The sequence below is a fragment of the Oncorhynchus gorbuscha genome, linkage group LG18 (assembly GCF_021184085.1).
Source record: "Oncorhynchus gorbuscha isolate QuinsamMale2020 ecotype Even-year linkage group LG18, OgorEven_v1.0, whole genome shotgun sequence".
In the NCBI taxonomy this organism is placed as follows: Eukaryota; Metazoa; Chordata; class Actinopteri; order Salmoniformes; family Salmonidae; genus Oncorhynchus; species Oncorhynchus gorbuscha.
In genome coordinates, this window is record NC_060190.1 from 54,213,106 (window position 1) to 54,341,355 (window position 128,250).

At 43.7% G+C, this 128,250-nt stretch overlaps 2 protein-coding genes across 2 annotated transcripts; both read left to right on the forward strand.

Moving 5' to 3' along the window:
* Nucleotides 1-4,176: 4,176 nt before the first annotated feature.
* On the forward strand, nt 4,177-6,134 carry LOC124004313 (olfactory receptor class A-like protein 1). The gene has a single exon (XM_046313130.1). The coding sequence runs from the start codon at nt 4,177-4,179 to the stop codon at nt 5,131-5,133; it is 957 nt and encodes a 318-aa protein (XP_046169086.1). The 3' UTR covers nt 5,134-6,134.
* A 41,471-nt stretch (nt 6,135-47,605) lies between these two features.
* Nucleotides 47,606-120,567, forward strand: LOC124003787 (plexin-A2-like). Its single transcript, XM_046312356.1, has 32 exons — nt 47,606-47,936; nt 65,175-66,497; nt 67,542-67,724; nt 74,648-74,782; nt 92,143-92,243; nt 98,879-99,002; nt 99,145-99,298; nt 99,448-99,544; nt 100,316-100,430; nt 100,620-100,820; nt 101,463-101,559; nt 102,418-102,617; nt 103,321-103,472; nt 106,648-106,765; nt 106,926-107,062; nt 107,464-107,631; nt 108,514-108,607; nt 108,758-108,997; nt 109,112-109,255; nt 109,438-109,672; nt 109,792-109,934; nt 110,147-110,415; nt 111,409-111,475; nt 111,841-111,987; nt 112,896-113,055; nt 113,197-113,300; nt 116,747-116,843; nt 116,967-117,160; nt 117,263-117,432; nt 117,556-117,768; nt 117,991-118,141; nt 118,493-120,567. Exons 2-32 carry the CDS (start codon nt 65,283-65,285, stop codon nt 118,586-118,588), a joined length of 5,721 nt encoding a protein of 1,906 aa, XP_046168312.1. The 5' UTR covers nt 47,606-47,936; nt 65,175-65,282; the 3' UTR covers nt 118,589-120,567.
* Nucleotides 120,568-128,250: the final 7,683 nt, after the last annotated feature.

Below are 128,250 nucleotides of genomic sequence, written 5' to 3' on the forward strand. Positions count from 1 at the left end.
TCAGTACAGGTGCATCAAAGCAGGGACCGAGGGACTGAAAAACAGCTTCTATCTCAAGGCCACCAGACTGTTAAACAGCCACCACTAACATTGAGTGGCTGCAGCCAACATACTGACTCAACTCCAGCCACTTTAATAATAGAAAAATTGATGTAAAAAATGTATCACTAGCCACTTTAAACAATGCCACTTAATAAAATGTTTACATACCCTACATTACTCATCTCATATGTATATACTGTACTCCATACCCTCTACTGCATCTTGCCATCTTTATGTAATACAAGTATCACTAACCACTTTAAACAATGCCACTTGTATATGTTTACATACCCTACATTACTCATCTCATATGTATATACTGTACTCGATACCATCTACTGCCTCTTGCCTATGCCGTTCATAGTCTTCCTTTCTTTACACTTGTGTGTATAAGCTAGTTGTTGTGAAATTGTTAGGTTAGATTACTCGTTGGTTATTGCTGCATTGTCGGAACTCGAAGCACAAGCATTTCGCTATGCTTGCATTAACATCTGCTAACCATGTGTATGTGACAAATAATATTTGAAACATGCTCTTTGTTTCACTTGTTACTCATTTCATTACAAGCATCAATCACAAAGTAAAACAAACCACACAGTGCTCATATATTATGTCACGTTCTGACCATAGTTCTTTTGTGTTTTCCTTGTTTTAGTGTTGTTCAGGGCGTGAGCTGGGTGGGCATTCTATATTGGCAGGTGTTAGTCATTGTCTCTCATTGGGAACCATATTTAGGTAGCTTGTTTTGTGTCGGGGTTTGTGGGTGGTTGTTTCCTGTCTTTGTGTTCTCTGCACCAGATAGGATTGTTTTGGGTTTTGCCAGGTTTGTTATTTTGTATTTGTGTAGTGCTATCGTGTTTTATTAAACATGTTGAACACGAACTACGCTACATTTTGGTCCTCCCCTGCTTCGATGGAAGAAAGCCATTACAGAACCACCCACCACAACAGGACCAAGGAGTGTGGTGACAGGCAGCGGCAGCAGGAGCAGCGCAAGGAGGAATGGATATGGGCGGACGAGTTGGACGGAAAAGGACCCTGGGCACAGCCAGGAGAATATCGCCGCCCCAAAGAAGAGCTGGAGGCAGTGAAGGCGGAGAGGCGCTGGTATGAGGAGGCAGCACAGCGGCGCTGATGGAAGCCCTAGAGTCAGCCCCAAAATTTATTGGGGGGGTACACAGGAAGTGTGGCGAAGCCAGGTAGGAGACCTGCGCCAACTTCCTGTGCTTACCGGAGGGCGAGGCAGGCACCATGTTATGCTGTGGAGCGCACGGTGTCGCCAGTGCAGGTGCATATCCCGGTGCGGTACATACCAGCTCCTCGTATCGGCCGGGCTAGAGTGGGCATCGAGCCAGGTGCCATGAAGCCGGCTCTACGCATCTGGTCTCCAGTGCGTCTCCTTGGGCCGGCGTACATGGCGCCAGCCTTACGCATGGTGTCCCCGGTTCGCCTGCACAGCCCAGTGCGGGCTATTCCACCTCTCCGCACTGGCAGGGCGACCGGGAGCATTCAACCAGGTAAGGTTGGGCAGGCTCGGTGCTCAAGAGCTCCAGTGCGCCTGCACGGTCCGGTCTATCCAGTGCCACCTCCAGGCACCAGCCCTCCGGTGGCAGCCCCCGCACCAGGCTGTCTCTCCGGAGACAGCCTGGTGCGGGGGGAGCCAGCTCCGGAGCCGCCAGAGTCTTCCGCCTGTCCAGAGCAGCCAGCTTCTCCCGCCTGTCCGGAGCCGCCAGAGTCTCCCACCTGTCCGGAGCCGCCAGAGTCTCCCGCCTGTTCGGAGCCGCCAGAGTCTCCCGCCTGTTCGGAGCCGCCAGAGTCTCCCGCCTGTTCTGAGCCGCCAGAGTTTCCCGCCTGTCCGGAGCCGCCAGAGTTTCCCGCCTGCAAGGAGCCGCCAGAGTCTCCCGCCTGCAAGGAGCCGCCAGAGTCTCCCGCCTGCAAGGAGCCGCCAGAGTCTCCCGCCTGCAAGGAGCCGCCAGAGTCTCCCGCCTGCAAGGAGCCGCCAGAGTCTCCCGCCTGCAAGGAGCCGCCAGAGTCTCCCGCCTGCAAGGAGCCACCAGAGTCTCCCGCCTGCAAGGAGCCGCCAGAGTCTCTCGCCTGCAAGTAGCCGCCAGAGCCACCTCTCAGTCCGGAGGAGTTTCCTCAGTCATGAGGCGCTCCTCAGTCCAGTGGGGCCATTTGTTAGGGTTCCTAGACCAAAGTCGGCGGCGAGGGTCGCCACTCAAAGGACGCTAAGGAGGTGGACAAAGACAATGGTGGATTGGGGTCCACGTCCAGTGCCAGAGCCGCCACCGCGGATAGATGCCCACCCAGACCCTTCCCTATAGGTTTAGGTTGTGCGGTCGGAGTCCACACCTTGGGGGGTGGGGGGGGGGGGGGGGTACTGTCACGGTCTGACCATAGTTCTTTTGTGTTTTCCTTGTTTTAGAGTTGGTCAGGACGTGAGCTGGGTGGACTATGTTGTGTGTCTAGTTTCTCCATTTCTATGTATGGCCTGATATGGTTCTCAATCAGAGGCAGGTGTTAGTCATTGTCTCTGATTGGGAACCATATTTAGGTAGCTTGTTTTGTGTTGGGGTTTGTGGGTGGTTGTTTCCTGTCTTTGTGTTCTCTGCACCAGATAGGACTGTTTCGGGTTTTGCCACGTTTGTTATTTTGTATTTGTGTAGTGTTATCGTCTTTTATTAAACATGTTGAACACGAACTACGCTGCATTTTGGTCCTCTCCTTCAACGGAAGAAAGCCGTTACACATTATTTCTCAGTTTGGTGTAACTATTTTACTCCTAGGTCAGATATTGTTTTAATAGAGTACCACAGTATGAGTCATAATACCCATAAAACCCCAGGGGTCAAACAAGGAAATGGTTCCAATCGTTTTTCCGCCATTCATTTTTCCCGTAGGGGATTTTAGAAACACTTAAAAGAAGGACTGTGTTTTGTGTAGGCTTACCCTGGTGTGACGTTTTGATAACCGTGAAAATCCCTCTAGGACAAGGGGACTTTTATCAATAAATTTGCCTGTAATTAACGACTCAAAAGTTAAATTCTAATTAGCTACTAATGTGTCTATCATAAAGAACTACAAATGCCATGATGATCTGGACAAGACTGCCAAATCGAGGCAAAGGTAAGAACCTCTGAATGAATTATCTAATGTTAGCTACATTTCGTAATGAATACATTTATACATTTCTTGACAATTCCGTGAACTGTCTTCTGCAAGTTTTAAATTGACACAATACCTGTTAGCAAAGGTGTCAGCTAGAGATAACGTGCAGGGATTTGTAGTCTTCCATGATGTCTACTTTGATGCTAGCATTTTTAAATCAGAGTAAATAGAGCCCGAATACAATTGATAAAACTCACTTCGACCGAGAGAGATTGACATGGTTATCAAAATGTCACGCCAGAGTAAGCCTACAGAAAACAGACATTATTTGAAGTGTTTCTAAAAATTCCCTATGGGAATTGGATCCATTTCCCTGTTTGACCACTAGGTTTTGTGTGTATTATTACACCTCCACTCTGGGGCTCTATGGCAGAAATTATACACTTATCTATCTTGTCACATCTTTCTCCACAGGGGGGCACTGTAGCCTTGTTGTTAGTCCTTACCTGGACCATAGCAGAAAGCAATTCAAAGGAACCATAGAAATAGAGCATTGATCTAGTCCATGAGTATTGAAAGTGACCGGTCTGTCTGGAAATGTATTTAGCCCATTGAGATACTTCTTGAGACCTACAGTATATTTCCATTCTGGCTGACTGTCCTCAGTCCTAATCATATGTTTTGGTGCCATATGGACACAGCTGGAAAATATGCAGTCATCTGTATTGATATCAGGTAATTGGAGGGAGATGAAAGAGGAGCCTAAAGTCAGTGGACCATGCTGATCACTCCCTACGGCTACTGAACCACTCTAGGAGTATAAGAATACAAGGAAACTCACTAGACATGGGGACTTTGGTCTGTTTTACAAAGAGACTTGTGATCTACAGACTCCAACTGCATCATAAAGCATACCCCTCAGGTAAGATAATTGATGAATGCAATGGCCTTCTGAGATGATTGAATATATTGGCAAATACTGATAGGCCTATGACATATATTTTCATATCCTTCATCCCTGCAGTCATGGAATCAGAGGAGGTGGTCCGGGGAATGCTGTACCTGTCTCTCACTGTGGTTGGAGTTCCAGGAAACATTGCTGTCATCGTGGCATTCCTCCTGGCACGGTACCAGGAGCATCAGCTTCTTCCTGCTGACGCCATTGTGCTGCACCTGGCCTGTGCCAACCTGCTGGTGGTAAGCGTGCGCTGTCTGCTGGAGACCCTGGCCACCTTCCGCCTGGTCAACATCTTCGGGGATACGGGCTGCCAGGGGGTGATCTTTGTCTACCGTACGTCTCGCTCCCTCTCCATCTGGCTCACCTTTGTGCTGAGTGCCTACCAGTGCCTGAGCATCGCTACTCCCGGCTCCCGCTGGGCCTCCATCCGTGTCCTGGTGGCTCGCTACCTGGCAGTGATCTTCCTCACCCTTTGGGTCATCAATACCTCCATGAGCTCGGCAGCCATAGCCTTCACCCTGGGCTCCCGGAATGACTCGGTCAACATGCAGCACAGCATTAATGTTCAATTCTGCTATGTTCGCTTTCCTACTATGCAGTCCAAACAGGTGAACGGGGCTGTCCAGGTAGGGAGGGACGTGGTACCTATGGGCATGATGACCCTGGCCAGTCTGGTCATCCTTTTGTTCCTGTACCGCTACAGCCAACAGGTGAAGGGACTCCGCAGCAGCTCTGGGGCCAGCGGTGGGGCAGAGCAGCGGGCGGCTAAGGCTGTAGTGGCCTTGGTGACCCTGTATGTGGTCCTCTATGGGGTGGATAATGGACTGTGGGTATACACCCTCACCATGAGGAAGACCATGAACTCCTCACTGATCTCAGACCTGCGCATATTCTTCTCGTCGCTGTATGCAGCGCTCAGCCCCCTGGTGATCATAGCCACCAACAGGAAGGTGAACAGCAGGCTAAGGTGTGTGGTGCAGGAGAGGCCCGTTCAGGACAAAGTCACTACACTATCTACTGTGTGAGTTAGGGACTTATTGTAGTAAGATGGTAACAAAGATGAATAATGTTGATTATAAATTAATTATGTTGCTATTAGAATATGGAGTAGAAAACTTATAGACCCAACATTGTACATTGTTAAAGGCGTGGCAAAAGTATCTTGACCTCTTGTACTCACATTTTTTAAGAATACTTTTCTTCTGTTTAATATTGTTTAATATACTGTATAAAGTTAATGTTTGAGCTGTTTTGATTATTATATGGAAAAGTTGGTGGTAAGCTTGGATTGATGGAACTCAAAGGTCATGAAACCAATATATTGCTACAAATGTGCCTAGAACATGCCTACAAATCAAAAAATGAGCATTGCAAGTAGTGTTTGAGCCTTTTCTATCAAAGTCCTATTAGTAAAATTGCCATGATATCAATCATTCCATATTTGTCCTGTTATTGCTTTGTTTGTTCATTCATTATGCTCCTTCATCTTAATTGGATGGAAACATTATAACTGGATGACTAACAGCACACTATAGCTGTCAAATGACTTCCAGCAGTCTCTTTCATTGTTATTAACAATTTGAATGAGGTCTGTGAAGCGTCACACTGTTATTGAAATGGATGTTAATTGCCCCACAGAGACCCAGGTACAGTCGCATGAGAAAACCAACTCTCTTTAGGACAAGAAAGATTCACTCTGAAAATAAATATCTGATGTAAATGTGATAAGGATGGTTTTCATTTATAGGTCAAATAATAAAGATGGGACTACTAAGATAATAGTATATGATTGGTTGACATTATAAATGTAGACATTTCCATCAAATTAGATGTTAGATTAAGTTGCATGAGCTGTTATCCCCTTGATTGACTGACTTGCTAGGGGTGATATTTGCCATTTGCATGTAGTTATATTCCACTTCCGGAATACAAGGGCTGAGTAAAATGGACTAGGAGGGGTGGGGTTAGGGGTGTCTGTATGACAACTTCAAAACCTCATGATTTATGTACAAAGAGTGAGTCATGAGTCATCAAATTTCAATTACTACAAACATTTTATGTATTTTTTTGTAAGGGCTTTGAATTGTGTATACCCTAGCCACATATATTCTCATTTTGTGTGTTGGATGCAACTTTTTTTTATTTTAATGCATTTATAGCAGTAGAGTATGGCAGGTCACAAAACTGCCATGAATGTATACTGTTAATGAACAAAAACTTGACCTTGCCCACCATGTTCGTGTAGAGATTGCAACTGTGTCATACACCAATCGATAAACATAAACATTCCTTAAATCTAATGCAGGAAATATATCCTGCTAAGTTACTGATTTGAGTCAAGATTCAGAGCAAAGAATCCAACTCTCCAAATATTTTCTCTTGATGATAAACTCCATGTTTCTTACTCTTCATACCACTGAAATCTGATTGGTTCATGACACAGACTCCGGTGGAATGAAGGATAGAATGCATGGATAATTCCAGTCAGCCTATGGATCTTTTCCTTCATTCGCCCCAATTCGAAGCAGAGTACTCCTTGGATCCTTGTTAGAAAACAAATCACAAAATTAGTCAAAATGGAACATTAGACACTGAAGAAAAACTGAGGAATGAAGAATTACATACAGTTCACTCCATGTGTCTGTGTATTGTGTGTGGGCCTCTGTGTAGGTGTGCCAGCCTCTCACTGCACAAGATGCAACCTGCTCCTGTACTGTTCCATTCCTTCAGTGTGTTCCAGGCCCTGGTGAATGCCTTATCCCTGGTAGACATTGGTAGAGGTGGGGCTTCTGTGGCCCAGAGTCACATTGTTTTGTATGTAATGATTTTTACTTTTGCAATACTGAGTAGAATATGAGATTTCAATATCAAGACTGCTACCTATCAATTAAATGGTTGAAGGTTTGGGTCACTGCATACCCTGTTTTAACATCGATACCGGAAGTCTCCAATCTGACTCACCTTACTGGAGATTGACTTTTCAACTCTTGGTTCTCGTTTGATCCATATCTAAAAACAAAACAAAACACAAATATCAAACATCAAGCAACAGTTTCATCAAAATAAAAAATATTTTTGATTTTATTTCTGAGTAATCATTGAAGGTAAACAAAAAGTAAAGACGATGTCTTTGAAAAGTTTCTGTAAATTTCCTTTGAAAGGTAAATTAAACGAAGTAGTCCAGATCAATCCTTTTCCTGAAGTGCCTGATGTCAGCCTCATTGTCTTTTCACCTGCCCTAAATAGAGGCATTTTAGCTTACAGCATGGACCAATGGCATTGCAGCAAAAAAGAGCATGCCTCGCCCCCTCTATCTTAAAGGCATACTTCTGGAGTTTTGCAATTAAGTCCTTTATTTACTTCTCCAGAGTCTTACGTTAGTGCAATTGCTAACTAGCGTTAGCACAATGACTATCAGACTATGGGAACAGTTGTCCCTGTAGTCTTCCAGTCATTGCGCTAACGCTAATTAGCATTGGCTTGTGAATCTACCTCTAACTTCCTTAATATTGAACATAGAAACATGAAAATGGTATCAATGGTATTCATTGCCAAAATCCCAAAGTATCCCTTTAATACTGGTCCACACCCTAATATAGCCCTTGTGGACAAATTCTGAATGACAGAACAGAATTTATCACCTCACTTGAGAAACTAAAACTATTCCACCAACCAACACCCAACATTATTCAGCAGTATTGTTCCACATCCATTTTCACAATTCAGCATAAGAAATGATAATAAAAATGATCATACTGAAAGTATAAACAATCAATAACTGTTGAAATATATTAACCATTTAGGCTTTATTCTATTATTATTCTAGGTCAACACAGCAGTATGTTTAATAGCTTTGTATTTGGCTGTCTATGCTTGACAACAATCTATAGATGTGAGTTGTGCATTCTTTGGCAGAAATTCTATGGAAATGTGGGATATCATCAAAATACCCTCCTCCCAATCCTCCCCCTCCTCCCCTTCCTTTCATTCTCACCAGAGTGGAGTCTGTTTGGACACGTTGGCCAAGGAATTTGCTCACTTTCTGGGTGACTGAAACTATGGAAGAAAACATGGAGATAAAACGGAAGCTTAATGCAGGAAATCTGTATGCAAAATCACAGTATTTAAATGGTCACAGTTAGCCCCCAGAATAATGCAAAATCAGTTGTGTTTGATAAAAGAAAAACACCATATATTTTACAGCCCATAAGTGATGTTACGCTATGACATTACTTGTGAATAACATTTATGATTAAGATATTGCAGTTCACATGTTGTGAGGGCAATATGTTATGAACACTTCCTGTATAAAACAGGTATAATTTATGTTAAACAGAACAGAACAGCTATTTCGACATCCCAGTTCCAGGGAGAGGTCACTGTTTCAACATGCCTGGAATTCTACAGTGCAGGAAAGGAGTAGCACCTGTATATTCTGCTCCCTGCCTGAATGAGAACCTTTTTAATTCTGTGATACCAGATCTCATTTCAACATGAATGTGTTCTGATGCATTTTGACTTCATACCATGTTTAAATGTATTCACAGTACTATTCTAGAGTCCTGAATAATGCATTGTGGTCATTCATGCAGGATTCTCTAAACAATAGTGAGATTGACACGTCTTCATGTTCAGCCTTGAAACATGTTTAAGTTTGTGATTCGAGTACACATTTGAAGACAAAGGTTGCACTCAGTGGAAAGAGAACCTGACACTCTGAGAGGAGCAGAATGACACACTATGAGCAGTAGAACACTGTTTGTTTATACTGAAAGCATATTACTGTGATCCAGTTGAGGAAATTAAATGTCAGAGGAGCCCCTGGGTGAAGCAGGCCATATAGTAGATAGGGGTATGGGGAGTTACAGGAGCCCCCTGAGGGCCCGGGGCCAGCCACAGCCACAGTCTCTGCTAGAGTCTCCTCCCAGCCTACACTTTCAGGTAAAATATGTGTTGCTTTGTCTGGACTTGCACATCATTCAAGGTTGGCTGCAATCTCCCAGCAACACATTCAATCAAGAGATTTGATTTGATTTGATTAGGATCTCTTTTAATCCTCATTAGGACTAATCTTCCAAGAGTCCTTAAACATTAAAATACAATTTATAATACTATCACATTTTCACATATTATTTTCACACTGTTACAAACAGACATAATACACTGACATATTGACCAGATAAATAATCCTTCATCTACCATAGTCCCGCACAACCTTCCAATTTATTATATTTAAATTGTTCTAAAGAATTGTTTGAATTAATTAATTAAAAGGTTTCTGGTTCTCAGATATATTATTCAATTTCTTCATTGCTCTAAATTGAAATGTTCTTTTGCTTATTTCTCTTTTCTATGTGGACAACACATAGATGGAGCACAATCTATTCCTCGTATTTACTGAATGTCTGTCTCTTACCAGCTGAATACTGTTGTGAATAGAGTTTGGCCATTTTAAATGGTGTACATTGTGAAATAAAATAAGCAGGTTTTTTCAATTATCTTGTTGATGGATGACCAACCAAGAGCATTGAGCATGACTACAACAGAAGAACCATATCTCCACCTTTAAAACAATCCTTGCTGCTTTGTTCTGTGCAATCTGCAGCCTCCTAATTTCACTTGCTGATGCATGTCCCCAGACCATAGAAAAGTAGTTCACCTGACTCCCAATTAATGCTGGGGTTGTTTGCTTAAGAATATTTTCCGGTAAATATTTAGCTATCCTTCTGATCATGCATGCAGTTTTTATTTTAATTTTACATTTTTAACATAGATTAGTTATTTGAGATGTCCATGATTAGCAGTTGTCTAGCTGCACCCCTAGTAGTTTGGTTTCTGCCACTTCCTCAAGTTGTACTCCCCTCATACTTAACTGTATCCCATGCTGTGTTGGCCTTTTCCTGGTGGAACAGACCAATATAACCTTGATTTTCGAGGTGTTCAAAACAAGTTTGTACCGGCAAACCGACTCCCTGATATTTTGAAGATCTACTTGTAGAGCTTTCTGTACCTGTTGAATCGATTGGCTTGCTGTATAAATTGTAGTTTCATCTGAAAATATACTAGCTTGAGTTTCAGATAATGCATAAGGAAGGTTGTTGGTATATATTAAAGTAAAGAAGTGGCACAAGGCAGCTGCCCTGCGTTATTCCACAGTTTAAAGCATGAGGGGAAGAAAACAACCCGTTGACATAGGTGGACTGTTTCCTGTCAGTTAGATATGACTGTACCCAATTCAATGCTGCCTCCTTAAACCCATAATGCAAGAATATTGATTCAATTATTTCATGTTTCCACTAAATCAAATGCTGCACTAAAATCTAAAAATAGTACACCCACAAACCTACCATTATCCATTCCATTGAGCCACTAGTCAGTCATGTCAACCAATGCAGTGGTGGTAGAATTGTTTTGCGATAAGCATGCTGATTGGCTGTAACCAGATCATTTTTTTCCCATGAACTCCCATATTTGTCTACTCACAATACCCTCCAACATCTTACTGAGGGAAGGGAGCAGACTAATTGGTCGACTATTGGCAGGAGTAATGGGTTCTTTGTTGTCTTTCATGATTGGACAGTTTAGCATGCTTCCATACATTTGCAAATGTCCCCTTTTCTAGTGACCAATTAAATATGTATTTCAGTGGAGCTGCAATCTGGGGAGCAGCATAGCAAAGTAAAACATTTCCATAAGATCGTAACTTGTAGATTTACCATTGGGTAATGACTTCAATAGGTTTAACACCTCCTCTACTGACACAATTTGTAGACTAAAAGAGCTGTTTTTTTGCTCATAATATGATCATCAATCCATTGATAGATTGTTTGGAAGAATGGGTGTTTACATTATCGCTCTATAAATTCATTTTCTTTGTAAAAATATCAGCAAAATTATTGGCAATTTCAGCCAGTTTTGTTATTGTCCTCCAGTCAACATCCACACTAGATGGGCATGTTGAAATAGATGTAGCAAGTAAGCCCTTAACTCTATTCCATACCTTTTCAGAATAATTTCTACAATCAATAAAAAAACATTTTTGTAAAATACATTTTTTTTCTTAGGATTTAAAAAAACTGCATAATTAAGTAGTGTTCTATAATTATGTTCATCAATTTATTTTGCCATATTTCTTTGAGAAAAGAGTGCAGCTTTGAGTTTCACCTGTAGCCAACACATTGCTTAATGCCCAATATTGTACAAGCTAAGACATAATAGGAGGTGGGGATGCAAGGTGGGGAAGCAAAGCAGAACCCAATGAGGCAAGAAGACACTTTGTGACAACTGGTGAAAATCCAAGCTGGTATTAGTGTAGATGAACACATCTCACATAAAACATGTGAATTGATTTGGCAGAAAAATATACTTTGATTTGCTGCGTCAGTTCCATTGTCGTCAATTATTTGGAAACGTGAAGTGAAATCCATCATTATCTAGAAGCTGATCTATATACATTAGGCTGTCAGTTTGCAAAGACGAATTCCTCTGATGAAAACCAATGAGCCAATCGAGTGCCCTCCCTTGGGGGAGACCATGGCTGTGCTGTGTGCTCCCTGAATACAAAAACCTAGCTCCAATATTCTAATCTCATTTAACGATTGTGGTTAAGAGCTGAAGGCTGAAGCTGAGGGAGGGTTGATTGTAACTCCTGGGGGACTGAGTCTGACCCTGGTTGGTTGATTTCGGATTAGGATGTCACCTCATCTTTCTTTTGGCAATGACACATAAGAGCCACAGCCTGACAGCACGGTCAAAAGTTCAAAATGTAGGCAACACAGTGTTTCACCACGGCAACACATTTGTTGAGAAAAATAGCCATAAAATACAGTATGCTCTTGAACACAAGTAAAGCTGTCATAGAAGCTAGTTGTACAGAAACAGGTTATCACTGGTTGTGTTAATGTGGTCCCCTGGCCACCCCTTCTTCTCTTTCAATCCACAGAGGTGGAATTTTCCACATGGGAGCTCCATAGACCACTGTGGAATGTAGACAAGACGGAACACGATCTCGGGGTGTGCTGCCTCTCCTGAATCCTGCCAGTGAAGTGTTGTGTTGTAGTTTAGTAATTTACTGGTGGACATCATCTCCGGTCCCCGGGAGACTCCTTCCCCCAAGGGCTGGTCATTTACTATGACTGTAGGCTACATCTTCTCAATACTGACTCGTTGCTCAAAGGGTCTTACAGTGATATATGGTTATCTCTGCCTTGGAGCAGAACTTGTAAAGTTATACAACATGGGCAGGGCATATGCTGACATAACAACATCCTCAGAGCTCTCTCTTTCCCATCCCCCACCACACCTATAGCTAAATGAATTGCTTACATGGCACATGAGTAGAAAATGAAAGTACAGAAAGACCTTTTAGAAACAGTAGAATCCCAGATTCTAAACTAAATCCCCTTAAAAGACAAACATGTGATCACTGAGCTGCATGTCATGTCCATGCATTGGCACAACAAGACAATTCTTGCCAACATTGAACCTTTTACCCCAGTGGGATAAATCAGGGACACACAGAGGGTTTCTTGGTAGTATAAACAAATCTACTTTGAAACGAAAGTATACACCTTACACACATGGTTATGGGCTTACAAAAAAGAAGATACCTGTACTATGTTAAATATAGAGTTGAAATCTATTAAATTCTGAGTTTATATCCCAACATTAGACTTTATATACATCACAGAAGACAGAAATATAACACAAATGTTTGACATAAAAACACTGTATTTCTTGCGTTTTGACATTTTTTATAATGTTAATTCATTATGGAATTATGAAAAATACTAATAACATTCCACCCATGAGGCCACTAGGTCATTTGACTGCAGGAAAGAGCTATAACATGAGGCACTAGTAGACTTCAATTGGAATATCTGTCTAGGCCATTACATTTGTCCTCCAGTGAGATTCTTTGAGAATCAGAAGAGGGCTCTTGATCTTCCCAGAGCTCAGCGCAGATAAAACCAATGGAAAAGTGCTTTTGTGTAAAGCATGGGAATATTTTGTCAGGATGGCATAGCTGCACAAAAATAAGGCTTCTCCCATGGGGGTGGTGATATTACAGTTACATACACTCTTATAAATATGCTACCTAGAACCTGAAAGGGTTATTTGGCTGTCCCCATAAGAAAACCCTTTGAAGAACTCTTTTTGGTTCCATGTAGGATCCTTTTCACAGAGGGTTCTTCATGGAACCGAAAAGGGTTCTACTATGGGGACAGCCAAATAACCTTTCTGGAACCCTTTTTTCAAAGAGTGTATACACACAATGTGGAACCAGACCAGCAAGAGTGATATAGAGCTTGGATTCTTCATAGAAAGTGTTTTAAATCACAGGAGCAATTACTTTAATATGAATACATAGTAATCATTGTGGAGGGTACAGGTACTTTATGCCAGGGGTTTACAAATGTTCTTGCCCAGGGTTCCCCTGACCAGGAAAACCTGCAACCCAGGGCCCTCTTGTTTTATCATCAAGTGAATGATAATGGAAAGTAGAAGTAACATTTTTAAATTAATAGATTTGGTTAGACTGTTACATTATTTTGACGTTCCCACAGTTCACTGGAAGAGAAAGTGTAAACTCTAACTCTATTAGTTAGAAAGGTATATTGACAGTGTAGAGAAAAAGGTACAATTTTCTGCTATTCTACACATTTTTTCCATTGAGTTTAGAGAAAATGTTGCAATTGTGAAGCTAATTCGTTTAAGTGCTTCTTTTACAGACATAAATACTCCTCAGCATCTCCACTGCCACCCCCCCTCAGACATCCCCACAGGTGAAGAAGGAGGATGTGGAGGCCCTGGGCTGGGTTATCTGCGGTTGTGAGACCAGTTGGACGTACTGCCAAATTCTCTAAAATGACATTGAAGGCAGCTTATGGTAGAGAAATGAACATTGAATCATCTGGCCGCAGCTCTGGTGGACATTCCTGCACTTAGCATGCCACTTGCACGCTCCCTCAAAACTTGAGACATCCGTGGCACTGTGTTGTGTGACAAACCGGCATATGTTTAAGTGGCCTTTTATTGTCCCCATCACAAGGTGCACCTGTGTAATGATCGTGCTGTTTAATCAGCTTCTTGATATGCAACACCTGTCAGGTGGATGGATTCTCTTGTCAAAGTAAAAAAAAAATCACTACCAGAGATGTAAACAAATTTGTGCACAAAATTAGAATGAAATAAGCTTTTTGTGCATTTTGTGCAGCTCATGAAACATGGGACCAACACTTCACGTGTTGCGTTTAGATTTTTGTTCAGTGTAGCGTCAGGCTCAAAGACATGAAGTAGGGGTAGGAGAGAGCACCACCTTCTGACCAACAACGGTATGGGTTCTATGTGCAAATGTACAGTATGTGCTCAGACTTATTAACAGAGGTGAATGAATGCACAGCACACCCAAGGCAAAAGGAGCTCAGTATGACAGTGCAATGTCCTCACAACGTACAAGACTGGGTTCAATTTATTCAATGAGTGTTTTACATAAATAGATAAATAGATGCTCGCCTTGCATGGCTCACAATTACAAAGCTCAAGCTGGGTCTGTCTGCAAAGTTGGGTTCTACCAGCAATACATAGAAGCTGTGAGCTTGTAAACGCACAAAAATATTTCCAGCTCTTTGGAGGGTGAATTTAATCTGCACTGTGTGATTTTGGGGGTGTTATTTAATGTTTACAATTTTCATACGCAGACTTTCAGGTGCCTTTGAAATAGTGCTGTAGGTTCTCTAGTTGACCACCTTCCCTCTGTCAAAAGGATTTTCAAGGGAATAAGTAGACAAAAACAAGAGCATAAAGCTTAAGAGCCTGCAACGGCTGCCTGCTTCCTTAAATAGACTCAATCTGATAGCGTCTCTACATTTAAAGGCTTCTGACTCAGTCCCGGGTAAGTAGGCCATTCATAGATGCTAACTACCTTTAGCGTCTATTGAAATATTATCTTCTGGTCGGGGGATGTTTGTTCTGAATGGTAAAACGCATCACTTGCCGTACAGTTTTGTAAACACAAGGAAAGTATATTTCGTATCAGCAATAAATTATATATATAAAAAAGGTTAAATTACTACACACATTTATAGTGTTAGAGTTCCCACACGGCCATATATTATTATCATACAGCGCTTGTTTTTCGGAAAACAGACGGATGATAGAGGCGTACCTGTGCTATTAGTTATCTGCGTCCCCAAATACCTTTGTGTAAACGGTAGACGGACCCCACAAACGTGTCGTCACTGAAAAATTATGTGGGCTGCAATTGTGTTCAAACCAGTTAAAACAGTGTACAGTAAGTGTATATTTTCCATTTGTGAAATTATTTTGATGTAACATGAAAGTAGAGTGATTTATGTTTCTAGAACCATACCGCAATTGAGTATCGATTCACGTTAAGATGGAGTATTTGGCTGTTTTGCCTGCCAGAGCCAAATTCACCTCAAAACAGAACATGCAAGGTCCTTGGACTATAAGGAGTAACGTTAGGCGTTAGTCCATTATTGGGCTGAGTTCAGGGCTGCATTCACAGAAAGTTTCCTTTGAAACCCAAGATGATTATGCACACTTTATAGGTTTATTGACTGTTTGTGTAAAGAGTGTAAGGCATAGAAATGGATCACAAAGCTGCCACCTCACTACCTTGCAGTGGAGGGAGAGTTTTAAACCTCATTTAATCAAGGTGCTTTTCCCCAATATAACTAAAAAGAGAGAAAGACAGAGTGCATAAGAACAATGCAGCTACTCAACATTAGCCATAGGCTTTGCAATCCGGTCTTTAGGGAACACCTGAATAGGAAGCTCTTCTGTCATGCTCTTTTGAATTCAAGCATTGTGAACACTATGATTTGGACGCCATTATTATTCAGTCAGCTTTACAATAACATGCTGTAGACACATGTACAATACCAACCAAAAGTGTGTACATACCTACTCATTCCATGGTTTTTCTTTATTTTTTACTATTTTCTACATTGTAGATTAATAGTGAAGACATCAAAACTATGAAATAACACATGGAATCATGTTAAACCAAATCAAATTCTATTTTATATTTGAGATTCTTCAAGTAGCCACCCTTTACCTAGCTGCCTATTTAAAGAAAGGTTCAATAAAAAATTTCAAAATTGCCTTGATGACAGCTTTGCACTCTTGACAATCTCTCAGCTAGCTTCACCTGGAATACTTTTCCAACAGTCTTGAAGGAGTTCCCACATATGCTGAGCACTTCTTGGCTGCTTTTCCTTCACTCTGCAGTCCACCTCATCTCAAACCATCTCAAATTGGTTGAGGTCAGGTGATTGTGGAGGCCGGGTCATCTGATGCAGCACTCCATTACTCTCCTTCTTGGTCAAATAGCCCTTACTTTAAAAAATATATAATTATTTAATCTTTATTTAACCAGGTATGCCAGTTGAGAATAAGGTCTCACATGGAATAAACAAACATGCAGTCAATAACTAATAACAAAATGAGGTAAGATAAGGGAGGTAAGGCAATAAATAGGCCATAGTGACAAAATAATTACAATTTACCAATTAAACACTGGAGTGATAGATGAGCAGAAGATGCATGTGCAAGTAGAGATACTGGGGTGTAAAAAATAAATAACAGTATGCGGATGCGGTAGTTGAATGGGCTATTTGCAGATGGGCTATGTACAGGTGCAGTGATCTGTGAGTTTCTCTGACAGCTGGTGCTTAAAGTTAGAGAGGGAGATTTTTGCTGATTTTTGCAATTTGTTCCAGTCGTTGACAGCAGAGAACTGGAAGGAAAGGTGGCCAAATTAGGAATCGGCTTTGGGGGTGACCGGTGAAATAAACCTTCTGGAGCGAGTGCAACGGGTGGGTGCTGCTAGGGTGACCAGTGAGCTGACATAAGGTGGGGCTTTATCTAGCAAAGACTTATAGATGACCTGGAGCCAGTGGGTTTGGCGACGAATATGAAGCGAGGGCCAGCCAACGAGAGCATACAGGTCGCAGTGGTGGGTAGTATATGGGGCTTTGGTGACAAAATGGATGGCACTGTGATAGACTACATCCAATTTGCTGAGTAGAATGTTGGAGGCTATTTTATAGATGACATCGCCGAAATCAAGGATCGGTAGGATGGTCAGTTATACGAGGGTATGTTTGGCAGCATGAGTGAAGGATGCTTTGTTGCGAAATAGGAAGCCAATTCTATATTTAATTTTGGATTGGAGATGCTTAATGTGAGTCTGGAAGGAGTGTTTACAATCTAACCATACACCTAGGTATTTGTAGTTGTCAACATATTCTAAGTCAGAACGGTCCAGAGTAGTGATGCTGGACGGGCGGGCGGGCAGGTGCGGGCAGCGACCGGTTGAAGAGCATGCATTTAGTTTTACTTGCATTTATTAAGAGAAGTTGGAGGCCACGGAAGGAGAGTTGTATGGCATTGAAGCTCGTCTGGAGGTTAGTTAACACAGTGTCCAAAGAAGGGCCAGAAGTACACAGAATGGTGTCGTCTGCGTAGAGGTGGATCAGAGAATCACCAGCAGTGAGAGTGACATCATTGATGTATACAGAGAAAAGAGTCGGCCCAAGAATTGAACCCTGTGGCACCCCCATAGAGACTCCCAGAGGTCCGGACAACAGGCCCTCCGATTTGACACACTGAACTCTGTCTGAGAAGTAGTTGGTGAACCAGGTGAGGCAGTCATTAGAGAAATCAAGGCTGTTGAGTCTGTCGATAAGAATGTGGTGATTGACAGAGTCGAAAGCCTTGGCCGGGTTGATGAATACAGCTGCACAGTATTGTCTCTTATCGATGGCGGTTATGATATTGTTTAGGACCTTGAGCGTGGCTGAGGTGCAACCATGACCAGCTCGGAAACCAGATTGCATAGCGGAGAAGGTGCGGTGAGATTCAAAATGGTCGGTGATCTGTTTGTTAACTTGGCTTTCGAAGACCTTAGAAAGGCAGGGTAGGATAGATATAGGTCTGTAACAGTTTGGGTCTAGAGTGTCTCCCCCTTTGAAGAGGGGGATGACCGCGGTAGCTTTCCAATCTTTGGGGATCTCAGACGATACGAAAGAGAGGTTGAACAGGCTAGTAATAGGGGTTGCAACACTTGCGGCGTATATATTTAGAAAGAGAGGGTCCAGATTGTCTAGCCCGGCTGATTTGTAGGGGTCCAGATTTTGCAACTCTTTCAATACATCGGCTATCTGGATTTGGGTGAAGGAGAAATGGGGATGCTTGGGGGGTGCTGGGCTGTTGACCAGGGTAGGGGTAACCAGGAGGCTTCTTATGTTAACATACATGAAACCAAGGCTCTTATGGTTACAGAAGTCAACAAATGAGAGCGCCTGGTGAATGGGAGTGGAGCTAGGCCCTGCAAGCCCTGGATTAACCTCTACATCACCAGAGGAACAGAGGAGGAGTAGAATAAGGGTAAGACTAAAGACTATGAGAACTGGTCGTCTAGTGCGATCGGAACAGAGAGTAAAAGGAGCAGGTTTTTGGGCACGGAAGAATAGATTCATGGCATAATGTACAGACAAGGGTATGGTAGGATGTGAATACAGTGGAGGTAAACCTAGGCATTGAGTGACGATAAGAGAGGTATTGTCTCTAGAGACACCATTTAAACCAGGTGAGGTCACCACATGTGTGGGAGGTGGAACAAAAGGGTTAGCTAAGGCATATTGAGCAGGGCTGGAGGCTCTACAGTGAAATAAGACAATAATCACTAACCAAAACAGCAATGGACAAGGCATATTGACATTAGGGAGAGGCATGTGTAGCCGAGTGATCATGGGGTCTAGTGAGTAGCTAGGCAGGCTGGAGACACAGTTGAAGAGTCAGTTGCAGCCCCCTCGGGCAGTTACGTCAGCAGACCAGTCCTGATGGATCGGCAGGGCTCCGTGTAGTAAAAGGGTCCAGGCCAATTGGCAAAATAGGTATTGTAGCCCCAAAATATTGGCTGATGGACCTCTTCATCTAACAGTCCGATATGCTCTTGACAGCTAGCGGGCCGTGGCTAGCAGGCTAGCAGATGGGACGTCGCAACGGAGGAGTCTGTTGAAAACCCCCTCGGGCGGATTACATCCTGTAATCCGAGGTGTGTTAGGTCATGGGGTTGATGATCCTGAGCTTGACTGCCACATCTTGAATTAATGACTGCTGTTCTAATCCTCTTTTATGCACCAGAAATAGAGCACGCTCTTTTTGCACTTTCTGGAACCGGCAGACAAACAAAGCAAAAAATACACACATGAGGGAATCTTGTTAGAACGTGATGTGGTGGAGATTGACAGATGTTATATGTTTAAAAGCCTCTCCTCTGCATAGAGTTTAAGTCTTAAATAATGTATAGGCACATCTGTCTGTAGGATTTGTCTGTAGGATCACCTACTGATCAATGAGACCAACCGACCAAGCTGAATTAACATTCATAGTAAAACATCATGGCAATTTTTTTAAATGTCTAGGTCCTAGGCTGGCATACTGACACAGTCTAATAACATACTCCAAAAACTCATGTTTTATGATTCGATATGCAGTATACACAGATAAGTCTGTTGACAGTGGGGGTGATGCTTGCCAGCATCTGATGTCACCCAATCTCCAGTTCCCTGATACTACCTGCATTATGTCAATACAGGCAGTATCAGGGAACTGGCCTGAATGAACTTGGCCTGAATGAGATCTGTAGGAAGTTTGTTTGCCTGAGGAAAATGTCACTCTCATGCAACATTACCATCAATTAACATATCTGCAATGTAGCCCTGATGTAATTAGTCCAAATGAATGACGGAAGAAACTTAAGAAAATGGTTCCCTCGCGTACAGTAATACAATCCACAGAGATAACATTTGTGGAGGCAAAGATGAAGATGCTAGTACATTTTACAGCATTCTTCAATAAAGACATTTCACGTGTTGCCCTCCCTGGTTCCCCCTGTCATGACTGTCCTGATCAGGTCAGGTTACAGGAGACCACAACCCTACAGATTATCTCTCAACCCCAATAGAGGAGGAGAGATCTAGGGGTCTGAAGATGTGGGGGTTTTATGACACCTCACGCCTCTGGTAAATCTTAGGCCACAGACAAATTCCTTTTGTCCTGTTACTATGGAGAACCAGCCTCAGAACATTAAACATGAAATAAAGGGACTTTGGAACAATGGTTTCCGTCAGCCACAATGGTGGTCATGACGATATATGAAATATGAAAATGTATGTCATTTTTGTTCCCTATCTATGTCGTACAGTTCACAAATATCAACATATGCCCCACCATTTCCTCTACTAAACACTCATCACACAGACTTGTTTCATGTCTTGTTGTACCTTTCTTTTGTGTGTCTCCTAATTATAATCTCCTCCCCTTTGGCTGGTCTCCACAACAATCGGCACACCTCTAATTGACGCACATGAGCCTAATGCCCTTAACGAGCCATGTGCCCATTACAAAGGAGCTCCCAGCTCACTGTCAGATCTGTGTCACGCACCTCGGGACAAGATCTGTGACATGCTTTTCAATCCGGTGCAGGGTGTCTGTGAAAGGAGTGATTACTGGGGTGGTGTTGGGGTGGAGCAACTGAAATGTAAGATTCCCTGTGTCTGTGACGCCCACCGTTTGGTACGACACAGAGTCTTCTCAGTTTCACCACCGGGTCTGTCTGTCTTTTTGAGTTTTGAAGTAGAATCTTTATCTGACAAAGTCATGTAAGGATATGTCATTTACCCTGTGAAAGCTTTGTGCCAAACTCACCACGGTTTTTCAGATGCCAGCTTATGGCCATGTTGTAACAGTGTGTAGCAGGGAGATTCCGAGATGTGAGAAGTGTGCAGGAGGGCATGGGACAAAGTAATATGTAGTATCGGTGAAGAAAAACAATTGTGGGGGTGCCCATGTTGTTGGGGATCAGAAGTGTCCGGTGAAAGAGAGACAAGTTGAGGTCGCCAGGGTCAGAGTAGAACAGAAGGTGTCGTATGCTGAGGCAGTGAAGAGAGTAGAGGATGATGGGCCAAAGATGAGTAGTAGGTCTAGGCCAATACAAAGTGATATGAATTTGTGCTTCAGTAAGATTGTCTTCTTAGCATTCATTGCCATGGTTATTACCTGGTACCGCATAAATGGAACGCAGTTGCAGAGAAGTACTTGGGTTTACAAGATTTTACTGCAGAAGAGTTATAAGACAATCGCACTGAGCTAAATTGTAGAGCTGCCGCTTTCAAGGAGCGGGACTCTAACCCGGAAGCTTGTAAAAAAATCCCGCTATAACCTCTGGCGAACCATCAAACAGGCAAAGAATCAATACGGGACTAAGCTCGAATCGTACTACACCGGCTCTGACTCCTCAGATGTGGCAGGGCTTGCAAACTATTACAGACTACAAAGGGAAGCACAACCGAGAGCTACCCAGTGACACGAGCCTACCAGACGAGCTAAATAATTTCCATGCTCGCTTCGAGGCAAGTAACACTGAAACATGCATGTGAGTACTTTGAGCATGCGTTGACCAACTGGCAAGTGTCTTCTCTGACATTTTCAACCTGTCCCTGACTGAGTTTGTAATACCAACATGTTTCAAGCAGACCACCATAGGCTCTGTGTCCAAGAACCCCAAGGTAACCTGCCTAAAAAACTACCGACCTGTAGCGCTCATGTCTGTAGACATGAAATGCTTTGAAAGGCTGGTCAGGGTTCACATCAACACCATTACCCCAGAAGCCTTAGACCCTCTACAACTTGCATACCGCCCCAACAGATCCACAGATGATGCAATCTCTTTTGCACTCCACACTGCCCTTTTACACCCGGACAAAAGGAACACCTATGTGAGAATGCTATTCATTGACTACAGCTCAGCGTTCAACACCATAGTGCCCTTACTAAACACCTCACTCTGTAACTGGTACCTGGACCTTCTGACTGGCCTTCCCCAGGTGGTAAGGGTAGGTAACAACACATCCGCCACTCTGATCCTCAACACGGGGGTACCTCAGGGGTGTGTGCTCAGTCCCCTCCTGTTCTCTCATGACTGCACGGCCAGGTGACAGGGCTGTCGTGGAGCAGGTTGAGGGCTTTAAGTTCCTTGGCGTCCACATCACCAACAAACTAACATGGTCCAAGCACACCAAGACAGTCGTGAAGAGGCCACGACAAAACCTATTCCCCCTCAGGAGACTGAAAATATTTGACATGGGTCCTCAGATCCTCAAAAGGTTTTACAGCTGCACCATCGAGAGCGTTGTTGCATCACTGCCTGGTATGGCAACTGCTCGGCATCCGACCGCAAGGCACTACAGAGGATAGTGCGTACAGCCCAGTACGGGGGCGGCAGGGTAGCCTAGTGGTTAGATCGTTGGACTAGTAACCGGAAGGTTGCAAGTTCAAACCCCCGAGGTGTCGTTCTGCCCCTGAACAGGCAGTTAACCCACTGTTCCTAGGCTGTCATTGAAAATAAGAATTTGTTCTTAACTGACTTGCCTGGTTAAATAAAGGTAAAATAAAAAAATAAAAAATAAACATGACCGGGGCCAAGTTTCCTGCCATCCAGGACCTCTATACCAGGCGGTGTCAGAGGAAGGACCTACAAATTGTCAAAAACTCCAGCCACCCTAGTCATAGACTGTTCTCTCTGGAGCGCCAAGTCTATGTCCAAGAGACTTGTAAACAACTTCTACCCCAAGCAGTAAGAATCCTGAACATCTAATGAAATGGCTACTCAGACCATTTGCACCCCCCCCCCTTCTACGCTGCCGCTACTCTCTGACTCAATACCAAATCAAATTGTATTTGTCACATACACATGGTTAGCAGATGTTAATGCGAGTGTAGCGAAATGCTTGTGCTTCTAGTTCCGACAATGCAATAATAACCAACAAGTAATCTAACTAACAATTCCAAAACTACTGTGTAAGGGGATAAAGAATATGTACATAAGGATATATGAATGAGTGATGGTACAGGGCAGCATACAGTAGATGGTATCGAGTACAGTATATACATATGAGATGAGTATGTAGGCAAAGTGGCATAGTTAAAGTGGCTAGTGATACATGTATTACATAAGGATGCAGTCGATGATGATATAGAGTACAGTATATACGTATGCATATGAGATGAATAATGTAGGGTAAGTAACATTATATAAGGTAGCATTGTTTAAAGTGGCTAGTGATATATTTACATAATTTCCCATCAATTCCCATTATTAAAGTGGCTGGAGTTGGGTCAGTGTCAATGTCAGTGTGTTGGCAGCAGCCACTCAATGTTAGTGGTGGCTGCTTATAACAGTCTGATGGCCTTGAGATAGAAGCTGTTTTTCAGTCTCTCGGTCCCAGCTTTGATGCACCTGTACTGACCTCGCCTTCTGGATGATAGCGGGGTGAACAGGCAGTGGCTCGGGTGGTTGATGTCCTTGATGATCTTTATGGACTTCCTGTAACATCGGGTGGTGTAGGTGTCCTGGAGGGCAGGTAGTTTGCCTCCGGTGATGCGTTGTGCAGACCTCACTACCCTCTGGAGAGCCTTACGGTTGAGGGCGGAGCAGTTGCCGTACCAGGCGGTGATACAGCCCGCCAGGATGCTCTCGATTGTGCATCTGTAGAAGTTTGTGAGCCCCGCTATTGTTATTTTACTATTGCTCTTTAATTATTAATTTTACATCTTGTTCTTTTTTAGGTATTTTCTTAAAACTGCATTGTTGTTTAAGGGCGTGTAAGTAAGCATTTCACTGTAAGATCTACAACTGTTGTTTTTGGCGCATGTTACAAGTAACATTTCATTTGATTTGAAGATGTGTTGAACGAGAAGGCTGTCCTCCCAGGCTGCCTGCCAAGTGTAGGATCAGTTAGGGTCAAAGTAGTGGAATAGGGTGGTGTGATTGAAATGTTTTCATGAAATAGTGGCATATAGATATACACTACCGTTCAAAAGTTTGGGGTAACTTTGAAATGCCCTTTTTTTGAAAGAAAAACACATTTTTTGTCCATTAAAATAACATCAAATTGATCAGAAATAAAGTGTCGACATTGTTCATGTTTTAAATGACTATTGTAGCTGGAAATGGATGATTTTTAATGGAATATCTACATAGGGGTACAGAGGCCCATTATCAGCAACCATCACTCCTGTGTTCCAATGGCACACTGTGTTAGCTAATCCAAGTGTATCATTTTAAAAGGCTAATTGATCATTAGAAAACACTTTGGATGGTTCTGACTTATGTGGACAACTACAAATACCTAGGTATCTGGCTAGACTGTAAACTCTCCTTCCAGACTCACATTAAAAACCTCAAATCCAAAATTAAATCTAGAATCGGCTTCTTATTTCGCAACAAAGCATCCTTCACTCATATGCTGCCAAACATACCCTCGTAAAACTGACCATCCTACCAATCCTCGACTTCGGTGATGTTATTTACCAAATAGCCTCCAACACTACTCAACAAATTGGATGCACTCATCATGGATATTACCTATTTTAGCATGGACATTGCCATTTCACCATTTTAAAGTAGTCAACTGGGTGAGGATTCCAAGGGTTGGGAGCAATCAACCAATGAAGAAGACAGACTCAATGGCACTGCCCATTGGCACAGATACAAAGATAAGTCCTCGATCTATCGCTGTGGCCTGGTCACACTCGTATCTGCCCTCTCATTGGCTAGAATGGGCCCACCTGATGTCGCCTCCTCCCATCCAGTGGTGAAAAAGTACCCAATTGTCATACTTGTGTAAAAGTAAAGATACCTTAATAGAATATAATTCAAGTAAAAGTGAAAGTCACCCAATAAAATCCTACTTGAGTAAAAGTCTAAAAGTATTTGGTTTTAAATATTCTTAAGTATCAAAAGTAAAAGTAAATGTATAAATCATTTCTTATTATTAAGCAAACCAGACGGCACCATTTTCTTGTATTTTTATTTATTTACGGAGAGCCAGGGGCATGCTCCAACTCTCACACTGTTTAGTGAGTCCACCAGATCAGAGGCAATAGTGATGACCAGGGATGTTCTCTTGATAAGTGTTTTGAATTAGACACAATTTTCCTATCTTGCTAAGCATTCAAAATGTAATGAGTACTTTTGAATGCCATGGAAGTATTTTTAATGAAGTACTTTACACTACTGCTCCCATCTGCCTTCCATTTTTAAGGACATGTACAGGTGCATTAGGAAAATATTCAGACCCCTTGACTTTTTCCACATTTGATTACGTTACAGCCTTATTCTAAAATGGATTGAATACAACATTTTCCTCATCAATCTACTCACAACAAAACAGAAATACCTTATTTACATAAGTATTCAGACCTTTTGCTATGAGACTCAAAATGGAGCTCAGGTGCATCCTGTTTCCATTAATAATCCTTGAGATTATTCTACAACTTTATTGGAGTACACATGTGGTAAATTCAATTGGTTGGACATGATTTGGAAAGGCACACACCTGTATTTAAAGCCCCGCCTTATCTCAGCTCACTGGTCACCATAGTAGCATCCACCTGTAGCACGCACTCCAGCAGGTATATTTCACTGGTCATCCCCAAAGCCAACTTCTCCTTTGGCCACCTTTCCTTACAGTTCTCTGCTGCCAATGACTGGAACAAATTGCAAAAATCACTGAAGCTGGATTCTCATATCTCCCTCACTAACTTTAAGCATCAGCTGTCAGAACAGCTTACCGATCATTGCACCTGTACACAGCCCATCTGTAACTAGCCCACCCAACAACCTCATCCCCATATTGTCATTTATTTGTTTGCTCCTTTGCACCCTAGTATCTCTACTTGCACATTCATTTTTTGCACATCTATCACTACCGTGTTTAATTGATTAATTGTAATTATTTTGCCACTATGGCCTATTTATTGCCTTACCTCCCTAATCTTACCACATTTAAACACACTCTATAAACATTTTTATATTGTGTTGTTGACTGTGTTTGTTTATCCCATGGGTAACTCTGTGTTGTTTGTGTCGCACTGCTTTGCTTTATCTTGGCCAGGTCGCAGTTGTAAATGAGAACTTGTTCTCAACTGGCCTACCTGGTTAAATAAAGGTGAACTAAAAACAAATATATAAGGTCCCACATTTGACAGTGCATGTCAGAGCAAAAACCAAGCCATGAGGTTGAAGGAATTGTCTGTAGAGCTCCGAGACAGGATTGTGCCAAGGCACAGAACCAGCGAAGGGTACCAAAAAATGTCTGCAGCATTAAAGCGCACCAAGAACACAGTGGTCTCCATCATTCTTAAATGGAAGAAGTGTGGAACCACCAAGACTCTTCCTAGACCTGGCCGCCTGGCCAATCTGAGCAATCGGGGGAGAAGGGCTTTAGTCAGAGAGGTGACCAAGAATCTGATGGTCACTCTGACAGAGCTCCAGAGTCCCTCTGTGGAGATGGGAGAACCTTCCCGAAGGTCAACCATTTCTGCAGCACTCCACCAATCAGGCCTTTATGGCAGAGTGGCCAGACAGAAGCCATCCTCAGTAAAAGGCAGTTTGACAAAAGGCACCTAAAGGACTTTCAGTCCATGAGAAACAAGATTCTCTGGTCTGATGAAACCAAGAAACCTGGCACCATCCCTACGGTGAAGCATGGTGGTAGCAGCATCATGCTGTGGGGAAGTTTTTCAGCGGCAATGACTGGGAGACTAATCAGGATCGAGGGAAATATGAACAGAGAAAAGTACAGAAAGATCCTTGATGAAAACCTGCTCCATAGCACTCAGGATCTCAGACTGGAGTGAAGGTTCACCTTCCAACAGGACAACAACCCTAAGCACACAGCGAAGACAACACAGGAGTGGCTTCGGGACAAGTCTCTGAATGTCCTTGAGTGGCCCAACCAGAGCCCGGACTTGAACCCGATCTAACATCTCCTAGAGAGACCTGAAAATAGATGGTCCTTCTGTAGCTCAGTTGGTAGAGCATGGCGCTTGTAACGCCAGGGTAGTGGGTTCGATCCCCGGGACCACCCATACATAGAATGTATGCACACATGACTGTAAGTCGCTTTGGATAAAAGCGTCTGCTAAATGGCATATATTATTATTATAGATGTGCAGCGACACTCCCCATCCAACCTGACAGAGCTTGAGAGGATCTGCAAAGAAGAATGGGAGAAACTCCCCAAATACAGGTGTACAAAGCTTGAAGAATCATAGAAGACTCAAGGCTGTAATCGCTGCCAAAGGACCTTCAATAAATTACTGAGTCAAGGGTCTGAATACTTCCATTTTGTTTCTATATATTTGTAAACATTTCTAAAAACATGTTTTTGCTTTGTCATTATGGGGTATTGTGTGTAGATTGATGAGACAAAAATGTTTGAATCATTTTAGAATAAGGCTGTAACATAACAACATTTGGAAAAAGTCAAGTGGTCTGAATACTTTCCGAATGCACTGTATTTACATTGTTTGAGTGGTCACTCAAATATCTTATCAGTATAACAGACATTCTTTGCTTCTGCCCTTCTGCTGCTGGTGAAAATAACCACGACTATCAGGTCGCCATAACACCTGAGCGCCATGCTACCGCTATACAACCGCAATTGAGCAATGCTGCCGCCTGGAGGGGATATGGAGGACAGAGCCAAACGAACGAGTGCTGTGATGCACAATGCCCGAACGTGGCGTGATGGATGTACTGTATGTACTTGTGGTTTTCTCCATACTCTAGTCCTCCCATCTGTGTGAAACAGCAGGAACTGGGATTCATTTGACCAGGAAATGTTTTTCCAATTGTTGAAGTGTTTTTGTTCCTTAGCCCACTGCAACTGCAGTTTCTTGTTTTTCGCTAAAAGAAGCGGAAGGTCATCAGTTGCCATACCCCATTTGTGTCAAGTTACAACTAGTTGTGCATTTTTTATGGGTCTTTGAGCACCAATGTTGTACTGAACTGTACTGGACTGTACTGGACTGTCAGTTGACTAACTGTCCGTGTGTTGCTCTGCACAATTTGTGTCTGCCTCCTTTGTCCTCTTTCAACAATGACCCGTTTTCGACCACTGGCCTTCCGTTGACAGGATGTCCTTTGGGTGGAGGACCATTCTTGATACACACTGGAAACTGTTGAGCGCGAAACACCCAGCAGCGTTGCAGTTCTTGACAAATGGAAACCGGTGCGCCTGTCACCTACTACCATACCCCGTTAAAAGACACAAATCTTCTGTCTTTCTCATTCACCCTCTGAATTGCACACATACACAATCAATTGTCTCAAGGCTTAAAAATCATTCTTTAACCTGTCTCCTCCCCTTCATCTAAACTGATTGAAGTAGATTTAACACGTGACATCAATAAGGGATAATAGCTTTCAGAGCAGGTGTTCCTAATGTTTTATACACTGTCAAACATAGTAGGTAGCCTATGGGTAATGAGGGTATATTGATTGCCTGAAGCTTTCAATTTATGCCATACACAGATCTATTTGGGTTTCCTTTTACTGAAAGGAGTGAAGAGGTCACTAATTATAACAGTTGTGAACATTCTCCACGTGGTGTCCAATGAGCAGAAGTAAACGTTCAGGTGTTCCAGTCAGACAATATCCACTGTCACAACAGTTGCTATTTATAAACTTGACCCAAGTCTTCTCGGGTCAGCTGTGCTTTCCTTTTTCTCTCCTCCCCTCATTCCCCAGACACACGTATCATTACACCCTCCATCATTGCCCACATAATCCTTGTTAGCATTTCATTTATTGACCAATTAGACCAGCACTAATGTCTGCCTTCCAGATTCCCAAGTCATGTCGGTTCCCGAGTCATGTCGGTCTCCCTAATCACAAACCCCTACTCCAATGAACATGATGGCAGGGTCTTAATGACAAGTAATTACACAAGCTAACTTTGGGCTTGTCACATTCAACTTGGGAAGTGTGTTTGTGTATCTGTCAACGGGATTTCATTTTGTGTGATTGCACATAAAGCTTTTTAACATAAGGATCCAGCAATCACCAGCAGCACTGTTATAGTAAATGAGCCAAAGCCCTTTCACTTCACAGGATCAAGATAGTGATTAAAGGTCAACATACAGTAGATTCACTGCATGCTAAGTACATACAGTACCTTATGTACATTTTACACAGTAATCCTACGGGAGCTTTAGGGACAAATTCTACTGATGGATCTCACAGCAGCAATCTCTAGCCTCCCGGGTGGCGTAGTGGTTAAGGGCACTGCAGTGGGTTTACGCCCAGGCTCTGTCGTAACTGGCTGCGACCAGGAGGTCCGTGGGGCAACGCACAATTGGCCTAGCGTCGTCCGGGTTAGGGAGGTCTTTGCCGGTAGGGATGACCTTGTCTCATCGCGCACCAGCGACTCCCGTGGCAGGCCGGGCGCAGTGCTCGCTAACCAAGGTTGCCAGGTGCACAGTGTTTCCTCCGACACATTTGTGAGACTGGCTTCCGGGTTGGATGCGCGCTGTGTTAAGAAGCAGTGCGGCTTGGTTGGGTTGTGTATAGGAGGACGCATGACTTTCAACCTTCGTCTCTCCCGAGCCCGTACGGGAGTTGTAGCGATGAGACAAGATAGTAGCTACTAAAACAATTGGACACCACGAAATTGGGGAGAAAAAGACATCAATCTCTAAACACCTGTACTAGGGCACTGTTTTCTAATCTAAACTCTGAACTGACTGTTTTAGGCTATACACTGCTGCCTGAGAACTCGGAGTGGCCAGAGGCAGAAACTAGAAGGATAAAGTCTAATGACAATTGGGAGTTTTTTCCTAGTGGGTTGTCACTATTTAAAAAAAAAGTGCAATAGAGCACATTGTGTGAATGTGAGAGCATCAAATGACTCAGTCCTGTGGACTAATTTGTAGATTTTCTTTTGTTAATGCTGAGACCAAGGTCTCTTTTCCAGATGAGCTCTACATATCAAAATACAATAAACACATTCAACTACACTTTACAGTTTAAGCAGATTGCTTAAATGGCAGCATGCCTTTTAACATTAGATGATGCGTATGTGCTTACTATTATTCTTATAGCCTAGTTAAATGTATAGGCTATGTTGACGATAAAATGGCTCACCAGCCGTGCACCGGAACATGGTTTCCAAAGACAGATCGAGTATAGTCGTAGATTGACAAGCAATGTAAATCAATCTCAATAAAACTTGATTTATATAGACTGTCTGGGTAGCCTGCCCTGTTAAAATATAAGCTTACTCACTCATTTGATTGGCATTCAACGGGCCTTGAGCTCTGCGAAGTCGTTGACTTGGGCATTCAAATCCATGGTCCTGGCCCTGGTGTTTTCAATCGACAGAATGGCAATCCCACTCAGTCTCTCCTGTCCCATTCTGCTCCTCGGGTATGATTGAATTATTTTCAGTTTGGTAAAGGAGTGCTCGGCACTGGCTACTGTTACAGGCAGAGTCATAAAAAGGAGCATCGCTGTAACTACTTCCACAAATGTAGCAGTGACTGAATTGTAATCCACAATGAGCATCTTGGCCAGGTCTCTCAATGTAGTGTGCTTTGCTATTTCCTTCTTAAAACAGACCCTGAAAGAGAGTAATTGGCCCTCTTTAACGCCAAATTACATGATGCAAGTGTGAAAGTTACATTAACTATGCGCTCCAACACCTGTGGGCAGTAATTTGCTGCGTTATGCACGCCTCTCCATTTCTGCTTCAATAGTGCCATTGAGCTTCCATTGCTCATATATCAAACAGGCACCCATGTGAATCTGGGATGTCTCATGACATGCTATTTTAGATGTCGCCAATCTATCACCCCAGTCACCCACGCATCAGAGAAGAATGGGGTTGTCCGATCTCCGAACAGCCAGCAAGGCTCAGAATATGCGCAGTCTAGCTTGGCGGAATAACATGGCCATGTACGTGGTCATTTGATTCCAGCCTTGGTTGTAGTGGTGTAATACAACTCGGAAAAACACAGCCTTTTTTCATCTCTTGGGAATGGGCCAGTAGGCTTACACGAACCTAATGCAATAACGTGCCGTTTGACTTTTGCATCCACATTTGTTGCATAATTTCCCCTGTCAGTAAAAAGGCCGCCTGTCCCACTTCCACCTGTTTACTCCGCTGCCACGATTCTAGCCTCGCCTTGCTCCTCTTCCTCCCCACCAGGCCCATGATAGCTTGTCCGGCCTGGCTTGTGCTGAGGGTCGTATCCGCCGATACCTGAAAATCTGTATCCTCCTCTGTCAAAGTTCCTTCTTCTGGCACAATGGAACAGCTTGGTCTTGGCCCACTTGACCCGCTAAAGCTGCTGCTGGCGTTGATAAACCTACATTATCTTCTGGCCCCGCTACATTGCTTGTGCTAGCAATGGCTGCACTTGAACTGCATTTGAAAAAACGAATTAACTAATTTTGATATCTCCTTTGCTTTCTCATTGTTGGCCTTCCTCTTTTGGGCTCCAATTTTGTGTTGATACAGTGCCTTGCGAAAGTATTCGGCCCCCTTGAACTTTGCGACCTTTTGCCACATTTCAGGCTTCAAACATAAAGATATAAAACTGTATTTTTTGTGAAGAATCAACAACAAGTGGGAGACAATCTTGAAGTGGAACGACATTTATTGGATATTTCAAACTTTTTTAACAAATCAAAAACTGAAAAATTGGGCGTGCAAAATTATTCAGCCCCTTTAAGTTAATACTTTGTAGCGCCACCTTTTGCTGCGATTACAGCTGTAAGTCGCTTGGGGTATGTCTATCAGTTTTGCACATTGAGAGACTGAAATTTTTTCCCATTCCTCCTTGCAAAACAGCTCGAGCTCAGTGAGGTTGGATGGAGAGCATTTGTTAACAGCAGTTTTCAGTTCTTTCCACAGATTCTCGATTGGATTCAGGTCTGGACTTTGACTTGGCCATTCTAACACCTGGATATGTTTATTTTTTAACCATTCCATTGTAGATTTTGCTTTATGTTTTGGATCATTGTCTTGTTGGAAGACAAATCTCCGTCCCAGTCTCAGGTCTTTTGCAGACTCCATCAGGTTTTCTTCCAGAATGGTCCTGTATTTGGCTCCATCAATCTTCCCATCAATTTTAACCATCTTCCCTGTCCCTGCTGAAGAAAAGCAGGCCCAAACCATGATGCTGCCACCACCATGTTTGACAGTGGGGATGGTGTGTTCAGGGTGTTGCTTTTACGCCAAACATAATGTTTTGCATTGTTGCCAAAAAGTTCAATTTTGGTTTCATCTGACCAGAGCACCTTCTTCCACATGTTTGGTGTGTCTCCCAGGTGGCTTGTGGCAATCTTTAAACAACACTTTTTATGGATATCTTTAAGAAATGGCTTTCTTCTTGCCACTCTTCCATAAAGGCCAGATTTGTGCAATATACGACTGATTGTTGTCCTATGGACAGAGTCTCCCACCTCAGCTGTAGATCTCTGCAGTTCATCCAGAGTGATCATGGGCCTCTTGGCTGCATCTCTGATCAGTCTTCTCCTTGTATGAGCTGAAAGTTTAGAGGGACGGCCAGGTCTTGGTAGATTTGCAGTGGTCTGATACTCCTTGCATTTCAATATTATCGCTTGCACAGTGCTCCTTGGGATCTTTTTGTATCCAAATCCGGCTTTAAACTTCTTCAAAACAGTATCTCGGACTTGCCTGGTGTGTTCCTTGTTCTTCATGATGCTCTCTACGCTTTTAACGGACCTCTGAGACTATCACAATGCAGGTGCATTTATACGGAGACTTGATTACACACAGGTGGATTGTATTTATCATCAGTAGTCATTTAGGTCAACATTGGATCATTCAGAGATCCTCACTGAACTTCTGGAGAGAGTTTGCTGCACTGAAAGTAAAGGGGCTGAATAATTTTGCACGCCCAATTTTTCAGTTTTTGATTTGTTAAAAAAGTTTGAAATATCCAATAAATGTCGTTCCACTTCATGATTGTGTCCCACTTGTTGTTGATTCTTCACAAAAAAAATACAGTTTTATATCTTTATGTTTGAAGCCTGAAATGTGGCAAAAGGTCGCAAAGTTCAAGGGGGCTGAATACTTTCGCAAGGAACTGTACATTACGGATTTAAAAATCAGCAATTTAATATTCTCGACTTTCTCTCTTTTTTTTGCCCCTTGTCCCTTAGGGGGCAGTATTTCCCCTCTGGATGAGTTGCGTGCCCATAGTGAACTGCATCAAAATCTGTCCTAAATTGCTAATATATGCATATTATAATTAATATTGGACAGAAAAGACTCTGAAGTTTCTAAAACTGTTTGAATTATGTCTGTGAGTATAACAGAACTCACAGGGCATGCAATCTTGCAAACTAGTTTTGAAATCCTGAAAGTTGGGGCAACTTTGACGTCATCGCCCCTCCCTTCCCAACAAGTTATGGATCTGGAAACACTTCCTATGTCTTCCACTAGATGTTCTCATTCAGTAGAAAGTGTAATGGAGCATTTACTGTGAACTTTGACCTAATGGGAAGGAAAGTGCTAGAGTGTCGCAAAAGATTCATGTGCTTGAAGGCGCGTATGCGTTGGAGTGCTTCGTCTGTTCCAATCAGCCCCAGATGAACTAGGATGGCCCGGTTGGAATGCTATTCGATCTGTATGATCATAACATCCTGAAGATTGATTCTGCTCTTAGTTTGACCAGTTTCGTCGACCTGTAATATGTAATTTGGAAGTTTTGATGCAAAATTATCCTGGTCCAGAAGTCATTTTTTGGGCATTTGAGCTGAAAGTGGTAGCAGATGCTGCTACATGGACACTAGAATTGAACATTATGAAACAAAACAATTTATTGTTGAACTAGGACTCCTTGCACTACATTCTGAATATTTATGTTGTAATTTTGTATTTCTGTTGACTCCAACATAGCAGAGAAATATTGTTACGTCTGAGCGCCGTCTCAGATTATTGCAATTTTAGGCTTTTTCCGTAACGTAAAAAAAAAATGTGACACAGCGGTTGCATTAAGAACCAGTTTATCTTTTTAATTATATGTAGAACATGTATCTTTAGTCAAAGTTTATGATAAGTATTTCTGTTATCTGGCGTAGCTTTCTATAATTCCTCCGGACATTTTGGAGAATTTTCTGAACATGGCGTCAATGTAAACCGAGATTTATGGATATAAAATGCATATTATCGAACAAAACATAAATGTACTGTGTAACATGTCATATGACTGTCATCTGGTGAAGATTTTCAAGAGGTTAGCGAATGATTTAAAAAAAAATCCTGCTTTTGTGATTTTATCTTTTGTGGTACAAAATGGCTACGTTTTCTCTTTGTTTTGGTGGTGGTCTAACATAAATATATGCTGTGTTTTCGCCGTAAAACATTTAAAAAATCTGAGACGCTGGGTAGATGAACAAGGTGTTTATCTTTCATTTGAGGTATTGGACTAGTTAATGTGTGGAGGTTAAATATTTCAAAGAATATTTTTGCATTCCCTGCGCCGCCGTTTCAGTGTAGTTCCTGTAGGGGAACCCATAGGCTTAACAAGTTTTAATAGGTAGCTCAACTGTTGCTTAAATGACAGAAACAACAGCTTTGGAGAGTATTTGCACAATGAATCCCAGAATGCATTTCATTATCTTAACATGTATTGAAACTATTGAATAATATTAATTTGATTTATTGTCATCAATACACTAAAATATTATGCTGACTTATGTAGTGGCAAAAAAAACATTTTGTTGGTGAAACCATCAGTGGGATCATTTATCATATAGCCTACTTTAAATAAAGATCTCATCAAATTGTAGACGTGATGGGCGGTATTCAAATGACATGGGGGGCCGTGATCCAGAACCGCCACCGGGCCCATGTACTTCTCGGGCCCTGGTGCAACTGCACTGGCTGAAACTACGCCACTGCATATTCAGTATATATTTACTCTATAAACAGAAATGCAAGGGGGGAGGGGGAATAAAATGTATTTCTTTCTCAAAACATTGTATTTTCATCTAGATTTTGGGATGAACAGGAACAGACAAAACAAATACAGTAGAAGATAGGCTTGTTACTATAAAGAAAGAACCATTAGGGTGCATCCTGTCTCCTATTTGGGTTTGGCCACAGCTCCTAATCAACATCACAAGCGATGTTCTCTCTGGCTAAACAGTGGGGGAGATAGCGTCTGGAGTAGCGTATCCAGCCCTGGCACGCCCCCTCGTCTATGTCACCACAGGCCTCCTCCATCGCCTGGAGAATGGGTATGAATTGGTGGGATTGGCGATCATATACCTTCCAACCCCACTCCGAAAAGAACTATTCTGTTGGGTTTATAAATGGAGAATATGGTGGCAGGTTGAGCATCAAAACTTGCAGATGGTCAATGAACCAATTGCGGACCAGAGCAGCCAGATGACATCAAACCTGGACTGCTCTGGCCCATTCCTCTGGTCATTGGGAATGAGGATATTATGCAGGGTGTCAAGGAAGGTGATAATGTGGGTAGTATTGTAAGGACCAAGAGTGACATGATTATGAAAGATACCATTCTGACTAATGGCTGCACACATTGTGATGTTGCCACCCTGCTGTCCAGGGACATTGACGATGGCGCGGTGTCCTATGAGGTTTCTTCCTCTGCATCTTGCTTTGGCTAGGGTAAAGCCGACCTTATCGACGTAGACAAAATCATGATGCTCTGCAGCAGCATCTGGTTCCAGAACTCTCTGAAACATACAAGGCAAAACATTATTGTATGACAGAATGAATAGACATCGAGCAGTCATTACGTAGCACAATACGCTGGAAATGACAGGATAGTATAGCTTACTTGTACGTATTAATAGCGCTGTTCTTTCACTTTCTCAGAATTTCACTGAAATGGTACTATGTAGAGCTGCTTCATACAAATCTGATGGCGTTTCATGAGACGGCCAAATGAAGATACACTCACCCTATGTTACCGAATGTTGTGTTGTCAGTGACGATGTGCTGTTGCAGTTGTCGTAAACATATGCTGTTGTTTGAAATGACCATATTCACTATGTGTTGTTCCTGCTCTGCTGTGAACAGTCGGTTTCTTCCTCCATTGAAGGGTCGTCTAGCAATTTTGCAAAAACATGATGTGAATGATTAGCATGCAAGATTTCTTTCAGTATGAAATGAAATGTTACTGTAGTGCTGTATGTGTTGCAGTTCTGTAAGTACAGTAGCATGGTATGGAGGGTAGGTTTACTTCCCTGTTCTCATTTCGAAATGTCTGGATGACACTTGTTGCAGTGTGGCGGCTCAAGTTAGGCTGGACCGTCTGCCCAGCCTCCCTGAAACTCAAACCATGGCTGACCAGATGGTCAACTAAAGTTGCCCGGATCTCATCTGTGATTGTTCTCCTTCCTCCTCTTCCTTGTCCCACCCCCCGTCCTCATCCTTTACTCCTCCTCATCCTCATCCTCCTCCTTGTCCTTGTCCTTGTCCTTGTCCTCGTCCTTGTCCCCCTCTTACTCTCACTCCTCTTCCTCTAACTCTCTCTCCAAAATTACCCTGCATTGTTGTCCAAGCCAAGAAAGCCAACCTGAAGAATATTTATAGTACTCAAGCTCCGATATCTAAGTGAAGAAATTAGCTATAAGTGTTTTCACACAGGGTGTTGGTAATCATTAAATGTGTGTGACATTTTGAATGGCCATGTTTTCCAAACGAAACACCAGCCCTGTTTTTAATGATGTGTCTAATGTAGAGTGTTTTGTTTTGCAAAAATTGTGTTTTACAGTTGCAAACTGAGTGTAAAGCAGATAATGTGCTTGCAGTTTTGCAGACTTGGTCTGAAGATTAGGTACATGAGTTAATTGTTTCACTGAGTGTACCTCAAGTGTGTAAGTGATTGTAAAAAAAAAGTAAAATATACACTATCGTTCAAAAGTTTGGGGTAATTTAGAAATGTCCTTGTTTTTGAAAGAAAGCAACAGTGAAGAGGCGACTCCGGGATGCTGGCACCCCAGTATCTCTACTTGCACATTCATCATCTGCACATCTACCATTCCAGTGTTTAATTACTATATTGTAATTACTTCACCACCATGGCCTATTTATTGCCTTAACTCCCTTATCTTATCTCATTTGCACTCACTGTATATAGACTTTTTGTTTTCTTTTGTTCTACTGTATTATTGACTATGTTTTGTTTATTCCATGTGTAACTCTGTGTTGTTGTATGTGTCGAATTGCTATGCTTTATCTTGGCCAGGTCGCAGTTGCAAATGAGAACTTGTTCTCAACTAGCCTACCTGGTTAAATAAAGGTGAAATAAATAAAAATACAAATCTAGGCAGCGTTCCTCTGTCCAATGTCTGTGTTCTTTTGCCCATCTTAATCTTGTCTTTCTATTGGCCAGTCTGAGATATGGCTTTTTCTTTGCAACTCTGCCTAGAAGGCCAGCATCCCGGAGTCGCCTCTTCACTGTTGACATTGAGACTGGTGTTTTGCTACTATTTAATGGAGCTGCCAGTTGAGGACTTGTGAGGCATCTGTTTCTCAAACTAGACACTCTAATGTACATGTCCTCTTGCTCAGTTGTGCACAGAGGCCTCCCACTCCTTTTTCTATTCTGGTTAGAGACAGTTTGTGCTGTTCAATGAAGGGAGGAGTACACAGTGTTGTACGAGATCTTCAGTTTCTTGGCAATTTCTCGCATGGGATAGCCTTCATTTCTTAGTACAAGAATAGACTGACGAGTTTCAGAAGAAAGGTCTTTGTTTCTAGACATTTTGAGCCTGTAATCGAACCCACAAATGCTGATGCTCCAGATACTCAACTGTTCTAAAGAAGGACAGTTTTATTGCTTCTTTAGTTAGAACAACAGTTTTCAGCTGTGCTAACATAATTGCAAAAGTGTTTGCTAATGAACAATTAGCCTTTTAAAATTATAATCTTGGATTATCTAACACAAACTGGGATAAATCTACAAGCTGCCAAAAATCTGCCCAGAGACCAATGACAGCCCAGAAAAACTCCCAACTCTCTTGCAGACAGAATGTTATGGATAGCACCGCCAGAAAATCTCCCAACTCTCTTGCAGACAGAATGTTATGGATAGCACCGCCAGAAAATCTCCCAACTCTCTTGCAGACAGAATGTTATGGATAGCACCGCCAGAAAAAAATGACAGCCAACAAATTGCAATAGATGTAACCTGTCTCCAATATTACATTTTCACTATATTAAATTGCATCTAACATCGTCCTTTCAGAAGAATATGATGCTCCCTGCTGGACTCCGATATGAAAGGTTGCAAATAGGCTAATTTGACGTCGGTAGCACTAGGCTTGGCAATGGGAACCATAATAGAGTAGCTGCAGCAGTGCCGGTCCACTGACTGCTGTAATGAGAATACTGTGGCTGGGAAAAGGTGCAGGTCAGTTTTCTCTGTAAACGTTGACAAATTGAGAACAGAAAACCTTTGACATTTTATCATGCTAGGGAGTTTCAAAGGTCACTGCCTGCGGGTGTTGCTTTCGAGACACATTTTGCTGCAATAGCTTATTGCACCAGGAAAGGATATGAGGTGCCATGACTTCAGCAACACACGCATAATAAAATGACCTCTATGTGAGCCTGTTCATATGAAAGGTCACTGTAGAACGAAGGCACCGTAAAGAGTTTGTTGAACAAATTCTCAGAAAGAAATACATCACAAAATCAACTTGTTACCCTTGAGTTACAGAAGGTTGTGGAAATGAACGAGCATTATCATGTTTGAAGTGAGGTTCACATATTCCTCTGTTGCATTGCTGTCTGTGGCCTGTCTCTGTGTCATATCTGCGTCCTCCCTTTCTGATGTTTACTTTAATCCTAGCTAAAGGATACATGTCTTCAAGGGGATGTGACTGTGTAAAGAAGGACCCAAAGCATGTAAATAATAGAGGAAGTAAACAAAGTCATTTGTGATTATATTGCCATCACTCACTCTGTACTGTATAACATCTCGTTACACCGGAGGAGCAAGACGGTCTTATTTAAATGTTAAGATCATTCCCATTATTCATAATGCAATGTGGTCTCTGGCATTCTCTGTTCATTTCCGTAGCATTGGACATGACAAGCCAATTTACAATGCCTTGGCCAAATTGCTTTAGCATTGTAACACTCATAATAGATCCAATTTATTTCTCAGGTCACAGAAAGCTATTCATATTCAGCACAGTATCTTCTTTCTGTCTGTTCAGTTGAATCCCTGATATCATCTTTGTTATGGGAGTTTTCCTTTGAGCAACTATAAAACTATAGTGCACCGTAACCATTCATCACACATATGTCAGAGGGCGCCTGTGAACTTCTCCTCTGTTGCCCTTCCCATCTAAGAGGTGAAATGAGTGGAGCATTAAAACAGTAGGAGATGACACCAGTGAGGTGGGAGGCTATGCAGTATTAGTCTTGGTGGAAATGCTTCTGACAGATTACAGCTCTGAGGAGACAGAGGCAGGCTTTGTGCTGGTATCTCTGTGACCCTTCCAGGCATCATCACAGAGCGTGGTATGTCACTGAGACACGGAGTCTCTGCTGCTGTATGTCTGCAATATTTCCCTTGAGATGTAATTCCTCCAGACAGACAGCCCGACCGTCATCGGACTGTAATTCAGCCCCTAATGCCCAATCTCTTCATTTGACATGGTTATAGCTGGTGACACTAATGATCCCTATAATCATTAATGCATTGAAATGGTTCCCTCGCTGTTGGGTGGCTCAACCTTTGATAAAGCTCTGGCAGATCTCAGAACAGAGAATAAAGAGGATTAGCTGATTCATGAAAGCCGTTGTAAAAGAAAGGTTGCTTCAGATCATGGTCTTTATTTAGGGAATTTGAACAAAAGCACAAGCCCAAACACACAGGAAATGACAGCTTGAAGAAAAATAATTTTCCAACATCTGTTTAACAAGAGTGCAAATTGTGTTAAGTCTTAGAGAACTGTTAATTTAGAACTATCTATTTCAAACAGATGATATGACATTTCCTTTCACGCTGAATAAACATATTATCCTTGTATTAACTCAACATAAGACTCCTTTAAAAGATTAGCATCCATAATAACTATTACAACTACATCTTGCAATATCATATGTCTGCTGATTAGTGAAACAATCGTACTCTGACTACGGCAACAACAAGGTTTCAGAGCTACTGCAAAATACTATTAATATCCATGCATATTTATATAATGCCAATTACATATCATAAGAGCCCCCCCAAAAATAGTCCAATAAGTATTAATGCATTCAACTGAACAAAAACAACTCTGAAAATGTGTTGCAAAGTTGAACGAATTGTGAAGTTTATATCACAATGAGTCTCCTGGTGTCACGCCCTGACCGTAGATTGCTTTGTATGTTTCTATTTTTTGTTTGGTCAGGGTGTGATGTGGGTGGACATTCTATGTTTGTATGTCTAGGTTTTGTATTTCTATGTTTTGGCTGGATATGGTTCTCAATCAGGGACAGCTGTCTTTCGTTGTCTCTGATTGAGAACCATACTTAGGTAGCCTGTTTTCCCACTGTTAGTTGTGGGTGGTTATTTTTTGTTTAGTGTTTGTTGCACCTGTCAGAACTGTTTCGGCTATTCTTTTTGTTATTTTGTATTCAGTGTTCAGTCAGAATAAATAATATGAACATGTACCACACTGCACCTTGGTCTTTGTCTTCTTCCTCTGAATGCCGTTACACCTGGCTGTAAACCAAAAAACACTATTTGAAAATGGCCTTTAAACACATCCAACACAGCTTTGTTTTCCTCTCCCACAAGATTCGATCAATTCATGACAACACTGCATCTATGTTTTCCCCCCATTGGCCTCCATATCTGATGTCCTCCAGATACGTGCCTCTGAGATTGTGTTGTGAATGTATAATTTATCAGACAGGGACCAGGCTGTAATCCCAGGTGCCCTGGTGACAGTAGCAGTGTGTGGGTAAAATCACCAGGGAAGCCAATCCAGAAAAAAGTGTTTTTTTATAACCTGTGTTGTGATAATTGCTTTGTTTCCTCTATAACCTGTTATTTCATATGCCTTGCCACCATCAGATATAGGCCTAAGGCTTAAACAAGAACAAGACACAGTGACAGAATAAATTCAACCACACCCTTGTTTCATTACAAAACCAGAGAACAACATCTGTCCGGTGAAGTCCACAAAACATATTGCATATAACAAACAGTTACATGACCTACAGCATGGTCAAGCAAGGTAATGTTTCCAACATTTACGGACTACTAAACAGCTATTGATTTAGAACCACGGAGAGTTACCTTAAGTCGCAAAGAAGAACAGGAGCTGCCGCCACTATTCCAGCACCATTTCAACTTCAATATTTCAACATCATCTAATCACCTATGCTTAGTCTAATACAGTGACAACTAATAAAACACTTTTTAGTCCAGTCTACGTAAGCTAAATATGATGTAGAAAAAACATGTTCATTCACCCTACTTGTAGAGAAACACAAATACCATCCTCCTCTTTCATGTCGCCTAAACTGTCTATGACTCTGTCATACAATACACACTTTTAGTTTTTGTTGTCCTAGGCTACCTTGCTCACTAGCCAAACTTCCTTTCATGGGCAACTGTATACCAGGCCAGCTAGTTAACAATAGCATACTACATCTAGCTACATGTTGAACTTCCATCCTCTCAGGCCAGAGGCACAAAATATGATTTTATAGTTGGATCTGAATCGCCACAATGTCATACTCATTCTGACCAGACAGCATCAGATAGATACGCTACTCATACTCGTTTGCTCAGATGCTTTCAACGGTGAGGTACTTTCAGACTTTTGCGAATTAAAAGGAAATGTATGAAACACACAGAGATGAAAAATTCATTTTTTTTTCTTGCTCAATTTGTTGGCGAAGCCTGGCTTCACTTGGCAACCATGACAACACATAACCTGGTGATCAGATGGCTGATATTGCACATCCTCCCCTGGCTGATGGCTGAACCTGTTAAAAGGCCTGTCAATGGACTTGCAGCGGCCTGGCAAATCTCAACCTCTTCTATAGGTTATCTTTCCTCTATCCATCCCTCCCTGACTTCTCTTGATGACAGAAAACACAAGCTGGCTGCTTTTGAAAAGTGGACATCATGCTCTTAAATACTAGTCATCCACATCACCTAATTCAAACGTCAGTCCAAATAGTTGAGTGAATAGTGGACGTTCTGAATAAATTAAGTGTGAACAGACCTTCAGGGATTATAATGATATTCTTGGAAATGGAGATATGTGTTTGCACTCTGGAAATTAGAAATTTCTTCAGCTTTCAATAGCCATTTTGTGTGTGTGTGTGTGTGTGTGTGTGTGTGTGTGTGTGTGTGTGTGTGTGTGTGTGTTTTGTGTGTGTGTGTGTGTGTGTGTTCATCTGGTAAAGAAAATAAAAACATACAGCAGTGTAGGCCCAAAGGTATAGGACGTTTTCATTGTGTGTTTGTGTGAGTCATTTCAAGTTTGTGGCCAATGGACCATTTTTATAAAAAATTAAATTATTTCCGTGGGCAAGTAATTTCAGAGTTATGTGGACAATATGATCTTCTGTCCATGGTGCTGAAAGGCCACATGTGCACTGTAGTGTATGTACATTCCCTCACCACAGCAGAATTAGAGCCACAGAGGGAGTCAGTCTCTCTTCCCTAAGGCTGAAATGTGACCATGACAGACTCACATTGGTGAAGTGTGTCTCGCCCTCCCAAAATCATGTGTATTAAAAGCCACACTTTAGACCAGGGATCATCAACTAGATCCAGCCACGGTCCGTTTTTTCTTGAGCGTATGGTCAGGGGACCGGAACATAATTACAAATCATTTGTAGACTGCCCAAACAGATATAACATTTTACTAATCATTTGAAACCTTGCTTAAATTTCTACACGATCACAGTCATCTCTCTACTATGCGTGTGAATACTTTGGAACAAATATCCTAAATGTATATTGGGGAACCCTGCTTTAGAGTGACCATGGATTCTCTTTCTTTCTTTGTTGTGTGGGACATAGTCCCACACTGTTGGGTGGACTTCAATTATGGAGCAGTAAAATAATCTACTAAAAAGGCCAAGGGTGAGAGCCATTGAGGTTGAACATAGTACTGTGATGGTGCCGAGGTCTGACGTCCTTCTCAGGCTCAGAGTCTTTTGTCAAACTGTAGGTACTGTAGTAGGTAGAAGGTTTTTAATTCTGCTCCACACTTCTTCTAAACAGCACAAAATCATAATCTCGTCCAATTCTTCTGCTTTCAGATTTCTCTGGCGGACCTTTGGCACTATTTGCAGTGGAGCAATTTTAAAACTCAATGAAGTGAGATGGAGATTAAATGAGGCTTTACAGAGAGCTGCTTCCCTTCCATTACTTTTCCAACATAGCCATGTTCTTTAAACCAGAGGACCCATCTTCTCACCTCATTAATTTGCAGCCCCGAGGTGTGTTTCCCTAATTACTGTTGAATATTTTTTATATATCTTATGTTCACAAAAAGGGCCAATTTACCAGGGAGACGCATTTTCTTTTATCCAATAAGCAAGATGCAAATGAATTCCAGGAAAGAAGGTTAATCACATTCAAGTCCCATTTGAAAAGGTCTGGAATGGATGTTGTTAGTTTATAATGGAAGAGCAACATTTAAAAGAAACTTGTAACGGTTCTCTTGTAGTGAAGGAGAGTCGGACCAAAATGCGGCGTGTAGATTGCGATCCATGTTTAATAAACAAACGTAAAACACGAATCAATACAAACACTACAAAACAAAGAACGTAACGAAAACCGAAACAGCCTATACTTGTGTAAACTAACACAGAGACAGGAACAAGGACACTAAGGACAATCACCCACGAAACACTCAAAGAATATGGCTGCCTAAATATGGTTCCCAATCAGAGACAACGATAAACACCTGCCTCTGATTGAGAACCACTTCAGACAGCCATAGACTTAACTAGAACACTCCACTAAGCTACAATCCCAATACATACACACCACATACAAAAACCCCTGCCACACCCTAGCCTGACCAAATAAATGAAGATAAACACAAAATACTTCGACCAGGGCGTGACAAACCTGCCTTCCCAACTCACAACATACAACAACCTCCTTGGACATACAAACAGGACCAAAAAAATGTATTCTGCAAAAATATGAATGGGTATTATCTGAAAGTACAAGAAAAAGTATTCAAACCATTCTCAACATTGTGGAAAACTAAACCATGTGCATTGGGCTGGTCACCAAAACTATGTCTGATCACATACCACTCTGCAGGATGTGAAGATGTGCCGAGTTGGCTGCTCTGTTCTAGTCCACCTGTTCACCAGGGAATGACCTCCAGACCCAGGTAGGAGATCACAGTAGGACTCATCAGCATCATTGCTCAAACCCAGAGGAGAGGAGGTGAATGGAACATGTTGATGAAAGAGTTATGAAAGGATAGAGGACAGGTTGAAGTGGGAAAAAGGTATCAAGTCAACCTTACCTTTTTGACACGTAGCTTCTTGCCAGCTATCTCCAACATTGAATGATGAGTGCTTGTGTACCATAAATGGGTTATGAATGGCAGGAGAAAAGTGATGCCATTACTCCAGCCATTAAGGAACACTTCACACAGAATGAATGCATCCGATGTTTCATTACCTTCCTCACATATTTATTTACTTCTTTGCTGGGCACAAAATGTCAGCTGTTGAAAATGCATGAGTGATAGGAGGGGAGGATGTTTGCATATCACATTCACAGATAATTGGTTCGCTCTCTATTTCCTCTCTCAGTGAGGGTCATGACATCCTGAGAATGGCTCTGGAGTTAATGGGGGTAATAACATGAAGATGGATTAAGATGCCGAATTCTAAAATAGAAAAAACGTGAGTAGACTAACATTGCACACTGTTGTAATTGAGTATGGTAAATCTGTAGACACAAGGAGGGTTGTAATCCCACTCAGAGTATCAAACTAGTACTACTGTAGGTAAGTTTTCCACAAGGTGTATTTACAGATGTATTAAAATTGAGGATGTCTTACTCTCTAACTTCAGTTTAAAAAAAAGTCAATGTAATAAATATGGTTCTGGTTCTCTCTAATGTGGTAAGATCTTTGCGTACCGTAAGGCAGGTTCATAAATATAGAAATGTCATATGTCGCTGTAAATAATGCAAACAAAATTTTACCTTTATTTAACTAGGCAAGTCAGTTAAGAACAAATTCTTATTTTCAATGACACCTAGGAACAGTGCGTTAACAGCCATGTTCAGAGGCAGAACAACAGATTTGTACCTTGTCAGCTCGGGGATTCAAACTTATAACCTTTCGGTTACTAGCCCAACGCTCTAACCACTAGGCTACAGGGTAGCTACACAGTGCACATTTACTAGGCAGACAACAGTACAAACGTTGTCCCCTTAAGGTATTGCCATCCACAATGACCGCAGTACAAGTGTTTTCAAACATGGCAGTACAGTACATCTTCCTGCTTGGTACTTGCATTTGGTTATCAAGTTTATTAAAGTAGGCCTTACATTCCTTTTTAAGTAAGTCTCAGCACGTTTGAGTGACCAAAGATAATAGTTTTCGAGCTCAAGATTCAAGTGTCATTTTGATAAATGTTTTGTTGTAATCCGAAGATGATGGATGTGAAATGAACAAAGTGTGAAGCTAATTCAGTGTGTTTGTTTAGCAATCCTCTGTCTCATTCATTTTAAAGCAAGGTTGTAACAGCTCAGTTGGTTTTATAGGTTTTTGTTCTTATTATCTATCTGTTATGACAACTTAATTGGGCAGCCAGTCAGTTCAATACTATTCCATGTGTATTATGCCTCCCCATTGCATTTCTCCAAAGTGTTGTGTTGTTATGGTAATTTCCATGAAGTAGATTGCATCTAACTGTTCAATTATGTCTCTGTCTGTTATTAGGTCCCTAAGCAAAGGCATACAACTTATAATGAATACCTCTGAACAATGCTTAATATGGCAGATATGTCATTACTGAGAGCAAATATTAATAATCAGCATGATCACTTTATTGGGCAAAATAATTATAAATTATAATTATAAAACATTCACTGTCTTGTCACTCTGAAAACCAGCTATGTACTGAACAAATCTGACTGTTCTGAAACCTTTGTGTTTTTAGGGGCCCTGTCTTTCTGTGTGTTTTTCTCTGTGTAATTGGGGCTCACGGCCAGATCACCTGTGAAGGCCAGTGGGGAGTACTTGCCATCTGTACTGCTATGGGGGAGTCCAGCCAGCCTACTGGCCACCTTGGGCCACTCAGAACCACCAGGTAGTAGGTCTGACACCTCCACATGTCAACCACTGGATAATGAGGGCCAGACAGCTGGCCGTCTGACAGGCTTTGCTACTGCCTCCAGGAAAACTGTCAGAAAGGCCTTCTGCGCTTTTCAGCAATGTGAGCAGGTCTCTGGTCAACATACTCTGGGTTTGACTTTGAAGAGCATACAATGGCACCTACTGCCTGTTTTAAAAACCATGATTGGTTTTGTAATATAAGGTGACCTTATTCTGTATTTAATTAATATTGTTAGGTTAGTTCCTCTACCAGCCTAGGCTGTCTATAGCAGAATAACTTCACAAGGAATGTTATCCTTACAACAACATTTACTCAGGGGTAGAATGCATATGTACATTTGCAAATGAGATATTCTGGATGTTTTCTCTACTAGTTAGATTTTCAGGCAGCTGGAAGCAAAGAGAGAGTTCATTGAAAGAGTGTGGTTGCAGCATTGAACCTATAGATGTCAGTGTTTCAAAGGGAAATTTGACATTTAAATCTCCAAGGGTACATGGAGAATAGAGTAAAACACATTTTTATGAATGATAATGTTGCAGTGTACAATGTTTCTTGCTTTTCCCACCCACTGGGCACAGATGTCAGTCCAATGTCTAGTTTTGATTTACATTTGGTTGGGTTGTCAACTAATGTGAATTCAATGTGAAATCAACAAGAAATGTCACCGGGTTGATTAAGTTTTTGCAAATCCAATCAGCTTTCCACATTGTTTCAATGTCATCACACTGAATGTTTTGGTTGAAATGACATGGAAACAACGTTGATTGAGACAGTTTTTTTCTAGTGGGTTGCCACTAGAAAACAAAGTGCAATAGAGCACAGTGTGTGAATGTGAGAGCATCAAATGACTCAGTCCTGTGGACTAATTTGTCGACTTTTTGTTAATGCTGAGACCAAGGTCTCTTTACAAGATGAGCTCTATTTAGTACAACAATACACACCAAAATACAATATGCACATTCAACTACACATCCATAAACACATTAAAACATACGTTATTATACACAACACTATATGAAAATAAAAACACAATCATAAAAAAATGACACATTCTTCATTAAAATGGTCCCCTAACAGCAGTCTGAAATTCCCTATAGGCACCAATTCCTCATATTTTAAAGATGAAGCCAACTAACGTTCACTGTCAGTTCAAGAAAAAAGACATTGAGCCCTTTCCAAAGGATGACGCGAGGAAGGTTGGGTTTGAACAGCACACTGTACGTGAGGTGCAAGTGAACTGATGAGAGTCCTATCTTGAAGCCTACCACCGGCATTGACACACCGAATTGAAACGTGAACGAGTCTTTTGAAATGTGGCAACGAGAAAATTATTGATGTTGAATTAGGGATGCGAGTTTAGAACACATGTAGGGCTATATTTCCATTAATAAAATGAGAGATCAGATAACTGTTCCAGCCTGATAAATGAGAATGATAATCGCATCCTAATTGTTTTTTTGTTGTCGGCATATGGACATAGCGCGCTGACGGTGCCATTGTGGGACATTTTCCAACACCAAAGGAAGGACACTACATTCAGCAGGTTCTTTATTCATTTAGCACACCAGACACATCATGACTGAGCCTTTTTACATTTCAAGGTGAGTACCATACTAACATTGATAACTGCAGCTCATGAGAGGATGAAATGGAAAAGTTGGGTTATTACTTCGCGCGCTCAGGACGCAGTGAAATGATAAACCCGCGCGTCCAAAATAAATTAGCTACATTCTTATTGTTTGAAGGGATTTACATACATGTATATTCTTTCCACATGTATTTGCATACAGGTATATTCTTTCAGGATCTAGACAATGCTAACCTTTCCGTAGATGGCAGGTTAAATTGAATTGCATTTACTGTGATATCATCTCGTTCTCACACTCAGCAAGCAGCTCTTTATATAGAGATAGCGTATTCTATCTGACTCTCTGGAGTATCTCAGATTGTGATACATTTCCTACTGAATCGCTATTTTGTGATGATGCAAAATCGTGGACATATTTCTCTATAGAGGCATCACCTTTGTCTTTTTGAGGCAGGCACGTTACTTATGATTGACAACTGTCAGGGATTCTGGGTTTAGGCAGCAGCAATAGGCACACACAACCTGAAGACCCTTTCATGAGACCTATCATCATCATTCTCATCATCCTAATCATGCTCAAATGGGCATACATCAAAATGCATCCTCATCAACCAGGTTGTCACCAAAATAATTATAATATAATAGTAGCGTTAAATATTTATTAATGGCAATACTGTTTTCTATGCTTGTTTTCACTTAATACTTCGGGATACTGGTGTACTTGTAGTCAGAAATGCCTTTTCTTTGTATAGGCAACCTACATGATTATCTTCCTAACACATTTCATATTTCGTGGGGCCTACATTACACAAATGCATTTAATACAAGGCTCCACTTTTTTGTGTACATCACACCATTTCTTTCCTAATGCATTTAATACAAGGCTATGTCGAATTTTATGAGGGTTGCCAGATTTCAATTTTGTGGTATCGATTAAGGTATTTGATTGGGGAATGGGGATACATTTTTATGATGGGAAATTATAATGCACACCATAATACAAACATGCACACAAACACTTACACACACTCTGTTTGTACTCATGTTATAGACAACTCTTGACTTTTGAATTAATTATTTTTCATAGATGTTGGGAATAGTGGTATAGGAGAGTATGAAATACCCTAACCCTATGCTATGTTAAATGCCAGCAGCAATTTCCAGTGAGAAAGGCTCAGTCTGAAGCCATTCGGCTATGGATTTCACAGCCCTATAGTAATAATGCAAATTGTATCAGTATAAAACGGGTTTATTTACAACCTATGGGGTATAACATGTTGGGCAAAGTGGTATAGGAGAGTCTGACGTATAACCCTTAACTTGAGTTCAGTCTTCGCCAATGAGAATCAAGAGGGGCCTAACTTCGTCCTTCATGACTGGGAAAGGCCTCGATTCTAGGCTGTAGAAAATCCTACATCCTACATCATTAGTTATTCATATTACTGGTTTACATCCTAAAAAAGGATAGTTGTTTTTTGCTGCATAACACACATATAATTTGTCTACCCATGTGATGTGGATCATTGTCAGGTTATTTTATATTTAAGCTTCAGTAACAAAAGAACACCATGGTTGTAATAATACTTTAAACAGGTTGTATGTAAATGTGTAGAATGTGTTTGTGTTGGGTCCACTCTGGTAAGTTAATTTATTTCAAATAGACAATCACAGAGGATTTTCTTCTGAATAACTGGTAAGGGCATAACACTTTCCATTCAGCTTCAGGCAACTTTGATGTAAGGCTTGATCACACCTGTAGTGACTACTTCTATCCGTCATGCCCATTGCTGCTTATCCATTGTTCACTAGATATACCCAACACAATGTGGAAAAACAGAATGCTTCCCACCACTAGATCACATAACTAGACGTGAGCTGGATGTGATCCCAACGCAGCCATCAATCTAGCAGAAGAAAGTGAAAGCTGCAACAGGGACTTTAACCAGGGCTCATATGTGGCGAGGTGAGCTCTAACGGCCGTTGCCATGACATTTTAACAGGTCTCTGGGCAGAGGCAGTGAGCCTACAGTGCTGGCATATAACTTGTTACAATAGCCTCGCCCATCGGGCTCCCGAGTGGCGCAGCAGTCTAAAACAGAACCCAAACCAGCTGCGAGCGTGCACCATTGTGCATACATTTATTCTGTCCCTCCACATCAAACGCGATCATGACATGCAGCTTAAAATATAAAAACTAATTCTGAACCAATTACATTAATTTGGGGACAGGTCGAAAAGCATTAAACATTTATGTCAATTTAGCTAGCTAGCTTGCACTTGCTAGCTAATTTGTCCTATTTAGCTAGCTTGCTGTTGCTAGCTAATTTGTCTAATTTAGCTAGCTTGCTGTTGCTAGCTAATTTGTCCTGGGATATAAACATTGAGTTGTTATTTTACATGAAATGCATAAGGCCCTCTACTCCGACAATTAATCCACACATAAAACAGTCAACCGAATCCTTTCTAGTCATCTCTCTTTTTCTTCTCTTGACTTTATATTGCGATTGGCAACTTTCATAAATTAGGTGCATTACCGCCACTGACCTCGTTCGTCTTTCAGTCACCCACATGGGTATAACCAATGAGATGGGAGAGGCAGGACTTGCAACTGTAACGGCTTTCTTCCTGGGAAGGAGAGGCGGACCAAAATGCAGCGTGGTTATTTATAAACATCTTTAATGAAAGATGAAAATGTGAACACTATACAAAATAAGAAAACGTGGAAAAACCGAAACAGTCCTAACTGGTGCAAAACACAGAGACAGGAACAATACCCACAAAATACCTAAAGAATATGGCTGCCTAAATATGGTTCCCAATCAGAGACAATGATAAACACCTGCCTCTGATTGAGAACCACTCCAGGCAACCATAGACTTACCTAGAGCACTCAACTGAACACAACCCCATAGACTACAAAACCCCTAGACAAAACAAGACACATAAATCACCCATGTCACACCCTGGCCTAACCAACATAATAAAGAAAACACAGAATACTAAGGCCAGGGCGTGACAGTACCCCCCCAAAGGTGCGGACTCCCGGCCGCACACCTAAACCCATAGGGGAGGGTCTGGGTGGGCGTCTGTCCACGGTGGCAGCTCTGGCGCGGGACGTGGACCCCACTCCAACACAGTCTTAGTCCGCTTACTTAGCGTCCCTTGAGTGGCGACCCTCGCCGCCGACCTTGGCCTAGTAACCTTAACAAAGGGCCCCACTGGACTGAGTGGCAGCTCCGGACTGAGGGACAGCTCGGGACTGAGGTAGATCGGGACTGAGGGGTGGCTCGGGACTGAGGGGTAGCTCAAGACTGAGGGGTAGCTCAAGACTGATAGGTAGCTCAGGACTGATAGGTAGCTCAGGACTGATAGGTAGCTCAGGACTGATAGGTAGCTCAGGACTGATAGGTAGCTCAGGACTGATAGGTAGCTCAGGACTGAGAGGTAGCCCAAGACCAAGAGATAGCTCAGGCAGGTTGACGGCTCTGGCAGATCCTGGCTGAATGGCGGCTCTGGCTGACTGGCGGCTCTGGCGGCTCATGACAGACGGGAGACTCTGGCGGCTCATGACAGACGGGAGACTCTGGCGGCTCATGACAGACGGGAGACTCTGGCGGCTCATGACAGACGGGAGACTCTGGCGGGAGGCTCATGACAGACGGGAGACTCTGGCGGCTCATGACAGACGGGAGACTCTGGCGGCTCATGACAGACGGGAGACTCATGACAGACGGGAGGCTCTGGCGGCTCATGACAGACAGACGGGAGACTCTGGCGGCTCATGACAGACGGGAGACTCTGGCGGCTCATGACAGACGGGAGACTCTGGCGGCTCATGACAGACGGGAGACTCTGGCGGCTCATGACAGACGGGAGACTCTGGCGGCTCATGACAGACGGGAGACTCTGGCGGCTCATGACAGACGGGAGACTCTGGCGGCTCATGACAGACGGGAGACTCTAGCGGCTCTGGACAGACGGGAGACTCAAGCAGCTCTGGACAGACGGGCAGCTCAGGCAACGCTGGAGAGGAGGAAAGCTCTGGCAGCGCTGGACAGAGGAGCTCTGGCGCCTCTTGACAGACGGGAGACTCTAGCAGCTCTGGACGGACGGGAGACCCTAGCAGCTCTGGACAGACGGGCAGCTCAGGCAACGCTGGAGAGGAAGGCTCTGGCAGCGCTGGACAGGTGAGGCGCACTGTAGGCCTGGTGTGTGGTGCTTGCACTGGTGGTACTGGGCCGAGGACACGCACCTCAGGGTGAGTGCGGGGAGCAGCCACCGGAGGGCTGATGCGTGGAGGTGGTACTGGATAGACAGGACCGTGCAGGCGCACTGGAGCTCTTGAGCACAGAGCCTGCCAAACCTTATCTGGTTGAATGCTCCCGGTCGCCCTGCCAGTGTGGCGAGGTGGAATAGCCCGCACTGGGCTGTGCAGGCGAACCCGGGGACACCATGCGCAAGGCTGGTGCCATGGACGCCGGCCCAAGGAGACACACTGGAGACCAGATGCGTAGAGCCGGCTTCATGGCACCTGGCTCGATGCCCACTCTAGCCCGGCCGATACGAGGAGCTGGTATGTACCGCACCGGGCTATGCACCCGCACTGGGGACACCGTGCGCTCCACAGCATAACACGGTGCCTGCCCGCCTCTCTCGACCCCCCCCCCCCCGGTAAGCACAGGAAGTTGGCGCAGGTCTCCTACCTGGCATCGCCATACTCCCTGTGTGCCACCCCCCAATATATTTTTGGGGCTGACTCTCGGGCATCCATCCACGCCGCCGTGCTGCCTCCTCATACCAGCGCCTCTCCGCCTTCGCTGCCTCCAGCTATTCTTTGGGGCGGCGATATTCTCCTGGCTGTGCTCAGGGTCCATTACCGTCCAATTCGTTCTCCCATGTCCACTCCTCTTTGCGCTGCTCCTGCTGCCGCTTCTCCTGCTGCACCTTGGGGCGGCTACACTCCCCTGGCTTAGCCCAGGGTCCTCTCCCGTCGAGGATTTCCTCTCATGTCCAAGAGTCCTGTGTCTTTGGCCTCTGTTGCTGTTGCCTGTCACCACGCTGCTTGGTCCTGTTTTGGTGGGTGATTCTGTAACGGCTTTCTTCCTGGGAAGGAGAGGCGGACCAAAATGCAGCGTGGTTATTTCTAAACATCTTTAATGAAAGATGAAAACGTGAACACTATACAAAATAAGAAAACGTGGAAAAACCGAAACAGTCCTAACTGGTGCAAAACACAGAGACAGGAACAATCACCCATAAAATACCTAAAGAATATGGCTGCCTAAATATGGTTCCCAATCAGAGACAACGATAAACACCTGCCCCTGATTGAGAACCACTCCAGGCAACCATAGACTTACCTAGAACACTCAACTGAACACAACCCCATAGACTACAAAACCCCTAGACAAAACAAGACACATAAATCACCCATGTCACACCCTGGCCTAACCAACATAATAAAGAAAACACAGAATACTAAGGCCAGGGCGTGACAGCAACGCGATCTGCATCAGAAATAAAACTGATTTCTATTCTAGCCCTTGGCAACGCAAATGCTCGTTGGCGCGCGCAAGCAATGCAATAATGGTGCAATAATTGAATAACATAGATTTCAAAATATATTTTGCAACGCTCGCGCATGCGACGCGGGCGGTGTAGTCAGCCTGTTAAGGTGTAACAGTATAACTTTAGACCGTCCCCTCGCCCATACCCGGGCGCAAACCAGGGACCCTCTGCACACATCAACAACAGTCACCCACGAAGCATCGTTACCCATCGCTCCACAAAAGCCGTGGCCCTTGCAGAGCAAGGGGAACTACTACTTCAAGGTCTCAGAGCAAGTGACGTAACCAATTGAAATGCTATGTAGCGCACACCGCTAACTAAGCTAGCCGTTTCACATCCGTTACACTCACCCCCCTTTTGACCTTCCTCCTTTTTCCGCAGCAACCAGTAATCCGGGTCAACAGCATCAATGTAACAGTATAATTTTAAACCGTCCCCTCGCCCATACCCGGGCGCGAACCAGGGACCTGCTGCACACATCAACAACAGTCACCCACGAAGCATCGTTACCCATCGCTCCACAAAAGCCACGGCCCTTGCAGAGCAAGGGGAACTACTACTTCAAGGTCTCAGAGCAAGTGACGTAACCAATTGAAACGCTATTTAGCGCACACCGCTAACTAAGCTAGCCGTTTCACATCCGTTACAAAGGCATTGAATCGCAGCGCTAGAGGCATCGCTGTATCACAACCGGCCGTGACCGGGAGTACCATAGGGCCCAGCGTCATTTGAGTTAGGGGAGGGTTTGGCCAGGGTAGGCCGTCATTGTAAATAAGAAATTGTTCTTAACTGATTTGCCTGGTTAAATAAAAACATTTAAAAAAGTATATAACATGATTGGCACAACCGTAGTAGTCATAATGAAACGGATGGGGGCATGTGATCATGTTTTTTAAAGTGGCAAAATCACCTTTAAGTAATATCAAACCAAATATGGAGTTGATTTGAATTGATATCAGGTGATGTGGACTTTTTTTTTAAACATACTCACATACCCCCATCACCTCCATTCATTATTAGCTTGTGGTGGCTAAGGTTAGCTGAAATATCTAGTGGCTGTTTAAAGAAAACTGAACAATGGATTACAGTTTTCTTGGCTCATAGACTACTTTCAGGGTGAGGAACCATCTAAGATCATGTTGTAAAATAGTGAACTTCTCCTTTAAGCCTAAACAGCAGCTGCAGTGCAAACTTCACAATGCTATTGCCCAAGCTCATCTCATCTTTGTTCTGTCTGTGTGTTTGGAAGGAGGAATGGATTAGTCTTTTAGACTCTACTAGTCATGCAAACCAGATGAACCCAGGGCTCTTGGTGTGCTCTCTCTGCTCTCTACGCTCATGCTTATCTCACTGGCCAGTTGGACTGGCATTTATTCAGATGGTCCCACCAGAGCAGTAAAGCTTCTCACAGAGAGAGAGAGATTGACTTCTCTCTGTTGACTCGCTAATGCCAGGTCAGTAGCTTTATCAGTTGCCTGCTAATTTTAGAATTTAAAAAGGTCTTTATTTTAGTTTATTTTTTATTACTGTAGGCCTACTGTCATATAATGAGATTGCGTTTTCCTTTAGAGGTGACTCTGGATTGCTTCATGACTGATGAGAGGCAATGAAAACAGGGTCAGTAGATTAGAGAAAGTTATGCTGCAGGAAATAGCCCTCTTTTTACCATTGCAAAGAATGATATAGAGATAGAGCAGAGATAAAGACATATAGTACTCTATATAGTACTTATAGGAGGGGACTTGTCAGTGAGTTCTCTTCATATTTTTTTATTTAACATTGCAACACTGGCTAGTGTGTTCTTTACCGAGGTGTCATGATTCCCCATTTTAAAATGATTATAGATAATGCGAGTTTATGTTATTTTAGTGTGGAGTACTAGCCTGATCAAATGTTGATATTAAATATGGTTGTTGTGTGATCCAAACATCATCAGGAGCAATGTGGGTCAGCGGCAATGCCCTGCACTCTATTTGCAGTGGTAAGTCAGGCAAATTAGTGTTTGTAAGACAATTACACGGTGTGTGACTGCACATCAGCTCACTACCCAGAGCTGGAGACCCCTCCCGTTGCCCACGGAGAAACTGATGAAACACGACAGCTCAGATGCTATAGCCTGAGGAGGAAGGGGAGGAGGGCCCTCATGTTGGCTAGTGTGTATGTATGTATGTACATATGTATGCACTGTATATATGAGCGAGTGTACATACTTTTGCGAATGTGAAAGAGGGAACGTCACAAAGACAGACAGAGAAAGAAAGAGTGAGAGTATGAGAGTGAGAAAGATAAATACAATCCCCTAAATGAACAAACATGGCCTGTAGCTGTTTTCTTCTCTCCTCCGTCCTCCATCAAGTACCTGATTATTTAGTGGTGTCTGAAAGCCAGCATAGAGGTAAAAAGACTGTACGTGTCTATTCAAAGTGTAGAGAGTTTAGTGGAGAGTGTCGGAGGAGAGATACAGGTGGAGGCATACAGTGAGCTCACCTGCCAGGTGGAACCATTGGCAGTACACTGCATGCAATATGGCACCACGCCTCCAGATTGTTATCTCGATTTTCAATGTAAATGCTGCTGTCACAGTGCTGTTGTACTGGATTTTCTCTGACAGGCTACATCCATGTTGATTTGTGATCCCTGGCACTTTGTGAGATGGCATTGTGCTAGTGTAAATGGTTGAGCTTTTTAGACAATAGGCGAGAGCCACGGATTCATTAGTGAGAGAAATCAAATCAAATGTTATCCGTCACATACACATGGTTAGCAGATGTTAATGTGAGTGTAGCTAAATGCTTATGCTTCTAGAGACCTATGAGGTCATGACGGGACGTTGAATAGATGAGCAGGGTTGAGAACTAAGAGATAAGAGCAGAGATAAAGACACATAGTACTCTATAGGAGGGGACTTGGCAGTGTCAAACATGTAATGTGAGGAGGAAGCAATTAAGTATTTAGGGGAACATGATTTATGATTTGTGCAGTAAGTCAGTCTCCATGTTTTTATTCCCTGTACCGTGCCACTGACTCGGGCATGAGTGCATAGTTTCAATGTAGGTTAAAGTTAGGGGCAGGATGGAAGAAGGTAAGCTGTATGAGCAGATCCTTTTATTTGCAGGGCTCTGGCTGTGTCCCACCTCAATGATCTTATTTACACTGGGGATTAAATGAGGAATGGGTGCTGCCGGTGCACTAGAGTCTCCAGGGGTGAAGTTGTGAATAGTAGACACCATGTCTACTCTTTCCTGTTTCTTTCTGGGCTCCCAGTGATTTGTCAGCAGTGAAGGTCGCAGATGCTCTCTTTGCGTTGTCATTTCTTTGATCGCAATTTTTTTTGTGCCAGCTACCTCCATCCTTGGCATCCTGATCCCTACACAGCCATATGGGCCGGTAGAGGGAAGCTGAGGAAACATACAGGCTTGTTCTGAATCAGTTGTTGTTGGCTTTGTGTGCCTGTGTCATGTTTTGTCATATATTGTCTTGTCCTTGTGCTTTCCCTTCTGTTCGTTTCCCCCTGCTGGTCTTATTAGGTTCTTTCCCTCTTTCTATCCCTCTCTCTCCCCCTCCCTCTCTCCCTCTCTCTCTCTCTATCGTTCCGTTCCTGCTCCCAGCTGTTCCTCATTCTCCTAACTACCTCATTTACTCTTTCACACCTGTCCCCTATTTTGCCCTCTGATTAGAGTCCCTATTTCTCCCTCTGTTTTCCGCTTCTGTCCTTGTCGGATCATTGCTTGATGTTCGCTGTTCTGTGTCCTTGTTCCGCCCTGTCGTGTTTTACCTTCTTCAGATGCTGCGTGTGAGCAGGTGTCAATGTCAGCTACGGCCGGTGCCTTCCCGAAGCGACCTGCAGTCTGTGGTCGCGTCTCCAGTCATTCCTCTCTACTCTCTACTCTACTCTCAGTTTTCCTGTTTTTGCATTTGCCTAGATAATATCCAGGATTATCGCTTTTGTTTAAGACTGGAATAAAGACTCTGTTTCCGTTAAGTCGCTTTTGGGTCCTCATTCACCTGCATAACAGCCTGTCCATATAAGGGTGTGTGTGAATTTTCCGCTTCATTTGTTCTTTCCATTGTGCATGTTATTTCCCCCTCATATACTGTACTCTGTACATGGAAGTGCACTTTGTATATTGAAGTCTACTGTCTATCATTTCAGAGATCAACATCTTTCACTGCTATGTTTGGCTTTTCTATCCTGAATGATTGATGCCATCAAAGCTTACACAGTATAGCATACTACACACCCAGTCATACTGTAACTGACTGAGACGAATATAGCTGATCTACAGGGACAGTTACAATAAATGTAGGATGTCGTAAGCTATATTTAAAAAAATACACTCAAGGCAGGAATAGACTAATGTTGTAACTAGCTGGTAATCTACGTGAACAGTGAAAGAGCATACAGAACTCTATAGATGTTCCTTGTCCCTGCCCAAACCCCACTGGGGAAGAGAGCTCGTATTTCATTAGCCTTATTCCCTAGTCCTCTCAGCTGTCATGCCAACAGTGCACTCGTAGCCTTGCTCTTTCCCTTGTTCTTTTTTAAGTCCCTTAAATGTCATTACCGATGGGGGTGATTTAGCGGCATACAGACTTGCTCTGTCTTTCACTGAATGTTGAATTATAGAAGACCTGGTATTGCACTTGGGCTGCACAGGTTTTCATCAGAGTGCTGGAGGTCACTTTGACTTTCCCCTTTGATTCTCATCATTCATGCAACATGAGCGCTCGCTGATTCAAAGAGCCTGTTTCAGGTCACCATTAGTCAGTAGTGATCCACAGTGAAATGTACTGAAGACAGAGCCCAGGGAAGGGAATTGATGAGTGAATCTGACTGGGAAGCTCTATATTTCCATGCGGACTCAGAATTCTGCAGTGTTGCAGCAATTTAAGTTTTACTGCTGTGCATAATGCCAATCATTGTCAGGGGTCACTGATTGTGTTTTGACAATATGCTTGAAGAGATTCCTTTCCCCTAGCTTGGTTCACTACCCTGTGGTTTTTACAACCGTAATATTTTTGGATTGATTGAGTGATGTTTTATGGTTTTTAATGCTTGGTCTCTAAAGCTAGCAGTCTGAGAATTGTTCACTAAACAATACAATTGATATAAAATACATTTAATTCTTATTTTACTCATAACATCAAACAATCCAACAAATGATTATATCAAATAAAATGAGGAATAGCCTGATGTCAAGGGTGTGTGTACTGGTGTCAGGTGCAGGAGAGCAGAGTGTTGTGAACAGGCGCACACTTTATTCAGGCTGGAGTGAACAAACTGTGTCAAAACCTCCAGAAAAAGGCAAAAGCGTGAAAAAACACTCACCAAAGCTAATGTACCAAATGAACATACAACGTGCACAAACATGGAAACAGCCTGGCGCGTCACAATAACCACATAACAAACAATTTCACACTAAGACATTGAGGGGTACAGAGGAATAAATACATGCAGTGTGATTAGGGAATGAAAACCAGGTGTGCAGGGAACAAGACAAAACAAATGGAAGAATGAAAAATGGAGTGGCGATGGCTAGAAAGCCGGTGACGTCGACCGCCAAAAGCCGCACGAACAAGGAGAGGAGCCGACTTCGGCGGAAGTCGTGACACCTGAATTGATTCGAAGAGGCAAATGGTCACTAAATCTGGTCGAATTCACTGCTTGTAGGCCTGTCCAATAATCACAGTATCGTGTGTTTTAAATGAACATCCATATGTCATTATAGCCATTATAGGGCTGAATGTGGGTTTGTAAGAAGACCAATAAAAGCAGAATCCATAGCCCGGGGCCTGGCCCTCCAATGAGAACACAAATAAGACACAGAGGAGTGATCACAAAACATTTATTTTACCATAAACCTCACAGGTCCCTCGTGATTAAATCTGACATTAATTTAAAAGTCATCGTTATTAAAGACGGCATTTTCATGTCCTAATTCCTCTACCCCTCACTGTAGCTACCAGTGTCAGCCTCCAGCTCTGGCTCTCTGGCTCGCTCCCCCCCCCCATCTCCAACATGTATGACCTACTTCTGTCTCTGCATCATTGTAAACAGATCTACTAATTGCCTTCATTTATTCATTTGGAAGTCAAGTTCTGTTGGGGCTGGCGTCCTCCCAGTTCATTCATGTGTAATGCTTACAATTTCGCCCTCCCCCTATGACTCGTCCTCATGGATTTGTGAACCCCAAGACAAAGGTATCCCGTCAGGCTTTGTGATTTAGCCCATGATTAAATTATTGCCATTTTGAGGGGCATGAGACATTTCCGCAGTGTCGCATTGTGCAGACTGACCCAGATGTGGGGACATGACAATATACTGCACATAATGCATCGACATAAGCTCTAGAAGGGATGAAGATGTCTTTAAGGTTATATGGATTTGTAAAGGGTTTGTGTGGTGGAATATTCTAATCAAGTGAAACTTAGTCATTTCTTCAAGCAATCATCTTTATTCAATATCGATTAATTATTGCAATAAGGAGGCTGGTCCACCCAACACCCTTGAGTGTTGGACCGAGTAACCTAACCTTTACACAAATGCAGAGTTCTTTATATAGCTGACACTAAGAATGCTTAGTCATGGTTGGTTCCACCCCTCCCATGCAGATTTGGGCATCAGAAGCCACTCTGGGTTCATCCTGTCGTTATCTGTCTTAACCCCACCCTGGCTTAGTTTCCCAGATGCAAGGATGATTTTGAGACAATTAGGGATTGTTCTACTCCTAAACTATCTCTAGTAAAACACATTCTTGTCTATGAAACGCAGTCTTTAACTCATTTGTCAGCTCAAGCCATCTCTTGCGACCATTCGCTCAGGTTAGCTAGAGGGAAGTAGAGTGGAGATCATAAAAACACAGACACTAGCAGGACAGAAATGTCTTACTATTAGTTAGAAATGAATGGTTATCAATTCATATCAAATAAATCAGGTAAATATGTCATTTTTCTCTCAATTGTCAAAACCCCTGATATTCCACCCTAAAACCTAGGATTGGGGAACACAGATGTACAGCAATACTCTGGAGGTTTGCTATAACTAGATCACATCCAGTCCTGTCCTTGTGCCTCCATACTGTGTTAATACTCTGTCTTGTCCAGCTTGATCAGACATGGCCACAAGGGACACAGTTTTCATCACATCTGATGAAAGGACACAACTCTATTGTTGCCTCAGTGTGAGAGCACTGTGTCTGTCCTGCAGCCTGAAAGATGGTGTCACAGTGTGTTGACTGTTTCCAATCCTCTCACACGTTATCAGCCTGGGCCCAGCACGAGCCTCAGAGGCTGCTGCAAATGGAACACATTCCTGAGATATAAAGCACAATACGCACTGTGCATAAAGTGCACAGAGGGAAAGGAGACATATTTCTGTGATCATTTAAAATCATGTTTATGTATGGTCACAGACGGTTACACTCCAATGAATAACACATAATAACACACTGCAGAGTTTATGCCAGAATGGCGAGCCAATGTACTCCAATGAAGGCTGAAAACATAGGCACAGCCCTTGGTGGAGGTCTTAAGGTCGAATTAAACATGGTGGCATGGCATGGCATGGCATTTTGACCCAGATTGGTGCCCTCCACCATAGCCTGGCATCCCCAGAGGCCTGAGCATGTTTTTCAATGAGTGTGTGTGAATGAGTCATGTCTGGGGCTAAGGCTGGGGTTGGCAGGAGTGTGTCTGACTGGCAAGGCAGTGTATTCCGCAGGGAGGGCTGTAAGCCAGCAAGGAGCTGTCCCTATAATCCAGGGTAAACACAGAGCAGTGTGACTGCATGGCACGCCTCAAACATGACTGAATCCAGCAGAAAATAAATGGATAGACTGCTGTTACTTCCTGCTTCTGGCCCACCTTGTTATTCTCTATAGAAGGTTTGGCTTGATCTTCACAACACTGAATTCACCTCTGTTGGTCTCTGTATTGAGGAACTATGCTGCACCTTGTCGTTGCTATAATATTTGTCCTTAGCTTTACGGTTTCAATTCAAATTGAGGGATTACATATTTTGCACAGACATAGACATAATACTTGAGGCGCAACTAAGATCTCAATGCAAATGATGTTGAGGTTCATAACACTGAAGTTGGTCATATGATTTGGATTGGAATAATTTACAATAACATAATGGCTTTCCCAAACCACTGAACACAGCAACTCAAGGTGGTCTCCCATGATATTGTAAACTGGGAGCTTAATATAGTGTTTGAAATGCGATGCACTTCTGGGGGGCAAAAATGATTTGTGACAATCCATTTGCTTGGGCAACCTGTTAATGGAATTCATTTTCTGCATGTACAACAATTAAATGCTGCATAGAGTCAAGACAGATTACCCTGAAGCCTTCATAAAACAGAGCTACAGCTCACACCTGTGTGAGAATCATGTAACAGGTCCCGGAGATTCACTAGGCTAAGACTATTCATAATGTTTCACTACAAAGGCCAATTGAATACAACATGTTATTATATTAGCTTAGAAACTAGATAAGGAATGTCTAGTTACTGCAGATGTGAGAGAGATTGTCAGGAGAAGGACATGTGATATCTTTATTCAAATCAAAGGAGAGGGAATGCTTGGTAGAGCTACGGTAGCCAAGGCTCTGCTAGTAGCCAAGGCTCTGCTAGTAGCTAAGGCTCTGCTGGTAGCTAAGGCTCTGCTAGTAGCTAATGTTCTGCTAGTAGCTAAGGCTCTGATAGTAGCTAAGGCTCTGCTAGTAGCCAATGTTCTTCTAGTAGCTAAGGCTCTGATAGTAGCCAAGGCTCTGATAGTAGCCAAGGCTCTGCTAGTAGCCAAGGCTCTGCTGGTAGCTAAGGCTCTGCTGGTAGCTAAGACTCTGCTGGTAGTTAAGGCTCTGCTAGTAGCTAAGGCAGCTATCTCCAGTCAGCACCTGTTGCTCTCCCTCCCAGGAGCCACAGGATTGACCTTTTATGCGTATCCTGCATGGCACAGCTGGCCAGGGCAGTGACATTTTATTTATTTATCTAGATATAGAGTTTTGATATTTTCCTTGTAACATTTAGATGTGTAACTGACATGTATTACCACCAAAGAGCTCCATGATGAAAGGATGACAACAGAACAGGGCAGCAATGTCGGTGCCAGTAAAGTGTTTCCCCTAGGATTTCTTTCAGCACCGGTGGTATGTGTTGCAAAGGTGGTATGTGTTGTATGTTTTTTAGAACAGGGAGAGAATACACAAAGTGTGTCTGTCTGCCAAAGGGACCAGAGGAAAAAGGAACACTCCAGTGATTTCTCCCCTGATGTCTTTGAGGCCGGGACAGATGGAGATGAGACACGAGTGGAGTTGGAGAGATCCCAGACACCACTGTGTCAATCCTCCAGTCCTGTCTTTCCTCCCCTTCCCTGGCTCATATACAACATACACTGCCAGACATCCTGTTACTAGTTAGCAATGGAGTGCAGCCATGGCCACGTCTTTCGAATTCTAGGACACACATTACCTTTTTTATTTAACCTTTACTCTAACCAGGACATCTCATTGAGATAAATAATCTATGTTCCTATCTTAAGGGGACCTAGGACCGTGAAAGCAATTATTTCCAAGCTAAAGGCTTTGAGCTGGCCAAATGCTACCACTGGGAAGGTGAATGGTTTGTGAAGCAAAGAGGCTACAGTAGAGAGCTGTTGGTCTGGAATCAGACAGGACAGAGTGTGTGGCTTGTGGGGGCTCCACAGCCTTAGAGAGCCAGCTTGGCTAAGCGTCCAGAGTTGCTGGGACTTAGACGAAAGGAGCGGGTGCAGTGCAGGCAGATGTGGACTCCTAATTTACAGTCCTTTCCTTCGCGCATAGCACTTTTATTACTACTATAATGGACTGGGATGAAGTGAGTGCAAGTATGAAGCCACCAGTTCTCCCTCATCTCTGATCAATGTCCCCTACCCTAGATTAATAAGGAATCATATAAACAGGATGCCTGATAAACGTGCCATTTGTTCTCCAGGTCCAAAGTGACTAACCAGGTTATCTTGACTAATCAATGTGAGAAATGTTTTAATTTAGACAGATGTGAACTCAAACTAAAGCATAAAACACATGACGATCACAAGATTGTGAAAATAAAGAAAGTCATACATAACATGAATTTTCAAGGCTTTCACTCTCCTTTCTCTAATCCATCCATCAATGTACTCATCCATCCATCCACTCATCCATTCCATGCATTCCATGCAATATTCTAGAGTCATTGTTTGTCTCCTGGTTGAAACATCTACGTAAACTATGCTAATGAAATTAACCGAGGAAACGAAAGGGTTGATGCTGCCTGACTTTGAATCCCTAATGATTCTCGCATTCTCGCATCCCTGGAAAAGGCCTGATTTAATTTTGGAATGTCTGCCGCGCTGGAGAGAGTGACTAATTCCTGGAGGATTCGACTATTTAGGAGAACAAGAGGGAGGGGAGTAAAGAAAACAGGGAACTGGATACATGGAAGCATAATAATGCATTTGGATCCTGCAGATAGGGGAAGCAGAGAGAACACCTCACAGAGAGAATGAGCCCCTGCAGATATGGGAAGCAGAGAGAACACCTCACAGAGAGAATGAGCCCCTCCAGATAGAGGAAGCAGAGAGAACACCTCACAGAGAGAATGAGCCCCTCCAGATAGAGGAAGCAGAGAGAACACCTCACAGAGAGAATGAGCCCCTCCAGATAGGGGAAGAAGAGAGAACACCTCACAGAGAGAATGAGCCCCTCCAGATAGGGGAAGCAGAGAGAACACCTCACAGAGAGAATGAGCCCCTCCAGATAGGGGAAGCAGAGAGAACACCTCGCAGAGAAAATGAGCCCCTCCAGATAGGGGAAGAAGAGAGAACACCTCACAGAGAGAATGAGCCCCTGCAGATAGGGGCAGCAGAGAGAACACCTCACAGAGAGAATGAGCCCCTGCAGATAGGGGCAGCAGAGAAAACACCTCACAGAGAGAATTAGCCCCTGCAGATAGGGGCAGCAGAGAAAACACCTCACGGAGAGAATTAGCCCCTCCAGATAGTGGATACAGAGAGAACACCTCACAGAGAGAATGAGCCCCTGCAGATAGGGGAAGCAGAGAGAACACCTCGCAGAGAAAATGAGCCCCTGCAGATAGGGGAAGCAGAGAAAACACCTCACAGAGAGAATGAGCCCCTGCAGATAGGGGAAGCAGATAAAACACCTCACAGAGAGAATGAGCCCCTTCAGATAGTGGAAGCAGAGAGAACACCTCACAGAGAGAATGAGCCCCTGCAGATAGGGGAAGCAGAGAGAACACCTCACAGAGAGAATGAGCCCCTGCAGATAGAGGAAGCAGAGAGAACTTGATTGCAGTGGGATAGAGGTCTACACTGTGAAGTGATTACTGCAATTCCATGTTCCATTGATGTATGTTGTGTCTGAGAAAGCAGAGCAGAAGAACAAGGGTGAAACAGTTTCAAGATGCTATTTTTCAGTGTGATTCTGTGCTGTCTCTGGCCTGTATCTCTTAGTCCTGTCTCTTATAATGGAAAACTCTTGTCATTGTAAAATGTCACCCTTGTGAAATTGGAGGGAGGTTATTCATATAATTATTTTAATCAACACGTTTTATGAATAAAACCCTGTTTAATGAGTCCTTGCTAAAGGATTATGAAAGGTTTATTATAACATGTTCGGTTTATTTATCTTCTATTTCAGGATGATGTGAAGACCATTGTTGAGGATATCAACTAGAGTACAGCCTTGTTCATTCCTGCCCTACAGCACTAGACATTTTGCCTGGACTTGCCATCTCTTAGAAGTCCTATGGGGATGGGGACATGTTTGGATATAGGATGCACTTACTGCGGCCGCACTAAGGAGCAGTCATGGCCCCTGACGTGGTGGCTGTTGGTCATGATGTCCATCTCCCTAGCAATGGGACAAGATCATTCCGTCAACACTTTCCAGTCAGAGAGGAGAGAGTGGACCCTGAACCACCTGACAGTGCACAAGACCACTGGTGTTCTCTATGTTGGTGCTGTGAACCGGATCTACAAGCTGTCTGCCAACCTGACACTTCTGGTCTCCCACGACACAGGTCCTGAGTACGACAACAACGCCTGCTACCCTCCTCTTATAGTGCAGCCCTGCTCAGAGCCCTTGGCATCCACTGACAACATTAACAAACTGCTGCTCATAGACTACTCCCACAACCGCCTGCTGGCCTGTGGCAGCCTCTACCAGGGAGTCTGCAAGCTGATGCGACAGGACGACCTGTTTATCCTGGTAGAGCCCACCCACAAGAAAGAGCATTACCTCTCCAGTGTCAACCAGACAGGCACCATGTATGGTGTCATCGTGCCCTCCTCGCAGGGCCAGGACGGCACCCTGTTCATTGGCACAGCTGTGGGTGGGAAGCAGGACTATTTCCCCACCATCTCCAGCCGTAAGCTGCCCCGCGACCCAGAGTCCTCTGCCATGCTGGACTACGAGCTCCACACAGACTTTGTCTCCTCTCTCATTAAGATCCCCTCTGACACGCTAGCTCTGGTCCCGCGCTTTGACATCTACTACATTTATGGCTTCGCCAGCGGGAACTTTGTCTACTTCCTGACCGTGCAGCCAGAGACCCCAGAGAATGGGATGCCAGCTGGCAGTTCCCCTGGTGACCTGTTCTACACAACCCGCATCATACGCCTCTGCAAAGGGGACACAAAGTTCCACTCTTATGTGTCTTTGCCAGTGGGCTGTGTACATAAGGGAGAGGAGTATCGCCTCCTACAGGCTGCCCACCTGTCTAAGGCAGGGAAGGTATTGGCCAGGTCCTTGAACATCAGTGCCCAGGATGACATCCTCTTTGCTGTGTTCACCAAGGGTCAGAAGCAGTACCACAAGCCTCTGGACAACTCCGCCCTGTGCATCTTTACCATCCGAGACGTCAACGCCTGCATTAAAGAGCGCCTGCAGTCCTGCTACCAGGGAGAGGGCAACCTGGAATTGCACTGGCTGCTGGGAAAGGACGTGCAGTGCACCAAGGCGGTAGGTACCTGTAGCTAAACCCCTGAAGAGGGCTCTGCATCCAGTCCCTTCATTAACATCCAGCTAGCCTGGGGCCAACCAGCATTGGCTCCTCTGATGTGGCATACATACACATTATTCAGACAGTGGAGCTGACAGGTTAGAGAATGTCATTTCTGAAGCTTTGATTACCCCACAGCCTTGACTACACTAACAGTAGCCAGAATCCCGCTGAAGAATCCCATTCACCGTTTCTATATTCCAAAAGAGCAGCAGAATAAGTGGGGGAGATGAATGTACAATGCTAATCAGAGGAGTTTTGTATGTCGCTTTGATTCCATTTAGAGGCTCAGGCTCTCTCTCTCTTTCTCTCTCACTCTCTCTCTTTCCATTTGTGACTGTAACTCTGTATGATATGAGGCTGTCAGCGTTCAGAAAACGCTAACAAGGACATCTATCAAGGTTGTTAATTCAGCAACTCTCACCCAACCACCTTGATTCCACCATTGCCTCCATCCTATTTTGCAAATAGTCATATACTGCCTCTTACACATGTCATCCATCTGTTCCAGTGCAGAAGAAAGCAGAATAGATACTCTCGAGAGGTGCAGGAAATGAAAGTACAAATGTGTTGCCCTAAAAAGCGAGATTTCTATTCCGTCTGACAGGCCATTAGTGGATGTTTGAGGTGGGTTGTGCTAGATGTAACAGGACTGCTTAGCATGCGAGCCTCTCTGATGCTAAATCAAAACCTGACATCTCTGGGACTGTGTATTTGTGTGATGTCAGATCAAGCGATTTAAATCACAGAAACCGTAACAAAACACATGGTGTTCTCCTGTTTGCCATGAGCAATTAAACTGCTCAACAAACACACTATCCTGGCATTGTTTACAAATGTAACAGCCCCGATAACTTTTGAAGTTGCGGCCTTGAAAACCATGGTAATTGTGTGTAGCAAATATGTAAGGATTTTTACAGCAGTCTTTTTGAGATTTCTTACTCTCATTCTCTTGCTCTCTGTCTCACCCAACTCTCCCTGTCTTCCCCCATCTCTCTCTGCAGCCTGTGCCTATCGATGATCACTTCTGTGGGCTGGATATCAACCAGCCCCTTGGGGGCTCCCAGCTGGTAGCTGGCCTGACGGTGTATACTGAGACCAGAGACAGGCTGACCTCTGTCATCTCCTACGTCTATAATGGCTACAGCGTGGCCTTTATCGGAACCAGGAGTGGCAGACTGAAGAAGGTGAGCATGGGCGATTCTTTCTCCACACCCACATGAAATATATTCTAATACACTATGGTATAAATACTAGTATTCACTGTTGTGTTTTTTCACTACAATAAATACTGTAGTATTTCACAGACTATACTATAGTATTTACAGTTAACTATAGTACAACTACTGTAGTAAATTAAAATTGTAGTATATACTATAGCAATTATTGTAGTGTTTTTACAGATTGTAGTATACTGTAGTGTTTTTGTGAACTGTAATATTTACTATAGTGTTTTTGTTTTATTATCTTTGGCCTAGCAGTGGAGGTTTTTTCCTTGAGGAAACCTAATTGAGAAATACTAAAAGAGCACATTTTCCATAACCTGTAGGTAGATAGGTCTGAACGGATAGTTCAGAGCTTCTGCTCTTTTCTATAATACAATATATGGTCTACACATGGCATGTACTGTAGGTTTCTCACTTATGGGTTGCACAAATTGGGATATGGAGGAGGGGAATGGGCAGGGTATATGCAAATTAAATACTGTAGTATTCACTATAGTTAAAAAGTGTGTTTTTGTCATGTCTTTTGCTGAAAATAATTTAGAACTATTTTATAATTATTAGATGACGCTTACTTGACACACTTGTCAAAATTGATGGGTCATGTGAAGGAAATGCAAACTCCCCACAGCCACATCTAGCTAAGTTGATGGGTCACTATTCTTCATGAAATACAATAGATGGCCGTAATCACCCCCAGACACACCTGGCTAATTAGATGGGTCATGTAATTATCCGGACGAAGTGGACTCTTTTGTTTAGACAGTCACTGTGGTGACAACGTCCTCGATGCACTTATTGATAAAGCCAGTGACTGATGTGGTGTACTTCTCAATGACATCGGACGAATCCCGGAACATATTCCATTCTGTGCTGGCAAAACAGTCCTGTAGTTTAGCATCTGCTTCATCTGGCCACTTTTTTATAGACCGAGTCACTGGTGCTTCCTGCTTACATTTTTATTTGTAAGCAGGAATCAGGGGGATAGAGTTATGGTCAGATTTGCCAAATGGAGGGCGAGGGAGAGCTTTGTTTGCGTCTGTGTGTGGAGTAGAGGTGGTGTAGATTTTTTCCCTCTGGTTGCCCATTTAACATGTTGATAGAAATTCGGTAAAACTGATTTAAGTTTCCCTGCGTTAAAGTCACCGGCCACTTGGAGCGCCGCCTCTGGGTGAGCGTTTTCCTGTTTGCTTAAGGCGGAATACAGCTCATTGAGTGCAGTTTTAGTTCCAACCTTGCTCTGTGGTGGTATGTAGACAGCTACGAAAAATACTGATGAAAACTCTCTGGGTAAATAGTGTGGTCTACAGCTATTCATAAGATACTCAAACTCGGGCGAACAAAACTTTGAGACTTCCTTAGATATCGTGCAGCAACTGTTGTTTACATAAATGCATAGGCCCCGCCCCATGTCTTACCAGAGGCTGCTGTTCTGTCTTTCCAACAGAGTGTATAACCTACCAGCTCTATGTTCTTAATGTCGTCGTTCATCCACGACTCGGTGAAGCATAAAATATTACAGTTTTTAATGTCCTGTTGGTAGGATATACGTGCTTTCAGTTCATCCGATTTATTTTCTACCTCTTGAACATTAGCTAGCAGAATGGAGGGCAAGGGCAGATTAGCCACTCATCGCCTGGTCCTCACAGGGTCCTGGTCCTCTTTTGCCTCAATCTCTGTTTACTTCTCCAGCGAAAGAGAACAACTCTTTGTCCAGTTTGAGCTGAGCAATCCCAGTTCTGATGTTTAGAAGCTCTTTTCGGTCATAGGAGATGGTAGCAGCAACATTATGTACAAAACGAATTACGAACAACGCAAAAAAACAATCAAAATACGTAGTATGATTAGTTGAGGGCCGATAAGACAGCAGCCCTACCCATCGGTGCCATCACCTGTCACCTCACCTGAGGTGAGTTAGAGGAGTCTCTGGTTACGTAGTAGAAACTGTGGTATGGGGCCTTGGAAGCTAGGCATACTGTAGAATGTTAACTTCAGGGATTTAGAGAACGTCCTATTCCTTTGGGCCAACACTGCTGTATGTTTTTATTTTTTTTATCAGACGAGCACACACACACACACACACACACACACACACACACACACACACACACACACACACACACACACACACACACACACACACACACACACACACACACACACACACACACACACACACACACACACACACACACACACACACACACACACACACTTAGAGTGCATTCATCATAGTATTAATCATGTTTGGTAATAGCACTTGCTAACATACAGCTTGTTCTATGCGAGGAATCAATACAGCTCACTTAGTAGCAGTGATGTCATGCCTGACTGATTAGTGCAGGGGTGTAATACAGACATCCACCTATTTGGCTCTCACTAAACACATCCCCCTTTCATTAGGCACTGCAGCACCATACTGTCTTCGCAGGACAGACACACACTCCGCTTCATCAGCATTCAGGCAAAATCATGATGGATATAATAATATAATATAATATATGCCATTTAGCAGACGCTTTTATCCAAAGCAACTTACAGTCATGTGTACAGTCATGTGTGCATACATTCTACGTATGGGTGGTCCCGGGGATCGAACCCTGGCGTTACAAGCGCCATGCTCTACCAACTGAGCTACAGAGGACCACATATGGGCTAATCAATGTCCACTCTCCAGTCTGTCAGTTAGAATCTGCCCAAACACACAGCCACTCAACCCTGAAGGCTGCCAGATGTACTGGCCTTATGTCATTGTATTTTTATTCTCTTAGAAAGACGTTATGTTTGAAAATGTTATGAATCTTTGTTGCTAGAGTGTCCTTTCTACCATACTGTATCTGGGGCAAAGGAATAAGGGAGACTGTAATGATACTAGACTAAAATGGATAGGCTAGCTGAAGAGTGCTCCAAGTCTATTATCCATATGGTATGATAGATAGACTTAACACACTTCGCCCATGCTAGTCACATCTGGTCACATTTAGTGGGATTGGCAGGCCAAAGACATGTACTGTGAACTGATCATCTTTCTTACCAACTTCCAGGGAAATGGAAAGCTAGAAGGAACATTTATGTACAGTAATGTTTACCTCTTTTAGAACCCTCCCAAATTGCTTCATTGATCACAATAATCTCATAATCAATTCCATATGGCAATATTTAAAGGGAGAGAAATGTAAGAACATGTTGTGATGTGGGTCCGGGAAGCTGTCTGGCAACTTTCAAACTACCCTTTACTTTACTCTGCGGTCCGACTCATCCCAAACCATCTCAATTTGGTTGAGGTTGGGGGATTGGGGAGGCCAGGTCATCTGATGCAGCAATCCATCACTCTCCTTTTTGGTAAAATAGCCCTTACACAGCCCGGAGGTGTGTCATTGTCCATTGTCCTGTCATTGTCCTGTTGAAAAACAAATGATAGTACCACTAAGTGCAAACCAGATGGGATGGTGTATCACTGCAGAATGCTATGGTAGCCATGCTGGTTTAGTATATCTTGAATTCTAAATAAATCACAGACAGTGTCACCAGCAAAGCACCCCCACCCCATCACACCTCCTCCATGCTTCACGGTGGGAACCACACATGCGGAGATCATCCGTTCACCTACTCTGCGTCTCACAAAGACACAACGGTTGGAACCAAAATCTCAAATTTGGACTCATCAGACCAACGGACAGATTTCCACCAGTCTAATGTCCATTGCTTGTGTTTCTTTGCCCAAGCAAGTCTTTTCTTCTTATTGGTGTCCTTTAGAAGTGGTTTCTTTGCAGCAATTCGACCATGAAGGTCTGATTCATGCAGTCTCCTCTGAACAGTGATGTTGAGATGCGTCTGTTACTTGAACTCTGTGAAGCATTTATTTGGGCTGCAATCTGAGGTGTAGTTAACTCTAATGAATTTATCCTCTGCAGCAGAGGTAACTCTGGGTCTTCCTTTCATGTGGCGGTCCTCATGAGAGACCGTTTTATCATAGTGCTTGATGGTTTTTGTGACTGCACTTGAACAAACTTTCAAAGTTCTTGAAATTTTCCACATTGACTTACCTTCATGTCTTAAAGTAATGATGGACTGTCATTTCTCTGTCCTTATTTGAGCTGTTCTTGCCATAATATGGACTTGGTCTTTTACCAAATAGGGCTATCTTCTGTATTCCACTCCTACCTTGTCACAACACAACTGATTGGCTCAAACGCATTAAGAAGGAAATAAATTCCACAAAATAACTTTTAACAAGGCACACCTGTTAATTGAAATGCATTCCAGGTGACTACCTCATGAAGCTGGTTGAGAGAATACAAAGAGTGTGCAAAACTGTCATCAAGGCATAGGGTGGCTACTTTGAAGAATCTCAAATATAAAATATATTTTGATTTGTTTAACACCTTTTTTGGTTACTACATGATGCCATATGTGTAGAACATAGTAAAAATAAAGAAAAACCCTTGAATGAGTAGGTGTCCAAACTTTTGACTGCTACTGTATGTGATGTAGTATCCAAGTTTCGGGACCAACTTTGGCTCATGAATGCTACTTTCAGAACTACTGGCTAAAAATGATACAAAAGTACCGGAGAATCTCTTTAAAGGATGGAATCACAACACGCTACCACTGAGAGATGCAGCAAGCCATGCTAAAAGAGCATTGTATTAATTCCTTACTAAGAGTATATGGGGTCATATGACATTCTAAAAAGTATTTGTCAGGTTATTTTACTTTCTTGTTTGTATCCAATGTTGGCCTTTAAGATGATCTTGGTGCTACAGAACTCCCCCTGTCGGTATCGGGGAAAAACACACCATTGTATTTCCTCTTGTAACGTTAGGTTACAGTTTGGACATTTAAAGAAAGACAACAGAAACACTAGATTAGAAAAGGGCATTTAGCCAAAGCATTAGTAACCTTCCTATTCAGTAAAACAGACTGCCTACGAAGGAAGAGAAAAAATATTTTGTGCACATACTCTAAGAGCCATGAAATTACTTTATTTGTGGGTTTTTTTGTTCATATGTTCTGGACCTTGAATGATGTTTCCTACTCATTTACAAAACATTTTCATTATTACATGGCTAAGGTTGATGGGGTAGCAGGCATGAGTTGATCTTTGTAAACTAGCCACTTTTCATCATGCACATTACTTCTACCAGAAACTCTGGCTGAACTAGGACAGCTTCCAGATACTGTGCACATCTCAGCAGCTACCAGCAGGCTCATTATAAAGCCAATTAAACGGTCCTCCTCTCATTACGAACTGTGAGGCTTAAGAGAGATTGAGGACCTGATGTAGTCCCACAGGGCCAAAGCCCAAACAACCCTGTTTTAGATTATAAGCTCATGTATAAATGGACTGAAAGCAAACTCTGGGCCAGTCAAATTCACTATTTCCTCCGAGATAATAAATTGGACCTTGTTCACTGTGGTTGCTCCTGGTCTACTTCCTAATGCCCAGCTTAATACCGCTGGCACAATATCTCTCTGGGCAATTTCGGTTTTATTTTCCAATCAGGTTTTGCAAGTGGAACTCATACAAGCGCTGGTTTCTGTGAATGAAATAGAGAGTGTGTGAAATGGAATGAAAGCTGACTCCACCTTGCGTGGGACTGTGGTAAGAGAGACAGAGGATGAGGGGGCAGGGAACCACGAAATAGATGAAGAGTTACAGAGGCTTTACTGGATACAACTTTCTATTGAGTGACTGGTTAGGGGGATGACAGTGTCAAATCAATGGTGGACAGAGCTGGTTAAATGACAAACGGAGCAGAGTGGACACTGTGATCCTAATGGTCCTTCTGATAGAATCCCCTGACCGTGTCCCTAAATGACTGCAGCGCTGGGGCTGCTTGCCAGGCTTTGGTCTCTTTGTCACAGAAGTTATTTCGCCGGTAGGATTCTCCCATCTCAGTCCACGAGGTGTTTTTCTCTATATTCCTCTATCTTTATGGTGGGGACCCCAGCCTTTAGGAGAGGGCTGCTGAATGGAAGGTGGAAGGGTTGATTAATTGGTGCTATTTTTGAGCCCAGGGGATCCAATCATCCAATCAGTTTCTATTGATTCCAGCTGTGTCTATTGAGAGAGTGTTGTGGGCCTGCCAGTGGCTGTGTGCACTGGTCTGGCATGCAGGGAGATTTGCTGCAGTCCAACCTGATCTTGGTGCTGCAGATTTGTACTGTCCAGATAACCAGAATGGAGGATAATGTAGTTTATTATGGGCTTCTTACATCTGCCCCCTAATTGACTATCCCTCTGCAAAGTCTCCTGTCATTCTGTATTTAGATGAGTATCTTCTTAATACGAGAAAGCATTTCCACTTCACAGCAGTTACATAGGTTTAATCAGCCAGTTGATATTATCATGCTGAATTCTAAGCAACCATTAGACTGGAGATAGTATAGCTAATGAGGATCTTTTTTTCTCAGTTGTCCAACTTATTGTTGTCTTTTAAGACTCAGGGTATATCAATTTACATTTTCAGATGTGATAATAATCTACTGTTACTGTATGAAGTCATTCAGATTTCTGACATCACCTACTAATGAGGAAAACGTGTATTGATGAAAATGGACAGAAAGGGGTTGGGGAAGGGAATCCAATTCTCTGTTTGTATGTGTGTGCCTATCCACAAACATGCTTTTAATGCACCCCAAAAGATGGTGGTTTGAAGTTGTGCCAAAGTTAAATGAGTCTTTAGTCTGGTTTAATTGAAAACCAGCCAGAAACATGCCATCACCGGTAACATAATGAACTAATCCTGGAGTAGGACAAACATTACAAAGCTGAGCTAAGAGTACAGTACTCCATAGGTTTGTTTGGTCAAAACTGTCACAATTTTATTGTCAAGCATACAGATGTAATAGACCAGCCCTATGTCTGTCTCTCTGTCCTCCAGGTCCGAGTGGATGGGTCTCCTGAGGGCGGGGGGCAGTATGAGACCCTGACCGTGATGACAGAAGGTGGTCCTATCCTCCGAGACATGGCCTTCTCTCTGGACCGCAACTCTCTCTACATCATGTCTGACAATCAGGTGAGGAATCTCCCATTCCCTACTGTAACAGAAATGTTTATAAGTTAACAAGATCCTTTCCTGTAAATATGAATGCAATGATGTATGTACCTCATGGGTTTAGAGTTGTGATGAAAATAACAATAAATTAATTTATGACTAGCCGACATTATTTGGGCTGAGGGTTGTGTATAATATCACAATAATCGAAAAAGTAAAGATTCATTGGAACTCGAGCAAATATCAGAAATATTTGAAATTGTGCTCTCCTTCACACATCGTGGTACTACTTTTTTTTATGTATCTCTCATATTATATGTAAACTCCATGTTGGGGTTGTGTGTAAGATATGCAGGGCATGTTCAGACAGAAGGACACATGCTCTAATTACTCACCCATGTGCACCGACTACGACTAACATGCATCATACATGCCTCACGCATCCAATAGAAAACCTCTAGACTAACATGCATGTTATACTAGCTACACACATTCCATAGAAAACCATACGACTGCCATGCATATTAAACTATGCTACACACACTCCATAGAAAACCATTAGAGACATTTTCTTGATTTGTAGGTGTCATATGGTGTTCTCCAGTTGGACAAGCATCACATCAGCTAGCAGAGCACTTGTTGTTGGCTGAAGTCCTCTGGACTCATTGCGAGATAAGAGGGAACAGTGGTAATCACTTTTAACTCAAGTGATTATTCAGGCTCAGTCACTTGGCACTGTGTAATGGGATTAGATTTCAGTGTGACCAAAAGCCCTGCTATCATTGCTACACTCACTTGTCTCCCGACTGTTGGAATGTATTTTTAAACTAAACTGAAGGACAAGGAGGCAGAGGGTGTTTGGACAATACAGGCAGCATAAATTAGTTAAATGTGTCTGGAAATATCCTATAAACGTCATGTGAAGGCTCAAATAAGGTTTTTAAGAAAGGAGAGAGAAACGGGCACAGGCATTGTACAGAAGTGTCTCTTGATACAAATCAAGGCAGCACTTCCTGGAGTGTGATGGTCAGGAAGAGACAAGACATCACTTATTGATGAGCCTTGGTTGTTCAAAGAGAGACATATTCTCCCTTCAAGGAGATAGTCTCCCCATTGACTGTATTATGAGAACATGGACGCATGTAACCAACAAACCAGGCCATGGCCATGCACTCTCCTAATATTGGAACCATACCGACTTGCTTGTGGCTTTTGGCCCTTAAGAACCAGGAAGGTGAAAAGACTTTCTCCCTCTCATTTCAATCAGGCCTTCCTAGAGCTTTAGAGAGGAATTCCAGGAGGAGAGGAGCTTGCTGGGCTGCTCTCTCAGATTTCCTGCTTTTCCAGCTGATGCCAGAGTAGGGGGATTTGGGGATTTCTCTGAGCCAAACAATAGAGAAATGATGTGGAATCAAGAGCGAGGCACAGATAGATTTGGCTGAGATCAGGCGACCTTCGCAGAATAACAATGAGCCCCTCTTTCTCCTGCCGAGCGCAGCGCAGCAGACAGGGCAAGTATGATGATGCAGAGTGGAGAGGAATGGAGTGAGTGTGTGAGTGTGTGTAGTAGTTTCTGTTTAATGTCCTCTGGTTGATTATTTATTGAAAGATCTATCCCTGCTTCACGTGTATTGTCCAAACAGACACACTCTCTATTGAATTGTAATGGTTACATCAGGGATGGGCAACTTTGATGGGGGTGGTGGCCACAAAAAAACAGAACTCATGAGGGGCCGCAGTGGCATCCCCACTTCGCGTGCAAAACATTTTAGATGCCCCTTTCGCGACAGCAAAGAGAAAACACATTTTTGTTCTAAAGTTAATTTCCTGCAATTCTACTCATTTTGCCAGAGTAAAACTCACGGATGACTAGTAAAACTCAAACCAAGTTTATTCACCCACTGGGTCACACAGCTGTACAAGACAGACATGTTTACACAAGCACATATACCTTCCTCTTACGCTGAGTCTCCTCCTTGCACATCTGGACAGCCAATACATCTCTATTGCTAGACAGGACTTTAGTGGTGACTGTTCTGTCTCATTTCATCTGACCTCGGCCCAAATTTCTCACTCCTCCCCAACTCACGGCTGTCCTACCTTATCTGTTGACAGAAACCAGACTGTGGCCCTTCTCTCCATAGGATACCTGATATTTAACAATAACATGTTCTGACAGAATCTAAACTTTCTCATTCAGTAAATTTCCATACCCTCAGTTATAATATGGTAACATGAATAGGGATATTTCAAGTTTAGAAGTTAGTACCCAACAGGTTGGAGGCAAATGTTTGCAGTTTTTAATATGATAACTGATGATTAATATATACATACAGTTGAAGTCAGAAGTTTACATAAACCTTGGCCAAATACATTTAAACTCAGCTTTTCACAATTCCTGACATTTAATCCTAGTAAAAATTCCCTGTCTTAGGTCAGTTAGGATCACCACTTTATTTTAAGAATGAGAAATGTCAGAATAATAGTAGAGAATGATTTATATCAGCTTTCATTTCCTTCATCACATTCCCAGTCAGAAGTTTACTTACACTCAATTAGTATTTTCTTGGTCTTGTCTGATTTCTTTTGATTTTCCCATGATGTCAAGTAAAGAGGCACTGAGTTTGAAGGTAGACCTTGAAATACATACACAGGTACACCTCCAATTGACTCAAATGATGTCAATTAGCCTATCAGAAGCTTCTAAAGCCATGACATCATTTTCTGGAATTTTCCAAGCTGTTTAAAGGCCCAGTCAACTTTGTGTATGTAAACTTCTGACCCACTGGAATTGTGATACAGTGAACTTTAGGTGAAATAATCTGTCTGTAAACAATTGTTGGAAAAATTACTTGTGTCATGCACAAAGTAGATGTCCTAACCGACTTGCCAAAACTAGTTTGTTAAAACCTCTTGATGCTCCCCATCCCGGATCCGGGATCGTGACTACGGCTCAAGCTCATTACCATAACGCAAAATGCATTACATGTTACACAGTACATTACATTTTTTCAATAATATGCCATTTATATCCATAAATCTCTGTTTACAATGACGACATTTCAAAAAATGCTACTCAAATGTCCGGAGAAATGATGATAGCTCCGACAGATAACGTCAGATAACAAGCAATAAACATGACTAAATATACATGTTCTACATATAGTTACAAAGATACACTTCTTCTTAATGCAACCGCTGTATTACATTTATTTTTAACGTTACAGACATCGTTCACTGGCTATACAATGAGACGGCGCTCAGATATTAGCAGTATGTCTCCTCTGCGTTTGGAGTCCACAGAAACCCAAAATAACCACATAAATATTCCCTTACCTTTGATGTTCTTCGATCAGAAGACGTAGAAGGAGTCATACTTACCCAATACATCGTTTGGTTTCACGTTGTGTGTCTCTGTATTAGCATATGCTAACAGCTTCAGCTGAAATGCATCCAAAATGGCTTCTGGTCCAGCACTCTTGCGCATCAAAACTTCCAATTTACATATTATATGTCGACTAAACTGGTCAAACTATGTGCAAAATCGAGCTTTATGATGTTTTTAACATGTAGAACAAAGATCAGCGCGAACAGACAAACCGGCTTCAATTGCTGGACCATGGAAAAGAACGTTGTCCAAATCGGCCGCACGCAATAGAGTGCATGTTTTTCAGAGTGACACGAGCATTTTCGCCCGCCAAACGTCGAGGGCTCATGGGATTCTCACAATGAACGCGCCATTTGAAAGCAGACATCGCGCTGAACAAATACATACTGTTCCCAGATCGGTAGCTGCCTGGGAAGGGTGGGGGCGATGACGTCAAAGTTGACCCAACTTTTCTCTTCACAAGAGAGAGTTTGGGAGAAAGGCTGCCCTGAGAGTTCTGCTTTACATACAGACATAATTTAAACGGTTTTAGAAACTTTAGAGTGTTTTCTATTCAATAATAATTATTATATGCATATATTAGCAATTTTGGGAAAAAATATTTTCAGTTTACTATGGGCACGCACTTCCTCCAAAGGGGGCTAGTCTTAAGAGGATTTATTAACGAGAAATTTGTGGAGTGGTTGAAAAACGAGTTTTAATGACTCCAACCTAAGTGTATGTAAACTTCCGACTTCAACTGTATATATATATATATATATATATATATATATATATATATATATATATATATATAAATAAATAATTTGGTCAGCCAGCAGGCCACCAGTTGCCCATCCCTGGTCTACATCATGGGGCCAGAGGTTTAAAGCTGCACCATAACAAGTGTGTCACGTTCGTCATAACGAGGAGACCAAGGTGCAGCGTAATATGAATACATTCCTCGTTAATGAAAGAGAACACTGAACAAAACTATACAAAACAACAACCGTAACGCTACATATAACGAGTGCTGACATGCAACTAACCATAGACAATAACCCACAAAACCATAATGGAAAATGGGAACCTAAATAGGATCCCCAATCAGATACAACGATAAACAGCTGTCTCTGACTGGGAACCAATTCAGGCCACCATAGACCTACATATACCTAGATGTACCAAACCCCATAGATATACAAAAAACCCTAGACAGGACAAAAACGCACATACCACCATCTTCACACCCTGACCTAACCAAAATAATAAAGAAGACAAAGATAACTATGGTCAGGGCGTGACAAAGTGTTATTACAGTTAATCACTCAGAGGGAATACAACCTGTATTGGCTATAAGGCAATCTCTCAAAGTGCTATGCTGTAAAATGTGAAATCCTCATCCCCCGGTTTCACATTTGCTTGTTTTGTGTGTAACTTAATTTTCAAAAGTACATTTTTGGGGGGGAAACATTAGATAATGAATTATCCTCTTGATCAGTATAACCAACCTGAACGCAATAGCTATAACCCAGGTGAAATGTCACATCATCATGCACATACAGTACACATAGTCATTAAACATTATAGGCTGACTGTAGTGCTTAAAGACCAGGGCTCTCCAACCCTGTTCCTGGAGAGCTAACATCCTGTAGGTGTTTTCTTCAACCCTAATCTAGTGATCATTATTCTATTAATTAGCTGATTGATGAGATGAATCAGGTTAGTTACAACTGGGGTTCAATTGAAACCTACAGGAGGGTAGCTCTCCAGGAACAGGGTTGGAGACCCCTGCTATAGAGGCACCCATGACCCATCTTGTCAAGGGCTAAAGGCAGAGGAGAAAATGCTTCATATCTATGCTATTTGTTGAGCTGGCTGGTCTTTTTTTGTGTGAGTTTGTTTGGACAGGGAGGGTTATCAGTCTCTGTCTGGGCTTCCACCTAACCCATCATTAGACCTTTTGTTATCCCTGTCAAGGGGTCAGCAGCTGTGAAAACAACAGGTCAGGGAGGAGAGGAGATAAACTTCTAGCCATGTCCATCAGGGCCCTTTGTTCTCCCACCCACCTGCACCCAGCAGATCGATGGGTCAGATAATAAGCTGATGGCTGGGTCAGATAATAAGCTGATGGTTGACGGATATGGTCAGCTGCATTTACATTTAACAGTAATTAATAGAGACAACTTTTAAAGGCAAAGGAGAAATCACATTATTGCAGACAAAGCACTGTTGTGCTTTTAGTGCGTTTTCATTGAAGAGAACACAAATCTCTATAATCTGAAAACATGTTAAATTACAGATAAATCTGAATGAAAGTGGTAGTGATAGTAGGCTGATACGATAAGCCTTACTTTCATATGCATTACATGTGCCTAGCATCGCTGTAAGGACCGATTCAGACTTAGGAAATGTAAGCATTTCCTATGCACTTTTCAGTATTGAAATTCAGACTTACCTTATTCAGTCACATAACGCGCTCTGCAGGTGTGGTTACCTTCCGCACACTGAATACATTTCATTAAACTGCTGAAAACCCTCCTACTTGCTGGCCAACAGATTTTCTCGTGGAGTTTTCATTCAATAGGGTTTTCTGTAGATTTATCTTAAATCATCTCTATGAATACGGTGTACGGTATCGTTGTATATTTATATAAATTCAGCAAAATAAGAAATGTCCTCTCACTGTAAACTGCGTTTATTTTCAGCAAACTTAACATGTGAAAATATTTGTATGAACATAACAAAATACTGCAACGGAGACATAAACTGAACAAGTTCCACAGACATGTGACTAACAGAAATGGAATAATGTGTCCCTGAACAAAGGGGGGGTCAAAATCAAAAGTAACAGTCAGTATATGGTGTGGCCACCAGCTGCATTAATTACTGCAGTGCATCTCCTCCTCCTGGACTGCACCAGATTTGCCAGTTCTTGCTGTGAGATGTTACCCCACTTTTCCACCAAGGCACCTGCAAGTTTCCAGACATAGAACGTATGAACGTAGTGCTTATGGGCCAGTACATCACTGGGGCAAAGCTCCCTGCTATCCAGGACCTCTACACCAGGCGGTGTCAGAGGAAGGCCCTGAAAATTGTCAAAGACCCCAGCCACCCCAGTCATAGACTGTTCTCTCTACTACCGCATGGCAAGCAGTACCGGAGTGCCAAGTCTAGGACAAAAAGGCTTCTCAACAGTCTTTACCCCCAAGCCATAAGAATCCTGAACAGGTAATCAAATGGCCACCCGGACTGTTTGCATTGTGTCCCACCACCCGACAACCCCTCTTTTTACGCTTCTGCTACTCTCTGTTTATCTTATATGCCTAGTCACTTTAACTATACATTCATGTACATGTAACAGTACTCTTCTTGCGTTGTGTACAATCAGTCATCGACACGGAACTCCAACATGTAGCACCAGTCATATAGATTTATTCTGATAGGAATGGCACAAAATTGCACGTCATGCAATGCACGGCTCACCATCAAACTCTGCACTCACGCACTGTACAAAATATATGAACCCCCCCCCCACCAGACACAGTAAGTTGCTAGCTAGTCCTGGCGGGAATTCTTTACAACAAAATGCACAACAAATATTCTCCAAAAACCGCTGCATCTTATGTGTGATGTTCGAATAACATTTACAAACAATTTGATATAAATTGTACATTTAAATCATCACTTGAGAGTATAAAAAATCACTTTTGATGTACAGTGCTTTGCAACCAACAACTTACCGCTGGTTTGGTGCTTGTTCACTGGAACGATTCTACCTGGAACATCCCCCCTCGTAAGCAAGCTACGCAAACCAGCCAATAAGATGCCGTGTTGAGTAGGTGAAGGCAAGACAAACTCAAACCAAAAACCCATTGGCTTAACAATAAAGTGGCAAGGGGAATCACCAATATAACACTGTTACACTCCCCCCCTATTGAATTCCACTTGCCAAGAAAAATAACAAAATACAAGACGGCACTGTGCAAACATACCAGATACAGAGACACTCAACATATGTACAGAATAATCAAGAGAAAGAAAAACATATATACTACCTAATAGAAAAAACTAAAAGGTAAAGCTGTGTATATCAAGGATGCAGACCCTGCTTTAAATCAGTCACTAAATATTCCAGTCATTAGACTATTCTCCTTGAGAATTAGAGTGACAAGAGGTTGATCAATCCCCTTAGTCCTCATAGGTAAACATGCCTGTCACATGTTAAGTGCACTCGGTGACTTTAAAACAAGTAATGAAATAAACCACCATAAGAGACTTTATCATATGTCACATTACCATCCTGCAACCTCTAATCATGGTCACAATGATGTAAAAGCAAAACAAATAAAAGATGTCAATACCATTGACCCTCTATTCACATATTTAACCTTCAACCTTTCTGCTGATTCATAATCTCAATCAGTCTTGACACGGGTTTAAATAGCCTTCCTGCCCTTGACCTAATATGACCCCGACTACCTTCAACTGCATAAGGGGTAACGGTGTTGTGTACTGTTACAATAGTGTGTCCATCAACACAGTCAGTACGTAACTGATCAGGCAAGGAATGGTCCGCGTTTGGTAGGTCAGTACGGATATCGTAAGCAGACTGGTCAATTAGCTCACTCACTACATTGTTACAGTCTCGGTCAGATTCTTGAAGACTCTCTGATCGAGGCAGACCTTCCAGCTGCAGTATATCATCCACGGAATCCAAAGGTGGAATATCCTGAGCATCCAAGGATCGCACATCACCCTCCAGGCTTGTGTCACCTGTTCCTTCAGAAGACAACTCTGACACCCACACTCTGGTTCTGTACTCAGCACCATCGTTCTGAATCTTAAAAGTGTGACTGTCAGCATTCAATCCAGTGACAAGGTAGACAGTATCCTCCCAACGGTCAGTGAGCTTCCGCTTTCCCCGCTCCCCCTTGTTAGCCAGCAATACTTGATCCCCAATCTCCACTGGTGCTCCTCTGACTCTTCTGTCATGAAGGTCAGCATGCCTCTTCAACTGCTTCGCTGCAGATGCCTGTGCTGCATTCATGGCTTCTTTCAGATCTCTCCTCAAAGACTGAACAAACTGGTCATATTCGACAACTTCTGGGTTCTCTATGACAGAGACAAAGACTATGTCAACAGGCAGTCTTGGCGTCCTCCCAAACATTAGCAGGAAAGGGGCAAATCCTGTGGTCTCGTGGATTGTACAATTGTATGCAAACGTAAGGGACTTCAGCTCCTGAGGCCATCTGTGCTTTGCTCTCGTTGGCAGGACCCGGATCATGTTTCCCAAAGTCCTATTCATCCTTTCGCAAGACCCGTTCCCCATCGAATGGTATGGCATGGTGTGAGACTTCTGAACGCCTGCAACACTCAACAGTTTGGCTATTAAAGAGCTCTCAAAGTTGGCTCCCTGGTCTGAGTGTATACGGCGAGGCATCCCGTAGACACAGAAATAGTTGTTCCACAACTGATGAGCTACTGACTTAGCAGACTGGTTCGGACACAAGAAGGCATGAGCCAATTTGGTAAAGTGGTCAGTAACAACGAGCACATCCAAGGATTTGTTTGAAAAATCTTCTGCATACCAGAAGTCTATGCACACTAGTTCAAGAGGCTCAGTTGTGATTATGCTCTCAAGAGGAGCTCTTGCTTCCGGATCAGGAGTCTTGCTCACCACGCATCTCCTGCAGCACTTGACATAAGCTTTTACCTCCCTCTCCAGGCCATGCCAGAAGAACCTCTGTCTTGTCAGGTAGACTGTTCTCTGTTGGCCCTGGTGGCCAGCTTCATCATGGACACCCTTCAACACCATTGCTTTCATGGAGGCTGGAACCACATACAGATACATTTTCCTCTTTGTAACCGCATTCTTCGAAATACAGTACAGTACAGTACACCCATCTTCATGGTCAACTTGTCCCAACTTCTGAGAAGACACAAAACCTCAACACTCTCATGGGCACGCTCTCTCCGGGATGGTCTTCTCCCCCTCTCCACAAAGAAGATGACTTTGCTGATCACGTTGTCATCACGCTGCTTACTCATCAGTAGGTCATGTGGCAGAACATCGACATCGGTCTGCTCTGATGGCATAACAGCCTGTGGGAGCTGTGGCAACAGCAGTGCATGTGAGCCCACTTCACCCACCCCGCACCTGTGTGAATGAAGAACAGCTGCAACTTCATGTCTTGATAAAGCACCAGATGGGGGGGTCAACAGTAGCCTGACAGCTAATGACCACTTCGTTGGAGTCAGAGGCTTTGTCAAAGGGGTGGCTGGACCAGCGAAACACATCTTGCACTCTGTCTGTGCGCACAGCGTCGGCTTCAGCTAGTAAGGTCTCGTACGGGACCCTTGTCAGGCGATGGAGTGCACTGGGTCGTACGAAAGGCTCTCTGCTCAAAGCATCTGCAACAACATTGATATATATATTTTTTAACCTCATGTCAAAATCTAACCTATATCTAGTACACTGGTAAAACTCACCCTACTTATATCAGATATACATTAGCATTGCAAATAAACAAGTAACACAAAAGTTATCGTTTATCTGTGAATAGCCTCGGCCAGAGAAATCATCAATTTCGATAATAAAACGTTGTAGTGGCACCCTCTTGTGGCGAAATGCGATATCGCCATAAACTGCACCAGCAACGTCTTATCTGATTCTTCAACAGCAACCACGGCGAAGTTCTGAGATGGAAATCCAGCGGAGGATGATCCGATCCAGAAGAACGGTCACGGCACCACTGTAACAGTACTCTTCTTGCATTGTGTACAATCAGTCATCGACACGGAACTCCAACATGTAGCACCAGTCATGTAGATTTATTTTGTTAGGAACGGCACAAAATTGCACGTCATGCAATGCACATCTCACCATCCAACTCTGCACTCACGCACTGTACAAAATATATGAACCCCCCCACCAGACACAGAAAGTTGCTAGCTAGTACTGGCGGGAATTCTTTACAACAAAATACACAACAAATATTCTCCAAAAAACGCTGAATCTTATGTGTAATGTTCGAATAACATTTACAAACAATTTGATATAAATTGTACATTTAAATCATCACTTGAGAGTATAAAAATCACTTTTGATGTATAGTGCTTTGCAACCAACAACTTACCGCTGGTTTGGTGCTTGTTCACTGGGACGATTCTAACTGGAACATCCCCCCTCGTAAGCAAGCGATGCAAACCAGCCAATAAGATGCCATGTTGAGTAGGTGAAGGCAAGACAAACTCAAACCAAAAACCCATTGGCTTAACAATAAAGTGGCAAGGGGAATCACCAATATAACCCTGTTAGATACATACTACCTAAATTGATCGGACCAACCAGTGCTCCCGCATATTGGCTAACCGGGCTATCTGCATTGTGTCCCACCACCCGCCAACCCCTCTTTTACGCCACTGCTACTCTCTGTTCATCATATATGCATAGTCACTTTAACGATACCTACTTGTACATGCTACCTCAATAAGCCTGACTAACAGGTGTCTGTATAGGGCCTTGCTACTCTTTTTTCAAATGTATTTTAACTAACAGGTGTCTGTATAGGGCCTTGCTACTCTTTTTTCAAATGTATTTTACCTACACACATACACACACACACACACACGCACCTTTTTTTTCTCGCACCATTGGTTAGAGCCTGTATGTAAGCATTTCACTGTAAGGTCTACTACACCTGTTGTATTTGGCGCACGTGACAAATCAACTTTGATTTGATTTATTCGAGCTCCACCCCAAATGAATAGCATGCTATTCGCAATTATTTTACTTTTATTTATTCAGGTTCACCTCATTGAAGAGACACTTGGTCTAACCAAGACAGGAGCAGAGGGGAACAATGTTTGAGACAAATATCAGACATACTGTAACAACTTACAGGCATGCGTAGACACCATAAAAAAATGTTGTGGGACGTAGACACACATACATTTCAATTACAAACATACTAGATACATAGATAGATACATACAAAATATATCATATGTACCACCGCATCAAGTCCTAATGACGATCACATTCCTCACATTCCTATACTCGTGATATCTTCAGGAGTGATAAGTATAATTTTTGTCTTTATCTGTTGTTGTCTAGTGTTGTCTTTTAACTAGATAGGGCCATCTACTTTAAGTGCTTCCTGTCTTCCCAGTAGCCTACCTGGTATGTGAATTGCTGACAGCTATTAACTAGTACTAGCAGATGATTGTTGACACATCACCCAGGATTAAGGGCCAGGGCAATTTGTAACTATTGTTTTTGTAATCAGTGGCTGTTTTGGAGGGGGAGTGGTTTCTCCTCTCCTAGGCAATCAGCAATTAGTATCGGGAGGTGTGCTCTTCACCTTTGCAAGAGAGTTAGCTATTAGTATTATTCAGTGGTGTAAAGTACTTAAGTAAAAATACTTTAAAGTACTACTTAAGTAGTTTTTGTGGTATCTGTCCTTTTACTATTTATATTTTTGACAACTTTTAGTTTTACTTTTATTCCTAAAGAATGTATGACAATTGAGTACTTTTTCCACCACTGGTATTAGTACTTCAGTCTCCCCTGTTTTCTCAGCGTCAGCTGTAAATGGGGGTCTCCTCGCAAAACTAAGACCGCCGCGGAAGCAAAGACAGTCCTGCCGAGGTGTTCAAGGAAGGAAAGAGAGGAAGGCTTCACACCAGAATGGAGCGTGCTCAATTTGACTGGAGCGCAGAGCGAGTTTCCAAAAGGCTGGAGCACTGGCCTTCTCGCTTGCTCCAATTTCGCCTTCAGTAGCGCCACCGTAGGCATCACTTCACGAGCTCAGGGCATACCCGGCCCAGCATGCAATTGTAGGCTACTTGTGTGCTGCTATAGCCCCTTGCTTTAGCTACTGTCATGGAGTTTAAAGAAACTGATAAAACACACAGGTGCAAAATCAAGGTGACTTACAAAGATGAGGAGGACCAACAGCTGTAGTGTCCACAACTATGTCATTGTGGAATCTGAAAAGACACATATCCCAAAAGAATGAAGGTGTAATACGTGCACATGCTAACATAAATACATTAAGTGGGTAGCTAGCTAAGTGTGTCATTGTAGCAAAGTATTCCTAAACAAAAAATCTGATCTCTTAAAAGCTTTGTTAATGTTTGTTCTATTATCTATACAATGGGCTATCATAGATTTTGGCCCAATAGGCCAGACATATTACCTCTTTCAAGGAGCTTTCATTTTGATAGGGTTCTTTTCCCAAAAATATTTAGGCTTACCTATAGAAAAAAAACTCTGCATCCCTGCTCAGCCTGGCAAGAGTGGCCTGAAGGGTGTTTAGTATCCACAGTGTCTATGCAAGCACGGAGAGGGTATTCTCCATTGCTGGCCTGCTCTCCGGGCACGAGCCTGAAGCCACAGCCTCTGGCCAAACTCGTGTTTATAAAAGTGAATTCAAAAGCACTGTAGACTGAGCCTAATAATGTATTTTTCGGAAAATGGGTATTTAATTCTAAGTAAATCACAGACTATATGCACAATTTATAGATTATAACTGTTTAATACAACAAAATGTTGTTTTAATGCTGAGTGCTTAATGTTCCTGCCAGCCTAATATGCAGCCTAGTGTGGCGTACTCGCAAATGCTTCACAATTTATTTCTTTGTAGGCTATCATTTTTAAATAATTGATATAATAGTTTAATTAAATAGCCTAAATAATGCATTTTCGGTTCCTTCTTACGCTGCCTGTCTTTTTCAGTGTTTGCATGCTATTTATTACAACATAGCCTATTTAAAACGAATGATGAACCCTTCCCACATTCACCTCTTCATGTTGTTTATTGGAATACATTTGGTGCCAATACTTCAAAACCAAATGGTAGTTCCAGGTAGTAAATAGATGGTTGTTGTTTCAATTGGAAATTTGAATGAATGGAGCGTATTTGGAGCAGCAGTTTTTCCCCCTCTGAAAGAGGAGTGTTTTTTAGGGGTGCGGTTGGAAAGGAAGTGAAACACTGGACTGCTCAACTCCGCTCACATACTCAGCTCCACACCACTCTCACTTTCGTATCTTACCTAGTTATTTTCAGATCTCATTTGGCTCTTTTGTAGCATTGGCAACTACAGTATATTTGTTTTCTATAACTGTTCACTCCTTTCACTGTAGGCTTTACAGACACTTCCCATCCCTTGGCTGCAACTCTTCTGATTTAGTGTACCCATGTGGAATTCCTGGTCTCTGGCAACGTTTGGAACGGTCAAGAACGCCGAGTTCATCTCAGCCTATGCAGCTCTTCAGTCCCTTGACTTTTAGGCCCTGACGTAGACAGGGATCACCCCAGCGAACACTGCTACTCCAGGTGCTCTCTCTTCATCTGTCTACGTTTTCTCTCATAGTCCGAGAGCATCTGGTCGTCGCGGTGGTGGCACAGGCTGCTCATTTCTCCTAAGCAGAGATTTTAAATGTTTTCCCTCTCTTACTTGTCCATCTCCTCATTTGAATTCCATGCCACTCAAGTTTAAAATTGTTGTCATCTACTGCCCACCAGGTGTCCATAGAGAGTTCCTCAATGAGCTCGAGAACTTGATAAGCTAATTTCCTGATGATGGCTTTGTACTTGGAAACTTCAACCTCCCAACGTCTGCCTTCGATTCATTTCTTTCTAACTCTCTCTTTCCCCTCGCCTCTTTTGACCTCACACTTTCGCAGTCCCCTCCCACTCACAAGGCAGGTAATACGCTTGATCTCATCTTTATTAGAGGCTGGTGGCCTGCTAATCTCACTGCAACCCCCCTCCAGGTCTCCGATGACTACTTTGTTTCCTTTTCTGTGTGGCTTTCCTCCAACCCTAGCCACTCAGCCCCTACCAAGATGGTCATGATCTTCGCTCTCCATCTCCTACTACTCTTTCCTCTTCTATCCTTTCATCTCTCACTTTTGCTAAATCCATCTCCCTCCTGTCTCCTGATTCTGATTCTTCGACCCTACTCTCCTCCCTTTCCGCATCCTATGACTCGGAACATCCCCATTCCTCCCGGCCAGCTCGGCCCTCCCCTCCTGCTCCGTGGCTGAGGGACTCATTGCGAGCTTACAGAACAGGGCTGCGGGCAACTGAGTGAAAATTGAGAAACTAAACTTCCGGAGGACCTATCATCCTCACCACTCCCTCCTCTACCTTTTCTTTATCTGTCTCCACTGCGTAAGCCACTTTCTATCACTCAAGATGTCAAGTTTCTGCCTCTAACCCTAGGAAGCTCTTTTCCACCTCCTCTTCCCTCCTCAATCCTCCACCCCTCCCCCTCCATCCTCTCTCTCTGCATCAACCACTTTGAAAAGAAGGTTGATGACATCTGCTACTCATTCCCTCAGCCTCTTGAGTCCACTAGTCCCACTCATAGAGAACTACCCTACGTCTTGACCTCTTTCTCTCCCCTCTCTCCAGATGAAATCCTGCGACTAGTGAGGTCCGGCCTACCGACAACGTGCCTGCTCAACCCCGTCTTCTCATCCTTCTCCAGACCATCTCAACTCATCCTTGACCACTGACTGTGTCCCCTCTGACTTCAAATTGGCCTGAGTTACTCCCCTCTTCAAGAAACCAATACTCCTCTGATGTAAAAAAACCCGACGGTATCCCTTCTTTCTTTTCTTTACAAAACACTTGAACGTGCTTTCTCTGACCAACTCTTCTTGACCCTAACCAGTTAGGTTTCAAGACGTGTCACTCAACCAAGATTGCTCTTCTCTGTGACATGGAGGCCCTCCGCACTGCAAAGCTGACTCTCTCTTCTGTTCTCATCCTCCTAGATCTATCAGCTGCCTTCAACACCATGATTCATGAGATCCTCCTCCACTCTCTCAGGGCTGGGCATCTCAGGCCCTGTACACTCTTGGATTGCATCCTACCTGGCCGGCCTCTCCTACCAGGTGACGGGGAGAGGATCTGTGTCTGCACCACGTACTGTCACTACTGGTATCCCCCAGGGCTCAGTTCCAGGCCCTCTCCTCTTTTCTCTACACACCAAGTCACGCGGCTCTGTCTAATCCTCACATGGTCTCGCCTATCATTGCTATGTGGATGACACTAAACTACTTTTCTCCTTCCCCTCTTCTGACACCCAAGTGGCGACACGCATCTCACTGTCCATCTTCCAAAAACATCTGAAACAAGTATCTTAAATAATCCCACAGCACACAACCCCTCACAACACCTCCTAACCTGTCTGCTAAATTCCTAAAATGTCAAATGCAAATGTAAGTTTGAGTCAACCAAACTTTTAAACTCCTCCAAGGAAACAAGATCCAAGTCTTTCAAGCTTGTCTGGAGATAATTCCAAGACCACGGAGCTAAAACACTGTTTGCCATGATCTGTTCTGATGCTTCAGTTCAAGGTCAGAATACAAATAGAGAAAAAGTGCATAAAAAGGGAATTACGTTCCATTTAGCGCACTTAACTCAGGTTGGAACCCCTTCCCCCAAGAGCATGATATAAGATGACGAGGATTGCATAATAGCCAAAATTGACAGTTGCAGAGTGGATTCGAGTTTACGACTGTTGAAAATAACATATTACAGCATAATTATAACCATCTATGGTGTAATTCTCTTGATCACATCTCTATGTAGCGTGTACTGTAGGTTTGTGCTGCCCTATCAATAAAATAAATTAATAAAGAGAAAAATCTGAAGCTTTCATCAAATGACTGCCACATTTTAGTGTGGTAATTAATTAGTTACATTTCAAGGGATTTCTAGGGCTGTAAATGTGTGGGAAATTGCGGCCCTCAAACAAAATGTTGTCTGCTGACAAATGTCATCTCATTGTGATTCATAGCTTTGCCTGCATGCTCAGGTAAAATTCGATGGACAAATAAACTCACATCATGTGAGCTGAACATTAAATCTGAGCAGCACCAGAGGCATACTGTTGGCACGGTAACATCAAGACCCATCTGTCTGTCTGCTCATTCCCCTTCTTAGCTAGTTTTGGAGAGGCTAATCTGAGTTGGGCTGGTTGGGAGGATTACTCTTTCTGTGTCAGATTTGGACGTAGAGCCTGTCCCCCCATCCCTTCTAAAATAATTTAGCTTTTTCTTAAAAAAAGAAAAAGTGATTTTGCGGAGAGCGGCAGATAATCTGTTTTGCCAACATAACTGAGAGAGAACCCATTTACGCTATCAAGAGACGCGGAGACGCTCTAATCCATAATCCACTCTTCATTTGTGATTGCTTACATCGGGAAATGACTCGCATGGTCCGTCAAGGGGGAGAATAATAACAAAGTATAAAGTAGCAAAGCTTCAACCTGTTTGTGTATGCACGGGCTGGCGCTGCCCACTCAACAGCAACGTCTATCACAGCGACTAATGGGAGCGTATGCTTTGCCTGGCGTCCACACAGAGAGGTGGCGGTGTGTGTATATGTGTGTATCTGTGTGTGTAGGCTGATCCAAGCTGTGAGCACACCCATGGATATCAGGCTTATCTTTGCTGTGGCTTAACTCGTTTCTTAGCCTGTTTGCCAGAGCTGCTTCCTCTGTTGAACCTAGGTTGAAGATGACAAAGGTTAAGACAACATGATTCTAATATCCCAAAACTCTTTGCAAAATTGAGACCAATGTTGCTTGTTAGCAACGATGCTAATAGTTATCAATGATTCTGGTCCAATTAATTTGTTTATTTCTGAAAGCTGCCGTGTGGAATTATTATATTGTCTTAACTTTGTCATCTTCAACCTAGTGCTGAATCCCCCACAATCAATTAAAGGAATAAATCAGATTTCACATACTACCAGGCTTTTCCCCATTTCCTCCTCATGTTTACTAAGTCAACAGGGACACTATTTCAATGGATACATTACATACTGTACTACATAATGTATCACACACAATTATCCAGCTAAACAAACAATGAAGTAGTTATATAGCGCAATATGTTTTACAATAATTGTAAATGATGGGCTGTTCATGTGAATGTTGTAGGTTCCATGGCCTATGTTAAGCGTCTAAGCCTTCCTCTGGTGTGTTGTAGGTGACCCAGGTCCCAGTGGAGGCCTGTGAGCAGTATGGGACCTGCGGAGAGTGTCTGAGCTCTGAGGATCCTCACTGCGGCTGGTGTGTCCTGCTCAACATGTAAGTCCACTACTACACTATTCTCAGAAGGCACAATGACCATGTTTTAAAACACAAATCACATAATTTCCCAAGAAAAAAAGGAGTAAGAGGTCATACAAAGAGGCCCTCAAATACAAAATGATGCTACTGAGCACACAGATAACAGCCTGTCTGTCACTGCTGGTATGGAGGGGCAGAATGACTGAGATAATGGGGACAGAGCACAGAGGGGATCACAGACAGAGAGTAGTGCAGAGGGTAACCAAATGGACTGCTGCAGTCTCTAGAACATTTAGGACTGTGAAAGAGGCTTATCTTCGACATCTTAATTATCTGACCGCCAGGTTAGCTTACGTAATAGAACAGGACAGAGCAGAAGAGATTCAGAAGATTAAAATCCAGGCAGTGTTTCTGAAAATACACTGAAACAGACCTCAGAAAGGATTAATGCATTATAATATGGCATTTGCATTTCAGCAATCTCTACGATCATCATTATCTAAATTGCAGCTCTTGGAGAGCCCTCTCTATGTTATCACCCCACTTGACTAACAAAACACAGAACATATTTAGCCTAATTACTTTATTCCTCATCTATTTTCATAAGTGCATTTTCTGCTCCAATTCCCACGATTATACTTGTATGTATGCCACTTCCATGAGCTACTATTGACTGTCTAGCTACTGTTAACAGAATTGTTTCCTAAGTGTAATAATCACCTTGTCTCTCTACAGTAAAACTGTTAGAAAATGCGACATACAGTCACTGTTTATGCCCACCCAAAGCAGGTTGAGGTAAAGCACCACGTGACATATAGGGGCGTGTGTGTGTGTATGTACAGTTGAAGTTTGAAGTTTACATACACCTTAGCCAAATACATTTAAACTCAGTTTTTCACAATTCCTGACATTTAATCATAGTAAAAATTCCCTGTCTTAGGTCAGTTAGGATCACCACTTTATTTTAAGAATGTGAAATGTCAGAGTAATAGTAGAGTGATTTAATTCAGCTTTTGTTTCCTTCATCACATTCCCAGTGGGTCAGAAGTTTACATACACTCAATTAGTATTTGGTAGCATTGCCTTTAAATTGTTTAACTTGGGTCAAATGTTTTGGGTAGCCTTCCACAAGTTTCCCACAATAAGTTGGGTGAATTTTGGCCCATTCCTCCTGACAGAGCTGGTGTAACTGAGTCAGGTTTGTAGGACTCCTTGCTCGCACACACTTTTTCAGTTCTGCCCACATATTTTCTATGGGATTGAGGTCAAGGCTTTGTGATGGCAACTCCAATACCTTGACTTTGTTGTCCTTAAGCCATTTTGCCACAAGTTTGACCCCAAGCATTCTTCCATTGTCCATTTGGAAGACGCATTTGCGACCAAGCTTTAACTTCCTGACTGATGTCTTGAGATGTTGCTTCAATATATTCACATAACTTTCCACCCTCAGGATGCCATTTATTTTGTGAAGTGCACCAGTCCCTCCTGCAGCAAAGCACCCCCACGACATGATGCTGCCACCCCCGTGCTTCACGGTTGGGATGGTGTTCTTCGGCTTGCAAGCCTCCCCCTTTTTCCTCCAAACATAATGATGGTCATTATGGCAAAACAGTTCTATTTTGGTTCATCAGACCAGAGGACATTTCTCCAAAAAGTATGATCTTTGTCTCCATGTGCAGTTGCAAACCGTAGTCTGGCTTTTTTATGGCGGTTTTGGAGCAGTGGCTTCTTCCTTGCTGAGTGGCCTTTCAGGTTATGTCGATATTGGACTCGTTTTACAGTGTATATAGATACTTTTGTACTTGTTTCCCCCAACATCTTCACAAGGTCCTGTGCTGTTGTTCTGGGATTGATTTTCACTTTTCGCACCAAAGTGCGTTCATCTCTAGGAGACAGAACGCGTCTCCTTCCTGGCTGCATGGTCCCATGGTGTTTATACTTGCGTACTATTGTTTGTACAGATGAACGTGGTACCTTCAGGCATTTGTAAATTGCTCCCAAGGATGAACCTGGCTTGTGGAGGTCTATTTTTTTCTGAGGTCTTGGCTGATTTCTTTTGATTTTCCCATGATGTCAAGCAAAGACGCACTGTTTGATGGTAGGCCTTGAAATACATCCACAGGTACACCTCCAATTGAGTCAAATTATGTAAATTAGTCAGAAGCTTTGAAAGCCATGACATAATTTTCTGGAATTTTCCTAGCTGTTTAAAGGCACAGTCAACTTAGTGTATAAATTGACCCACTGGAATTGTGATACAGTGAATTATAAGTGAAATAATCTGTCTGTAAACAATTGTTGGAAAAATTACTTGTGTCATGCACAAAGTAGATGTCCTAACCGACTTGCTAAAACTATAGTTTGTTAACAAGGAATTTGTGGAGTGGTTGAAAAACCTAAGTCTATGTAAACTTCTGACTTCAACTGTATATGTGGTGTGTTAATGTCTAAGAGTCTAGGACAGGAGAACAAACAGCACTATCAGGCCTAACATGGAGGGGGAGATGAAATAAAAGGGAATGAAAGGGCGCCTGAGATGAAATGGGTATCCAGGGGCACTTCAATTGATAAGAAGCTAAGAGGTTAGTGTCATGCTGGTGAATGAGGACCCAAAAGCGACTTGGCGAAAACAGAGTATTTAATCCAGAATAAACTTTACAAAACAAAAAGCATAATACTACACGTAAAGACGAGAACAGACTGGAGACTTGATCGAGAACTGCAGGTTGCCTCGGGAAGGCACTTGAACCTAGCAGACTCAGACACCTGCTCACCACGCAGCATCTGAGGGAAACACGACACGACAGGGCAAAACATAGACACAGCACGGTGAATTATAAATGAGGATCCGACAGGGCAGGTACGGGAAACAAGGAGAGAAATAGGGACTCTAATCAGGGAAAAGGATCGGGAACAGGTGTGGGAAGACTAAATGATGATTAGGGGAATAGGAACAGCTGGGAGCAGGAACGGAACGATAGAGAGAAGAGAGAGCGAGAGAGTGAGAGAGGGAGGGGGAGAGAGAGGGATAGAAAGAGGGAAAGAACCTAATAAGACCAGCAGAGGGAAACGAATAGAATGGGAAGCACAGGGACAAGACATGATAATAAATGACAAAACATGACAGTTAGTATCTATTCTCCCTATGGATACCGGCTGTATCAAGGAGCCAACAGGAACAACAACCATCATTGGGTTTCCATTCTGCCTTCATTGTCTTGTAATTACTGTTGAGGTCTCTGTGTGCTTTGAAGGCTCCCATGAGATGTCACCCTCGACCACATCTGAGAGTCCATTTAGCACTGTCTCATCCCACAGTGGACATTACACATGTAAAAGAGAGACACGCTCTATTGTTAGATCCCCGTCAAAAGGAAGAGTGATCGCTCAGAGATGCAATCTAGAGAGCCTCTAATTCTTTTAAAGGCCCAGTGCATTCAAAAACGTGATTTATCTGTGTTTTATAAAAACTGAGTATACCAAACATTAGGAACACCTTACTAATATTGAGCTGCACCCCCCTTTGCCCCCAGAACAGCCTCAATTCGTCAGGGCATGGACAACAATGTGTCAAATGTTCCACAGGGATGCTGGTCCATATTGATTCCAATGCTTCCCACAGTTGTGTGAAATTGGCTGAGTGTCCTTTGGGCAGTGGACCATTCTTGATACACACAGGAAACAGTTGAGCGTGAAAAACCCAACAGCGTTGCAGTTCTTGACACAAGCCGGTGCGCTGGCACCTGCTACCATACCCTGTTTAAAGGCGCTTAACTATTTTGTCTTTCCCATTCATCTTCTGAATGGCACACATACACAATACATGTCTCAATTGTCTCAGGACTTAAAAAATCCTTCTTTACCTTGTCTCCTCCCCTTCATCTACACTGATTAAAGTGGATTTAACAACTGACATCAATAAGGGATCATAGCTTGGATTCACCTGATCACAGCTGGATTCACCTGATCAGTCGTGGAAAGAGCAGGTTTTCTTATTATTTTGTATTCTCAGTGTATATTTCCTTACTATGAGATTAGAATAAAATTATTATTATTTTATTCTAGTGTTAGAGCTGTTTAAAAGGACCGTGTGAACTTTCAGCCTGTTTTAGTGGGATGGAGTTTTGGCATAACCTGTAAATTAGGAAATATACCGATAAGAAAGGGAGTTTCAAACCTCTCTGCCAATGAGAGGTCGTTTTCAGATTTCCCTCCCCACTCAGACCACTCCCAGACTTTTGCTAAGAAGCTATTTTCTTTGCTAAGAAGCGAATTTTGTTTCTTTTAGACTATTTTAATTTAACACATACACGGTAAGGTACTTAATTGTTACTCCTAAATTATTTTATATTGAGATAAAATGGTTGCATTGGACCTTTAAGTGCAATGTTTGTGTGTTTGTGTGCATTTTGAATGTCTAAATCTGCACGTCCCAAGTTACCACAATTTGTCATTTGATGAGATATGTCTTCATAGTGGTGGCACAGGGCTACTCATTTCTCCTAAGTGAAAATGTTCTATTTTCCCCATCTCTCTCTTCATTTTAATTCTATGTTGTTGCTGTCACTTGTCCACTAAAGCTTAACATTGTTGTCATATATCGCCCACCAGGTGCCATTGGAGAGTTCCTCAATGAGCTTGACACCTTGATAAGCTAATTTTTTACAACGATGGCTCACCACTCATTGTACTGAGCAACTTCAACCTCCCACTCCTTTCCTCTTTTGAGCTCACCCTTCCCCAGTCCTCTCCCACTCTCAAGGCAGGCAATGCTCTTGACCTCATCTTTACTAAATCCTGTTCACCTACTAACCGTACTGCAACCCCCTTGATATTTCTGATCACTACTTGGTTTCCTTTTCTCTCCCTCTCTCCTCCAACTCTACCCACTCAGCCCCTACCCAGATGGTCCTGTACATCAATCTTCACTCTCTCTCTCCCACTACTCTCTCCTACTCTATCCTATCAACTCTACCTTCTGCTAAATCCCTCTCACTACTGTCCTGATTCAGCCTCTTCGACCCCACTGACCTCCATTTCCGCATCCTATGACTATCGCTGCATCTTTCCTCTCGGCCGGCTCGGCCCTCCCCTCCTGCTTCGAGGCTGAGTGACTCACTGCAAGCTCACAGAATAGGATGCCGAAATGTATCAACTAAACTCACGCACATGGAATTGTTCCAAAAGCCGATCAGTAACCCGCCAATAACATCAATTTATTTCCATAGTAATAGGCTGTTAGGCTATTCCCATTCCCTGCTTTATATGGCCTGTGTAAGGCCTAAATGTCTCACCGCCCACAAAGCTTAATTGAAGTAGTAGCACAATTCAACACAACAAGCTTCTGGGTTTATAAAAAATATATATAATTTTGATTTGAAACATTTCCTACTCACAACATGATTGTTCTGAAGCGCGGGTTATAAGAATATTTTCATTCGACCAGCCATCTGATTTTATTGCGGGTCAACTGTGGGGAACCGTGAGTATCCGACGTGATGCAGGACTCTACCTTCAGGCTATGCTCAATCCTTACACTCCATCCTGAGCACTCCGTTCTGCCACCTCTGGTCTCTTGGCCTTCCACCCCTACCGGGGGTCAGCTCCCGGTCAGTTCAGTCAATGCTCTCTCTGTCCTGGCACTTCATTTCAAAATAATGTGTATTTTATACTAGTACTGATTTGCTGATAACTACAGGTAACTGACAAAATAAAATAAACATCAACAAAAAGTGTCTTGATAGGGCGTTGTGCCACCACGAGCCAGAACAGCTTCAATGCACCTTGGCATAGATTCTATAAGTGTCTGGAACTCTATTGGAGGGATGCATTTTGTTGATGGTGGTGGAAAAAGCTGTCTCAGGTGCTGCTCCAGCAAGTGTTCATTTGGATTGAGATCTGGTGACTGAGACGGCCCATGGCATGTGGTTTACATCGTTTTCATGCTCATCAAACCATTCAGTGACAACTCGTGCCCTGTGGATGGGGACGTTGTCGTTAGCATTTTTATGCATGACCCTAAGCATGATGGAATGTTAATTGCTTAATTAACTCAGGAACCACACCTGTGTGGAAGCACCTGCTGTCAACATACTTTGTATCCTTGATTTACTCCTTGATTTAGTGTTTCCATTATTTTGGCAGTTATCTGTACTTTATTGAGGGAAAATGTACTTACTGCAGCTGTGATATGTGGTTGTCTCACCTAGCCAATTAGATGAATGCAGTAGTTGTAAGTCGCTCTGGATAAGAGAGTCCGCTAAACGACTAAAATGTCAATGTAAAATGTTAAGTAACCCTTACACAAAACACTCACTGCTTAAAATCCATTTATCCCATCGTACAACTGGATTTCCTTCGGCAGAGCAATCCAACCAAACTGATAGGGGATCAATTTCCTTAAAGGAAAATACCACGCCAAAACTATCTTGGTATTTGTTTCATTAGTCCAGTGTTGATACAGTCCCTAATTCCCTAATTGTTTTGCATGTCAGCAATCAAGTTTTCAATGTATGGAACTTTCAATATACAGAAAGTGTCACAGTATGATGCGTTTTGCATTGATGTTGTTTAGATGTTCCTTAAAGGAAAATGTTTATCTCACATGTGCAGTAACCGGTAAGAATGAATAATGTCCTGGTTCCCATCTACAGGTGTGCCAGAAGAGACCAATGCCAGAGAGCAGAGGAGCCCTTCCGGTTCGCCACTGATATCGAACGTTGTGTGAAAGTTATCGCTCACCCAGACAGCATTGCTGTGTCAGCACACAGTGTGCCTGTAAGTCAACAGTTAATTATTTACTTCTGATCAAACTGATTCTGACGTGTTCTGAGTCTTGATGGTGGGAAGAAGTCCTCAGTGTTTCATGATAGACCAGACTGTTCCAACCCAGCTATCTCTCTCTGCTCCTCTCCTATAGCTCCTGCTGGAGGTGAGCAATGTACCTGACCTCTCAACTGGGATCACCTGTTTATTTGGAGAGCAGACCGAGGTGGAGGGCCATGTCAATGGCAACAGAGTCATGTGCCTGTCCCCATCTGCCAAAGAGGTCCCACACATACCTGAAGGACAAGGTGACAAAATATATAGCTCCAACATAGAACATATTGCTCTGTGATCCTCAGTGATACATATGTGACTCTTTTACAGAGGACCAGCAGTCTGAATAAAGCCAACTACTATACTACCAATCTCCTCTCTTCCCTCTGCTTTTCTCCATCAGACTGGTTGGGTGTTGCGCTGCGTCTGAACTCTAAGGAGACAGGTCAAATGCTGGGCAGTACAGAGGTCAAGTTCTATAACTGCAGCGTGCATCACACGTAAGTTCATTTCCCGGCCCACACGTTATCTGATGCATTCAAAAGATAGTAGGGCCCAACCTCATTAGGACATTGATGCGGACAACCCCACTTAAGATCAGGCAGATAGGTAACCCCTAAGTTCAAATGACCCATCCATTTTGATTTACGTCAACCTAAGGCAGATAACCCCGCATTGTTAGCTTGTTTAGTTCTACTAAGTGTTTCTAGAGTGGTTCCCTGAGGAACAGTGTACATACTGAGTAGTATGAGTGCATACACCTAAACATAGTTCCCTGACCGTGACCTTCAGGTCCACTTTAACATAATAGAAATACAGTCCAAAGCCAAATCATATCCGTTTGATCAAAATTAGGTGTCCATTAGCAAACTGGTCAAAGACAGTAGCTAGCTGTGGTTAATATTGTACTCTAAACAGCCTCCCCCTCCCCACTCTGCCTCACAAAGCACAGCACAGCAGCATCACATCAGCCTCCATAATAAATTATCCTGTGTCTGAAAGGACCTGGCAGGCCAGTTCTATGTATACAGAGCTGTTACAGAACATACTGACTTACTGTGTGCTGGTGCCTAATACTGCTCTCTCTGCAACACTGCTGTATTAATAGTATGAACTCTATAATGTTCAGTTAACTGTATGTAATTAGGAACTTCCGTTCTCTAAGAGCATGTGCTTGGCCACAGAGTCTCTAGAAGCATTGGGATGTCTGTTGGCTGGTTAGTCATATGATGTGTGTAACATGTCCATCTGTCCCTCTCCTTGCACTGCAGGTGTCTGTCCTGTGTGAACAGTACCTTCCGCTGCCACTGGTGTAAATATCGCAACCTGTGTACCCACAATCCTTTCAGCTGCTCCTTTCAGGAGGGCCGGGTCAACGCCTCAGAGGTAGCTACATGGCTACTGATAAACATACACCAGATTAACAGTATTTTCTTGTATAATGCACATTAACCCATGTTTTCATTAATCCATATTTCCATAACATGTTACTCTTTAGGCAATCTATCTTTATAATTTAATAGACCTTGATAGACCCCTGCTGAGGTCCTTTGACTCTTGGAATATGTTCTCTAGGACTGCCCCCAGCTGCTGCACTCTGGGGAGATCCTGATCCCAGCAGGGGAGGTGAGACCCATCACCCTGAAGGCCCGGAACCTTCCACAGCCCCAGTCTGGCCAGCGGGGGTACGAGTGTGTGCTCCACGTCCAGGGAACCAACCACCGTGTCACCGCCCTGCGCTTCAACAGCTCCAGTGTGCAGTGTCAGAACAGCTCGGTACGTACTGTGACTGCGTGACCCTCTCTAACACTCCCCCTGGCACCAGCCTCAGCCTGGTTGTGCATTATCCAGGACCATTATCTATAGTCTAGTGAATTACATCTGAGCTCGTCTCTGAGAGCAATCTGAATCTGATCTCATCCCACTGAGATGAGCTCAGGTTTGCTACGTTTTGATCAAATAAGAAGTAGGTTGTCTGCAGCGGAATGACTAAAACATTTAATTTATGTCTGAAACCAAATGTTAGTGTCATTCAAAGGTGCATCTCGGTCCACGTAATAGGGACACGTAATAGGGACACGTAATAGGGACACGTAATAGGGACATAATTGGTTAGTCGACAGTGAGGATGAGTGTCAGACAGTGCTGTATAGACTACATGACACACAATCCATTTTTAATGCATCTATACCTCACTCTCCTATCTCACGTCCAGTGAAAAGCCCATTTTCCTCAGCACTAGATGAACAGCCTCTCGATTCCCCGCAGAGTCCTGTCCCAATATGGCCATGCACAGTGGAGAGGAACAGACAGTGATCATAGAAATGACAGGTGGTTAAAAGCCTCATCTCTCTCTCTCTCTTCCTCCCTCTCCCACCCCTCTTTCTCTCCCTCTTCCTACCTCTCTCTCTTCGGCAGTACATATATGAGGGTGTGAGGATCAGTGACCTGGCAGTGGACCTCTCCATCATTTGGAATGGCAATTTCATCATCGACAATCCAGATAAGATTAAAGGTGCCTCTGCCATCCATCACTGTCTGCCATGGCTGAGGAGTGGAAAGCTCTTACTCTGGGATGGATGGGGTTTAGCCCACGCCAAGGCTTTCACTCAGCCTTGGGAGAACGTTCACATGGCACTCTCTACTGTGTTATAAGTCTGAGCCAATCATCTGGGCTGTGAGGGTGGACTTTTGTGTTTACCGTTTTGATTTCTCACTAACTCTTAGATATCTCCATTATCCTGCTTGAGTGTGTATTTGGTTTTAGAATAGTGCCATTCCATATCTAAATACTGTAAAATTTACACTGAATGTACAAAACATTAGGAACAGCTGCTTTTATCACGACATAGACTAACCAGGTGAATCCAGGTGAAAGCTATGATCCCATATTGACGTCATGTAGATGAAGGGGAGGAGACAGGTTAAAGAATATTTTTTAAGCTTTGAGACAACTGAAACATGGATTGTGTATGTGTGCATTCAGTGGGGGAATGGGCAAGACAAAACATGTAAGTGCCTTTGAACATGGTATGGTCGTAGGTGACAGGTGCACCAGTTTGATTGTGTCAAGAACTGCAACACTTCTGGGTTTTTCATGCTCAACAGTTTCCAGTGTGTATCAAGAATGGTCCACCACTCAAAGGACATCAAGCCAACTTGACACAAGTGTATAAAAGCATTGGAGTCAACATGGGCCAGAGTCCCTGGGGAATGCTTTTGACACCTTGTAAAGTCCATGCCCCAGTGAATTGAGGCTGTTTTGAGGCCAAAGGGGGGTGCAACTCAATATTAGGAAGTGTTCTTAATGTTTTGTACACTCAGTGTACAAGCACTGAATGTAATTCAACTGCGGTCCTCCTGTATTCCACAGTGCACCTGTATAAGTGTGGTGCCCAGCGGGACAGCTGTGGCATGTGTCTGCGGGCTGAGAGGAAGTTCCAGTGTGGCTGGTGCAGTGGAGAAGGCCGTTGCACCATGAGGCAGCACTGCCTGCCCATCAGCCCACACGCCAGCCGCTGGCTCGACGTGTCCACCAGGAACGTTAAGTGTACCAACCCACGCATAACTGAGGTTAGTCAGTCAGACCCTTATCTTTTACAACTAACCCCTACTTTAACCTTCACCATTATCCATCATATGGCCTTAGTGATAAGAGGCCATCTCAGAAATAACCAGTAAAAAACATTGAGATCAGTCCTTAGACATGAGCAAGACTGGTGGTAGCTTGTGGAATAGACACCGGCTGGAATGCGGTTTTAACCAATCAGCATCGAGGATTAGACCCACCCATTGTATAAATAAGACTAAATCAGACATACTGCTTGTGCCAAATTAATGCAACCTTAAGTTATGCCCTATGCACCCTATTTTGTGGGTGGCAATGAGTGTTATTGGCCCCAACACACTGTTCCTTTTTTAGAATGAGAGAGACACAGTAGGTCAGACAGCCACAGAGAATTACTGCTCCAACTTCAAAGAGCCATGAGCCTTTGAAGTCCCTGTCACATTATTAGTGTTTCAGTGGCAGTCTGGGAGTGAATTGATTCAGACCCGGACTGCTACTTCCTGCTGCTGGGAACTGGGAGAGCACTGCTCAACAGGCCTGAAGGCTCTTTGTGTGGTCAAGCCATTTTAGATAGAGCCTCTGCATAGTTGTTTTTGTGCATAGTGATGCAATGCATTAATCTGTTATCATGTATTGAAAATATTACACTACTTGTGTGCTGCCACCATAAATCTGTTCCTTCTCCATGCCCCCCTCGCCTTCCTGTAGGTGAGCCCAGTGGCAGGGCCTCCAGAGGGGGGAACACTGGTCACCATCCAGGGCCTGAACTTGGGCCTGTCCTTCTCTGAGCTGGTGGGCAATGTTGAGGTGGCAGGGGTTCAGTGTACCCCACAGGAAGAGGGCTACATCACTGCAGAACAGTAAGAACCAAAACGTACAGGATCACCCAGACTCCCCATAGCCTTAACACCAAAACCTAACCCTAGCCCTAAACCTAACCCTAACCCTAAAACTAACCGTAGCTCCTAAACCTAATTCTAACCATAACATTAATTCTAACCTGAACTCTAACCCCCCTTGAAATTGCATTAGACATTTTGGGGACAAACAAAATGTTCACAGTTGGTTTTGTTTGTTTACTACTCTTGTGGCAACTTCTGGTCCCTACAAATATACAGTTGAAGTCAGAGGTTTACATACACCTCAGCCAAATACATTTAAACTCAGTTTTTCACAATTCCTGACATTTAATCGTAGTAAACATTCCCTGTCTTAGGTCAGTTAGGATCACCACTTTATTTTAAGAATATAATAATAAAATGATTTATTTTTGCTTTTATTTATTTCATCACATTCCCAGTGGGTCAGAAGTTTACATACACTCAATTAGTATTTGGTAGCATTGCCTTTAAATTGTTTAACTTGGGTCAAACTTTTCGGGTAGCCTTCCACAAGCTTCCCAAAAATAAGTTGGGTGAATTTTGGCCCATTCCTCCCGACCGAGCTGATGTAACTGAGTCAGGTTTGTAGGCCTCCTTGCCCACACACGCTTTTTCTGTTCTGCCCACAGATTTTTCTACAGGATTGAGGTCAGAGCTTTGTGATGGCCACTCCAATACCTTGACTTTGTTGTCCTTAAGCCATTTTGACACAAGTTTGGAAGTATGCTTGGGGTCATTGTCCATTTGGAAGACCCATTTGCGACCAAGCTTTAACTGATGTCTTGAGAATTTGCTTCAATATATCCACATAATTTTCCATCCTCATGATGCCATCTATTTTGTGAAGTGCACCAGTCCCTCCTGCAGCAAAGCAACCCCACAACATGATGCTGCCATCCCCTTTCTTCACGGTTGGGATGGTGTTCTTCAGCTTGCAAGCCTCCCCCTTTTTCCTCCAAACATAACTATGGGTCATTATGGCAAAACAGTTATATTTTTGTTTCACCAGACCAGAGGACATTTCTCCAAAAAAGTACGATCTTTGTCTCCATGTGCAGTTGCAAACTGTAGTCTGGCTTTTTTATGGCGGTTTTGGAGCAGTGGCTTCTTCCTTGCTGAGCGGCCTTTCAGGTTATGTCGTTATAGGACTCATTTTACAGTTTATATAGATACTTTTGTACCTGTTTGCTCCAGCATCTTCACAGGGTCCTTTGCTGTTGTTCTGGGATTGATTTTCACTTTTCGCACCAAAGTGCGTTCATCTCTAGGAGACAGAACGCATCTCCTTCCTGAGCGGTATGACGGCTGCATGTTCCCATGGTGTTTATACTTGCATGCTATTGTTTGTACAGATGAACGTGGTACCTTCAGGCATTTGGAAATTGCTCCCAAGGATGAACCAGACATGTGGAGGTCTGCAACTTTTTTTTCAGAGGTCATTGCTGATTTCCTTTGATTTTCCTCAAGATGTCAAGCAAAGAGGCATTGAGCTTGAAGGTAGGCTTTGAAATACATACACAGGCACACCTCCAATTTACTCAAATGATGTCAATTAGCCTATCAGAAGCTTCTAAAACCATGTCATAATTTTCTGGAATTTTCCAAGTTGTCTAAAGGCACAGTCAACTTCGTGTATAATCTTCTGACCCACTGGAATTGTGATACAGTGAAATAATCTGTCTGTAAACAATTGTTGGAAAAGTGACTTGTGTCATACACAAAGTAGATGTCCTAACTGACTTGCCAAAACAATAGTTTGCTAACAAGAAATTTGTGGAGTGGTTGAAAAACGAGTTTTAATGACTCCAACCTAAGTGTATGTAAACTTCCGACTTCAACTGTAGTTAAACACGTCCACACACACAGACACAAACACACAAACACACACACACACTATAACTAATGATGAACATAAAGATATACAGGTTGCAGCAGGCTTTCTTTAGTGTGCTGAGGAGTAGAGAGCAGAGCTGTTTTGTGTGCCGTTGTGAGGCTGAAAGCAATGCTGTAATTGAAATGCGCCGCATGTCACTGACTGCAGAGACAATCTGTTAGCCATGTGTTTCTCTCACAGCCATGTAATTCGATTGGGCCATGGATGAAGGGACCTTATTTATATCCTTGTATAAAAAAGGAACATGCCAGCAGAAAAACTGAAAACTCTACTGACAGCAGAGGGTGGAGAGAAGAGGATTCATTGGGTCCTGTTGTCGGGGTAAAAGGTTTATCCCTAAGACTTAGCAATACTTTTCTGTGACTATTAATTTAGACCCCATACAGTGCTTTAAAACATGTCATTACAAACATAAATGTTATTGTAGGTCAGTTTGTATAATGACTTATTCATTGCGTTCTACATTATCTTATTGACCTGACAGGCTAACTGATTTATCGAGAACACACTGTTGCCATGGTGATGGAGGTAATGGTGGGTAGTGAATGTGGTGGAGTTTATTATTGCTGTTATATTGGTGCTTTTGGTTTTTCATTAGGAAGAAAGATGGCCCTCCATATTGACCTTCCACTTCTATGAAAGTCTGCTTCAATCGCATTGTCTAGAGAGCAACAGAAAACAACACTTTTTCTTCAATTGAAAAACGTGAACAGCACAGTAATCTCTTTCTCTCCCTCCTTTCTCTCTTCCTCCCTCCTTTTCTCATTTTCTCCCTCCTTTTCTCCTTTTCTCCCTCTTCTCCTTTTCTCCCTCACTCATTTGCACTCTCCTATCTCTCTTCCTCTCTCATTTTCTCCTTTTCTCCCTCCTTTTCTCCTTTTCTCCCTCCTTTTCTCCTTTTCTCCCTCCTTTTCTCTTCCTCCCTCCTTTTCTCCCTCCTTTTCTCCTTTTCTCCCTCCCTCCTTTCTCCCTCCCTCCTTTTCTCCCTTTCTCCCTCCTTTTCTCCCTCCCTCCTTTTCTCCTTTTCTCCCTCTCTCCTTTTCTCCCTCCTTTTCTCCCTCTCTCCCTTTTCTCCTTTTCTCCCTCTCTTCTTTTCTCCCTCCCTCCTTTTCTCCTTTTCTCCCTCCTTTTCTCCCTCCCTCCTTTTCTCCTTTTCTCCCTTCCTCCTTTTCTCCTTTTTTCCCCCCCTTTTCTCATTTTCTCTCTCTCTCGCTCTCGCTCTCGCTCTCCCTCTCTCTGTGTGTGTGTGTGTTCTGACAGGATTGTGTGTAAAATGGCCTCTACGTCTCAGGGAAGTGCACCTGGTCCAGTCCAGCTGTGTGTTGGTGAATGTAGACCAGAACTACGAACTCAGTCCTCCCAGCTCTACTCCTTTGAGGTATGATCTGCATCTTAAACCATACATAGAACACATCTCTCTACCACAGTATTATTGCTTTAGAACCGTTTGTTCTCATACACTATCATATCATGTCATCAACAAAAAGTCCACAAAGTAGCATGCCATGTGGACTATTGAGAAAATTATTTTTTCATAGACCCCTACCATGGTGGGACTGACCCCTGGCCGAGGGCCTGAGTCTGGGGGCACTAAGGTCACCATCGTGGGGGAGAACTTGGGTGCTGGGAGCAGTGTGAACGTTACCTTTGGAAACCAGACTTGTGAGCTGTACAGGTGAGTGCACAGGAACAAGCCAACCCGAGAACACTCTACTGAAGCTCCTACAAAGACCCTTATATAAAAGTTGGGACTTGATGAAGGTGCCTGTGGAAAAGCTGAAAGCCAGGACAGTGCATTGTTTTCTACTCTTATTTTTAGAGATCTATTTAAAGATCAAAAAGGGTCCTCATTGTGAGTCTCAGGAGGGTGAAGAAAAGGCACCATTAGCTAGAAATCCTCTAATTACTATGTTTCATCTCTAACGAGGGAGGGGCAGACCATAATGCTCACTTGCCCAGCATTGTAATGTGCATAACTCACTGTAGTAGAGTTAAGATTCCCACCACGGTAAAGAGCATGTACAGACAGAATCAAGAGAATTGAACCCTATTGATATTCCTTGTTGGTTTTCCCAGGCGGACCATGTCGGAGATCGTGTGTTTCTCGGCACCCTCTGTGACGGGCGCCACCCTGGTGCAGGTCAGTCTCAGTGTAGATCTGGCCATGGTGCCAGGAAGCCTGGGCTTTGAGTACATCGAGGATCCCACAGTCCAGCGCATCGAGCCAGAGTGGAGCATCACTAGGTAGAACAAACCTCCCAGCTAATAAGTTGTGTGTCCAACCTGATATTTTGATAATATTTTGATAACCTCCTATTTATGCCCCCCCACCCACCCCCTCCATTTGGTTCAGCTATATATTACTGAAGAATAAGGTGAGTGAAGGTGCAAGGAACCACAGCAGCCTGCTCTGCTGGCCTTCTAGTCACATATTATGCATGATGGTTGGTGCAAGGCTGTATGTGACTTGACACAGAGACAGCCAGCCAGGGAGAACTGGTGCAGCGGCGTGGCTACTGGCTTTCTACTCTGTCAACTGACAGGGGATTTCACAGACTTATAATCAAAGTCCCATCGTCTCATCATCTGTGTGCAGTCACACCATGTGGCCACCTAGGCTTAGGTATCCTTTGAAGTGTAGGAATGATTGGATTCGTCTCAAGCTGACTAGACAGATGTGCCCCTTTTTTTCATTTAGTTTCTCTCTTCTCTTCAGGTGGGTCTCTATTCCCACACTCTCAAAAATGTCGGCGCTCTACATGATATTGCGGCTAGTTTGTTTGTGTTAATGGCATCTACATATATGTAGCACAATCATGTAGCTTTCATGAAATGCCAGCCATTGATACCTGATAGATGAATAAATAGGAAGCCAGCTGGCAGAACCGTTCAATCTCGCCCTATCTGGCCAGAACAATTAGATGTTTTCTTAGTACCAAAGCACAGTTCAATGCAAATTAGGTGTTTTTGATAACGACAGGAAGCAGAGGAAACTGTTTATCTTGGCTCACCTATTCAGAGGTGTTTGATAACGAAAAGAAGCAGAGGAAACTGACAGTTTATCTTGCTCACCTATTCAGAGGCCAATATGGATGTGTATATATGTGAATGCGTTGTGTTTCATAGTGGACACACTACCCTGGTGGTGACCGGGACCAACCTGGATGTGGTGCAGGAGCCGAGGGTCAGGGTCAAGTACGCCGGCCACGAGTCTGTCAATGTGAGTCTGTCCACTGATAACATAGTCGGATATCTCTTTCTCCTGTCCAGTATCTTGTATAGTACTCATAAATGGTGGCCAATTATAATTTCAAAACTCTTGACAAATATTTCTTTGCTTGTCTGTCACTGTCCGTGGATCTCTCCCCAGGTGTGTAAGGTGCTCAACACCACCACGATAATCTGCTTCGCTCCCTCCCTGAAGGCAGAGTACACACTGGAGCAGGAGTCAGTGAAACACGTGGAAGAGTTTGGTTTTGTTTTCAACAATGTGCAGGCCCTGCTCACATACAACAGTACAAGCTTCATCTACTACCCCAACCCTTACCTGGAGCCCCTCAGCTTATCTGGGGTGCTGGAGCAGAAACCTGGCTCCCCCATCATACTCAAGGTAGGGCAGCCAAGCCCAGCCTAGGGCAGCCCGTAACTGTAGCACAATTGTAATTAGATGATGAGTTCTATCTACTGACCTGATGGATGTGGGGTTTCCCTCTCTGTGTTGCAGGGGCGCAACCTAGTGCCCTCAGCATCTGGAGGGGCCAGGCTGAACTACACTGTGCTGATCGGGGACACACCCTGCTCCCTCACTGTCTCTGACACACAGCTCCTCTGTGAGCCCCCAAACCTCACAGGCCAGCACAAAGTCCTGGTCAGTCATTCTGTCTGTCTAAGTCCAGATCTAGATAAACTATTAAGTCAAATACAGCTTGACCAAGGTCCAACAAATGTATAAAAGGAAACTATTGTTCAGTATGGTTTCCCTGTCTGTTAAAGTCTATTTGATTTATGGCCTTTGTACACGTGTGTTTATGGTTTATTGCCAATGTACAGGTCCAGGTGGGTGGTCTCCACATCTCTCCTGGTGCAGTCCACATCCGCTCAGACAGCCTGCTCACCCTCCCCGCCATCTTCAGCATCACGGCTGGAGGAGGCCTGCTGCTCATCATCGTCTTCATTGTCCTCTTGGCCTACAGACGAAAGTCGCACGAGAATGACCTCACTCTCAAACGCCTGCAGATGCAGATGGACACCCTGGAGTCTCGGGTGGCTCTGGAGTGCAAGGAAGGTGAGTCTGACCAGCACGTAATCAGACAACTGAGAAAAATATAATGCTGATAACTTCCAAATTGCTAGAATATGGACTAAATTCCTCCAATCATTCTCATTCTCTGTAATTGTGCCCAGCGTTCGCTGAGCTGCAGACTGACATCAACGAGCTGACCAGTGACCTGGACAGGGCTGGGATCCCCCACCTGGACTACCGCACCTATACCATGAGGGTCCTCTTCCCTGGCATTGATGACCATCCTGTACTCAGGGAGCTGGAGGTAACCAACCATTACCACCACTACAAACCTGGCCACACCTGACCCCTTGTCATCTACTTTAACTGTTAATGATTTGTAGAATCAGAATATCTAACCAACACAACCAACATGGCATACATAGGTGAATCATTTTATAATTGGGAGACAAAACGGATCATAAGCACGACGCAAGATCCCTCTACTTTCTAACTGGGGGTTATGTGTGTGTGTAGGTGTCTGGAAGCGGGCAACAGGGTATGGAGAAGGCCCTGAAGCAGTTTGCCCAGCTGGTGAATAACAAGGTGTTCCTGCTGACCTTTATCCGTACTCTGGAGCTCCAGCGTTCCTTCTCCATGCGTGACCGCGGCTACGTGGCCTCGCTCATCATGACTGCGCTGCAGGGACGTCTGGAGTACGCCACCGACGTGCTCAAACACCTCCTCTCTGACCTCATCGAGCGCAACCTGGAGAGCAAGAACCACCCCAAACTACTGCTGCGCAGGTACAGATAGATAATGCAAGAGTAGACAGGTGAAAGACAGGAGCAGTGACAGTGGGGAGAGGGAGAGGGAGAGGGAGAGGGAGAGGGAGAGGGAGAGGGAGAGGGAGAGGGAGAGGGAGAGGGGAAGGGGAGGGAGAGGGAGAGGGAGAGGGAGAGGGAGAGGGAGAGGGAGAGGGAGAGGGAGAGGGAGAGGGGAAGGGAGAGGGAGAGGGAATGCAGTGTAGACAGCCAGTGTCAGTCTGACTTATCCTCTGTGTGCCACTCATGAAACATTCAGCCGTAGCGCACGTTTCCTCGCCTCTAACTTGCTTTCTTCTGCACATTGTTTTTCCAGGACTGGGAGAAGCCTGCTAAATCTTTCATAGGAAAGTTTGGGGGAGCACTCAGTCTGAGAAACACTCATTAAATATAGGGATAAGTTAACATGGGAGGCAGCAAGGCTGACCTTGTTAGCCCAAACATTCTGCACTCATGAAAAGACAATGAAATGCAGGCAATGAGAAAGAAGTGACAGCCAGGTATATAAGTATGATGGACAGAGCATGAGCAAGTTAGGAGGCTGCAATGCAGATATATGGTTAACTCTAAAGGGAGGCAAAGGGCTCGTATTTAACAGTTATCTTTGACGTTGGATTGCTTTATCAGATATAAGATACACGTATGTTTTTAGTGTGGTATTTGTCTGTTGATACATAACAAATCAGTTAATCTTGCACACACAGCATTTGATGATGGGATCAGTGCTGCTGACACAGAGAAAGGACACAAAGTAGCTTTTGCACAATTATGTCATGGCCCAAATAGGTTCTATTCTATAGCAGCAGCACTCTGGTTTTGGTGTGTTAGTCCTCTGAGGCCGTGCGTGTTACTTTTACATAAACATGATTTCTTTTTTAACCTCTTAATAAGCATTTTGTCTATCTACATGATCAGACCAATCTACCTTTAGACATCTACCTGTTAAAAATGCATCTGTCTGTCTCTTTCTTGCAGAACCGAGTCAGTTGCAGAGAAGATGCTGACTAATTGGTTTGCCTTCCTACTTCACAAATTCCTTAAGGTAATATCAATGACTTGGAACCTCATCACTGCAGATGTCAGCTTGATGTATTACTGCAATCCTCGAATGATTGTTATTGATTATACACCTGATGGATTTCTATGTGCATTTGGATTACACCTGTGCCCCGTGATGTGTGTTATGAATATGTTTTATGAACAATGTAGAGCAACAATGTTCACCTCAGAGGTCAAGCAGGTCTTATTGGTCTCTACAAATCAATGCTAAGCAACCTGGAGTTTAGAGTTGATGACTCATGCTCTGTTCTCTGAATCCCAGTCATATGGGGGTGAATAGCTCACAGGCATGTCTCTCCTCTCCTGCCTCTCTCAATCCTCTCATCCTCTGTTCCTCCCTGGACAAAGGAATGTGCCGGTGAGCCTCTCTTCATGCTGTACTGTGCCATCAAGCAGCAGATGGAGAAGGGACCTATAGACTGCATCACCGGGGAGGCGCGCTACTCCCTCAGTGAAGACAAACTCATCCGCCAGCAGATTGAATACAAGACCCTGGTGAGTCAACATACCACACAACAATTTGTCTTCGATGTCAGATTCCATTAAAACCACTTGGAATATTTTCTCAGTTACCACCACGATAGTGGAAAGCTTGCCTACATGTCGTTCTGCCCCTGAGCAAGGCAGTCAACCCATTGTTCCCCGGGTGCTGAAGACGTGGATGTCGATTATGGCAAACCCCCGCACCTCTCTGATTCAGAGGGGTTGGGTTAAATGCGGAAGACACATTTCAGTTGAATGCATTCAGTTGTACAACAGACTAGGTATCCCCCTTTCCGCTTACAACACAGCTGGTAGGCAACATGCTGTGCTCTGTAAATATCAAATCATGGTGCCCTTATGTTGAACCGCTGAATAAGGGAGAATTAATTTGCTTGATAATAAAACAGTAAAGAGCCAAAAGAGCCAAATAATATTTTACATCCCTTTCAGTGACACAATCAGCTAAGAATTTAATGAGATTATCTAACCAGGGCCAGACAGTTCCGGTCTTTGCTTGGCTACTGGGGAAATGGTCTGTAGCTAAAGCAGAAGTTGGGTGCAGCAGCAGTGTGTCTCATCCCCCAGGCTGAGAGCAGCCCAGTGACAAGATGACACCTCTCTGATCGCCCTGTCGGAGAGGTTGTGTTTCATTACCCGTTTAGTGCCCTGCTGGAGCTGGCAACCCAGCATCCAGCTGAAAGTGTGAAATTACATTTCTAGACAAAGCTGTGAAAGTGATGGCACACAATGAGAGACTCCTCCATGCAGCCAGTAGACCAGTGTATAGAGAGGGACAGTAGGTAGTGCTGACATCTCTCTCTCTCTCTCTCTCTCTCTCTCTCTCTCTCTCTCTCTCTCTCTCTCTCTCTCTCTCTCTCTCTCTCTCTCTCTCTCTCTCTCTCTCTCTCGTCCCTACTCAGACTCTGCGCTGTGTAAACCCAGACAATGAGAACAGCCCTGAGATCCCTGTCAAGGCGCTCAATTGTGACACCATCACCCAGGTGAAGGAGAAGATCCTGGATGCTGTCTGTAGGAACATGCACTTCTCCCAGAGGCCCCGCGCTGCAGACATGGACCTCGGTGAGTCAGACTGGCTCCAGTCGGAATTCATGGATGACCTACAATAACTGATATTAAGATAAACAAGGGATTTTTCTCTGTCTGATTGTTTGACTTATTGAGGGACTCAGAGATGTACCCCTGTGTTTATATCCCCAACAGAATGGCGCCAGGGGAGGACGGCACGTGTGGTCCTGCAGGATGAAGACATCACCACTAAGATTGAAGGCGATTGGAAAAGACTCAACACCCTCATGCACTACCAGGTCAAGCCACTCACTCCCCAATCCCCATCACACAGTTCACTAACATGAATGTACAGTATGTTGTCCTCACTGCTTCCTCTGGCCATAGTAAACCAAACTGATTCAACTCTTTCATCTCCTGTATGAGTCAGCTGCTTCCTCCTTCAGGTAAATCATGGGGGGTGTTCATAACAGCTCCATATAGTGCACAAGTATAAACACATTACAGTCAATCTCACTCTATAATCAAATCAAATCAAATCCAATTTTATTTGTCACATACACATGGTTAGCAGATGTTAATGCGAGTGTAGCGAAATGCTTGTGCTTCTAGTTCCGACAATGCAGTAATAACCAACGAGTAATCTAACTAACAATTCCAAAACTACTGTCTTATACACAGTGTAAGGGGATAAAGAATATGTACATAAGGATATATGAATGAGTGATGGTACAGGGCAGCATACAGTAGATGGTATCGAGTACAGTATATACATATGAGATGAGTATGTAGACAAAGTAAACAAAGTGGCATAGTTAAAGTGGCTAGTGATACATGTATTACATAAGGATGAGATGAATAATGTAGGGTAAGTAACATTATATAAGGTAGCATTGTTTAAAGTGGCTAGTGATATATTTACATCATTTCCCATCAATTCCCATTATTAAAGTGGCTGGAGTTGGGTCAGTGTCAATGTCAGTGTGTTGGCAGCAGCCACTCAATGTTAGTGGTGGCTGTTTAACAGTCTGATGGCCTTGAGATAGAAGCTGTTTTTCAGTCTCTCGGTCCCAGCTTTGATGCACCTGTACTGACCTCGCCTTCTGGATGATAGCGGGGTGAACAGGCAGTGGCTCGGGTGGTTGATGTCCTTGATGATCTTTATGGCCTTCCTGTAACATCGGGTGGTGTCCTGGAGGGCAGGTAGTTTGCCCCCGGTGATGCGTTGTGCAGACCTCACTACCCTCTGGAGAGCCTTACGGTTGAGGGCGGAGCAGTTGCCGTACTAGGCGGTGATACAGCCCGCCAGGATGCTCTCGATTGTGCATCTGTAGAAGTTTGTGAGTGCTTTTGGTGACAAGCCGAATTTCTTCAGCCTCCTGAGGTTGAAGAGGCGCTGCTGCGCCTTCTTCACGACGCTGTCTGTGTGAGTGGACCAATTCAGTTTGTCTGTGATGTGTATGCCGAGGAACTTAAAACTTGCTACCCTCTCCACTACTGTTCCATCGATGTGGATAGGGGGGTGTTCCCTCTGCTGTTTCCTGAAGTCCACAATCATCTCCTTAGTTTTGTTGACGTTGAGTGTGAGGTTATTTTCCTGACACCACACTCCGAGGGCCCTCACCTCCTCCCTGTAGGCCGTCTCGTCGTTGTTGGTAATCAAGCCTACCACTGTTGTGTCGTCCGCAAACTTGATGATTGAGTTGGAGGCGTGCGTGGCCACGCAGTCGTGGGTGAACAGGGAGTAGAGGAGAGGGCTCAGAACGCACCCTTGTGGGGCCCCCGTGTTGAGGATCAGCGGGGAGGAGATGTTGTTGCCTACCCTCACCACCTGGGGGGCGGCCCGTCAGGAAGTCCAGTACCCAGTTGCACAGGGCGGGGTCGAGACCCAGGGCCTCGAGCTTGATGACTAGCTTGGAGGGTACTATGGTGTTGAATGCCGAGCTGTAGTCGATGAACAGCATTCTCACATAGGTATTCCTCTTGTCCAGATGGGTTAGGGCAGTGTGCAGTGTGGTTGAGATTGCATTGTCTGTGGACCTATTTGGGCGGTAAGCACATTGGAGTGGGTCTAGGGTGTCAGGTAGGGTGGAGGTGATATGGTCCTTGACTAGTCTATCAAAGCACTTCATGATGACGGAAGTGAGTGCTACGGGGCGTTAGTCGTTTAGCTCAGTTACCTTAGCTTTCTTGGGAACAGGAACAATGGTGGCCCTCTTGAAGCATGTGGGAACAGCAGACTGGTATAGGGATTGATTGAATATGTCCGTAAACACACCGGCCAGCTGGACTGCGCATGCTCTGAGGGCGCGGCTGGGGATGCCGTCTGGGCCTGCAGCCTTGCGAGGGTTAACACGTTTAAATGTCTTACTCACCTCGGCTGCAGTGAAGGAGAGACCGCATGTTTTCGTTGCAGGCCGTGTCAGTGGCACTGTATTGTCCTCAAAGCGGGCAAAAAAGTTATTTAGTCTGCCTGGGAGCAAGACATCCTGGTCCGTGACTGGGCTGGGTTTCTTCTTGTAGTCCGTGATTGACTGTAGACCCTGCCACATGCCTCTTGTGTCTGAGCCGTTGAATTGAGATTCTACTTTGTCTCTGTACTGACGCTTAGCTTGTTTGATAGCCTTGCGGAGGGAATAGCTGCACTGTTTGTATTCGGTCATGTTACCAGACACCTTGCCCTGATTAAAAGCAGTGGTTCGCGCTTTCAGTTTCACGCGAATGCTGCCATCAATCCACGGTTTCTGGTTAGGGAATGTTTTTATCGTTGCTATGGGAACGACATCTTCAACACACGTTCTAATGAACTCGCACACCGAATCAGCGTATTCGTCAATATTGTTATCTGACGCAATACGAAACATGTCCCAGTCCACGTTATGGAAGCAGTCTTGGAGTGTGGAGTCAGCTTGGTCGGACCAGCGTTGGACAGACCTCAGTGTGGGAGCCTCTTGTTTAAGTTTCTGTCTGTAGGCAGGGATCAACAAAATGGAGTGAGTGGTCAGCTTTTCCGAAAGGGGGGCGGGGCAGGGCCTTATATGCGTCGCGGAAGTTAGAGTAACAATGATCCAAGGTTTTACCACCCCTGGTTGCGCAATCGTTATGCTGATAAAATTTAGGGAGTCTTGTTAGGGAGTCTTGTTTTCCCACAAATGCTCTGACTCTCCAGCTGGGGTGTAAAACATGTTTGTATGAAGCCAAGAGACAAATACGTTCAGCCTTGGCTGCCACACCAGGAGAGAGGTTTGAAAGAGGCGTAATGTGTTGATAAAATCTATCAAGGATGTGAACAATTTTCCTCAATTACTTTTAGTCTCTCTGGTGTGTACCTGGTTCTGTGTGACAGCTGAATCTGCATGCAGCAGCAGCATTGACTTCTGCTCATGTTGGGAGCCTGCTTTACTGCAAAAGGCATGCACATAGCATAAGTGAGCAGACCCTATAGGACATTTCTCAGCATGAAATGGGTATCACACAAAGCATCATCCATGGCATTTATAGCATAGCAAACGATATCTAAAAAATAGTCCTTGCTAGATCACTGCAAATGCATGTTCTATTTTACAGACTGTATTAACAAGTTCATTATATATCTCAAATAGTAAATTATATAACTCCTATAGGTCTCATCAGGCTGGATTCATCATATCAATGTTTCTGTGGAAATCATTCTGACCCAATAATGTTGAATTGGGAGTGGGTCAAACTGACATGAACCCTTGTTTTTCTCCTATGAATCCTGCAGGTGTCAGACCGCTGTGTGGTGGCCCTGGTGCCCAAACAGATGTCCTCTTACAACCTACCCTCCTCAGCCAGCTTCCCACGCAGCATTAGCCGATACGGTCAGTCAGTCAGGGCTGCCCTGGAGCCACCATCACCACCACACCACTCACTTACCTATTCATTATTCCACCTGACCTGCTGATGTTCCTGCTCATGTTTTGAGACCGTCCGTGTGTCTGCAGATGTACCGTTCCGCTCCAACCCCACCAGCCCTGACAGCCCTCACTCCCGTATGCCCATGCTCACCCCGGACATGGAGAGCGGCGTGAAGGTGTGGCACCTGGTCAAGAACCACGACCACGGGGACCAGAAGGAGGGCGAACGTGGCTCCAAGATGGTGTCAGAGATCTACCTGACCAGGCTACTGGCTACTAAGGTATTACCTCACCCTCTCCCAGAGCATCTTAGCAATTACAGATTCAGTATGTATGTTCCAACGATATGGTGTGCTTTTAACATTGCTGTGGTGTTTTGTTAGGGTACGCTGCAGAAGTTTGTCGATGACCTGTTTGAGACGTTGTTCAGCACCGTCTGCTGGGGTAGTGCTCTGCCACTCGCCATCAAGTACATGTTTGACTTCCTGGACGAGCAGGCTGACAAGCACGGCATCCATGACATGGACGTTCGCCACACATGGAAAAGCAACTGGTGAGGGAGCGCAGATTTAATATGCTACTTGAAAGCAACAGCACAAAATAATGAATTTATACTGATTGTCTTAATATGTAGTCTGTTTGGAAAATTGTATTTCTCGTCCTCTCTCTGCCCCAGCCTGCCTCTGCGCTTCTGGGTGAATGTGATCAAGAACCCTCAGTTTGTGTTTGACATCCACAAGAGCAGCATCACAGATGCCTGTCTGTCTGTTGTGGCGCAGACCTTCATGGACTCCTGCTCTACCTCAGAGCATCGCCTGGGCAAGGACTCACCCTCCACCAAGCTACTCTACGCCAAGGACATCCCCCACTACAAGAGCTGGGTAGAGAGGTGTGTGTGTGTGGTGTGTGTGTGTGTGTTAGTTGCATCACTCAACTGTGATGTTATTAATTTGATTCTTAGTTATTATTTCCCACTGAAATGACTGCGGTAGACACACTTTATTAGCCAGACTACCTTTATATCTTAACGTCACACTTGGGCTGACAGAACAGCTCTAACCCCCAGGCTTGATGGTTGCTGACAGTACAGTGTGTCTCTGTCTCCCTCTAGGTACTACGCAGACATTAACCGCTTGCCTGCCATCAGCGACCAGGACATGAATGCCTACCTGGCCGAGCAGGCCCGCCTTCACTCCAATGAGTTCAATGTGCTCAGTGCCCTTCACGAGATCTACGCCTACGTCAGCAAGTACAGCCAAGAGGTGAGGCCCTATACTTCAATATCGTTACACATTATAGTAGGGGGGCATGGTGCCATTCAGAACATATGCATCTAGATTCAAACTATTATCAAAGTATCCCTTAGCCTGTCTATGTGTAGTAACAGGAGGGAATTTGCTGCACAAAGTACAGTAACCTTGTGTTTCCCTGCCTGCTTTGCTGATTTCGTGTGTGTGTGTGTGTGTGTGTGTGTGTGTGTGTGTGTGTGTGTGTGTGTGTGTGTGTGTGTGTGTGTGTGTGTGTGTGTGTGTGTGTGTGTGTGTGTGTGTGTGTGTGTGTGTGTGTGTGTGTGTGTGTGTGTGTGTGTGTGTGTGTGTGTGTGTGTGTGTCAGATCATTGAGGCCCTGGAGCAGGATGAGCAGGCCCAGAAGCAGCGGCTGGGCTACAAGGTGGAGCAGATCATCGCAGCCATGTCTGTGGAGAGCTGAGACAGACATACAGATGTGTGTACTCAGAGACACACTGCCATGACAAGGCCCAGGACACAGGCCACAAGCTGTCAGCAGAGCAAGCACACCCAAAAGCCACAGGTAAAGTAAAAGGGAACTGCAGAATAATTCCGCCTGAGTGCTCAACAAGGGAAGAACATGGATAGACAAGCAAATTCACCAAGTACTGCTGTTCTCTTTCTGTTGGCTGCAATGAGACCACATGTGGAGGAAAGACAAAATAACTTTCTGTTTTTACTTCAAAAACAAAATACATTTATGTAAGTATGAACTAATGACATACATATGATAGCCTTGGCCTTGGCCTGGCATTTCCACTTCAGTGGACAAGTCTAATAAGCCTTTATGAAAGCGTATGAAGGCTCTATGAAGGCGTTTGAAGGCTCTATGAAAGCGTATGAAGGCTCTATGAAAGCGTATGAAGGCTTTATGAAAGCGTATGAAGGCTCTATGAAAGCTTATGAAGGCTCTATGAAAGTGTATGAAGGCTCTATGAAAGCGTATGAAGGCTCTATGAAAGCGTATGAAGGCTCTATGAAAGTTAGAATTTACTCTGAGATTGGGTGGCAGTAAAATGTTATCCTGAATCTCCATGTCATCCAAGGTAGCATCATTGTTTTGGGGGGGGCTACCTCTCTGCCTGACACTCAGCTTTCCAGACACACAACGCTATTATTACAGGTTGAGGGTTCAATTCCATTTTTGCATACTTTGGGCTGGATCCAACCAAATCTGCCTTAGCAATGGTTACACAGTTACACTGCCTACAGCCTGTGTAAACATGGGCCTAAATCTGGACACTGGGTGCATGGCGAGTGGAGGTAATCTGGTGCCCAAAATCTTTCTGTGAATCTATTTATGCTATTGTGTAAATACTGCAGAGCATCTTTGATTTAATTAATTCATCAGAATTCAATACATTATAAACAGAACACATCTATATAGAAAGCCATTACAAATATATAATTTATTTAAAATTATCACTTCAGTTTGTTGACCTCTTAGTGCCAAACGTTTATCATACTAGGCCTAAATGCCCTGTAGACAAAGTAGGAATTATATATAAAATTGTTGAATAAGGTGGTCGGTCTTAAGTTATTAAGGCACTCTGACAGACATGAGGGAAGTGAGGGAAGAACTAGATTAGCAGTGACCCAAAGAAGCCAAATGGTGTTTTGGGAATCATTCCATAGAGCTGGAAGATTAATGACAGTTTACTACTTCCTGTGGGCCAGATCATTTTCATCCTGGTTAATGAGACTTCTCAGCCATCAGTCATTGTTTACACTGAACATGATACTTGAATTACATTAGATCTTTGTGTAATATTTTCAGAGAATCCTCATGCTTCCACATAGCATGCTTTTAAAGGTGGATTCCAGTTGCATCAAGTAGTTTGTATCACTCTTTTAAATGTCCCATTTAATGTTATTACAGAATGAGATCAAAATGACAGAATAGCCATTTAAATGGTCTGATTTTCACATATTCAATGACTCATAATTTTTGCTGCTGCATTCATTGAGTGCAATCTTAAAGATGGATATTATACAACTGGACACTCCAGAGGATGGCTTTAATCCAGGGTTTGGGTTTATCTTTATCTGCATTGAAGACATTTATATTACACTCCTGGTGATTTCTCCGTTATTCTACAGTCATTGTAAAACAGTTTAAAAAACGAAGAAGTTAAAGAAAAAAAGAAAAAACCTGTCATGTCCTGTTTGTGTAAAAAACAAAATATTCCCTCCCACTATTATAGCTACACTGTTTCCTGTGTGACGTTTTGATGATGATCATTTAGAAATGTGTTGTGCAATAAACTGTAAGACATTTTAACATGGAACCTTTTTAAAAACAATATTTTATTGTATAAATATTGTACATACAAAACACTCCTATTTTGCAAGCAAATGATTCACTTTGTACTGTTGCTATACATTAAAAAGTCAACTTGAGGAAATACATTTGTCTGGATTCTTTTACAGCAATAATGTGTTTTTGAATTAGCATAAATGAGTCATAGCTAGAATGTGAGAGCCTTGAGGATGTTACTAGTAGCTTACAGATATGCATATTATTTTGGCCAATATTTTGGACCAACAGAATAGATGGCATTGACTCCGACTTGGACCATCTCCCAATCCTCACGATGAAGCTAACATGCAGTGGATTATCCACTCAAGCATTTTATGTTTCATAATTCATGGCCGCTCCACTCTGTGTTCCCATTCTCACACTGGAGCCAATGTCTGATGCTGTTCTTAGGGAGGTGATTTATCTGTCTGCCGGTGTAAGCAGCCCCAGACAACCCAGCCCTGTAGCCTACTCTACTCACCATGCTTAGGCCGCATTCGCATACAACTTGAATAGGGTTGTAAATTGGTATCGGACAGGGCCTTGTCTCTGGACAGGGCTTCCACAGTCTGAAGTCTGAGGTCGACAATGATCTCTGGGATATTGTCCTACTCTTGTTCATTAATCTGGGTAATTGCTAACATTGATTTAGCTCCATCTCCAGTATCACTGATGCCTTTATAACTCTGAAATAATTCTTCAACAGAGTGAGTTTGAAAAAGTAAATTCCAACTTCAGGTCTGTCTTTTTTCTAAGAAAATGATCCTGGGTATGTTATTGAGCTAAGATAAATCATTTGAGCAAATGAAGAGTGTTTGAATTCTCAGTCTCTGAAACTACATTTTGGGAAAATAGCTTGAATCAAATTGGAGCCACAAACTTTTACATTGGAGATGGGGACAAGTGGTCAAGGACTACAGCCAGCATACAATTCTACAGTATGTAGGTACAATAGAGGGGGCCTCAAGGGTACTTACCATAAGATTAATTCATTATTCATACTAACCCTACAGGGCTCTATGTAAAGGAGTGGGGGAGAGGTATCTTACCTTTAAGACTCTATAATGTACCTGTTCTTTAGAACTGACAGCCTCACTCCTTTGCCTGTCAGAGAGCCTTCACCCAGCAACTAGCAGCCAGCTCACCTCCCTGAGAAACACTGAGAAACACTGGGGAGCATCATTAGAGCTCACACCTTCTCCACCCACAGACAGACAGACGAGCAGCCGACAGGGAGTCCTCTTATTTGGCATATGTATGGCTGGCCAGAAACAGACTAGATAGATTCACAATACAGTAGAGCTACAAGAAACACTGTGGCACTTTAATCACAACCCAACAACCCTACAATCTGAGAGCGCTTTCCCCCTGCTTGATAGGAACATAAGTAAATCCTATTTGATTCAATCCACAGCCACAATCTGCCTGCTTTAATAGTCCTTCAGCTCGGTCTTGTCCCTCCATAGCCCTGGCTACAGTATGTTTGAGCCAGGGAAAGCAAGACCTTGCTCTTGCTGCAGATCTTGGAGAATAATTCCATTCTTCGTTGTAACTGCAGTGAATACTAAATGGAGTCTCTTTGGATCCTGAGCAGCATAACAGTCAATGGAAAGCGTAGCCAATTATCTATGCACACATTTGTAAATATATATTTCTGACTCCATAGCTCATCTCACTTTTTCTTACTCACATTATAAGTTATGCAGGTGCACATTTACAAACACACAGATTCTGCTATAATGTAGTTGAAATGAATTGTTTATGAAATGAAGGGATTAGAATAGCCATCACAGTCAGTGTTGTTGGATAGATGGACAGTCTTTTCTCTACAGTAGACTGTCGGACCTGCAGTTTACTGTTCATTGCTTGTTATTCTCCTGTCTGGTGCCCAGGCTACCTCTTAAATATTCATAAACCAGTCATATCTCAGGTGAGAACAAGGGGGTTAGTCCACCTAACCTTTTCTCACACACTAATCAATTTGACATAAAAGTCATATTTGCAAAAAAAGTAATGTACCCTAGTCAATAAATCATTTTCATGCCACTAGAACGTAGCATTGAGATTGCTACAAATGTTTAGTTCTCAGGCTGGGAGGTGTACACTGCATGACAGGCATCTTTCATCAATGCCTAAAAAGTGTGTTTCAATTAAATGGCCATGTATCAGAGAGCACTTCATAAAAATGTATTGATCCATCGTCAGTGAGAAACTAAACAAGGCTGGCGGAAACAACTCTTGAGTGGGGAAAATACTGTAGAGTCCTGGGTAGAGAGGAATTGTGTCATGGCTGGACCCATTATTTTCTAAAGTCTCAATTAAGTGGTAGACTAATGATTGGACTTACTGCAAAACCACGTGTCAGTGCATTTGTATTCCATTTTTTAATTCTAGCTGTCATGTATTGTCATGTTATGTCTTGTTCCTGTTCTTTCTCTTCTCTTCGTTTCCCCCTGCTGGTCGTATTAGGTTACCTTCTCTCCCTCTATCTCTCTCTCTCTCTATGGTCCCTTTCCTTCTCCCAGCTGTCCCTCATTCTCCTCTAACGACCTCGTTTTCTCTCTCACACCTGTTCCCTCTTTTCCCTCTGATTAGGTCTCTATTTCTCTCTCTGTTTCTGCTTCTGTCTTTGTCGGATTCTCGTTTGCTTCGCCCTTGTTCTGTCCTGTCGTAATCTGCTTCTTCATTAGATGCTGCGTTTGATCAGGTGCCTCTGTCCTCTACGGCCCGCGCCTACCCGGAGGGACCTGCAGTCTGTTGCCGCTAGCCCTGCTATTCTCCTCTACTGCTAGAAGGGGACTTGCTATTCTCCTCTACTGCTAGAAGGGGACTAGTCAACCGATACATCTGAAGAGGATTTATGTTTTCCCTGTGTTTGAACATTAAAAGACTCTGTTTCTGTTAAACCGCTTTTGGGTTCTCACTCACCCGCATAACAGAAGAATCCGACCAAGAATGGACCCAGCGACTTCGGATCCTCTCCACTCAGCCGTCGAGATCCAGGGAGCGATGCTAGGCAGACACGAGCAGGAATTGTCTGTTGCTCGACATGCCGTTGAGACCCTGGCTGCCCAAGTCTCCGACCTCTCGAAACATATTCACCATCTCCGCCTCGATCCACCGGCTACTTCCAGGGCTTCCGAGTCTCCGGAGCCCAGAATTAATAACCCGCCGTGTTACTCTGGGGAGCCCACTGAATGCCGCTCGTTTCTCACCCACTCAGCCCTCGCCTCCCAGATTGCCGTGCCCCACTCACGAGCCCGTCCAGTAAGGAGAGATATGACGTAGGCGATACGAGCTGTGCCCCTGGAGTACGTGTTGGGCTGGAGATAAAACACAATATCATAATATATGATAATAATAATATATGCTAAATGGCATCTCTCCTTACTGGACGGGCTCGTGAGTGGGGCACGGCAATCTGGGAGGCGAGGGCTGAGTGTACTAACCAGTATCAGAACTTTAAGGAGGAGATGATACGGGTTTTTGATCGTTCTGTTTTTGGGGAAGAAGCTTCCAGGGCCCTGTCTTCCCTATGTCAAGGTAATCGATCCATAACTGATTACTCTATAGAGTTTCGCACTCTTGCTGCCTCCAGTGACTGGAACGAGCCGGCTTTGCTCGCTCGTTTTCTGGAGGGTCTCCGCGCGGAGGTAAAGGATGAGATTCTCTCCCGGGAGGTTCCTTCCAGCGTGGATTCCTTGATTGAACTCGCTATTCGCATAGAACGACGGGTTGATCTTCGTCACCGAGCTCGTGGAAGGGAGCTCGCGTTATCCGTTTCCCCTCTCTCCGCATCACTACCATCTTCCCCCACTGGCTCAGGTGCTGAGCCTATGCAGCTGGGGGATATTCGCATCTCGACTAAGGAGAGGGAACGGAGAATCACCAACCGCCTCTGTCTCTATTGCGGTTCCGCTGGTCATTTTGTCATTTCATGTCCAGTAAAAGGCCAGTGCTCATCAGTAAGCGGAGGGCTACTGGTGAGCGCAACTACTCAGGTCTCTCCTTCTAGATCCTGTACTACCTTGTCGGTCCATCTACGCTGGACCGGTTCGGCAGCTTCCTGCAGTGCCTTGATAGACTGGGGCGGAGGGCTGTTTTATGGACGAAGCCTGGGCTCGGGAACATGACATTCCTCTCAGACAGTTAGGGGAGCCCACGGCCTTGTTCGCCTTGGATGGTAGTCCTCTCCCCCAGGATTCAGCGTGAAACGCTACCTTTAACCCACACTGTCTCTGGTAATCATAGCGAAACCATTTCTTTTTTTATTTTTCGTTCACCTTTTACACCTGTTGTTTTGGGCCATCCCTGGCTAGTGTGTCATAATCCTTCTATTAATTGGTCTAGTAATTCTATCCTCTCCTGGAACGTCTCTTGTCATGTGAAGTGTTTAATGTCTGCTATCCCTCCTGTTTCCTCTGTCCCTTCTTCACAGGAGGAGCCTGGTGATTTGACAGGGGTGCCGGAGGAATATCACGATCTGCGCACGGTGTTCAGTCGGTCCAGGGCCACCTCCCTTCCTCCGCACCGGTCGTATGATTATAGTATTGATCTCCTTCCGGGTACCACTCCCCCCCGGGGTAGACTATACTCTCTGTCGGCTCCCGAACGTAAGGCTCTCGAAGATTATTTGTCTGTAGCTCTCGACGCTGGTACCGTAGTCCCTTCCTCCTCTCCCGCCGGAGCGGGGTTTTTCTTTGTTAAGAAAAAGGACGGGACCCTGCGCCCCTGCGTGGATTATCGAGGGCTGAATGACATAACAGTTAAGAATCGTTATCCGCTTCCCCTTATGTCTTCAGCCTTCGAGATCCTGCAGGGAGCCAGGTTTTTCACTAAGTTGGACCTTCGTAACGCTTACCATCTCGTGCGCATCAGGGTGGGGGACGAGTGGAAAACGGCATTTAACACTCCGTTAGGGCACTTTGAATACCGGGTTCTGCCGTTCGGCCTCGCTAACGCTCCAGCTGTCTTTCAGGCATTAGTGAATGATGTACTGAGAGACATGCTGAACATCTTTGTTTTCGTTTACCTTGACGATATCCTGATTTTTTTCACCGTCACTCCAGATTCAGGTTCAGCACGTTCGACGTGTCCTCCAGCGCCTTTTAGAGAATTGTCTTTACGTGAAGGCTGAGAAGTGCGCTTTTCATGTCTCCTCCGTCACATTTCTCGGTTCTGTTATTTCCGCTGAAGGCATTAAGATGGATCCTGCTAAGGTCTAAGCTGTCAGCGATTGGCCCGTCCCTAAGTCACGTGTCGAGCTGCAGCGCTTTCTCGGCTTCGGGAATTTCTATCGTCGTTTCATCCGTAATTTCGGTCAGGTGGCAGCTCCTCTCACAGCCCTTACTTCTGTCAAGTCATGCTTTAAGTGGTCCATTTCCGCCCAGGGAGCTTTTGATCTCCTCAAGAAGCGTTTTACATCCGCACCTATCCTTGTTACACCTGACGTCTCTAGACAGTTCATTGTCGAGGTTGACGCGTCAGAGGTGGGCGTGGGAGCCATCCTTTCCCAGCGCTCCCATTCTGACGACAAGGTCCACCCTTGCGCGTATTTTTCTCATCGCCTGTCGCCGTCGGAACGTAACTATGATGTGGGAAACCGCGAACTGCTCGCCATCCGCTTAGCCCTAGGCGAATGCCGACAGTGGTTGGAGGGGGCGACCGTTCCTTTTGTCGTTTGGACTGACCATAGGAACCTTGAGTACATCCGTTCTGCCAAACGACTTAATGCGCATCAGGCTCGTTGGGCGTTGTTTTTCGCTCGTTTCGAGTTCGTTATTTCTTATCGTCCGGCCTCTAAGAACACCAAGCCTGATGCTTTATCCCGTCTCTTCAGTTCTTCAGTAGCCTCCACCGACGTGTTGTCGGGTTGACTGTCTGGGGAATTGAGAGGCAGGTAAAGTAAGCACTCACTCACACTCCGTCGCCGCGCGCTTGTCCTAGGAACCTTCTTTTCGTTCCCATTCCTACTCGTCTGGCCGTTCTTCAGTGGGCTCACTCTGCCAAGTTAGCCGGCCACCCCGGCGTTCGGGGTACGCTTGCTTCTATTCGCCAGTGTTTTTGGTGGCCCACTCAGGAGCGTGACACGCGTCGTTTCGTGGCTGCTTGTTCGGACTGCGCGCAGACTAAGTCCGGTAATTCTCCCCCTGCCGGCCATCTCAGACCGCTTTCCATTCCCTCTCGACCGTGGTCTCACATCGCCTTAGACTTTATTACCGGTCTGCCTTCGTCAGCGGGGAAGACTGTTATTCTAACGGTTGTCGATAGGTTCTCTAAGGCGGCTCATTTTATTCCCCTCGCTAAGCTTCCTTCTGCTAAAGAGACGGCACAAATCATCATTGAGAATGTTTTCAGAATTCATGGCCTTCCGTCAGACGCCGTTTCGGACAGGGGTCCGCAATTCACGTCTCAATTTTGGAGGGAGTTTTGCCGTTTGATTGGGGCTTCCGTCAGTCTCTCTTCCGGTTTTCATCCCCAGTCTAACGGTCAAGCAGAACTATTGGTCGCATCTTACGCAGTCTTTCCTTTCGTAACCCTGCGTCTTGGGCAGAACAGCTCCCCTGGGCAGAATACGCTCACAACTCGCTTCCTTCGTCTGCGACCGGGCTATCTCCTTTTCAGAGTAGCCTCGGGTACCAGCCTCCTCTGTTCTCGTCCCAGCTCGCCGAGTCCAGCGTTACCTCCGCTCAGGCTTTTGTCCAACGTTGTGAGCGCACCTGGAAGAGGGTCAGGTCTGTACTTTGCCGTTATAGGGCGCAGACTGTGAGAGCCGCTAATAAGCGTAGGACTAAGAGTCCTAGATATTGTCGCGGTCAGAGAGTATGGCTCTCCACTCGTAACCTTGCCCTTATGACAGCTTCTCGCAAGTTGACCCCGCGGTTCATTGGTCCGTTCCGTATTTCTCAGGTCATTAATCCTGTCGCAGTGCGACTTCTTCTTCCGCGACATCTTCGTCGCGTCCACCCGGTCTTCCATGTCTCCTGTGTCAAGCCCTTTCTTCGCGCCCCCGTTCGTCTCCCCCCCCCCCCCTCCCCCATCCTTGTCGAGGGCGCACCTATCTACAGGGTCCGGAAGATTTTGGACATGCGTCCTCGGGGCCGTGGTCATCAGTACCTAGTGGATTGGGAGGGGTACGGTCCTGAGGAAAGGAGTTGGGTTCCATCTCGGGACGTGCTGGACCGTTCGCTGATCGATGATTTCCTCCGTTGCCGCCAGGTTTCCTCCTCGAGTGCGCCAGGAGGCGCTCGGTGAGTGGGGGGGGTACTGTCATGTATTGTCATGTTATGTCTTGTTCCTGTTATTTCTCTTCTCTTCGTTTCCCCCTGCTGGTCGTATTAGGTTACCTTCTCTCCCTCTATCTCTCTCTCTCTCTATGGTCCCTTTCCTTCTCCCAGCTGTCCCTCATTCTCCTCTAACGACCTCGTTTTCTCTCTCACACCTGTTCCCTCTTTTCCCTCTGATTAGGTCTCTATTTCTCTCTCTGTTTCTGCTTCTGTCTTTGTCGGATTCTCGTTTGCTTCGCCCTTGTTCTGTCCTGTCGTAATCTGCCTCTTCATTAGATGCTGCGTTTGATCAGGTGCCTCTGTCCTCTACGGCCCGCGCCTACCCGGAGGGACCTGCAGTCTGTTGCCGCTAGCCCTGCTATTCTCCTCTACTGCTAGAAGGGGACTTGCTATTCTCCTCTACTGCTAGAAGGGGACTAGTCAACCGATACATCTGAAGAGGATTTATGTTTTCCCTGTGTTTGAACATTAAAAGACTCTGTTTCTGTTAAACCGCTT

Coding starts and splice junctions, on each gene's coding strand:
- LOC124003787 (XM_046312356.1), top strand. CDS start 65,283: ATGGGGATGGGGACATGTTTGGATATAGGATGCACTTACTGCGGCCGC. Junction 99,299..99,447: donor ACACATACCTGAAGGACAAG/GTGACAAAATAT, acceptor TTTCTCCATCAG/ACTGGTTGGGTGTTGCGCTG. Junction 117,769..117,990: donor TACAAGAGCTGGGTAGAGAG/GTGTGTGTGTGT, acceptor GTCTCCCTCTAG/GTACTACGCAGACATTAACC.
- LOC124004313 (XM_046313130.1), top strand. CDS start 4,177: ATGGAATCAGAGGAGGTGGTCCGGGGAATGCTGTACCTGTCTCTCACT.